The 124,544-nt window shown below is 32.4% G+C and overlaps 16 protein-coding genes and 1 long non-coding RNA gene across 25 annotated transcripts; 9 read left to right on the forward strand and 8 right to left on the reverse strand.

The window, feature by feature from the left end:
• Window positions 1-3,344: 3,344 nt before the first annotated feature.
• On the reverse strand, window positions 3,345-7,627 carry LOC123890190 (ERBB-3 BINDING PROTEIN 1-like). Of its 2 annotated transcripts, none has more exons than XM_045939743.1 (10): window positions 7,462-7,627; window positions 7,216-7,324; window positions 6,926-7,010; window positions 6,657-6,806; window positions 6,396-6,549; window positions 4,383-4,598; window positions 4,165-4,301; window positions 3,972-4,063; window positions 3,704-3,883; window positions 3,345-3,581 (listed from the first exon to the last, which is right to left on the reverse strand). In XM_045939743.1, exons 2-10 carry the CDS (start codon window positions 7,304-7,306, stop codon window positions 3,514-3,516), a joined length of 1,173 nt encoding a protein of 390 aa, XP_045795699.1. In that variant the 5' UTR covers window positions 7,307-7,324; window positions 7,462-7,627; the 3' UTR covers window positions 3,345-3,513. The 2 variants fall into 2 exon arrangements, with proteins under 2 accessions (XP_045795699.1, XP_045795700.1); XM_045939744.1 differs by having other exon boundaries at window positions 7,458-7,611.
• A 1,816-nt stretch (window positions 7,628-9,443) lies between these two features.
• Window positions 9,444-12,934, forward strand: LOC123891958 (zinc finger MYM-type protein 1-like). The gene is made up of 3 exons (XM_045941820.1): window positions 9,444-9,624; window positions 10,360-11,100; window positions 11,215-12,934. Exons 2-3 carry the CDS (start codon window positions 10,397-10,399, stop codon window positions 12,932-12,934), a joined length of 2,424 nt encoding a protein of 807 aa, XP_045797776.1. The 5' UTR covers window positions 9,444-9,624; window positions 10,360-10,396.
• A 3,252-nt stretch (window positions 12,935-16,186) lies between these two features.
• On the forward strand, window positions 16,187-19,676 carry LOC123891959 (zinc finger MYM-type protein 1-like). Its single transcript, XM_045941821.1, has 3 exons — window positions 16,187-16,366; window positions 17,107-17,842; window positions 17,957-19,676. The coding sequence occupies exons 2-3, from the start codon at window positions 17,139-17,141 to the stop codon at window positions 19,674-19,676; spliced, it is 2,424 nt and encodes an 807-aa protein (XP_045797777.1). The 5' UTR covers window positions 16,187-16,366; window positions 17,107-17,138.
• A 472-nt stretch (window positions 19,677-20,148) lies between these two features.
• On the forward strand, window positions 20,149-20,625 carry LOC123891960 (protein SLE1-like). The gene is made up of 2 exons (XM_045941822.1): window positions 20,149-20,160; window positions 20,254-20,625. Exons 1-2 carry the CDS (start codon window positions 20,149-20,151, stop codon window positions 20,623-20,625), a joined length of 384 nt encoding a protein of 127 aa, XP_045797778.1.
• A 271-nt stretch (window positions 20,626-20,896) lies between these two features.
• On the reverse strand, window positions 20,897-26,691 carry LOC123888906 (chlorophyll synthase, chloroplastic-like). Its single transcript, XM_045938068.1, has 15 exons — window positions 26,502-26,691; window positions 26,215-26,259; window positions 26,026-26,114; window positions 23,721-23,808; window positions 23,504-23,589; window positions 23,319-23,405; window positions 23,171-23,236; window positions 23,000-23,083; window positions 22,859-22,920; window positions 22,415-22,490; window positions 21,972-22,034; window positions 21,787-21,868; window positions 21,477-21,553; window positions 21,308-21,355; window positions 20,897-21,195 (listed from the first exon to the last, which is right to left on the reverse strand). Exons 1-15 carry the CDS (start codon window positions 26,620-26,622, stop codon window positions 21,133-21,135), a joined length of 1,137 nt encoding a protein of 378 aa, XP_045794024.1. The 5' UTR covers window positions 26,623-26,691; the 3' UTR covers window positions 20,897-21,132.
• Window positions 26,692-35,683: 8,992 nt separating this feature from the next.
• LOC123891961 (disease resistance protein RPV1-like) lies at window positions 35,684-42,031 on the forward strand. The gene is made up of 7 exons (XM_045941823.1): window positions 35,684-35,713; window positions 36,457-36,908; window positions 37,309-38,404; window positions 38,704-38,985; window positions 39,136-40,023; window positions 40,775-41,456; window positions 41,818-42,031. The coding sequence occupies exons 1-6, from the start codon at window positions 35,684-35,686 to the stop codon at window positions 41,426-41,428; spliced, it is 3,402 nt and encodes a 1,133-aa protein (XP_045797779.1). The 3' UTR covers window positions 41,429-41,456; window positions 41,818-42,031.
• Window positions 42,032-48,036: 6,005 nt separating this feature from the next.
• LOC123892750 (inositol transporter 1-like) lies at window positions 48,037-49,536 on the forward strand. The gene has a single exon (XM_045942609.1). It carries the CDS (start codon window positions 48,037-48,039, stop codon window positions 49,534-49,536), a length of 1,500 nt encoding a protein of 499 aa, XP_045798565.1.
• A 1,462-nt stretch (window positions 49,537-50,998) lies between these two features.
• On the reverse strand, window positions 50,999-54,617 carry LOC123893188 (protein SCO1 homolog 1, mitochondrial-like). Its single transcript, XM_045943118.1, has 7 exons — window positions 54,351-54,617; window positions 54,018-54,209; window positions 53,831-53,921; window positions 52,631-52,858; window positions 52,029-52,118; window positions 51,804-51,936; window positions 50,999-51,398 (listed from the first exon to the last, which is right to left on the reverse strand). Exons 1-7 carry the CDS (start codon window positions 54,492-54,494, stop codon window positions 51,287-51,289), a joined length of 990 nt encoding a protein of 329 aa, XP_045799074.1. The 5' UTR covers window positions 54,495-54,617; the 3' UTR covers window positions 50,999-51,286.
• Window positions 54,618-62,308: 7,691 nt separating this feature from the next.
• Window positions 62,309-65,935, reverse strand: LOC123893225 (protein trichome birefringence-like 3). 2 transcript variants are annotated; one of them, XM_045943162.1, is made up of 6 exons: window positions 65,604-65,935; window positions 64,749-64,992; window positions 64,459-64,630; window positions 63,992-64,191; window positions 63,471-63,629; window positions 62,309-62,805 (listed from the first exon to the last, which is right to left on the reverse strand). In XM_045943162.1, exons 1-6 carry the CDS (start codon window positions 65,791-65,793, stop codon window positions 62,475-62,477), a joined length of 1,296 nt encoding a protein of 431 aa, XP_045799118.1. In that variant the 5' UTR covers window positions 65,794-65,935; the 3' UTR covers window positions 62,309-62,474. The 2 variants fall into 2 exon arrangements, with proteins under 2 accessions (XP_045799118.1, XP_045799119.1); XM_045943163.1 differs by having other exon boundaries at window positions 64,749-64,989; window positions 65,604-65,932.
• Window positions 65,936-68,036: 2,101 nt separating this feature from the next.
• LOC123891570 (putative nuclease HARBI1) lies at window positions 68,037-69,419 on the forward strand. The gene is made up of 2 exons (XM_045941452.1): window positions 68,037-68,779; window positions 68,884-69,419. The coding sequence occupies exons 1-2, from the start codon at window positions 68,137-68,139 to the stop codon at window positions 69,354-69,356; spliced, it is 1,116 nt and encodes a 371-aa protein (XP_045797408.1). The 5' UTR covers window positions 68,037-68,136; the 3' UTR covers window positions 69,357-69,419.
• A 5,107-nt stretch (window positions 69,420-74,526) lies between these two features.
• LOC123891962 (eisosome protein SEG2-like) lies at window positions 74,527-75,532 on the forward strand. The gene is made up of 2 exons (XM_045941824.1): window positions 74,527-75,126; window positions 75,365-75,532. The coding sequence occupies exons 1-2, from the start codon at window positions 74,527-74,529 to the stop codon at window positions 75,530-75,532; spliced, it is 768 nt and encodes a 255-aa protein (XP_045797780.1).
• A 7,603-nt stretch (window positions 75,533-83,135) lies between these two features.
• On the forward strand, window positions 83,136-85,514 carry LOC123889327. Of its 6 annotated transcripts, none has more exons than XR_006802452.1 (4): window positions 83,136-83,603; window positions 83,793-84,056; window positions 84,360-84,512; window positions 85,095-85,514. It is a non-coding gene; the product is annotated as an uncharacterized LOC123889327 (long non-coding RNA). The 6 variants fall into 6 exon arrangements; XR_006802453.1 differs by having other exon boundaries at window positions 83,793-83,912; XR_006802456.1 differs by lacking the exon at window positions 84,360-84,512.
• Window positions 85,515-87,294: 1,780 nt separating this feature from the next.
• Window positions 87,295-92,388, reverse strand: LOC123889326 (beta-glucosidase 11-like). The gene is made up of 13 exons (XM_045938612.1): window positions 92,151-92,388; window positions 91,216-91,285; window positions 91,019-91,074; window positions 90,780-90,855; window positions 90,500-90,571; window positions 90,298-90,385; window positions 89,929-90,217; window positions 89,723-89,838; window positions 89,108-89,334; window positions 88,956-88,987; window positions 88,770-88,827; window positions 87,983-88,073; window positions 87,295-87,851 (listed from the first exon to the last, which is right to left on the reverse strand). Exons 1-13 carry the CDS (start codon window positions 92,307-92,309, stop codon window positions 87,617-87,619), a joined length of 1,569 nt encoding a protein of 522 aa, XP_045794568.1. The 5' UTR covers window positions 92,310-92,388; the 3' UTR covers window positions 87,295-87,616.
• A 1,487-nt stretch (window positions 92,389-93,875) lies between these two features.
• LOC123891963 (zinc finger MYM-type protein 1-like) lies at window positions 93,876-99,309 on the reverse strand. Its single transcript, XM_045941825.1, has 2 exons — window positions 99,108-99,309; window positions 93,876-94,516 (listed from the first exon to the last, which is right to left on the reverse strand). The coding sequence occupies exons 1-2, from the start codon at window positions 99,307-99,309 to the stop codon at window positions 93,876-93,878; spliced, it is 843 nt and encodes a 280-aa protein (XP_045797781.1).
• Window positions 99,310-101,624: 2,315 nt separating this feature from the next.
• LOC123889687 (beta-glucosidase 11-like) lies at window positions 101,625-106,925 on the forward strand. The gene is made up of 13 exons (XM_045939136.1): window positions 101,625-101,926; window positions 102,736-102,805; window positions 102,911-102,966; window positions 103,252-103,327; window positions 104,034-104,105; window positions 104,213-104,300; window positions 104,442-104,697; window positions 105,028-105,143; window positions 105,348-105,568; window positions 105,827-105,858; window positions 105,943-106,030; window positions 106,199-106,289; window positions 106,516-106,925. Exons 1-13 carry the CDS (start codon window positions 101,792-101,794, stop codon window positions 106,769-106,771), a joined length of 1,557 nt encoding a protein of 518 aa, XP_045795092.1. The 5' UTR covers window positions 101,625-101,791; the 3' UTR covers window positions 106,772-106,925.
• A 1,238-nt stretch (window positions 106,926-108,163) lies between these two features.
• LOC123891575 (F-box/LRR-repeat protein At4g14103-like) lies at window positions 108,164-111,937 on the reverse strand. 2 transcript variants are annotated; one of them, XM_045941459.1, is made up of 5 exons: window positions 111,746-111,937; window positions 110,475-111,411; window positions 110,056-110,303; window positions 108,806-108,884; window positions 108,164-108,685 (listed from the first exon to the last, which is right to left on the reverse strand). In XM_045941459.1, exons 2-5 carry the CDS (start codon window positions 111,351-111,353, stop codon window positions 108,476-108,478), a joined length of 1,416 nt encoding a protein of 471 aa, XP_045797415.1. In that variant the 5' UTR covers window positions 111,354-111,411; window positions 111,746-111,937; the 3' UTR covers window positions 108,164-108,475. The 2 variants fall into 2 exon arrangements, with proteins under 2 accessions (XP_045797415.1, XP_045797416.1); XM_045941460.1 differs by having other exon boundaries at window positions 111,755-111,933.
• A 4,652-nt stretch (window positions 111,938-116,589) lies between these two features.
• LOC123889982 (putative F-box/FBD/LRR-repeat protein At1g78760) lies at window positions 116,590-121,009 on the reverse strand. The gene is made up of 5 exons (XM_045939515.1): window positions 120,880-121,009; window positions 119,195-120,131; window positions 118,779-119,026; window positions 117,145-117,223; window positions 116,590-117,024 (listed from the first exon to the last, which is right to left on the reverse strand). Exons 2-5 carry the CDS (start codon window positions 120,071-120,073, stop codon window positions 116,824-116,826), a joined length of 1,407 nt encoding a protein of 468 aa, XP_045795471.1. The 5' UTR covers window positions 120,074-120,131; window positions 120,880-121,009; the 3' UTR covers window positions 116,590-116,823.
• Between the last annotated feature and the right edge of the window lie 3,535 nt (window positions 121,010-124,544).

Below are 124,544 nucleotides of genomic sequence, written 5' to 3' on the forward strand. Positions count from 1 at the left end.
GCAAAACTCTAGTGTAACCTCTTATGTACAACCTGTCTGCAATGAGAATGTAGTGTGTTGCAACTTGCTTGAGTTTCCGAGCTTGTTCTTCATCCTTGGGAAGTATCCCTTTATAAGGTAGTCATTGATTTCATTCATCCATGTTGGATCAACCGTAACTGCACATAATATGCTCGGTGATTGTAACAATGGATTTGTGTTGAATCAAAGTCTTTAAGGTTGCTAACTTTGACAACTCATTCACTTTGGCGTATTCGCCTCGAGGGATATGGTTGATCCTAATCTCTTTGAACTTCTGCATAAGTAGCTTGACCTTATTTAGGTACCGATCATGACTTCCTCCTTTGCTTGATACTCCCACTTTACTTGTTTACCACAAGTTGTTGGTTACTATTAACTTGGAGCCGTGACACTCCCATATCCCTAGCTAATTGTAATCCTACTACCCAATGACACAACCAGAAAGTAAGCTTGGGGGGGACCAAGTTTATAATTTACCCTTAGTAAAGATAAAATAAATTTTAAGAGATATATTCAACGTTATTAATATTGTCAAACAAATATAAAAAGAAACAAATTTACTTCTGAAATTATACTCGGCATTTTTGCATAGAGGTAAGCTCCATAGTGTTGCAAATCATATTTTCTTTAATAGAAAAATTTGAAGCGTAGAATTTCTCAACAAAATTATAAATACCGTCAACATTAAATGACTTGAATGCATCATTGAGATTTAAAATTGCACTCAATACTTGACCCAAAAAAACATTGCACTCAATATAAGAAGCTATTCTCAAGTGTTTGCTCATTGAATCTACTATTCAACTCATTTAAATGATAATTTATGCGTTAAAAAGAGGGAATGAGCACAAGTGATAATCACTTTTGCAAAGTTGTTTTTTACCAAATAAGTGGTGGCCAATGATGATGATGATGAATCTTAAAATTGACTTGGATCTCCAGCTTGATTTTAGTCCTCCTAAATGGTGATGGATTTCTGACTTCATTCCTATTATGAGGATTAAATTTGGATGTGGTTTTAGTGTAGATACTAAAATGAATCCTCTAGCTTTCAGACATTGTAACCAAATGTCCCTGAATGTTGATATGTTTATGTCCTGACTTTGTATTTAGAAGTCAATTTACAAGAACTTTGTCTAAATACATTTTGTTAAGAATTAAGGTTATGTCACAGTTTCATTCATTGCAAGTTAATTATGATTCTCTCTATTTAGACACCTATTCCGCCAATTTTAAGACATTTTAAGAAAACTTTAGATTTAATGTTTTTGATTACAATTTTAAAAATATCTAAAAAGAGAATGCAGTGGTGTTTTATGATTGTTTGCTATCAAAAGTAAGCTCTTATTTAAGGGTTTTAGTAGAACACGTGAGATATTAAGATCAAACTTCAATGTAATCTCTATCTCTATATCAAACTTTGCTCAAGCTAAAGCAGCTCACCTGAATAAAAAAAATTGGAACAGATTTCTATAAAGTAGAGATGAATTGATCGATTCATCAGATCCTAGGTCGGGACTGACAGGGCTCGAACCCGCAGTTCCTGCTAGCACTACAAAAAGCTCCGGTCTTCACGCCCCTACTACTGTTGTGCAGCCTTTCCTCGGGCTCGTAGAGTCGGGTTTCCCGTTGACTTCATGCTTGAAAGAATAGTATTCAGGTTTGGCCTGTTTCATAGGTTGTACTCGTACTCACCGACTACACGGACTCTATACCAAGTCATGAGCGATAAAACAAACTACAAATTTTATTTTAAAACATTTACGTTTTTTATTAAAAAAAAATAAAAATAACATTTACATTTTTTATAGATAAAAACTAACCCATGCTTGCCACGAGTGAATTATTCTAGTTAACAACAAAAACTAAGCTCTAACTTCAATGTAATTAACAACAAAATAAACTAAGCTCTTGTTTTCTGTTTTGGAGCAATAAATAATAATCTTGAGGTTTTGTTTAGAAGTTTATCTTTTCCATAATTATTTTTTTTTGTCATTGTTGTACACCCTCCACTCCATCATTGTCATCGCCCACAGCCCCACACTATTAATATATACCAAAATGACGTTGTAGTTGTCACATACTCCCTCCGTCACAAAATATAAAGAAAAATTGATCAAATAAAGTGGATGTATTTAATCCAAATTTTTAACCAAATACATCAATTTTCTTTGATCAATTTTTTCCTTATATTTTAATACGGAGGGAGTATGACACTGTGACATCGTTGATCTACAGATCTAGTGCCCTTCGTTGTAACCACTTTAACACTAGTTTTTTTTAACACCGGTTAACATCTTACAATAACCGTAAAATATTACATTCGTCCCTAATTATAAGACCTTGTTTGACAAAAGTGTACTATTCATTTATCTTGTTTTGATCGTATTTTTTTTAATAATATATAAATATTAGCATATCAGATCTTGTTCAATTTCTTTTGATGAGTATTTTCAAAATATTAAATTTTTATTTTTCAAAAATGTTTTTTTATAATTTTTACTAATAGACAACTAAAAATATTAGTGATGAAAATTGTGCATTAGCGTACATACAGTGGTCAAACAAAGTCTTATAATTAGGGATGGAGGTAGTATAGTATAATGTACTGCAATTTTTTATTTTTAATACTTCCTTCAACTTTAATTATAAACAAAGGGTTATGTTAACTTGTGCCCTAAAGAGACATGTTAAGCTATCTAAAAATAGAAATATATAGCATTTAATAATAGAAAAAATTTAATGTTTAGAGAATTAAATACACCACAAGTTCAATAAATTTTTTCCACATTTATCTCCTTAAAATTTTTTTAATAACATTTATCTCTTTAAATTTATTAAATAAGTAATTTATCTAATCTTGAGAACAAAAAAAAAAACTAATTAACACAAAAAATGGAGGGAGTATTTACTTATGAACATTAAGGTCAGATAGAGTACCTCATGCAAGTTCATGATTTCTATAACCTCGTGGCAAACATCAGTCACATATTTTCTTTCTCAATTCACTCTCCATGATCACTACTTTTGTGAGTCATGCAACTAGACTAACATGAATCCAGCACATTTCGAGGAATGATACAAATTTACCAAATCAAGAGATCATCACCTTCAAAATTAAGTTCAATCTATCAACTATCTTCTTGTATATATCATTGTTAAACCCATTCCAGTATTTAATTAAGTTCTTCTACTGTTGTATGTATAGCATATAGAATTGGAATTTAGAACATAGATTTGGAATATTTAAAATACAAGGACAACTCAATTTTCCAAACATAACATTTTCTTTGTTTTATAATTTGGTATTTGAGACTAAATAGTGCACTGAAAACAGCTATTAAAATAGATGTCTAAACACTATACTAAATTCATATCCAAATTCCAAACAGAGATACAATTTAGTGAACAATGTACCAAAATTGAAAAGGGGTGTCAGAAAAATGAAATGAAAAACATTTCTTTTTTGGGATTGGGGAGGTAGATGTTAACTCATTCCTGAGGTGTTGCCCCATTTGTTGAGTCCTCTGGCTCAGCTTCAGCCTTGTCCTCTTTCTTACCTGTGTAAACAACCAAACATCATTTGTTTAGTCCAACATTAAAATGATGCAAAATTCCATGCATTACAGAAAGTATATGATAGAAAAGGCATAGTGAAAAACATGATCTTTTACAAGCTTACCTTTTTTCTTCTTTCCGCCACCTTTCTTCTTTGTCTTTGTGCCCAAAGCTAGCCATGCCTTGATCTCAGGATCATCTATTGTCTTCGTAGGCTGCAATTCTTGGAGTGGATGAGATGTGACGCGATCCGACCCATTTGGCATTAACAAGACAGTGAACTTGATGTGTGCAACAAAATCACCTGATAAAAAAAACAGCATGACATTAAGGTTCATAAGAATACAACACCAATGTGGAGTTGTTTGTGTTACAGCCGTTAAAAACCTTACCAGGCTTTTCATGCAGAACAGGATATGGCTGCAAGAGCTCGTGATTCATACATTCCACTAAACCCAGACGAGCTCTTTTCTCTTCCAAAGCCCTGCACAATAAAAGGAACATATTTTTAAGTGGAATGGATAATCAAAATCATAGAACTTGAGCTTGATGATAGCATTAAAGCTTTGCAATTACTAGAGTTACCTAGCAGAAAATGGCATGATTGGAAATTTTTGGCTTATTTCACTGAATATGAACCGAGATGCTTTCATCTTCAAGTGATAATTCTTGTCAACAGCCCTCTTATAAATAGTTGTCTGCTTCTCATCCAATAACTTAGGCTGCAAGGGATTGAAAACACTTTTAATATTTCATATGGTCCTAAATCATGCAGAAAAATATATTTATGAAATTAACCTTACCTTTCCTTCTCCAGAACTTGTCAATATATCAATTGCATAAACTTCATTTTCCTCAAACTCTGCGTCGTCAACCCTTGTATCTGGATTAGAGATACTAAGCACAACCTTGTTCCCATCAATCACAAACTGCTTCAATTGGTGACTTAGAACACCTTCAACAATTTTACAGTCATAGGCAGCAGCAACCTTTTGAATTGCATCAGTTACATCCTTGTTCTGTCAAGAAAAGTATTTGAGAAAAATTAATACATGGTATTACAACAAAGGAAATTTGCACGAATGAATTTCAATAAAATTAATTCTCACACATCTCTACATGCAATTGATATGTAATTGTTTGAATATTTTAATATGTTGGCTGCACTAGAAATTGTACCGATTATATAAATCAGAGCAACATGACACTAGTTCCAGTCATTTAAGTTTTGGCAACAGGGAAAAAGAGGAAACCAATATGGTTTTGATCACCTCGGCAAAGTTGCCGATATTACAGTTTTAAAATGTCAATCAAACTAATTCTAACACTTCTCTACATGCAATTGATATGTAATTGTTTGAATATTATTATATGTCGGCTGCACTAGAAATTGTACTGATTATACAAATCAGAACATGACACTAGATGCAGTCAATCAAGTTTTGGCAACAGGGAAAAAGAGGAAACCAATATGAATTTGATCACCTCGGCAAAGTTGCCGATATTACAGTTTTATAATTTCAATCAAACTAATTCACACAATTCTCTACAAGCAATTGATATGTAATTATTTGAATATTATAATATGTTGGCTGCACTAGAAATGTACCGATTATGAAAATCAGAACATGAAACTAGTTCAACCCATTCAAGTTTTGGCAACAGGGAAAAAGAGGAAACCAATATGGTTTTGATCACCTCGGCAAAGTTGCCAATATTAAAGTTTTATCATATATAAGAGTATCAAGAGTACGAATATACAAAGTTAAAGCTTCATTATATTATCATAGTCAATGTCGACAAATGGCAAACAATAAATTCAATCTCATGAAATATAGTATGGTCAATAAAAAAACCCAGGGGAAGTGGGTATTTTATGAAACAAAGGATGAATGATTCTCTATCAGTGTAACTATGACATAAAGAGGCATCATTGGAGTTTATCCATAGCCTATGATGTTTGTCATCATATAGAGATCAACTCAACAAAACAAATTTACAAATAAATTATGAAGTCGAAAACAAAAAAAATTTGATAGTTTTGAGAGGAACTGTAAAACTGGGGAAAAAAAGACGAAATCAAAGGGAAGTGGGTATTTATTAAACAAAGGATGGCTGATTCTCCGTCAGTGTAACTATGACATTAAAAGGCATCATTGGAGCTTATCCATAGCCTATGATGTGTTCATCATATGGAGATCAGCTCAACAAATCAAATTTTCAAATAAATCATAAAGTAAAAAACAAAAAATAAATAAATACTTACGAAGAGAAACTGAAAACTGGTGAAAAATGAAACAGGTGAAAAATGAAACAGATACAGCTAAGACTTTATTCTTTTCCTACAATTTCAATAAAAAATTCAAAATAGAAATGACATATTGGTAATTAAAATGTACAAAAGGATTCAGGCGACAACCAAACCAAGTAATCTCAAATGTACAAAAACAAACAGCATGATAAACTAAACATTTCAGCCAAAAGACGAGTCACGAAGATGACTTGTAATTGGTTAGCAGGACAGCATAACAAAATTCATAAAGGAACTCTATCAGTGTAACTATGACAAAAAAAAGCTTCATTGGAGTTATCCTAGCTCATGATAGTTTTCATCATTTAGAGATCAAAATTCACAAGACAAAGGAATCCCTTTGGATAATACAAACCAAGTAAAAAAATCCAATTTTACAGTGTCAAATTTTCCTATGACATTAAAACTATCTACACATGGAACAAGAAACATGAACGTGATAAAATCAAAACCAGTTCAAAATAAAAATGCAACTAAAGGAGGGTAAAATCTTACAATTGATTACCTTCTTTCCCGGCCTTACAAGTCTCAAGGCCACTTCAGCAGCAGTGTTTGCAGCAGCGATAACATCAGCTGCTCGTCCAGTAACTGGACCTTGCTGAAGAACATGAGTGTGAGCCACCGCAGCAATGAATCCATCTATATGACAAGCCAAATCACTGCAACCATAGAAAAAGTACATCATTATCAACTTTCAAATAACAGCCAAAACCACTAGAACAATTCTCATATCATAAATCACAAAACTACACTCTAAAAATCTTACATTTTCACTATATCACCTTCTTCCAACACTGTTTCATCGCTTGCTAGAGGCGAAAAATGGCAGATTGTGTTGTTAACAGATATGCAAGTCGGGAAAGCAACACCTCTCTCTATCTTCTTCTTCACATTCTTGTACACATTACTAGTTTGCCTTCACACCAACAAAACAAAACCTCATAAGCTAAAAACCATTGATATAATATTAAAAAATAAACATCATAGCAATCACAAAAACACAGACACAAAATGCCAAATATAATATAAGCTTACTCTCTAATAAATGCATCTCCTTTCTCACAAATGTCCACAATCTTAGCCTTGGGTTTACATTCAGAAACAACTAACTTCAAAGCCTCTGCAAAAAATATCAAAAAATGTCAAATTGTATACATTAAAAAACAACAAAAAACATGAAACCTTAAACTAATCGAAATATGAAAATTAAAAACAAATATGAATCTTAGCTATATTCAACAAATTTATGCATCTAATCTATGAATTAACAAAAACCCATATATAATTTGATAATAAAAAAGACAGTGATAGAGTGAGGAACATACTGTTAATGATCTCAGCTGAAGTTTTGTATTTGGTGACAACTTCAGAAGAAGAGAGATCTAACTCCTTCTCCTCCCTTTCATCATCCGACATGGTACCTCACTGATGATTCTGAAAACCCCAAATGAAATTAAAAAATTAAAATACAATCAAAAAATTAAAAACTAAATTTTTACCCAATTCGGTAGAATAAACAGAATTACGAAGAAAATGAAAACATTGAAATTGAGAAACAGAGCATTACTTACGGTGTGGAAATGAGAATGATGAAAGTGGAGATTGATGAGTGAGGAAGAAAATGGTTTTGCGGCAGAGTGTGGCGAAAAATGGGTCTGTGAAAGTGAAGCTAGGGTTTCAACAGAGAGGCGAGTTTTGGCTTATATAGGAGTTTTCATTTTCGTTTATTGCGTAGGGTTTTTGCCCTTTCCATTCTTTTTCTTTTTTTGTTTATTTTTTATTTTTTATTTTTTATTAAGTTGATCGCTAGAATTCTTTTAAGGCTTTATTTGATAAAAAAAAAATAGATAATTGATAAGTTAATTTATAACAAATGAACTTATGATGAATAGCTTATAGCGAATAAATTAGCTGATTGAATTTATAGTGTTTGGTAAAATTAACGGTTAACTACTATAAAATAAAAATTAATTGTTTAATTATGGTTTTTGTCCCCCTATTTTTCAACCTTTCATAAAATTGGTTCCTCTATTTTAAGATCACTTAGTTTTGGTCCCTCCATCAGATTTTTATTCTTAAAAATTCTGATTCAATATATTTTAAATGATATGGCATATAATTTGAAGATGTAGATTCGTTCAAGTGTATTAATTTTTATTTTTTTTGTTGATATACGAAATGACAAAGTCATTGAAAACTCACACACACAAAGTGGAGTGATCGGGATTCGAACCCCGGTTCTGACGTCCGACAATAACAATTTTGACATTTCTGCCTGAGCTAAGATTTGTGGATTTAATTATTTATATTTTACTAATAAAATTTTAAAAATGAATAATTTCTGAAATTCAAATTGAAGTTTTTATTTAGTTTTCTTATAATTTCATGACTTTTGAGAATTTATTATCATCATGTTGATGTAGTATCATTTAAAATATGTTAAATCACCGTTCAGCATTTTTAAGTATAAAAATTTGATTTTGTCAAAAAAAAGTACAAAAATTTGATAGATGGACTAAAACTGTATGATTTTAAAATAGGGGGACCAATTTTTTGGAAAGGTAAAAACAAAAGGACCAAAACTGTAATTATGTCAAAACTAATTTGATATGTTCGTTGAATCATGAATATACTTGTCCACAAGTTCTATTTTAACTAGGAAAAAATGTTGAAATTGTTAGATCGAACGTCATAACCGGTGTTCGAACTCTATCTCCTTCACTTATGTGTGTAACTTTAAATGACTTTGTCGATAGGGATCAAATAGAGTTATCTCAAAAAAAAAACTATGATTTAATATTCGCCCTATAATAAAAAAATTACAGCAACGCCATTATAATAAGAAATTGATCTAAACAAAATCTTTTTACAGTGTAATAAAATCTTATAATTTTCATAAATTGGAGGAAATTCTTTACGTTAAATCTCTGACCACCACGTATTGTACCCAAAAGTTTTCTATAAATTCAGTAAGTAATTAACAAGTTTAGCAAAGATCTATTAATTCAAAAAAAACTTGAACAAGGCTTCCTTCCTGAATAATCATGAGCATGTTCAGGAGGAATATTTTATCTAATAACCATTCCTACTACAATAATACATGATCTCTCTTCCTACATCATATCACACCTTCTTATTACAATGAATTTTTTTAATTTGAGTTGTGTTCTCTTCTTGAGCAGAGGTTTAGAATGAATGAATTCTATGTTTTGGAGACAAGGTTGGATTTAATGGCATTCGTCCGGATGAAGAAGTAGTGAAAATTGTATTTTGGAATATCCCGTGGGCAGGGGCGGCCTAGGCCCATGTGCGACATGGGCCGTGGCACAAGGTCTCTTAAAATCGAGGGCCTCAAAAAAAAATTATAGGGTAGTAGTATTAGTAAGTTAGGGGGTGTAAAAATTAATTATGTATGTTAGAAAATGTTGTAAAGGCCCAGCCCAACAATGTTTTCGTAACGAAAAAAAAAAAGCAGCAAAGAAGCAGCCCAACAATGTTTTCCTAATGTAATGCGTAAAAAAAAAAACAAAGTTTTCCTAACGAAAAAAAAAAAAGCAGCAAAGAAGCCTGCGTTTTGCGTTTTTGCGTTTTGCGTTTCTGCTTCTTTCAGAAAACCTACGACCTGCACTGCACCTGCCTCCATTAATTCACCACCAGGCCGGCGTCGACCTGCCTCCTGCCACCATCACCAGGCGTCGGTTAACCACTTAACCTCCTTCCTTCTATTCTCAAAGGTAAAAACTAAATTTTACAAGTTAGGGTTTGTAAAATTTGCAATGTAAAATCACAATTTTGCTATTTTAATTGTGTTTCCCAATTCCCAATTCCCATCATTCTTTTTCTCCCGAAGTTAATTTTGCTATTTTAGTAATGATACCAATAGTGTTCCCATATAATCACCAATAGCCGTAGACGGTAGACTGTAGTTATGCAGTATAAGGCTTTTAATTAGAACACAAAGTATAAAATTTTGGTATAAATTGGATCAAAAAATAGTACGTACCCTAATTAGAAATTAAACACAAATTTCATGGATCGATCACAGACTAAACACAAAGTTACTCCCTAATTAGAAATTAAACAAAAATTCCATGGATGACAGACTTAGAAATTTCACACAAATATTCCATGGATCACTCACACTAAACAAATTAAAGTAGTAGGTACCCTAATTAGAAATGAAACAGAAATTAAACGCAGAGGATTTAATTTCATTTTATGCATGTGTTGTCATTATGTGCAGTAGAAGTTACTAATACAGACAGAGCTACTGATTTTCTTTTAATTTCCACTACTGATTTTCTTATAATGTTTTAATGTTTATTGTCCTATTTGGTTTGATAATGTGTTGTTCAATTTGGATTGTTTTAATTGCTAATTACGTTCTTTTTTTCTTTTTTTACCGGTTCAACTTCAATGTTGTATATTTGGTTCTACTTCAATGTTGCGGTCCTGCGGAATCGATCCAGAACAGTGAGAATTTTCAGGTTCTATTTTTTTCCCTCAATGCCTCCTAAGTCACTTCCTAAGGGTAGGAAATATGATTGTGGATATGTAAAGCGTAAGAAAAAGATAAGACTTGAGAAATTAACTCAATCTCAATCAGGAGCTATCGAAAAATTTATTATAAAAGAACCACAAAATGTTGAAAATATTGATGCTGATATTGTTGATGTTCAAACTGTTGATATTGAAAATGCTGAAAATGTTAATAATAATATTGATGTTGAAAATGTTGTTGATGATAATGAAAGTGTTGATGTTGAAAATGAAAATGTTGATGATGATAATGAAATTGTTCGTGCCGAAAATGTTGATGTGAATGATATTGGTTATGATATATTTGATCCAACTATTTGGGATTCTCTTGATTCTAGAATGCGAGATTTGTTAGTTACAAAAGGTCCTAAAAGAGATTGTTCTATTGTGAAGGGTCCTAAGGATAAATTTTCTAGACGCTTTTTAGCTAATTGGTATACTAGAGTTTTGCCAAATGGAGAGACATGTGATAGGGATTGGCTTGTTTATTCAAAAGAGCTTGATAGAGTATTTTGCTTTTGTTGTAAAGTTTTTAAAAGAGGGATTACTATTGGTCAATTAGTAAATGAGGGTTTTAGTGATTGGATACATGTTAATCAAAGACTGAAAGAGCATGAGACTTGCATGGAACATGTTAAGAATATGACTACTTGGTATGAGTTGCGTCAAAAGTTGAAAAATTTTCAAACTATTGATAAATCAATTCAAATATTGATTGATAAAGAAAAGGATCACTGGAAAAATGTTTTAAAAAGAATTATTTCAATAGTGAAATTCCTTGGTAGAAAAAATTTGGCCTTCCGTGGTCATAATGAGAAATTGTACCAAAATAGCAATGGTAATTTTTTAGGTTTAATTGAAATGGTAGCTGAATTTGACCCAATTATCCAAGAACATGTAAGACGTATTACAGATGACAATCTTCATGTTCACTATCTTGGGCATAGAATCCAAAATGAACTAATACTTTTGCTTGCTTCTGAAATTAAAAATGAAATTATTAGAAAAATAAAACAAACAAAGTATTTTTCAGTGATACTTGATTGTACCCCTGATGTTAGTCATCAAGAACAAATGTCTTTGATAATACGATACGTGAATGTTTCTTCAAATAGGATTGAGGAATCTTTCTTAGGATTTTTGAATGTGGATGATACAACAGGGCAGGGTCTTTTTGATGTTTTACAAGATGAATTGAAAAAGCTTGATCTAGACCTATTTGATGTGCGAGGACAAGGTTATGACAATGGGTCGAATATGAAAGGAAAACATCAAGGTGTACAAAAGAGGTTTTTAGATATAAATCCAAGAGCCTTTTATACTCCTTGTGGTTGTCATAGTCTCAATTTGGTATTGTGTGATATGGCAAACTCTTGTCGCAAAGCTAAAGAATTTTTTGGAGTTGTTCAACGCATTTATACTATTTTTGCCAATTCTACCAAGAGATGGCAAATTTTAAAAGATAATGTAAAAGGGTGGACTCCGAAATCATTGTCATCCACTCGTTGGGAGAGTCATATAGATAGTGTCAAAGCTATAAGACTTCAAATGTCAGATTTTAGAGAAGCTTTACTTGAAGTGTCGGAAAATGATTCAGATTCTAAAATAGAAAGTGAAGCCAAATCCTTAGCAACAAATGAACTTGGTGATTTTAAGTTTTTAGTGGCGATAGTTATTTGGTATGAAATATTATTTGCAATTAATACGGTTAGCAAACTCTTACAGTCAAGTGATATGCTTATTGATTTTGCTATGGAAAAAATAAAGGGGTTGATTTCATTTTTTGAGGAATATAGAGAAACTGGTTTTAAAAATGCCTTGAATTATGCTACGGAAATTGCTCTTGAATTGAACATTGATCCAGTATTTTCTCAAAAGCGTAAAATTCAAAGAAAAAGACAATTTGATGAGAATTTGAGTACCGCGTCAGTTGAGCTATCTGAAGAGGAATCTTTTAGGGTTAATTATTTTCTTTACCTTGTTGATCAAGCTGTTGTATCTCTTAAAACGAGGTTTGAGCAATACCAACAATATGAAAGTATTTTTGGTTTCTTGTTTAGTTCTCAAAATTTACAATTGTTGGATGATGCAACTTTGAACTCTTGTTGTAGTAATTTAGAGGAAAGGTTGAAACATAATGAGCAGTTTGATGTTGTTGGGAAAGAACTATGTGTGGAGTTAAGGTTACTAAGAAATATGTTGCCTGGAGGAAAGATGGGGCCTATTGATATATTAAAATTTTTGAAAGGCATGAATTGTTTTCCTAATACAATTATTGCATATAGAATTTTATTAACTATTCCTGTTACAGTTGCCTCTGCAGAAAGAAGCTTTTCAAAATTGAAGTTGTTGAAGTCTTACTTGCGGTCTACCATGTTACAAGAAAGACTTAACGGCTTAGCATTGATAGCAATTGAGAATAATCTCTTGGATGACATACAATATGAAGACTTGATTGATGAATTTGCTTCAAAAAATGCAGCAAGAATGAGTCGATTTAAGTAGCAAGAGAATTTTTTTTATAAGCAAAGTAACTATAATGTATTTTGTTGTTATTGTTAGACTATGGATCTTTTTTATGTTATTACAAGAATGATTATAATTTTATGTTATTTGCAATTTAAATCGATGATGATTTTTTTATAAAAAAAAGTTACGTTTTTTTTTTATTAAAGGCCCACTTTCATATTTCGCACAGAGCCCCCGAAAACTCAGGGACGCCACTGCCCGTGGGTTATAACTTTGAATGTGTTTTTTATATTTTGCTTATTGAAATACAAACATTGCATTATGGTATCATTATGAGAGTGTTGGGCAGGTTAATTTAGATGATCAAAATTATAAGCAGCCTCTACGAGAGTGTTACCAAACACATCTCTTTTTTTTTTTCCTTTTTCAATAAGCTTATAAGCTAGTCCAACAAGCTATAAATTACCAAACACACCCTAAAACAAACTCATAAATAACAGAGATATTTGATTTGAAGATTGGAATGTGAGTCAAATTTGTAATTTTCTACTTCTATCTTACTCTAGATTAGAATGTAAATTTTGTATCACAAAAATAAATTTATAACAATCTAATTGTTTGGGAGGTATATATTAAAATTATAAATAAATAACTATTAACAAAATCTGAAAAAACATACATGATAAAAATATGTAACTCCCACCGGCAACCAATTACTACTTGCTAGAATTCTAACCTCAGTAAACATAAATATAATAAGAATTATAATTTACAATTATTTTTTATTTATAATTACATATACAATATATATTGTCACATATATGAAGAATTATATAGAATGAATTCTTTTAAAAATATATTCGTGGTATTAAGCATGTAGTTGGTTGATAGTATATTTGGTGATTGATATGTATGATTTCAAGGGTCATATTTAATACATGGAAATGAAAGAAAATTTATTGTATATAAAATTCAAAATTTATTTATTTTAATCTAAACTTCATAATATATTGGTGGTATTATATGTGTAGTTGGTTAGTAGTATTCTTGATGATTGAGATGCATGACTTCAAAAATTATATTTAATATATAAGAATTAGGAGAAATCAATTATGTAATGTATTGTCTGTTTAATATTATTAAACAAATTTTTATATGCTGATTTTTTTTAAGAAATATTATTTTCATTTCAGTTGATATACTTTATGAAAAAATAACAACAAAATATATTTACAATATAATATAATGATTAATTATAGTAAGGTACGTTGTTTCAAAAAAATTATAGTAAGATACGTACCTATGAATTGATAAAAAAAAATAATATGCTTTAGCCTTCATATTTGAAAATAGATAATAAGGCAACATTAAAACATATTATATATACATGTGATTTTAAAAGAAACAACGTTAAAACATGTATTTACTTATTTTATTTTAAATTCTAATGATAATAAATTATAAATGGTAAATGTGGATTTTAGTTAAAATAATAAGGGTAAAAGAGGAAGAAAAAATGAAAAGCTAGAAGCTATAAGCTCAGAAGCTACTTGAAATAGCTTCCGAAAAAGAAACTATAAGTCAGTAAAATAAGCTAAAAACTCTTTTTAAAAAGACCGTTACCAAACAGATCTTTTAGCTTATAAGCCATAAAACAAAAAAATAAAAATTACCCATACTGATATACATGTGTTTAGCTAAATAATGGTGCCAGAGCTTAGATTTTGTAAGCCACATGTTTGGCCTCAACCACTTATTTGATAGTTGCGCTTCACCTCTTGAATTTCTAGAAAATAAACTATTGAAAAATATCTCATGATAAAATTTACACTACTAAAAAACATCTCTTAGTAAGATTGTATTATTGAAAGATATCTTTAAGTAAAATTTACAATACCGAAAAAGATAGAGGGACATGAAGGGAATTATGATCAATTTAGGAGGAGAAAGGGGGGAGGGGGGGCGAAGAGCAACCATACTTTTATTTATATATCTCTTCTTTAGGGCCGACCCAAGCATGTGTCTGGTGGACAACAACACTCATTCTCAAAATTTGTCTAAGAAACTTGTAACAAATTTTTGAATTTGCACATGTGGATTTGCATATAGCTTGTTCTCATTGGCAGTGGCGGATCCATAAATTTTAGATGGTGGGGCTAGAAAATGGTGTCTGTTTTTTTCCGATAACAAACAACCTAATATCATACATCATCAACGTGAAACTCAATATTATTCAATCCAACAACCTGACATGTTTGAACCTCTTTTAACTCATTCACAATTATAGTGACAACAAAAAACTACACAATTATAGTGATAAAAAAACTCAAAATACATAAAAACTTGAATAAATTACAATTGTTTTTTACGATGCTTCGTATTTTGAATAGAAAAAGAAAATTGATCGAGTAAAATATCAATACTTTTGTGAGTGAATGCACTAGTAGACAAAACTAATTGAGTTGAAGTAAAAAAATCTAAACTTTAAATGGGAAGTAAGAAGAAGATTAGAAGAGGAAGAGTAAAAAAAGGTCGGGAGAAAAAGATTTGATGCTTCTCTAAGAGAAAAAGTGTGTGTGAAAAATAAAAAATTAGGGTAATGAAAAGTTAGAAAAATAAAATGATAAATTTTTGATGAGTGGTTAGTGATTAATGAGCCTAAATGCCTAATCATGGGGGCTTAAATAAAATATATTACTACTATTTAAGGAATTTTTTTTGTGGGGGCTTGAGCCCCCATTGGCATATACATGCATCCGCCATTGCTCATTGGTGATGGGTAAATATTCTCAATTTATGAAAGAGTAAATTAGAAAAAACTTAAAAAATCGAAAATGATCTTAAAAAAAAGGGACAAAATAAGATCTAAAAAGAATCTTACAAAAATAATATTACTTTTTTTTGAATGATAAATTGGTAGTGGTTAGTACTATATTATAATGTTATATTAGTTTTTTCACCTTGCCAAAATTTTTGAACCTTGATCTCCAACTTTTTAACTCTTAGCTCAACTATTTAAGTCAGGGGCGGCCTAGGCCAATGTGCGACATGGGCCGTGGCACAAGGTCTCTTAAAATCGAGGGCCTCAAAAAAAAATTTATAGGGTAGTAGTATTAGTAAGTTAGGGGGTGTAAAAATTAATTATGTATGTTAGAAAATGTTGTAAAGGCCCAGCCCAACAATGTTTTCGTAACGAAAAAAAAAAAGCAGCAAAGAAGCAGCCCAACAATGTTTTCCTAATGTAATGTGTAAAAAAAAAAACAAAGTTTTCCTAACGAAAAAAAAAAAGCAGCAAAGAAGCCTGCGTTTTGCGTTTTTGCGTTTTGCGTTTCTGCTTCTTTCAGAAAACCTACGACCTGCACTGCACCTGCCTCCATTAATTCACCACCAGGCCGGCGTCGACCTGCCTCCTGCCACCATCACCAGGCGTCGGTTAACCACTTAACCTCCTTCCTTCTATTCTCAAAGGTAAAAACTAAATTTTACAAGTTAGGGTTTGTAAAATTTGCAATGTAAAATCACAATTTTGCTATTTTAATTGTGTTTCCCAATTCCCAATTCCCATCATTCTTTTTCTCCCGAAGTTAATTTTGCTATTTTAGTAATGATACCAATAGTGTTCCCATATAATCACCAATAGCCGTAGACGGTAGACTGTAGTTATGCAGTATAAGGCTTTTAATTAGAACACAAAGTATAAAATTTTGGTATAAATTGGATCAAAAAATAGTACGTACCCTAATTAGAAATTAAACACAAATTTCATGGATCGATCACAGACTAAACACAAAGTTACTCCCTAATTAGAAATTAAACAAAAATTCCATGGATGACAGACTTAGAAATTTCACACAAATATTCCATGGATCACTCACACTAAACAAATTAAAGTAGTAGGTACCCTAATTAGAAATGAAACAGAAATTAAACGCAGAGGATTTAATTTCATTTTATGCATGTGTTGTCATTATGTGCAGTAGAAGTTACTAATACAGACAGAGCTACTGATTTTCTTTTAATTTCCACTACTGATTTTCTTATAATGTTTTAATGTTTATTGTCCTATTTGGTTTGATAATGTGTTGTTCAATTTGGATTGTTTTAATTGCTAATTACGTTCTTTTTTTCTTTTTTTACCGGTTCAACTTCAATGTTGTATATTTGGTTCTACTTCAATGTTGCGGTCCTGCGGAATCGATCCAGAACAGTGAGAATTTTCAGGTTCTATTTTTTTCCCTCAATGCCTCCTAAGTCACTTCCTAAGGGTAGGAAATATGATTGTGGATATGTAAAGCGTAAGAAAAAGATAAGACTTGAGAAATTAACTCAATCTCAATCAGGAGCTATCGAAAAATTTATTATAAAAGAACCACAAAATGTTGAAAATATTGATGCTGATATTGTTGATGTTCAAACTGTTGATATTGAAAATGCTGAAAATGTTAATAATAATATTGATGTTGAAAATGTTGTTGATGATAATGAAAGTGTTGATGTTGAAAATGAAAATGTTGATGATGATAATGAAATTGTTCGTGCCGAAAATGTTGATGTGAATGATATTGGTTATGATATATTTGATCCAACTATTTGGGATTCTCTTGATTCTAGAATGCGAGATTTGTTAGTTACAAAAGGTCCTAAAAGAGATTGTTCTATTGTGAAGGGTCCTAAGGATAAATTTTCTAGACGCTTTTTAGCTAATTGGTATACTAGAGTTTTGCCAAATGGAGAGACATGTGATAGGGATTGGCTTGTTTATTCAAAAGAGCTTGATAGAGTATTTTGCTTTTGTTGTAAAGTTTTTAAAAGAGGGATTACTATTGGTCAATTAGTAAATGAGGGTTTTAGTGATTGGATACATGTTAATCAAAGACTGAAAGAGCATGAGACTTGCATGGAACATGTTAAGAATATGACTACTTGGTATGAGTTGCGTCAAAAGTTGAAAAATTTTCAAACTATTGATAAATCAATTCAAATATTGATTGATAAAGAAAAGGATCACTGGAAAAATGTTTTAAAAAGAATTATTTCAATAGTGAAATTCCTTGGTAGAAAAAATTTGGCCTTCCGTGGTCATAATGAGAAATTGTACCAAAATAGCAATGGTAATTTTTTAGGTTTAATTGAAATGGTAGCTGAATTTGACCCAATTATCCAAGAACATGTAAGACGTATTACAGATGACAATCTTCATGTTCACTATCTTGGGCATAGAATCCAAAATGAACTAATACTTTTGCTTGCTTCTGAAATTAAAAATGAAATTATTAGAAAAATAAAACAAACAAAGTATTTTTCAGTGATACTTGATTGTACCCCTGATGTTAGTCATCAAGAACAAATGTCTTTGATAATACGATACGTGAATGTTTCTTCAAATAGGATTGAGGAATCTTTCTTAGGATTTTTGAATGTGGATGATACAACAGGGCAGGGTCTTTTTGATGTTTTACAAGATGAATTGAAAAAGCTTGATCTAGACCTATTTGATGTGCGAGGACAAGGTTATGACAATGGGTCGAATATGAAAGGAAAACATCAAGGTGTACAAAAGAGGTTTTTAGATATAAATCCAAGAGCCTTTTATACTCCTTGTGGTTGTCATAGTCTCAATTTGGTATTGTGTGATATGGCAAACTCTTGTCGCAAAGCTAAAGAATTTTTTGGAGTTGTTCAACGCATTTATACTATTTTTGCCAATTCTACCAAGAGATGGCAAATTTTAAAAGATAATGTAAAAGGGTGGACTCCGAAATCATTGTCATCCACTCGTTGGGAGAGTCATATAGATAGTGTCAAAGCTATAAGACTTCAAATGTCAGATTTTAGAGAAGCTTTACTTGAAGTGTCGGAAAATGATTCAGATTCTAAAATAGAAAGTGAAGCCAAATCCTTAGCAACAAATGAACTTGGTGATTTTAAGTTTTTAGTGGCGATAGTTATTTGGTATGAAATATTATTTGCAATTAATACGGTTAGCAAACTCTTACAGTCAAGTGATATGCTTATTGATTTTGCTATGGAAAAAATAAAGGGGTTGATTTCATTTTTTGAGGAATATAGAGAAACTGGTTTTAAAAATGCCTTGAATTATGCTACGGAAATTGCTCTTGAATTGAACATTGATCCAGTATTTTCTCAAAAGCGTAAAATTCAAAGAAAAAGACAATTTGATGAGAATTTGAGTACCGCGTCAGTTGAGCTATCTGAAGAGGAATCTTTTAGGGTTAATTATTTTCTTTACCTTGTTGATCAAGCTGTTGTATCTCTTAAAACGAGGTTTGAGCAATACCAACAATATGAAAGTATTTTTGGTTTCTTGTTTAGTTCTCAAAATTTACAATTGTTGGATGATGCAACTTTGAACTCTTGTTGTAGTAATTTAGAGGAAAGGTTGAAACATAATGAGCAGTTTGATGTTGTTGGGAAAGAACTATGTGTGGAGTTAAGGTTACTAAGAAATATGTTGCCTGGAGGAAAGATGGGGCCTATTGATATATTAAAATTTTTGAAAGGCATGAATTGTTTTCCTAATACAATTATTGCATATAGAATTTTATTAACTATTCCTGTTACAGTTGCCTCTGCAGAAAGAAGCTTTTCAAAATTGAAGTTGTTGAAGTCTTACTTGCGGTCTACCATGTTACAAGAAAGACTTAACGGCTTAGCATTGATAGCAATTGAGAATAATCTCTTGGATGACATACAATATGAAGACTTGATTGATGAATTTGCTTCAAAAAATGCAGCAAGAATGAGTCGATTTAAGTAGCAAGAGAATTTTTTTTATAAGCAAAGTAACTATAATGTATTTTGTTGTTATTGTTAGACTATGGATCTTTTTTATGTTATTACAAGAATGATTATAATTTTATGTTATTTGCAATTTAAATCGATGATGATTTTTTTATAAAAAAAAGTTACGTTTTTTTTTTATTAAAGGCCCACTTTCATATTTCGCACAGAGCCCCCGAAAACTCAGGGACGCCACTGATTTAAGTGATAAATATATGTAGCTACCACCGCAACCGATTACTACTTACTAGAATTCACTGTGCCAAAACTCCTATATATGTGTCATGACATGTCATTTTCAGAATGGAACATGTGTTCGTGTCATCTTTCCTTAAGCCACGCTTGTTAACAACGTTACACGTGTCCATGCTTGGTTGCACTAAACATTTTTTCACAAATAAACTAGTTGTAGCCTTAGATATTTTTCCAAGATTTCTATAGTTATTGCCATGCATGAATTAGTTTACTACTTTCCATGCACGTTTTACAATCTATAAATAAGACCAATGAACCTTTTTTTTTTCTCTCAGTGTCGTGAACAATTGTTAGTATAGTACAAGAAGAAGAAAAGATGGCATCTGAATTCTGAACAACAAAACCGTGAAGAACTTGAGGAGAGGGCAAGGCTTGGTGAAACTGTTATTCCTGGTGGAACTGGTGGAAAGAGTCTGGAAGCTCAACAACACCTTGCTGAAGGAAGGAGCCGTGGAGGGCAGACAAGGAAGCAACAGTTAGGGTCAGAAGGATATCAAGAGATGGGAACAAAAGGAGGACAGACAAGGAAGGAACAGATGGGGATAGAAGGGTATAAAGAAATGGGGCGCAAAGGAGGCCTTAGCACTATGAATAAGTCTGGTGAAGAACGTGCTGCAGAGGAACCAACAGAAGATCAGATTTTAAACAAACAGTTCAAAATTGACTTGTAGTGTAGTCACCTCTCTTAGATTGCACTATCTTTACTTCATGAAAGTATATGGGACTATGAGATGCAAAATGTCACAATCAAGCTGTGTTTTGTGTCCTGTCTATATAGTGCAGGATGAATGTGATTGATGACTGAATGTTACATATAATTAATGCATGATCAAGTACAATGGTATAGTTGATGTGGCATAGAGAATAATATCACTCATGTATTTGGTCCTATAATATAATGGTTTTATATCAATAAACCATAAAAAGGAGTCAAGGTTATAATTATTAAACCAGGAAAGGGAATTGTATATGTGATATGTCTACAATACATTTTGTACAATTGGTCTCTTTTAATGTTTCCTATAAAGAAACCTTTTCTCAACCTAAACTTAAAAATTATGAAAAACTCAAGTGGATAAGAGAAGATAGAAACAACACAAAAATCAGATAAAACAAAAATTATAGCAGACATCTTTAAGTTAGATGACATCTAACTGGTGACTCCCTTCACATCTTTTTCAATGGCTTGTTGCTAGAGCAGTAACCAACAGACCAAGAACCAAAAATGGTTGTGCACTAGCCTAGCAACATAAGAAAAGTTATTCAAAAAAAGATATCATACAACATTGCCATGATGTGATTGTGATATACATAATGTTTAGATGATGAAGTTTTAGAGGTTATCATATGTACCTGATATTTAACATCATATTTCACAGGGTCCTTGAGGAAATACTTGAACTGCAAGGCACAAGATATGATAAGAATCAATGAGATGCCACAGTAAATAAAAACAGTTCAAATGTTTGAAAAAAAATTGTTAACATTTTCTTGACATTGTGAGTGTAATTGTGTATTTTACCTGAAAAAAAACTTGTGGAGCTATTAAGGCAAGTAGAGCCAATGCATAATATGGTTTACCAGCCCCAAGTAGATATCCTGCAACCATATTACAAAGAAACTTTGACTATGAGTCTATGATAACACAAAGTTGCTATTCTGGTTTAGATGAATGAAGCAAAAGTTAATACAACATTTATCCACAAGTAATGAACAAGTTAATGTTAATATGGTGATAAGTTTCAAACTTCATTGTTGTATTACCATGCAAAATATTAGAGCATAATAGAATAGAGTAATTATTTGCATATATCTGAGAGATCAAAATGTACCAGCAACAGATAATTGTGTAATGTCGATAGCGCCAACACATATCCATTTTGCAGTTTCAGAACCAAAAGCAACAGGAAGAGACTAATCAAACAAGATTGTCAAGAGAAAAGTTAGCAACAGCTACTTCAATGCATGAAAAAGTTCAGATTAAAGTTACTGAAAAGCAAAGAATAGTATAGTAGACCTGAAGTCCTAGAGCTCTATCTCCTTCAACACTTTTGAAGTCATTTACAATGGCAATTCCCAACTGCAATGTAATACAGAAAGTCAAGAATAGTGTTAATAACCGGTATAAGGCAGGTCATGTTTGACATAGGGCCTTTTTGGAATGACTTATTTAAACTTATCTACTGGCATAACCACCTGTGATACTGTGTGAGAAAGTTTATGAAAACAACTTAAGCCATGTCCATATACTGTTTTCACTTATTTCCATAAGCTCTTTAGGATATCTTATATAAAATCAGTTGACTTTATTTTATCTTTTGTTATAGAAACAATTTATACATCAGCACTTATATGATAAGCATTTATGCTATAAGCACTTAATTCAGTTGTTTATCTGAATACGCCCATGTTAATATATTATCATTTCCAACAAAACGTCACGAAGAATATAGTACATACTCCAGCTATGCTGTATAGGAGTGTGAGAACAATAACGTCTGGTGTAAGAGTCCCAAACAAAGCCTGACCAGCCCACCTAATTGAAAATAAAATCAATGAATTAACAAAAACTAAATTTCATAACAAGGATAACAATTTAAACCAATGTTTTAAAAACTGAACCAGAGATCAAACCATGATGAGACCTCCTGGTTATGGTTCAATCAGTCGAACCACGGTTGAAACAGATGGCAAATAAATGTGAAAAAGAATAAAAAGGGAAAACCGGTTGAACTAACCATGGTTCAAACCCGGTTCAACTAGACTGTAATGTAACTAGGATCAAACCAATCAGCGAATTGACCGGTTCCCAGTTCAAGTGGCTGAACCGGCCGATTCAATCCAGTTTTTTAAACATTGGTTTTAAAAGTATAGCAACTAGTTATCAAATAGAAGGTACCACACCATGGCAAACTGATGTAACTTGCTCCAAGGGCAAAGTTTCCAATCCATCCATTTTGTTTTAGCTAGAAAATATGTAGAACTTAGTCAAATGAACATCAAAGGCACAAGGTAAAAAAATGAAGAAATTTTTAAAAGAACTACCTTTAAAGGAGGTGCAGAATATATATATGACAGCAGGGATCCGCCCAATGCGAGGTAAAAAACTATAGGGAAATCATGCCCTGCCTGTAAAGGAAAAGATTTTAGCAACCAAGGTTCTGATAATTTGCATTAAGAGATGGATACTATAATGTTTTAGGTCAGTACACTCACCCATATATCCAATATACCCGCCGATGTAAGACCTCCTAGTAGCAGCACCCATATTTGAGTGATTACCTGCAGAATTTTTAGCAAAAAGATGAACAAATAAACAAGTAACAAAAGGAAAAGACATGTAAGTTTCAGATTTACAAGATACCTCATTCTCAGATATCGCACCAGAAGGAATTGGTCTATAAGGTTCGTTTATTGCATCGATTTCTCGGTCATACCAATCATTCAAAGTCTAAAAAGTTTAGAGACCAACAATTCAATGAAACGTTAGTATTGTGCTCCCATCTAATGGCGGTTGGCAAAACTTTATATTAGCAAAGAAAATAGTACCTGTGTATATCCGGTCAGGAACGGGCCAGACATCATCATGCACAAAATTGATTTAGCAACATTCTCAAAGTTCCATTCGAAATTTCCTACTCAGAGGGCATAGTTTATTCAGAAAACATTGTGAAGATGTAACCAATCACGGTCATATATACCATGAAGATGAAGCATTGAATATACCATGCATGTCATATTTTAATGTTATAGAAAAATTTATTACCAGAAGCAGCGGCACCACAAACTACACCCCAAACTAATGGAGGCCATGTTACAGGCTTTGTAAGTTGAAGACGAATCTTCCATATATTCTGCACAGTATATTACACAATGAATTATCAACTGCCAATATTTTTTACAAAAAACTGAAATTTTATCATTATATTACTTTACTATGCAATAAAGCAGTAAACTTGCAGTTGTAACTTAACACCAAAGTTATACTTTCTGAGTTACTGTGTCTCAAAATATACTTCAGTGTGGCATGCAGATTTGGAAAAGTTTGCTAATAACAGCATCACACAATTCCCTATTTCAGATTCATATATGTTTGTTTACTGTGATAAGACAACAACTTTTCTTCAATCCTATCATTATATATTTGAGGGGCTAAATGATATTCAATTGAAAAGCTCGTCAGTGTCTACGGCAACAGAAATTTAAAGACAAGAAAATACCTACTTAATAAAAAGTTAAGTAATTGCGGTAACCACCTCCACGCGATTAGTAATATTCAAACAGTAGTTTAATTTCTTTAAAACTGATTCCATGTTTAGTTTTATAGGGTTTGGGCTTATTTGGTTTATCTTATTTAGCAGAATAGGCCACTAATAAATTCTTTTGTATTAAAAAAAAAGGTCTAGTTTGTACTTGCTTTGAGAAATAAAAATGCTCTCTTTGTTTTGTGTTTCTTTAACACCAAGAAAGAACTTGAAGTTCTCAAATATCTTTACTTCAACTTCATCTATCAGGGACTTTTTAACTGGTGTATTTCATGAATACAGCTTCTAGAGATTATAACATCACAGACATGTAGGATTAAAAATTGTCAACAGTTTTTCGACCTGAGTTTTTGACAATAGGTCCAATAAGTAAGGACAGGGGAAGCAGAAGAAACACAGAACACATGTATTTTCATGGAAGAACATTGAGGGGGAAATAACAGAAAGTAGTAGAAAATTAGTTAAGGCACAAAATGGGGCTAGGCTTACTGCAGAAGTAACCTTTTAGTTTTGCATTTCTGCAAGGAGTATGATTCCACCCATTGTATATGTCATTGTTCGTACATATATCAATTGTAACAGGGAATTATTCCCTCTATTTCGTATTGGTTCAGTCATTCAGTGTTAATATCATCCCTAATTATATCTCTATACTTCGAGTCCTATCACAAACATAGTGTGATCAAGTTAGCATCATTTGTACCTTTGGTTCTTGACTACAATGGCAAACTTTCCAAACAAGCCCTTAGAGATTGCTTGGGACCATATAGGACTTGTAAATTTTGTACAGCCTTTTAGAGTTGTTTCCATACTCCACCCTTTGTGGAATCTCCATGTAAGCGTTTTCCTACAAGTCCCCGTTAGAATGCATTTTTCACCCAACTAATGTGCATATACAGCTCTATGATTGCCATGAAACTTGTGAAACTATGGCCGAACTCAACACTATCAATGTGTTACTTTCCATCAGTTGGATGTAAATAAGCATTCATAAATGAAGACTCAGAGGAAGAGGTCTATATGGACATTACACAAGGAGCGGAGTCAAGGTTGTGAAACTCGTGAGTCCATGTAAACTCACGAAAATCTTCATAGGGCTGGTCGATGGCCAAAATGACAAACTACAATGTTCAAAATTACTAAAGTGTGGAGGATGGTGGGAGTGGGTTATCCTCATTGGAGTTGGATCAGTGTTGTCAAATATCGGCCATAGTGGATTGCGGTGGCATATTTTTTAATAATTCCCATGGCTAATTTGTGAAGGATGGTGGCGCAGTGGCGTTTTATGGCAGGGTATAACTGCTCAAAATTGTGATTTTTTGGCTTTCTGCAATCGATAAGACCAAAGAGATTCAGCAGTAAAGCTAAGTTTCAGCTTGTTGATTTAGGTCTATAATTCACATCCTAAGTTGGTGTAAAGCCTATCCCAGATGCGTAACTGGGTACTATATTTGTCCACACTTTAGAAGTCCAGTCCTAGGCTTGAGGGGATGCAAGAGGTTACGGAAACAACTTATGACATATCCATAAGCTGTTTTCAGCTTATTTCCATAAGTTCTCTAGTATAGCTTATGAAAACAGTTTCTAGCTTATACGAAAATAGTTTGAATTCATTTCATCTTTTACGATAAAAATAGCTTATACATAAGCACTTTGCTAAAAGTGCTTAATTAAGTTTATACAAACAAGGCCAAAGTATAATTGTGAGCATTTCTAACATCCATCCACAATGAAAATTTGAAAACAAATTTTTAAATCCAAATCAGAGAATGGAAAGAAATAGCAATAAGGTTGAGATTAACTCACTGATTCTTGGGAAGCTCCTTTAATACCAAGAAGCTGATTAAAGCTTGATCCATCTTTAGCAGGTGCCTTATCCGGTGCCTCAGATTTAACTGCTCAAACAACCAAAAAAAGAAACTTCAAATTGAAAAACACAAAACATAATGAAAAATTAACAACAATATGAAACCACAAAACCCAACAAAAACAAACCTTCATTTGTATCAGTTTCAGCTGCTCTAATAGTTAATCTTCTCTCTGCAATGTCAACACAAACACCAAAAATTCCATTTTCAGACAAACATAGAAAAAAAAAACACAACAAAAAACATAAAAACCTGAACTTTAACTATGTTGGTAGCTAAAAAACTATGCAGATTCATATGTTTAGTTAGCACATTTGATATGACAATTGAAAAGTACTCTCAAAAGGGTGTTATGTGCACACAAAAGTTCACTCTATGAGTAACCAAAAAGTGCTTTTTTATAAGTCAACGTACTAGTAAAAGAGACAGAAAACGGTGTCAAATTTGGTCGTGTTTGAAATGAAGAGGTTCTTGTTGTTTTTGTGGGTGTTAATATTTTTGGTGAAACTGAAACCATGTTAATAAGTGAAGCCATTGAAGACAACGAACGAGCTTTGAGATGCCACGCACTGAAGAGAGTAGAGTTATCGATGTTTTTGGTTGGTGTGATAAAATTTTAATTTAAAATAAATATTTTTTCTTATATGGTTCGAACCGGGTTATATTTGACCCGGATCTTGCCTGGTATTTTTGTTTGCTTAGTTTATTAGATCAAACATGATTGAACTTTGGTTAAGTAAAAAAAAATAAAATGATTGAACTTTGGTTTACATTAAAAAATAATACAGTATTAAACTACTTGTGCAAGAGTATATATAAATTTAATTTATCTATTATTTAGTAAGTACAACACGGTTGATATCTCTAAAGATATTTTATCTGTTTGAAAAGATATACTACTTTGAGCATATACATAACATCGGGAACGGGAGTGGTATTATTCAGCAAAGCCACAATGTGTCAAAAAATAATATTATTTAAACTCAATTGATGTGAGAAAACTACCTATCATTAGTCATTTTGGCAATTATTTATTCTATAAAATGTAATGTTAGTGTATATTGTATTATTAGGGACCTATTTTAGATTTTCAAACATCTTAATTTTATACTAATACATTTGACATCTCAGATTCTTAGGTTCTCTGAGAACATCTATTCTTGAGAAAATTCATTAACCACTTAAACCTAATATTTTGCTTATTTTTTATACTTCAATCAACCATTTTAACATTATTTTTTGTATGTTTTAATGCATTTTTTTTTTAATTTGAATACTTTAACATGTGACATGACCCACTTGTCAAAATCTCTAAATAGATATCAAGTGTATTAACAATAAGGTGTAGTCTACTTTATCCCTTAATAATTTGAGAGTATTTATTTAACAAGTAATAAAAACAAGGCACGTAAAAGAATTTACATGTGTTACCCACAACTAACTTGTAACTAACTTTTATTTCATATGTATATGATTTTGTTCTTATTGTTTTTGTAAATACTTCCAAATTCGTGACATTTATAGATATTCTACCCTACTACAAAATGTGTGGGATATATCGGGCTTTTGCCCTCTTCATCATAAAAAAAAAAAAAAATGTGTGGGATATATAGGTCTTTCACTACAAGGAACAGAGCAGCTTAGCAATCTTGATTTTGTCCTTTAAGTTAAGATAAAGTACTGAATCAGATCTCAAAATATTAAATTGATAATAGTACACTGCAATATAAATTTAGTACTTAGACTAGACACGATTCAATTTCAAAACTGATTTATTTTTGCATTCCAATTTTCACATTAGATGTTGCCAAAATTGGCTGGTAAACACTTTCCCACATGTGATGAAGTCCATGAGCAAATCCTTCGAAACTTGGTTGGTGGAGCATTGACAAAGGTTGGAGTAAAACCACATAGGGCATATGGCGTTACGTAGCATTGGCATGTCTTTGGACCAGGATTTACTGCAGTCAAGAAATACTTGTTTCTACTAAATGCTTGTTTATTAAATGAAGATAAAGATCCATTTAACCATGCTATTGTTCTTCATTGTTTCAATCATGTTCTTGCTTTAGAGTTAAAATGGACTTATTACGTGATATTTTAATTCGAAATGCAATGCGTGTTAAATAACTTCACATTTCAATTCAAGTCTTTGCATATTTTACTAACAGATAGGAGGTTAAATGAAAGTCTTGGTACATGTAGATGTAGCACGTCTGAGCTCTGATCACTACTTCTGATCTTCCTAAGGATGAATTTGGTACGACTTTTTTTATTGCAGCAACAACAATGTCACCAATATAAGCATACCGTCGATTACTAGCATTCTTATCTTTGGTTGCTTAGAAGGGCTCACAATTAGGGGTGTATATGGGTCGGACAAATCCGATTGACCCGGTCAAACCCACCCAATCCAACCCAAAAAAGTGGGTTGGGTCGGGCAAGTGGGTGGGTATGGATTTCAAAAATGAAAAACCCATAAAAAAAAGTTGGGTTACGGGTAAAACCGGACCCAACCCAAAAAACCCACTTACCAACTAGTGCAATGTTTTTTGAAATATTTTTTATGAAAATACTAAAGATTTTTCCATTTGATCATTACATTTTTTTTTATATTGAAAATAAGTTATACTATTTTTTAAGAAAATAGAAAGATTGAATAATTTTTATAAACAAATATGATAATTTATCGCACTATTTAAAAAATAAAAAGAAAAACTTGAATAATTTTCATCAACATATATTATAATTCATCATTTATTCATTTGATATTAAAAAAAGCAAAAAAAATTATTTGGGTAGCAAACTATCTAACCCGTAAATTAGTGGGTTTACACGAAAAATATGTGATTATTTTTTATAGTGAAAAAAGTTACACTATTTTTCAAGAAAATAATATGGTTCAGTTATTTTTATGAAAAAATATGATGATTCGACATTTAAATATTTAATATAAAAAAATAGAAAAATAATTTGGGTAACCCACTACCCAACCCAATCCAACCCGGAAATTAGTGGATTTACCCAACCCGGCCCAATGTTATAACGGGTGGTTATTTTCCTCGACCCAATCCGGAGTATCCTATGTGGTTCGGATTTTGGTTTTGGTCAAACTCAACCCAATCCGGCCCACGTACACCCCTTCACAATGATTTCCTTTTCATTAATAAAGCTTTTGATGCAAATTTAGTGTCCCCTCAAATAAAAATTCATATTTGTTGGTTATTCAAGGTGAAGTTTAAAGTTTTAATTGTGCTTTTAATTTTTGCTTTAGTAACCGTTACATTTTTTATACTAAATTAATAGCGTCTAAAAAAAAAAAATGACATTCCAACTATGTTGGCACCCCCAACTCTCCCATTCCATGTCTATAGCAACCGTTACTTTATTTGGGTTGATAAGATGCGTAACTTTTTTCTATCTTTTATTTATTTTCTATGTACTAAACTTTTTTCTATCTTTTATTTATTTTCTATGTACTAAACTTTATTTAACATCTAAATTGTGCATGCTTTGTGACAATTTAGAGTGTTGTTTTTAATATAAGTGGTTCTTTGATTCACTATTTTTTTTGGGTACAAAGTTCTTTGATTCAATTATCTATTTGACTATATTTTTGGCTCTCTTTTTTTGTTTTTGTTTGTTTTTACCCAGTTTAATATGATTTGAGAGTCAGTTCTGAATCCAGCTCTCTCTCAATCGCCTGGGAGAGAGAGACATCTCATTATTGCCGCCTTTCTTACTACTTTGACACAGTCGTCTACGTAAAGGTCTGCACTCAGGAGAGATGCAGTCCCCATGTATGACATCTTCTTTACTTTAAAAGTGAGGGCAGGGAATTTCAAATCTATAGTGTGCGAAGCAGAGATAAAAGTGTTTCTATAAAACTAAATCATAGTTGGGGGTCGAACCGTGATCTTTCTTACTAAGTTCGATGCCAATCACCGCTGAATAACTAACTATTGGTTGAAATTTAATATATTTTTTGGTTTACAACGTTGGCAATGAAAATTGAACTTAGAAATTTAATATAATTAAAAGAACTAAAAATATATTTTATTTTTTATTTTAAAAAAGCATATCAAATAAGCTCACGGAGGATTAATGTGTGTGACGAGCTATGACGCACCGACACTTCTCATATTAGGCGTGTCCGTGTCGGACACGTGTCGGTGTTCGTGTCCGACACCAATACTTATAATTACACTTAATTATGTCATTTTTTCAAATTTTTATCGGTGTCGACGTGTCAGTGTTCGTGTCGTGTCCGGTGTCCGTGTCTGTGCTTCATAGGCGACGAGAGAGGAAGTGTTAACCTTCGATTGAAAGAGAGTTGAAACCACTTGATGTCAGAAGAATCCCCGGATCAGATTAAAATGGTGGTGAAAAAAAAGGCTTAATTAGTAAAATGGTCCTTTAAAGACATTTTTGGTTTCAGATTGGTCCCTTAAAGGAAAAAGGTCCAAACAGGTCCCTTAAAGAAAAAAATGTCCAAATAGGTCCCTTAAAGACATCCCCGTTAATCAGTTTGGTCCTATTCAGACCTTTTTTAGGGACCAAACTGATTAACGGATGTGTCTTTAAGGGATCTATTCGGACATTTTTTTCTTTAAGGACATTTTTTTCTTTAAGGGACCAATCTTAAACCAAAAATGTCTCTAAGGGATCATTTTACTGATTAAGCCAAAAAAAAAAAAAGAATAATGCTAGCAACACACTCTTTAACAAACACACTCCAACACACTCTCTTTTATTGGTTGAAATTCACATGGGTCCATAAAAAAATGTGGACCCATATAACTTTTATGAGACCCATATAAATTTTAACCAATAAAAAAAAATGTGTTTATTAAAGAGTGTGTTGCTAACCCTACTGAAAAATAGAAACAAAGAACAATGAAGTCTGAAAGTAATCGCTACTGTAGCCGTAGTACTTCTGTTTGAGAAGTTAAATTTATTCTTGACGCCAGGCTTTGTTTCAGTGAAGAAGGGCCTTCATTTTCAATCTTTTTGAGCCTTCAACGACGCAATGCTTCTCGGTACTGTGTAGTAGTGAATTCAGACCCAACTTCAAACTTTTCAGGTAACAAATTATGCCATACTAGTTAGTAAGTTAGGTTAATATAACTTTACATTAATTTATTGTCTCATCAGCGTTTTTTATTGGTCCTTGTGCTTCTATGCTTTGAGGAAGATTAGAACTTCCAATATAAACTGTTTGCTTTTTCATATGAGTGTTCAAATCCAAATTAAAATCGGAAACTGCAAAAAACCGAATACTTTTGGATGTGTTCGGATGTCATTTTGTGAAAATCGATTGAATTGGAATTTGGATTTGTTGTGAATCCGAAGAAACCACACCAATAATCCTTTTAGTGTGTGAAGCAAACGAATAAGTAACCAAAACAAAATGGAATAAGCAATTAAACACAAAAGCTAAAACTATGAAAGCTATAAAGAACACGATCAGTTCGGTTAAAACCAACCTACTCTGGGGGAGAGAGAGCTCTCCGTTCCGCTATCGATAGAAAACTTGATTACAATGAGATTCAACAGAACGAGTGGGGCTTCCATGTGCTAAACAGGAAAGACATAAAAGGGTTAAACATGTCTGATTTATGGTACTCGGCCAAGCTAAACTGCAAAGACATGGTGACAAGAGGAACACGACTACGGGTTGAGAGAGTAGAAGAAAGCAGCAGCAACAACAGCAACATTGCTCCCAAAATCCAGCTTCCTTACAATTGGTTACTATCTACCGAAGATGATGTTGAGAATGAAGATGCTAAGGGGAAAGAAATTAATCTCTTTAATCTAGGCCTTTAGACAAGCATTCTACAGCGAAATGCCACGCAGTATCTTCTCCGAGCCATGAGGTAATTATCTGTTAAAAGTATTAATAATAAATAAATTACCATTGTTAAGCATCCTTTACTATAATTGATAGTTCATATTGAGACATTTTTCATTATTTAATTATTGTTCTCTTCTGCCACTCCCTGCACATATGAAGATGTCAAATGGGAAATTGCATTGCAGATTTGTTAATTGAACATATTTGCATTTTTCCTGGCCGATTCACTTCGTGTCCATACATGATTTTTTTATCTTTGATTTAGATTGATATTCTAGCTCAAGTCTTTTCTTCCTGTTCATGCCTCAACTTTCACAGCTAAACACCACTGGTTTAATTTATATGGACTGAAGTATGTCAAATGGTGCTACATGGACAAAAGCAATACAGTGCAGCGGGTTGAGAAGCTCGAAAGTGTTTAATACAATAATAAAAATGTGTGAACATTTCATGCTTCCATTTCCAAGTGTTTATGTTTCTATGCCTTTTTTGTGTGTTTTGGATACAATATTTGGCATCATTCTGTACTTGGTCATGCTTAAATTAAGAATTCCTATGTCTATTATGCAATCCAAGGAAAAATACAAATACAATTTGTTGCATGTTGGTGGATTATATTGGCATCATTAATTCTCACTACTTCATTCCTCTCAAACATATCACTGCTAGTTCATTCGTTTGATTTTTCTTTTACAATTTCATATTATGTATTTCCAGTTGAAAAGCTGTGAACTGTGAAGTTTATTGTGGCTCAAAGTGACATGACTGAGATGTCATGATCTAGTGGCAACAAGATGGTCAGCAGATCTTGTCCTCTTTGCTTCCCTTTCAGCAAGGTAATTTTCTTACCTTGTGTGCAGCTTTCCCTCTGTGCTTTTCATGTTTCATGAAAAATAGTTTTATTTTTAGTTTTTTTATAATTGGTGTTTTCTGGGAATGGGGACTTGTTTTTGTGAGTATTGTAGTTAGGACTTGGTTATTTAATATTGATCTGCTACTTATAGTTATCCTGGATCTGGATTCCCTGCTGTTGGGAATCACACAGTTTCACGCTGTTTTGCATCTCAGCCATCCATTATCAGATCGGACGATCAGAACAATTCATTTACAAAATTACTCAAAACGATCACAGCCACACGATTATGATCGGACGGTCCTAGCTGTTACAGCGTCCTGCTGTAACAGCAGGAAATCCATTTCGTAGTTATCCTATTAAGTTTTGTGAGTAATGTAGTTAGGAATTTGCTTGTTGTTTTTATGTCGTGAAAATGCAATTTCCATTTGGTGTTTACAATAATTTATATTTTAAACACACAATCCCATGTGCTTATCTTCTAGCGATGGATACATCCTCTCGAATCTGCAAGGGTGAATATAGTATATATGGCTAATTCTCAAGTGTTTGATTTGATGCCAAATATTATTACTACTCATTTGATTAATGATATTAGATAAGTAAATTAAATCCTCTCTTTCTCTTTTTTCTCCTTCCCTCTCCTTACTTTTTATCTCTCTTAATCTCACTCTCATTCTCTCTTTCTCTTGATTATATATTTTTTTAATAAAGAGAGAGATTAAGAGAGAGATAGATAGTTAGGAGAGGGAAGGAGATACAAGGGAAAAAGATCTTCCATATTCAAAAAATCATCCATATTCGTAGCTTTCACGTTGAAGTATCAGTTCTAACTTTTTCCAATGTTTGTATACATTTTTTTTGTCTGTAGAAGAAGTATAAACACCACTAAAATTCATACACACACAGCTGCATGTTCCTGATTTTGAACCTAGGCGAAGGTGTCAAGAAAAAATGATATGTATTTTTAAAATAATTAATTTATTATGAAAATTAAGAATGAATTAAAATAACAATAACTATTTTTTGTGGCTCTTGGAATCATTTTTAGATGTTATTATTAAGGAAAATGCTAAACAGTACCCCGGGCACTAGTTAAGGATATAAATATTGAAATTTCATCTCGTAAATTGTGCATTCAATGCTTTAATATATAAAAAGTTATTCTCTCTGATCATTAACTTTTTCATTTTTTTCTTTTTTTAGTATGCTTAACTAGTGCCCGTGCCCGGGGCACTGTTTAGCATGACCCATTATTAATACTCTATAATACATAAAACTTATACATTTTGACTACAATATATTTATAATAAAAATAAATATCGAATTTAATTCCTCACAAATTTCATTGCAACCTGATTAAGTCGATGGCAAAATGATTAGTCGCTGACATTTTTATAAAGGTTTCAATTCAATCTTTAACTCATTGTAGTGGAGGAACTAATTTGTCTCCCGTTTGAAAATGGTCATAAATTAATTTGGTATTATTTTTTGTTAGGGATAATAAATTTCAGACAAAAATAGGTTGTTAATCTTATAATAAATCAAAAAATAGGTTTTTAATCTATATATATAAATCCTAGATAGTTGTGGAATTGTCTATCTAAACCCTAATCCACAAACCAATGAAAACTTTTCATTTAGCCATATCATCCACTTACATTCATTTAATGTGGGGACTAATTGTAATTATTATTATTATTATTATTATTATTATTATTATTATTTTGGGTTATTATTCATTTACATTTTTTTGTTCATTTTATTATTTTTTGTATTTTATTGTTTTTTTTTTCAAAAAGGTTAATGTTTTTGCTAATAATCTTTTGTCTAATCTTTGTAAATATAAGGAGTTGGTCGATTGTCAGGACTACTTTCTAATGTTAGTAAAAAAAATAGATAAAATAAAGTTTACTAATGGTTGTTATGTCCTGTATGATTTTTATCATATTCGATATTTGAGTATGAGTTAAGTTGGTTTATTTTTGCTGCAATAAGTTTCAAATTAATATAAATGTCAAATTCGATAATACAGTAGTTTTTTTGTAAGAGATAATAAAGTAGTTTATCCAACTCAGAATCCTCCAATGAGATTTATAATATAAATAAAAACTTATGTTTCAACATCGATTGTTTTCCATGGTCAATTATATGTTGTCATTTCCATAGTTATTTTGAAGAATGAGTTAAAGATATTGCTAATCAATGTTAATGAAGAAGATACCAAAGTAACTTCAAATTTGATGTATAAATAAGTTTTTTAAATGTATAAGCATCGATATATATAATTCTTAGATAGTTGTGCAACCACTAATCTAACCACAGTGTATGAGTATGACCATAAACCGTTTTCATAGTGACATGACAATTTATGGATTACCAACTTATTTTGGTAGATGCAATAGGATCCATTGTAATCTTTTCGAAATGTATAAACACATCTTTAATATCTATCTTATATTTACATCACTTTATTATATATTTTTTTAAGGAACATCACTTTATTATTATTATTATTATTATTATTATTATTATTTTGTTTTTATTGATGTTATTATTATAATTTTCATAATACTTATTATTTCAATTTATACGAATGATTTTTCAACATTATAATATAAAATACCGCATAACACCCGTGCATCGCACGGGTGTGGGACTAGTCTTATAATAAATCAAAAAATGAAATAAATAAACACTAAAAGGGATTTCAAAAGCCATATAAATATGGTTAACTTTTTTTAATATATTCTTAATTTTTTTAAAAACATATTTTAAAATGATTTTTTAAGTATTTATTTATTTATTTTTTTGGTCAAGTAGCATTTAACACTAAAAGGGAATAAACCTGTTTTCTTTGGCGGGACCGTAAACTAAAGTCCCCTTATCATGAATTTCTGTGATAAGCTATTTGACACGGTATCTCTGGATTTTTTCCTCTCTCTCATCTCATCTCATCTCTGAAGTGTACCAATGTCCAACCCAATTGTTTCGTGTCTCCTTCCTAATCCTAACGAGGAAGATGCCCACAACAAATTTATAGCCAACTTTTGCAAATTGGTCCTTTAATTTTTTGAAAATTGCAAATTGGTCCCTATTTTTTCAAATTTTAAATTTAACCCAAAACTTTCCAAATTTATAAAAGTGACCCAAAATATTCAAAATAGAGTAATTCAAATACAATTATTTGAATGAGTGAAAAATTCAAAACCTCTAAAATTTCTAATTACTCCATCCAAACACACCCCAAATCCAGATATTTATCAAAATTGCTGGACACGTGAAGAGATAATTTGGCAAGGACAAGGAGGAATGGGTGGAGATTAAGAGTCACTGACCAACACCCTTAGTTTTCCTTCTTGGAGGCTGGAGCCTTGAGTCAGTCAGTATATTAATAGCTCATTTGTCTTCCTTCAACGGCACAAGCTTCTCATTCTCGGCACTGTGTATATCCAACTTCAATATTATTTTCAGGTAACAAGTTTTTATTTATTTATGGTCTTCCTTCCACTACACATAATCCTTGTTTGGTATTTTTAATTATTAATTAGATGCATTTTCATATCATATATGACAGATATGTCTGCCTCTTGCTCGTCCTTTCAACCATCTTCCGATCCTAACCTATTGGATTTGGGTTCTTGCAGTATCCAAAGTAATAGATATATATATATGATGTATTTATCAGTTTTAGAGGTTCTGACACTCGCAATGGCTTTGTCGGCCATCTCTACGGTCATCTAGTTAGAAAAGGTCTTATCGTTTTCAAAGATGACATAGAACTTCGGAGAGGAGAATATATTGCACCCCAACTTTTGCAAGCAATTAAAGATTCACGAGTTTCTATCGTTGTCTTCTCGAAAGATTATGCTTCCTCAACTTGGTGTTTGGATGAAATGACTACCATTGATGAATGCCGTGCTGAACTAAGACAGACTGTTTTCCCTATTTTCTATGATGTTGATCCATCTCATGTCCGAAAACAAAATGGAGTGTATGAGAATGCCTTTGTTGTACACACTGAGTCATTCAAACATGAGCCACACAGAGTTGATGGGTGGAAGAAAGCTATGACCTATTTGGCTGGATTAGGTGGCACAGATGTCAGGAATAAGTAAGTATAATAAAGCATGCTCTCTTGTTGTTTTACAATTTTTACAAGCAATTTATACTCCCTCCGTTACTTTTAAGTGTCGTTATAGATCACTGCACATATGTCAATGCACAACTTTGATAACTAATATTTTTAATTATCCGTTATAGAAAATTATGAAAATTTTATATTTTGAAAATACTCGTCGAGACAAATTGAACAACATCTTATATGCTAATATTTATTTTTATATATTAATAAAAAATTACGATCAAGGTAGATTATATGAATAATGCGCACGATTCTCAAACGACACTTTAAAATGAACAGAGGGAGTATATCTTAACAAATATTTCTACATGCTTTTTTCTTGTTTTCTTCCCCGGTAAATTTGTAATCCCATTTTCCCCCACTCTTTCAGGCCAGAATTTGAAATGATTGAAACAATTGTTCAGGATGTAACAAACACATTGAATCCGAAATTGTCAGGGTGTTATGATCATCTTATTGGAGTAAGACCTTGTGTCGAAGCATTAGAAAGACTTTTAAACTTAAAGTCAGAGGACAATGCTTTTCGGGTTTTAGGAATACGGGGGATGGATGGCATAGGAAAGACAACTCTTGCAAATGTCTTGTATGATACAATCGCATATCAATTTAGTGCTTGTTGTTTTATTGAGAATCTTAGCACAATTTATAGGGATGGCGATGCTATTGCTGTCAAGAAACAAATTCTTCATCAAACTTTGAAAGAAAAAAATCTGGATGCATACAATCTCTCTGAAATATCTAAAATTTTAATAAATAGGCTATATAACATGAAGGTCCTCATAGTTCTTGACGATGTTGATCAATTTGAGCAACTAGATGAATTGCACATAGATCCCAAATTACTACATCCTGGAAGTAGAATAATCATAACCACCAGAGATGTGCATATTCTTGAATTGTATGGAGCGAATATAATTCATGAGGTTGAATTGATGAATGATTATGATGCTCGGGAACTTCTATGTAGAAAAGCCTTCAAAAATGGTAATTCAAGCAATGATTATGCAGAACTTATTTCTAATGTACTAAGATACGCTCAAGGTCTTCCATTAGCAATTAAAGTAATGGGTTCTTTCTTGCATAATAAAAACACCACCCAATGGAAAGATACCTTGAAAGGATTAGAGAAGAATCCGAATAGTGAAATTATGAAAGTTCTCCGGTCAAGTTTTGAGAAACTCGAGGGAAGAGAGAAAGAAATATTTTTGCATATTGCTTGTTTCTTTGAAGGGGAGAGGGAGGATTATGTTAAGCAAGTTCTAGATGCTTTTGGATTGCAATATGATATTGGAATTTCACTAATTGCTAAGAAATCATTCATAACCATTAGAAACCAGAAAATTTATATGCATAAAATGTTGCAAGAGTTGGGGAAACATATTATTCGGGAACAACATCCTAATGAGCCAAGATTATGGAGTAGATTGTGGCTTCATTGTGATCTCGATGATGCAATTAGAAAATCGGTAATATCTCTCTCTATAGATTCTTTGTTATCAATTTCCATTAATTATTGGTACGGAAGGTGAGTAATTCTTATGAGCTGTGTTATTTGCACACACAAAGTAGACACATATAATGGAAATATTTGTATTAGCTGCTTAGAAGACGTAGACCTCACTTTAGCTCTTGTATATGTTCTTCTCTTGTTTTAAGTACTTTTTTTTTTTTTTTGACGGATTGTTTTAAGTTTAAGACTGAGCATTTTAATAATATTTGCTGTTTAAAAAAATAAATAAAGTTTTGCTTATTTTAAAATTTTCAGGAAGCAATAAATGCTAAAGCCATAATTCTAAATCAAAGGGAGGATGTTAGCAAATTCAAGCAGTTGAGGGATGAAGATTTAGCAAAAATGGAGAACTTGAAAGTGCTCATATTAAATCATTCAAATTTTTCAGGAAGCTCCAAATTTCTTCCCAATTCCGTACGCTATCTTTTGTGGAATGGTTGCCCTATGACGTATTTGTCATCAAATTTTCAACCATATAACCTTGTAGAATTGAATATGCCTAATAGTAGCATGGTACAACTATGGAAAGACTTCCAGGTATTTCTCTAATTATTGTATTTTTCATATTTCCCCTCTGGACTGCAAAAAAACATTTCCCCTCAAAAAACAATTGAAAAGTTAAATGTAGCAGCATATTAGATGATTTTTAGATTAAAATACCTTTGGTGTTTATTTTTTGCTGCCCAGGAACTCCCCTTTTTGAAAAGGATGGATATCAGCAACTCCAAAAATCTAAAGGTCACTCCAAGGTTTGAAGGGATGCAATATCTCGAGAGGCTAGATCTTACAGGATGCATAAATTTGTCGGAGGTGCATCCATCAATTGGACTTCTGGAAAAACTTGAATTCTTGAGTTTGCAGAACTGTACTAGTCTAGTTAACCTTGATTTTGGAAATGCAGCTAGATTATGGTCTTTAAAAGTTTTGCGTCTCTCTGATTGCAAGAAACTTGAAAACACTCCGAATTTCAGTGGATTGATTTTTCTACAATATCTTGATATGGGCCGATGTGCAAGTATATCCACGATTCATGAATCTATCGGGACTCTTGAAAAACTCAGATTCATAAGTTTGAGAGACTGCACAGATCTTGTTGAAATACCTGCACAATTATTGAGATCTCTTACAACTCTAGATCTTTGTGGATGCTCTAAATTCAATAAGCTGTCATTGAGACATATTTCCACTTCTCAATCTCTGCAATCTTTGATTTTTCTAGACTTAAGTTTTTGCAATATTGTTAAAGTACCTGATGCTATTGGAGAATTTAGGTGTTTAGAAAGACTAAATCTTCAGGGAAATAACTTTACTGAACTACCCTCCACTTTCGGTAGACTTCACAATCTATCATATTTAAACCTGTCTCATTGTCATAAGCTTCAAAGTTTGTCTGATCTCCTACCAGCAAGATCTAGTTCAGTGGGAAGATATTTTAAAACAACACCTGGAACCCGTAATCATAGATCAGGATTATATATTTTTGATTCTCCCAATTACAATAAGCATGTATCCTTCTACGACTACGAATATTATTTCGGTTGGTTATTCACTCGCTGGGTAAAAAGACTAGTTATGGTACGTAATACTCTGCCTAGTACCTTTCCTCGCTTTCATTCTTTCTCTATTTCAATTGCTTGCATGTGTTTTTTCTGCTGTTATATCATGATGAGACTCTACAATCCAATATTGTTCCATTGACATATTGGATTGTGGATAGTGCTATGGTGAACCATTATCACAAGTGGTCCACCGTGAACCAGTGCTTAAAATTATTAGAAATTTTAACGACTGTCGATAAAGTTTCATACAGATTACATTTTTATTTTTCGTTGTTTTAGTTAAACTGGTATCAATTAAGTCATTATTTTAACCGTAAAAATGAGGATGATCATTAACTTGTATTTTCAAACAACAATATATATCATCGTTAAAATTTAAAATATTTTTTAAGAACGATCCACAATGGACCACTTGTAAAAGTGGTTCATATTAGAATTTACCATTGGATTGTGTGTTAAATCACAATAATTGACATATTTAAACTTGTCAATAAGTTGTGATTTAACTCTCCCATCTCTCATAATAAAAACTTCTCTCACTTGATATATTCCTTATATATAAAATGGACCCGACCAAAAAATAAAACAAAATGGAGTATTTAAATATGGTGAACACTACATACACATATTATGTGGATATGTACAGATACACCGCTTAGGTCGATGATTGTGATACACAAACATAGCCATACCTTGCAAGGATATACAAACATATCTCTAGTACTAACATGCCTTTGTATGTATGTTATCTTCTTTTTTTTATCCAGAAACCTCTTCACTTTCGATGTGGCTTTGACATTGTTCTTCCTTTGCATGGAGATACCACTGATTGTGATGTAAATCTTGCCATTCCAAGGTATTTCCGTCACCGGTATAATGGGAGTTCAATAGCAAGGATGACTGTTCCTGTTCTGGATGTCGACTGGCTCGGCTTTCTCTTTTATGTCACATTTGATTTAAATAATCATAATCAGCAATCGTCATCTTCACAACTGCCACATCCATTTTATCTTTCTTTTGAGAGTGAATACAAAGAAGAACGATTTGATATGGCACTTAATTTGGAACTAAACAAGGTTGATGGAGAACATTACATTTGGATGATCTATATATCTCGGGAACATTGTCATTTTGTAAAAACAGGAGCACACATCACATTTAAAGCCCGCCAAGGTTTGATTATCAAGGAATGGGGGTTGCGTCTCATAACCGAGAAAGACACACAGGGCTCAATGATGGAAATGAGTGTACCAGTACATCTTCCTTTAGAGAATGTGAAAGTAAAACAAAGAAGCGACAGCAGTAGCTTTGAGCCCAAAATCCAACTTCCTTACAATTGGTTTGTTTCTGACAAAGATGAAGCCAATGGAAAAGAAACCGATCTCTTTAATCTTGGCCTTTCAACCGAAATACCACAGTGAAAAACACAATATATTCTCCAGACCTGAGGTAATTATCTTCTTAAATATGATACCATGACACAATATTAATTGAAATTATTTACCATTGTTAATTACTAGTCATCAACTAATTTACTTTTTTGGCAGCAAATAACATCAACTACTTTAATTAATGATTATTATTATTATTTTAATGAGACCAACTTAGGTAAACCATGTATATCAAAGAAATGATCTCTTCAGTTAATAATATGTTGAGACATGCATGGTTCATGATTTTATACTTGTTCCAATTAATTTGGCTTCTCTATGTACATATGAATTTAAAATTACATCGCAGATTTTCTAGCTTGCATCTTCTGTATGTATTTTCACATGGATCCATAATTGTTGATGCACTTTGTATGCAGATGTATGGTGTCTGATCTTTGCTTTGGCATCTATAACCACTAGCTCAATCTATAAGGACTCAAGTTTGCGGAATAGTACTACACAGACAAAAACAATCGGGTGCTGGGAGTTGGGAACATGATGAAGTGTTTTAATATAACAATGTGTTTAGCTTTCCGAATTTAAGTATTAATGTTGTGAGAGTGCTTCTAATTATTTGAAGTTTTGTCTGTTTAGTCCGGCTTCACTTGTCCCCTGCTTTTCGGTTGATCTCATAATCTCAACAAGTTCATGTTTTTATAAGTACCACACGGTTCACTAATGTGCATGTCAACTGGCTTATTGTCGATTGCTTTATCTATGATAAGAATCATACAATTAGGTTGTTTGACAAAAAAGGTTCAATTGCGCCAAAGAGAAGAATAAGAATCTAATCTCTGCTGCCCACAACATAAAGGGGCTCATTACTCATTTTCGTATTGGGCTAGTCACTCGATCTAAGAAATATAGGCCATCAACTAACTCTTCCTAAAGTCTTTGATATTCCCTGCGAATAACCTGGCCTGGATGCACTCCTGCTGGGCTTCGGGTGGGTGATTCGATCGAAAGTGAAGGAAAAGTATAATCTTAACATACTAATCAATTTTTCCTTTCTCTCATGTTCACATTTCTCTCGCACCTAATCTCCAGCAATCCTCATTAGCTCCTTTTTGTTAAGAGAAGTCCCACATCGGATGCGGATGCAAGATGGTTTGAACATGTGTTTATAAGTGAGGGCAATCTTCACCATACAAACCGGTTTTGTAAGGATGAATTAGACCCAATATTCAATTCTAAGATGGTATCAAAGCCTCTACACAATCCGTTGGGCCGTCTGCTATCAGGTTTTTGATCGGGTCATCCACCATTTATATCCGCACACCAAATTCAATAGTGTTGGGCGTGAGAAAGTGTGTTAAGAGAAGTCCCACGTCGGATGCGGATGCGAGATGGCCGAAACATGTGTTTATAAGTGAGGGCAATCCTCACCGTACAAACATGGTTCGTAAGAATGCGTTAGACCAAATACTCAATTCTAAAATTTTTTAGTATGATTGTAAGCGATTCAGAAAAAATCGATAAACATAACAAACCAAAATAAAAATTAACCGATTTAGTTTGATTTTAATAAAAAAATCAAACCAAACTGAAGAAAATTGAACTATTTGATTCTATTACCGGTAGGAACAATTTTTATCTTAGATTTTACTTACCGAATCCCTTCCTGCACCTAGGAACCACCGAATCATCTCCCCTAGGACAATTTTTAGCATCATCTACCTCGATGATCTACACATAATAAATGTATTATATGGAAAAAAGAATCATTATAAATTGATCAACCACCGAATCGAACCAAACTGGTTGGTGTGGTTTTATTTATAAAAACACTAAAAATTAAGTCAAACAGAACCAATGGACATTTCACCAATTTAAACATTTTACTTATAAAATATTATTGACATCCTATTTACAAATTACTTATGTATTATCTAATTATGTCTTTTTGCAATTTAAAATAAGTTGTCGATAATTTTTTTTTACTAAATGCATATTTGAAAAAAATATGCTTAATTTTTAATTAGTATGTAAAATATATATTTTCCTTCTAATTTGCTATCGCAAAGTGTGACTTAACAAATTAACGTCGTAACATTACGACCCGTGCGAAAGCACGGGTCTATTACTAGTTTTTTAACTAAAAGTTGGTTCAAACAAAATTGATTACACCCTACCAATCATCGGTTGATTAAATGGTGATTGACACTGAACTTATTATGATTGAGAGTGGACTGAATCAATTTGATGCTAAAATTATCCCGAAATCAGACTAAACTGATAGTGAAAGAAAAAAAAAATTCATTACACCCTTATCCGTTACAGTACTCTCCTTTTTTTTTTGAGTGTGTGTGCATAAATTAGCAAAATAATAATAATAATAAGTTATAAAGTTAATTAGATTTTTTTCTAAACAACCAATTTATAATTTGAGGATATTTATTCATTAGTCAATGAGAATAAACCATATAATTAAATTTTTATGTGATACTCACAACTAACTTGTAACTGATATTAACTATTTCTAAACACGAGGAAGAATAACAAGAATAAAGAAGAAGTAGAGAAAGAGAGAAGAGAAATGAATAGACTCTTGTATTATTCTATTCATGGTGTGCTTTACATTGTAACACAGAGGTCCTATTTATTGATATAATATATGGGCCAATGAATATGGGCAAAGACTAGTAATGGACATCCACTATATTATTCATAACACTCCCCCTTGGATGTCCATTGAGGATATGCCTCGTTAAAACCTTACTATTAAAAACCCAGTGGAAAAAAAATCATAGTTAAGGAAAAAAAAGAGTACAACATCCTTTGTGTGTGAACTGCATCGTTAAAAACCTTATCAGGAAAACTCAGTGGGATAAACCATGGTGATGGGAAAAAGAGTGCAGTACATATTTGTGTCTCCCATCATAAAGACAATTATACATGAGATGAAAAAAAACCAAATAATTTTATGTACTAGTTGTTCCAAAGTTTTACTTGAAGTTAACTTTGTAGAACGATATGCTGTTTCTCCTTTATTATACTTTTCTCGAAGTTAGCAGTGCTTCTAATGTTACCTTCATATTGAGTTGTTGCAGGAACCATCCTTTGGTATAAAAACAACAAGTTTCTTGTATGCATTGAATTACAAACCTCGGCAAAAATGCATTCTCAACTTGCTTGATGTAATGCTAAAATCTTTACATGATTGGATTGGATGATATTGTTGTTTCTTTAAGGTATAAATAATATGCTTCACCTTGTTCCAATATTTGTGTTGGCTGAATAGACAGAAATAAAATGCCACGACATGTATAACTATAGAAAAATATATTAGTGTCCTTAATTGAATTAAGATATGGTACTTAAGGACCAATTCAAATGGTTCATATGCATTCTCAACTTGCTTGATGTAATGCTAAAATCTTTACATGATTGGATTGGATGATATTGTTGTTTCTTTAAGGTATAAATAATATGCTTCACTTTGTTCCAATATTTGTGTTGGCTGAATAGACAGAAATAAAATGCCACGACATGTATAACTATAGAAAAATATATTAGTGTCCTTAATTGAATTAAGATATGGTACTTCAGGACCAATTCAAATGGTTCATCATTTTCTTAAGGTATGACATGATCTTTGTTCACATCAAATGACATCGCAACCATTTTAGTACACAACAAATTAGATTTGTCCATGTCAAACTGTTTTAATACTTTTACTATATAATTTTATTGATGCAAAGAAATTTATTTAAATTATAAATTTGAAATTCCAAATATATTTTGCGCATCGACCATATTTCATTTCAAACATTTCTTTAATCTACGAACTTTAGAAGCTCTTCAAGAGTTCAAATAATATATATAGCAAACGATATTTTTCAACAAATGATTAGGAAATATATTAACATTTGACTGTTGTAATATATGGTGCTTCAGAACCAATTAACAATCTTCATTTTCTCGAGCTCCTAAAACAAATTTGTTGACAATTGATGAACTTTCAACAATTAGAGTATACAACTGATGTGAATTTTTCGTATAGAATCATTTTATTATAAGTTTCATGATTCACAAACTATTCTTCAAATGCTTACTTTGTAAGAAATCTCATCTCATAGGCTCTTTAGGAATCCTCATGATATTTTTATCATCAACATAAATCTTAAATATAATAAATTCATTGCCAAATTTTCTTGAAAATACACAAATTGTCATTTTCATTTAGAAATATTCACAAGAATATTATACAATTGGCATATATATATTATTGCTTGAGTACACAAGGAGACTTAGTCATGTATATATTAAGTCATCTCTTCAATAGTATTGTCTAAAAAAAAAAAAATTAAATCCTCAAGGGATTAATATCATATAATCATTGTTATTAAGTGAGCAATTCAAACACATTGTAACACATATGTGCCACTAAACTTAATCAATTATAAACAAGTTCTGAATTCACTTCATGTGAATACGCCTCTTGAAAATAAATGATAGACGTTTATCATTATTCTTTAATAATGAGTCAAACTTTAAATATTTGTATTTCACTATTTTCTTTTCGTGCGAAAACTATTTTGTACTAATTATTTTCATCTTTAGGTGTATCGAATGCTGGTCCGACAACATTTTGTTTTGCAAAGCTAGTTCAATATTGTATCAATCACGTCTATCTATTTAGTCAATAATTTCATTGTCTATAATCTTTAATAGACTTTGATCTATGATCCTCATTGTCATTTATCAAAAATATTGTAAACGTTGACTTCATCTTGGTTTCATCATATTTCATTCATGACATAATTTATTGAGATCTCTTTATTTTATTAAATTACAGGTATTTGATAAGTTCTTCTGGAACTGAAAAATTAATTATGTCAAATACTCTTTTGAAAGTTTTCATATCCTCACTTGGGTCATCTTTCTTTTAGCTCCTTATCTTATTTGAGGAATTTATCCTTGAAACCGATTTGCTTACCATGCTTCAAGCGTGGTTAAGAATTATTTGCAATATTAGATTGTCCAACAGGGACATTCATTTTTATCGTAGCTTTAGCAGCTGTTGATTGATTTCATAAACTTTGCAAATAAGTTATCTTTTGAACTTTTGGTTCACATTGATTTCTAAGAGGATCAAGACGACATAACAATAATTTATTTCAAACATTTCATTTGAACTTCTAGTTCATATTTTCAGCTGCTTATTGTCTCTTCCTAATATTGGGAAAACTAATTCAACAATTGATAATCAACCTACTAGGCTGTAAAAAATATTCTCCAATTATTGGCTCAATTTGGAGATTTATTTAAAAATTATTTTTCCAATATTCTTTTACTACCCATTTAAATGCATTATATTGGAGCAATTGAGACATACATATTAAGAATATAGATAGTTAGTTAATAGGTTACTAAGTTGGTTAGGAGGTTAGAAAGTTAGTTAGAGAGTTAGTTACTCCAAATAGTCATATAAATAAGTCACTCCATTGTACATTTTACTCATTCTTTTATCAAACTATATTCATTCAATATGAATTTCTATGAGTATCTTTCTCATGAATACTCTTATGCTCTCTATCTGCTTATGAGTATGATTTCTATCCTTATGATTCCATGATTATCAACATGGTATCAGAGCGATACCTGAGGGATGAAGATAAAGATTGTGTTTCCGCTTACGATTCTGAAAGTTGCGAAGAAGATGAATCCGTCGATGTTGCAATTCTCAGCACTTATACTCAAGATCTGGAATTTTCAACTTCGCAAGAATTTCTCATGATCTTCATATATACCTCTCTCTTTTCTTTTTTTTAATAATACATATTCATGTATCTTTGTTTTTTATTTTTGACAAAACGTGTATCTTTGTTTTATAATTTCAAATTTTTAACTTATAACTTAGAGCTTATAAACTCTTTTGCAAATTATTTATGTTGCAATTCTTCATCTAGTTAAACTTAAAATATAAAGAAGAGAAATAGTGAAAAATAATATAATTGGAACAAGAAATAAACGAAAATATCAAAAATAAAAATAAAAATAAATAAATGAAAATAAAAAATAGAGCTTAGTTGGAACAAGAAAAATATGAGGATTGGGAAAAAAAAGTTATATAATGCACATGTTTTTCTTTTTCCTTATTTTTACGGATTTGATTTTAATGACTACTTCATTAATTACTAGTAATTATTTAATAAATTAATTATTTGTAATTATATGAATGGTCGTGTCTAATTATTAATGGTTAGGTGTGGACTCACTCAAGAATTTCTCATATAGGAATATATCAATGAATGAATGCAAAAGTTAGTTAGTTAGTTACCTGCGCGCTAATTAACAACTAACAACGCCGTCTTTCCTTTTTAGTTTATTGTATTTGAAACCTCAAATGGTTGAGAATTACATGGAAAATTCATTCGAACTCTCTAGACATGACGACCTGTCTCAACTCCATCCATCCATATTTAGCATTGTCCACACTCTATATATATCATCTTTAAACACCTTTCTCTCCCATTCTCATTCCATCATCACTATCTATTCCTAATTTCCATCCCCTTGTATCTCTAGTACTTCATTTTGTCTAACTTCAATTTCAATTTCAAACAAGGTTCCGCTGCGACTGAGGAGTCACAATGGTTGTTGGATTGCCAGTGAATATGGCCGGAAGCTCCGGCTACCTTGAGATGCATCCTGAACGCAAAATCTCCATGTTCCAAAACCCATACATTCTTGGAACCACATTTGCCGCAGGCATTGGTGGTCTTCTCTTTGGCTATGACACTGGTGTCATCTCCGGTGCGCTTCTATACATAAAAGAGGATTTTGATATGGTCAAAAAAAGCAACTTCATTCAGGAGTTAATCGTAGGAATGGCGTTGTTGGGTGCAATCTTCGGCGCTGCCATTGGAGGTGTAATCAACGATGCTTTGGGGCGTAAAATAGCCACTATTACCGCAGACATTAACTTCATTGTTGGTTCTCTTATAATGGCTGCTGCCCCAAATCCATATGTTATAATAGCAGGTCGGTTCCTTGTCGGTTTTGGTGTGGGTATGGCATCTGTAACTGCTCCCGTTTATATCGCGGAAGCATCTCCCACAGAAATTAGAGGTGGATTGGTGAGTGCAAATAATCTTATGATTACTGGAGGACAATTTCTTTCATTTGTTGTGAATTATGGTTTGACAAGAGTTCCCGGTACATGGCGATGGATGCTTGGTATTGCTGGCACACCTGCTGTTGTTCAACTTATTCTCATGACTATTCTCCCTGAATCACCAAGATGGCTTTACATGAAGAGTAGGAAAGAAGAAGCAACCCGTGTTCTTTCCAAGATATACGAGTCTCCTCGATTGGAAGATGAGATTCAACTTTTGGAAGATAGTTTGGAGAAAGAACTTAAAAGTATGGCTAAAGTTCAGTACAGTGATGTTTTCAAGCAAAAGGAAATTAGAATGGCATTTATCTGTGGTGCTGGACTTCAGGCTTTCCAGCAATTTGCTGGAATTAGCATTGTTATGTATTACAGTCCTACCATTATTCAAATGGCTGGATTCAAATCAAACCAAGCAGCTCTTTTCCTTTCCCTTATTGTATCTGGCATGAATGCTGCAGGATCTGTTCTTGGAATTTACCTTATTGACCAATTGGGTAGGAAAAAGCTTGCTCTTGGTAGTTTAGTTGGTGTTATTGGAGCATTGATAGTTCTGTCGGTATCATGCTATATTATAGGACACGGAAATACAAATAAACTATATGGTGGGCTTGCTGTTTTTGGTTTGGCTTTGTATATTGCTTTCTTTGCACCTGGAATGGGACCTGTACCTTGGACTGTTAACTCTGAGATTTATCCTGAAGAGTATAGAGGTATGTGTGGTGGTATGTCTGCAACTGTTAACTGGGTTTGCAGTGTCATTATGTCTACCAGCTTCCTTTCTGTTGTCGATGCTATTGGGCTTGGTCAGAGTTTCATGGTTCTATTGGCTGTGTCTATTGTTGCTCTTGGATTTATAATATTCTACATGCCAGAGACCAAAGGATTAACGTTCGAAGAAGTCAATTTATTATGGAAGGAGAGAGCCTATGGGAAGAACTACAACAAAGAAAGTCATGCGGAGAAAGCAAGTGAATGAATGAATGTTTAAGTCTTCTATATCCTTCTTCATATATATGCAACATAAATGTATTTATGTGTGGAATGGATCATTCACTAAGCTCACTAGAGAGTGATTCATGCTCCAAGTCTTTCATATTTTTCTTTGAGCTTGGATATTACCAGGATTGGATTTTGTTACAAATGAATAAATACATTTATATATTTGTAGACTTCAACTTTTGTGTCACATTTACTTGGATTGGCTCTAAATAATTACTAAATGCCAAGAAATGGTTAAGTCAATAACTTCCAAATCTCCTTTAAACTTTGTTTTGTATTCAAAAAGTAAATGCATGACTACAACAACATTCAAATGATCATGTAATAAAAGTAATTAAACTGTTATCAGATAGTTATCAAAATAACTGTTAGCACATCCATAGAACCTGACTTAATGGTTTTAATTAACAATTGCCTTTCAATGAAGGAAATTGTCTTTCAATATTTTTTGTTGTTTTTCTATTAGAATAAAATATGTAAAGACCTCGACAAAACTACCATATTCAAACTAGAAAATAAAAAAGAGGAACTCAACTCTTTGACACCTATTGTATCCCTCAAAATATATACAACGAGTCAAATCATGGAAACTTCGACATCCCCGCCGCTATTAGCTTTCTCTTATGTATGCATCCATAGTCTGACCACAATATGCATCATGTCAAAGAAATGTATCATAAAAAGAACGAAGAAAAAATAAAAGATAGGAGAATAGTAGAGATTATATGTAATTATATGTGAGGATAATTTATCTTTGGTGGTTTTTATCTTTCTTATCCTTTAAAATTATGTACCATATAGCATAACTATTGCTTACTCTTACTCTCCTCTAAGAAATTTACAATTTTTCTTGTTTAAAAAGAAATGCAATTCTTGTGCTATTTAATTTATTGGATTATATAGAAATTGAGGGTGTGAAGCTTTTTTAGCTTACAAAGATACATATCTCTCTTGTTTGCTCAAGCCTGACTTTTTCCGATTTTCAAGTCAATTGACCGATCAATATAATAGAGTAAGTTTAGTCCATATCATGTCATAGAAACCAATGAATTAGTCAATATAATAGAGTAGCTCTAAGAGACATATATGAGAAGTAAGAAAGAAAAACAAAAACCAGCCACAAAGTGGATAATGAGATGCCACAGCCGGATTTGAAATATGTACATTACAAAAATATTATTCATCATGATAAATGAAAATAAAGATAAATATTTTGAAGTATAAATGAAAAATATGTTAAGGATTTTTTTATGACAAAAAAAAATATATGCTAATATGCAAATATAGGAAGTTATGAATCCAGTGTGAGAGCTTATATAAAGATTGAACATATTCCAATGTCTCACATCGATCAATTAACTAAAACCACAGTACTGCTAAATTAATTTCAGGATACCAGATAAGATAAATCAAATGTTTAAAGAACGTTGTTGTTTTGCTATTGGAATATTGTTGCATCTCAAAATTTCTTTAATTTTTTTCAAGTACAATATAACCATTGAAAGTTGAAACAATGACTCTGTCAAAAAGAAAGAAAATTGAAACAAAGACATCAATTAAGTTGCCCTTTTAAAACTGTCAAATCTCCAAAATCAGCTAAAATCTCCAAAATCTTCAAATTATATTCAGACTTGGTTGTTCAGATTTCTACCATAAAGCCTAAACTCAATGCCAATTTCTTTCAAACAATGAAGAAAAGGTGCCTATCAATATCGCAGGCGTGCATGTTACTTCTTATAATACTGCTTTATCTCCTTAATTACTCCATCAGTAAGTGAGTCAACGTCATTGTTCTTGCCGAAAAACTTTACAAATCCCATGTCAGGCGCCATCAAGTATCTGGAAAGAATTAACATGTTATAAGAATAGTGTTCATTATTCAACAAGAATCATCCTATGTATGTAAGTAAGAGCTATATAATCCTGCAGATGCAACGGCATATAGAATTTTAAATATGCAAAGACAAGAAAGGAAAATGAAAAAGAGAATCGTTTGATAGTGGTTATCAGGAAATCAATGGATTTCACTCATCTAAAGTGAAGAATATTTTGGAGGAAAAGGTGAGGAAATCAATGGCTGAAATAGTGAAATCAAACGATTTTGTAGTTTGGTATTCAAGTGCATGCATAAGATCATAATCTCAACAATTGATTTTCCAGTCAAGTCTTATACCTTCTAATTTTGTTTCCTCTAAAAAGAAGCCAATAGTATATTATATATGAAGTAGGAATAAAATGACATACATGACAATAGAGTGATCAACAAGATAATCCGAGTCTTCCTCTGCTGTCTTCATATAATAAACGCGATATGCACGGGCAACACTTTTTATCTCCTCTACACTACCGGTTAATCCAATTAACTTTGGATGAAATTCTGAAGAAAAAAAATAATTCAATTAGAATTCAGCAACAAATAACTGACATGAGATATAATAAAGTGTAATTCATGAAGTATGACAGAATCACCTTTGACATATTCAGCCACTTGTTCAACAGTATCCCTCTCAGGATCAACAGAGATAAAAACCGGCACAGTTTGAATTCCAGATTTCTCCTCTGTAAGGAACCAAAAGAGAAATGGACATGATTACCATTTGTACAACATCACAACGTTAATATCTAAAACATTGTAGTGTGCTTTCTCATGTGGTCTATAAGAGCCTATTTGGATTGACTTTGTTGAGTTTATCTAGTGACATAAACACTTTAAGACTGTTTGGGAGAACTTGTGAAAACAGTTCATAGTTTATATGGAAACAGTTTAACTATATTGTGTCTTTTGTTATAGAAATAACTTATAAATAAGCACTTATATGAAAAACGCTTATACTATAAGCACTTAATTAATTTGTTTATCCAAACAGGGCCTAAATCCTAACAACTCATGTTCATCACTATTGCCATGTAACAGCAAACCCACACATGCACCTCATGGGAATTTAACTATTTCAGACATCACATTATTTTAATTACATGAGTTCATTGACAAATGCAATGAGAATTATTGCGTCTATTTCAATGTGAAACTTAGTTTGCAATGCAGCAGCATGTCACCAACAAACACTTACTTATTTTATCAACTGCATCTACTAACTTCTGTAGTTCCTCAGGACAGATATCTGGGCAGTGAGTAAAACCAAAATACATTAATGTCCATCTACCCACGAAGTCCTTTTCAGTTACACGTTTTCCGTGATGGTTGGTGAGCTCAAATGGACCCCCAATCGCAGCTTTTCCTGCAGATGGTCCTTGCTTAACTGCTCCTTGCTTAACTGCCTCTGAAGCACTATGTATTTCTACAGCAATAAAAGTTGAATCAATAAATGAAGAAAACGTCGGTGATACTTAAGAATCATATTCAAATGCAACAGGAAATGAAAATACTTAATCTAATTTGTTGTCATGCTACCACTAAGGAACAAAGATATGGCATGATAATGATATCATGTACACAAACTTCACCCTCAAACTAGAATTGACTACTCTGCTAAGGTTCTACATAATCAACAAGTAGTGAACACATGCCTTATGTTTTTGAAGAATCCCTTATATAAATCATAGAATTATATAAAAAATAATAACGCAAAAGGATCATACCACATAAAGTATCAAACTTTACCACTTACAGTAAGTAATACCTTTCTGTCAAATAAAAACTTAATTGATCGGGCTAATGAATTTGAAGTTCTTATAAAGTGGACCAGTTTATAAAATTTCATGCAAATCGAAAACTAATCAATACTTCATGGCATTACATTACAACAACGGATAATATATATATATATATATATATATATATATATATATATATATAACTTAAAATACAAAATGTCCATTACTAGATATCACAACTGCGAATGTCGAAATTATTTGAACTTTGATATGCATGATCAGGTAGATGATAATATCACATGATTCAACGGTCAGAATTTGTTAATTTCGTATTCTATAAGACATACAATCCAAGTTCGTATTCTATAAGACATACAGTCAGAATTTGTTAATTTTGTATTCTACAAGAAAACTAATTGCTTACAAATAGCTTAGTTCCGATTCGTTGAGACATGTCTGTCTAATTTTAGATTCCGGTGGATTAAGTGGTTAAATGCTAACATTTGACACCTAGATTCATCTGATATGTCGCAACAATAATTCAGTGAACAAAACGAATCCAAAAGACGTACAATTAACAGAGACACCATTCTGAGATAATCTCCACATGCATATATCTTATCCACTTACTCAACTAACTCACCATAGTAATCTACCTTCTATATGTAGTTTCTTTTGCTTGTCATAGTAATATACCAATCCAGCTCCAGTTAAAACCAGAAAAACTAAACTCAACCAAGAAACCGGCTGCAACACATAATGCCAAAAACAAATAAGCACATTAACACAAAATCCTCAATGAAAAAGAACTACATACATTGCTACAATAACTATAATACCCACCGATCCACGAATAGATTTGCCGGCATCACTTTTCTGTTCCTTTTCCCCACCAGATTCTTTTCCTTGACCAGGATCATCTTTAACTGAATTATTATTATTATTACTCAATGGTGGTTTATCTTGATTAGAAGTACTAGATAGAAATCTCTGATATAGCATAAACGACCCATTACCATAACCTTGATTCTCAACCTAAAATTTCATGAAAAAGTGATAAAAAATGAAAATTGGAACAAACCAAATTGAAATGGAAAAAGAAAACAAAGAAACTAGAGGAAAATAATGAACTTTATATAATAATGAAATTGAAGGTGAAAAGAGAAGAAAATGAACCTGGCGAGGGTGCGGTGAAAGGTGAGGAGAGAGTGATGGTGAAAGAAGAGAGGAAGTGGGTGTGGGATTGCGGAGAAGGTGAGAGATGAGAGAGCGAGAAGCGTAGCGAAAGTGGTTGGTTTTGGTGGATATGAGGGACGCCATTTGTTTGATGAAATGCTTGTGTGAATCTGAAAAAGTATGAGGGTTTTGTGATTGTAATTTCAAAGACGTCAAGGTTTAAGGTCGATCATGCCTCATGCTCCACTCGTTTCTTTTGCTACTCAATCACGGCTTCAACTTAGGGTGTTATTGCAATATTTTATATTTATTTTTATCAAATATTTTAGCATATAGAAATTCGCTTAAGGTGATCAAGATATTGAACTCAAGTGGTTAACCAACTTTCTTAGAATGGATTGTTCGAGAGAATTCGAGTTCGATTCTTGATGGGAATAATTATTGGCCAGACTTTTCTAACCTTGCGGTTGAATTGTGGATTACAGGGGTTCCCTTGACCCCTTCCCTCTCGATTATCTTATAAAATAAAATATTTGTTGTACAAAAAGTTATTTGGATTTTTTAGAAAACTAGTACTCGAGATAAAAAAAATTTGGTTTTTGGACTTGTTTGGAATGACTTATTTTTTAGCTTATGCAAAACAATATATGCAAATAAATAAGGTTTTATGTATTATTATGAATTTGTCAATGTAGCTTATGAAAAAATAGTTTATAAAAATACAGTTTTCGTTAATGAGAACTTATAAACTGACATAAAACCTTATTTATTTACATATATTCAAAAATAAGTTATTTCAAATGGGTCATCTGTCCAGATTTTTGACTCCAATTTGTCTAATTCCAAACAAAGATTTATAATTAAACACAGTATAATAGTAGTTATATTCAATTTTTTTTTCTACAAATCAAACGAATCCTATAGCTCCCAACTCCAACCCGACATCAATATTGATGAATCATACCGAATGGACAGAACTGCACAATTTACAGAGCCAGAAATCAAACCCTCTAACCACATGTTTAAGAGAACCAAAATTCTTATCACGTGAACCATCGGTAAACACTCAAGAAGGATTTACCATGCTAGCTTGAATTATGAAAGCAGTCACACATATTCCGCGAAAGGTCACTTGGATATTTGGAATTCTTCTGAATATATCATTGATCTTTTTCTGACTGGCCTAAAATTATTGCTCTTGTATAGTTCTTATCGTTTAGAATAATATTAAACATATTTTTAAACACCTTCAAGAGACAATTGGTATATATTAAAAAAAAAATAATAAAAAAAAAAGAGAGACTCACTCTTATACCAAACGTATGTCTAGTTAAACTTTTTGAAGTTCTTAATGGCCTCTATAAGAACAATCACAATGATATTTCAAATAATTTTGTTTAAGTCAAAGCTCAATACACTTATTTTCAGAATTATTATCCAAACCTACTTAAGGATTTAAGTGACACCAAGGAACATAAACAAAATACTAAAAATTTAGATAGTATGAATCTCTTTAGCTTTAAAAAAACCCAGACATAATCTCTTTTTTCAAATTCTTATATTTGATCAAAATATTAGGACATCTCGATCTCATAGACAAGACTCCACTAAAGTAAACAATTCAATAACAAATCATATATGGTTGATTTTCACACTTTGCTGGCTACTCAGCTTCAGAGAATCCAAATCCCAGCCTCATCTCAATTTAGCATAAAATTAGTTGCAACAGTCTCACTCGATACATACCGGATTTATTGACATGCAAATTGGATTTGGAAGCTCAATATGTTTGTAAACATTAAATACATTCAATTGCAGTTTACCTTCTTAGCGCATCATATCATATTATTTCTTCACATTGATGGTGAAATATAATTAAATCCCAGTGTAAAGCTTAGCTTTACATTGTTGATAAAAATATCGCTGTTTAAATTTCTATATCATCCATTTGTAATCAGTAGTCAATAGTTTCATATAGAAATGGACCGAGTCCGTAACACAACATCATAAAATATCATTAGTATCCTAATCTTGTATTTGGTTCAAGCAAACAAACTGGAAGAAGCCATTACATTCGATGAGCTACAAACCAAAACCGACCACAAAAAAGAAATTTACATACTCTCTCCACCAGCATCTTTGGTAAAGAGCATCAGACTTTATTATCCTTCAGCAAAGCGCCATAAATATGACAGAATCACTGCTGGTTCTTGAAAGACTGGATGAGAAAAATCAAAAGTTAAAAAGATGAACAGCAAATTATCAATAGCTGATTTAATGTTATCATTGAGTGTATTACCTCCAATTTGCTTAGGTGCTCAGCAAACTCTTGTCGCTTCTGATCAGCTGCCAGAATAGCACAAAGGTCAAACAGATTTGTTCACAATGTCAATAAAAGGAAATCAGTATGCTACTTGTAGTACCTTTTTTTGAAATAACTTCAATATTCTTTGATGTCCTCACTGCAAACCTCTGAAATGCAGGGCTGCAAAACCACAATGAAACATTAACATGAGGAAAACCGGTATAAAGCAAACAAGGGCTATGCAGTAATGACATAAAATGAATTTCTCTAAAATTTACTTTCAAAAACAGGAAAACCTGGCTCGTGAGCACCTTATGCGTCAGTTTGGAAGTTAGGAGGGGAGGGGTACACTTTGGAAAAAAAGGAGTTAGTGGAAGCAGTGAAGGGTTTCGGGTTGTTGACAAATAGCCAATAAGAATGAGTATACAAGATACAAGATAATATACAATTAGAAATAGAATTATTAGAGAGAAAATTACGGTTAGAAAAACTTGTCGAGTGCCATCTTAGGCGGTTTGGACATGTGATTAGAATACCCATAGAAACACATGTGAAGAGGGTTTATCAGATGGATAGTCCAATAGTTAAAATAAAGATAGAGGGAGACAAAAAGAAATGTAAGTCAATCCATTAAAAGAGAAACATCCTATCCGATTCATAATAGGAAATTTTGTATCGTTTGACTTTGATCCATAAAGCCTACCCCACCTAGTAGGATAAGGTTTAAGTGTTGTTGTCATCCGAGCTTAGAGCCAAAACTACTAATTCAATCTTTAAGAAAAAAGGAATGAACTGATCTATTGTCTATGCTCTTACAGATCGTATACTTATGAATCAAAAGTATGTTTTTGTTACTGCAAAATAATGTCTCCACTCTATAATCTTGATGTTTCACAGGATAAGAAGGATGTGACTGTTTGCCATGCCCTTCTACCTCTGCAGTCTGCTGGCAGCACTAATCACATTCCTTGTTTTCTTGTTGCCTATAAGATGATATTCAACTTATTTCTTGTTGCCCTTTCTTTGTTTTCTCACCTCTATTTTTCCATGTGTTCTGACTTCTAACTTTGTTTTGAATGTTTAGTTACTTTAAGCCACAGAGGCTTAAACTTAATTCTTTCCTTGGCTTCTGTTGCTATTAACCAGTCCATTTATCTCAAGACCTATTAATTTCTTATTAACTACGACTATGTCTCTAATTGTGAGAAACATGTAACATATTGATAACTAATGACAGCACAGGGAAAATATGAACAGGGCGTCCAATAGCGGCGTGACTCAAAAGCCAGAACATGGAAGATCAGCCGGCATATGTCGACAGAAAGTGGATGAGCATATCAGCAGAGGATGCCAAGCAGTGGAGAGGCCGAGAGGGTGATGAAAAACACCATACTTAGCCAGAAGCAAGAGTAACAGGAAATGGTTGGGGTTAGATTCAACGGGGTTCAAAATAAAGGTGTTCGTTTTCTTTGCGCCCAATGTATGAGGAAAAAGGATACGGTTTCAAACCGTATCTGTTGGCGGGGAAAATGAAATCAAGAAAATATCGCAGAAAAAGGTTGGAAAACTCATACAACGATGATGCAGTATAGTATGTAATTAACTATCCTGATGTCAAGTTTAATCTGTGATTAAAAAATGTTTGAAAAAATCAACATTAATGTGAGTGAGAGCTATGATTAAATTCGGATTTCAAAATTTTCCATTTTTCACAATGTTTATGTCGTCTTGTGTTGCCCACAATGCAAAAACACAACAAATTGACCAAAGAAATCAAACAAATCTTCGACTAATGACATTTGTTCTAAAGAAAGCACAAGCATGTGAATTTAAAGAGGTTCCCAAAACCAGCACAAGCAAAACTAACATTACAAAACAGCAAATCTCTCAAACTCAACATAAAATTTAAGAAATTTGAGGCTCTCTATCTCTCTCTCCCTCTCTCTTTCTCTCTTAATTGGAACAATCAGAGAAAAAACTTACAATTACAACCTCAAAAATCACATGCATAAATCAAAATCTAAGAAAAAAAAAAGCACCTGTTTGCAAGACCAGTAACAACCACTTCATTGACCAAGTAAGAAATAGCCCTAGCCAAAACATTGCCACCTCCAGCCATGTTTAATCGTCAATATCAAACTGCATAAGATTCAAAATTAAACAAATTAAAATAAATCCAGAAAAAAAACCCTAAATTTTAAAACCAAAAATTCAAACTTTACATGGATTTTTCAACAACCCCTAAATTTATTCACCTCTATTTTTCTCGTCCTAAGAAAATTCGGGTTTCAATAAGAGAAAAACTAGGGTTTTAATAATAAAAAATCAGAGCTGATAAATAGGGAAAAAATTGAAAATTATGGGGAGAAATTGCAAACCTTGATGGGATAAAGGAATGAATTGTTGGATTGTGAAGTTAGGGAAGAAGATTGGAGATGTTTCTGGAATCGGATAAACGCATTCAAATGCGAGACGCTAGCGTTCAGTTTCGTTTATATACGAGACTGGGAAAGACAATCACACACGTGCAAGGTCATTTAGTGGTAAAACCGTAATTTCACAATATTCATAGTTAAGTGTTAAGCAATTTCACATCCAGGGCCGCATTTGAGGGAGGGTCGTATTTGAGGAAGGGCGAAGAGATCGCCATCTTAGGTCCTAAAAATTAAGGTCCAAAATAATTTTTTTATGTATATTATATATGCTAGAAAAATAAAATAAATACCAAAATTTTTAGGTGTTGAAAATAATATGATAAAATATCTTTTGAATATTTTAAATTTAAATATATTTTAGATTTATATTTACAATAATGGACATGTTATGCATATATATACCAGTACATTTGTTGATGTGGATGATTCTGATTGATTTACAAATAGTATTTATTAATTTTTCTATATTAAATACAAGGCAAAGTCTATGGTGCACAAGTGTCTTAAGTTGTGCACCATGCACAAGTCACCAAAAACACTATAACGAATACGAATTTTACAAAATTTACTGTTGGATAGAAAATTTATATCGTATAGATCATCCATAAATTTTTAAAAAAAAATTGAAAATCATTTGATATGTTATCGAGACTCGTCAAAATTAACGGTTTATGAATTTTTATTCAATACCGTTAATCTTGATGAGTCTCAATAACATATCAAATGATTTTAAAAAAAAATTTAAAAATTTATGGATGATCTAAACGATATAAACTTTTCATCCAACGGTGGATTTTGTAAAATTCGTATTCGTTATAAAAATATCGAAGACTTGTGCACCATGCACCACTTGATTAAGTGGTGCATGTTAGACAAAGCCTAAATACAATACTATTTATGGTTCAATCACAATCATCCACCTAAATCGTGTACTGATACATATTCACATAATATGTGTACCGGAGTATTCACCTTAAAGAATTGTCAATCTTTTTTATTTTTATTTTTTTTGACGGATTTTTTATTTTTTATTTAATAGTGAGAGATTTGAGTAATATGCATGATGTTTTAGATTTGATATCATTGGCAACATCGTAAATAAATAAAAAAAAGACTAATTTTAAAGGAAAAGCAATTCATTAAGTGCACGGAACAATAATAATTTCATTACAAAACTTCAATAATCACATAAAAAATAAAAAACTTTAGTTCTATGCGTTTTATCTCCACACTTCAAGTCGTCACCCTCTTCACCCTAATATCTGTCTTAACCTCAACTTTAATTTAAGTTTATCAACGCAAATACATCCGCTCTCCTCTTGAGCACCACCATCATCCCTCATCTGGGCCGTATTTGAGGGAGGACGAAGAGCGCGGCTGTTCTAGATCCTTAAAAATTAGGGTCCAAAAATAATTTTTAAATAAATACCAAAATTTTTAGGTGTTGAAAATAATATGCCAAAATATCTTTTGAAGATTTTAAATTTAAATGTATTTTAAATTTATATTTACAATAATATATTTGTTAGGAGTTATTGTTTATATACTTTTTTTGTTAAGGGAATATTGTTTATATTTATAATAATATACCGTAAAAGTTCGAATCTGAATTAACGTGCATTGAAGTTACAAGTAGAGCTGTAAAAAGGGCCTTAAGGGGCCGGCCCTTTAAGGGGCGGACCCACTTATTCCTGATTATTAATTTTATTTAAATTTTAAACAATTTTTCTAGTGTCGTGAACTTATTCTCGTTTTCTTCAATCAGCACTGTCCACGATCGGCACCCTAAAAAAACTGTGTTTAAAATTTAAATAAAATTAATAATCAGGAATAAGTGGGTCCGCCCCTTAAAGGGCCGGCCCCTTAAGGCCCTTTTTACAGCTCTAGTTACAAGGAAAGAAGTGAAGCTTATAATATAATGTTGTACTTTGAGAAATATAGAAATCAAGGTTGTTAAAAACTCGTTTTAAATCGTAAACTCTATGTATTCTACGTCTTAGGTATGACTTTCGTGTTACATTGGAGCTAAAATCATTTTGAGTAAAACCGAAAGTCAAAATGAGTTTACACGATTGAACTCCCTGTAAAATAGTAAAATCACTTAAACTCGCATGTTTTCACTAACGATTGGAACTTTTTTTTAGTCAATTCAAAAGTTCAATTTTGTCATATTAATAATAGATAAATACAATATCTTATGTTGAGTGACGCTTAATTTTTTATAATAGTTCATGCTAATATGAACAACAATTACTTACACTTGTGATTATTTTTTATAATAGTATAGATGAGAATATTTATTTATAAAATGGGACGGAGTAACGTAGGAAGCACATTAAGAGTTAGAAAAATAATAATTTTTAGTACTCGTGTTAATGTCTCGTATTTTTATGCAGGGGTGCGAAAAAATAAAAATAAAACAATAGAAAAAGAATAGATGAAAACAAGTGAGAAACAAAAACAAATAAGTAATTATTATATTTTGATAAAATAAAATAATATTACAAAATTTTAGGCAATTATTTAAATACAATAAGTTTTTTAGGTAGATTGACGAAATGACGTCTGACCTAGCAATTTCGAAATTTCTGTCCGTTAAATTAAGAATTTGGACATTTAAATATAATAGATACATGAATATTGGAAAAAGAAAAGAAAGATACATAGTATAATACGGGTTAAAATATACAACTATTTTGTATTTCAATCATATATAATATTCAATCTCACGCGATATATATGATTCAAAGAGTCATATTTATTATATAAAAAAAAGAGTCATATTTAATACGTAAAAAAAAAAAGAGACATATGATTTCTTTACAAGATATATTGATGAGAATATTGTTGTTGTGCTATTTGTTATTGAAATGCATGACTATATATAGTCATATTTACCTAATGAGAATGAGAGAAAATCAATTAAGTATGTATTATCCAATATTTAAAATTTATTTTTATTTAAAATTAATAATATATTAATTTTGTCATATTTTCTTTAAAAATAAATTAAAAACAAATTTGGGGGCCAAGCTCGCACAATTGAAACTTGGGGGGCCAAGATCGCACAATTGTCAAACTTAAGAGGTTACAAAATTGAAACTTGGGGGCCAAAATCGCATAATTATAAAACTTCGGGGCCAAAACTATAATTAAGCCAAAGAAAAAAGAACAAAAGTTTGCTTGTTTTACTAAGGCAAAAGCATAATTAACCTTCATTCAGCAATTAAAAAATTGTTACATATATCACAAATGGTATTAAAAGATTAATGTACACAAACAAAAGAGTGGACATCTTCATGTCACAAGAAAAAAATAAAAATAGTCAAAATAAAAAAAAATAATAATAAAAAACAACATTAGATTTTTGTGCAAGACATTTTGTTACAACAATGCCAAAAATATTTGATTCCAAGTATCAGGAACACCAGGCAAACACCAATGTATACAATCTGCATTTTGTGGATTAGTTCTTTCTTCTTCACTTAATAATTTTCCTCCATTTTCAGTATACACTGAAGAATGACCATCAATTCTATATTCTGATATTTGTGTTATGTTGATAAATGTAACTGGAACTTTCATTTTCTTCACAACTTTTGCTACCACACTCATTATTCGTTTATCAGAACCTGTTCCCCAATGCTTCTTTTTTCTTACTGGTTTTGTCTCATTGAAGCATTTTTCATCTTTCATGTTCCCCCAATCTTGACTCCTATAAATAAGATATTTTAGTTGTTAACAAATCTCTAGGGACTAAATAGTTATTTAAGCTAAAATAAGGGTAAAGGTTTAAATATGATTTTAGTCCCTGCAATTATAGTTATTTAATTGTTTTTTGGTTTTAATCTCTGTAAGTTTTTTGTTTGGATTCAATCCTTGTAAATTCAAAAATCGTTGTTTTTAGTCCTTAATGTTAGATTATTAGGCCACACGGCGTGATTATATTAGGCCACATACAATGAAGCACGGACACTTCTCGAATTAGGCGTGTCCTAGTGTCAGACATGCATTGGTGTTCGACACCGACACATATGATTCCATTGAATTGGATCATTTTCTCAAATTATTATCTGTATCGACGTGTCAATGTTTGTGTCGTGTCTGATGTCCGTACTTCATAGGCCACATATGACTTTAGAGACTAAAATCAACTGTTTGTTTAATTTGCAGGAATTAAATCCAAACAAAAGAACTTACAGGGACCGAAACAAAACAAAAAAAAAAAAAACAGTATAATTGCAGGTACTAAAATCATACTTAAACCAAGTGTATATTATAGGGACTGAAATGTTATTTAAGCCAGAAAAATACTTAGCTTAGCTGATAGATTAAGTTTCTATAGAAAATTGAACTTGAAAGTTTTGAGAAGAGAGAGACCTTGTATGTGTAGGTGACATTGTTGTGAAGAAGACTCTAGTTTTGTTTGGATTGATAGTTGAGTCAACCCAATTAGCCCAAGTCTTCAAAGCTAATTTGTAAGCAACTGGTGTGTCAAATTCTTCATACCCTTCTTGTCCATTAGCAAATGAACCCCATCTAAAGTTTATAAACAAGATGTTAGAAACCATTTTCATCCCTTTGGTTAAAGAGTGAAACATCAATAGTGTAAGTGATTATTGAATGTTGATCATGGTATTAAATTGCGGCGCTCGACCTCAAATGCAGCCACTATATAACATTTTCAGATGTTTCCACAATCGCATCACAACCATAATTAGAGCTGCAATATAACGGTTTTAGAAGTGTCTGCAACGACATCACAATCATAAGTGTGGCCACATCAACTAGTTTTTTCCTTCATTTTAGGTTCGCAGGAAAACTACAACTACAATTTAAAACCATGATAAAACCATGATAATGATTGTGCACAACAAACATAGGTATTAAAGAAAGCTTACAATGATTTAATCCTAGCACCACTCATCCACCAAACATAGGTATTGAAAACAAGGATATCTACTCCTGTCCAATTTGTTGCTCTCTCTTTAATAGCATCAACTTTAATTATCCTTTTCTTTGTATCTCCAATGATTTTTATGTCAGTGTTGGATTCTACCAAATATGGGGCCCAATAGAATTCTATAGTAGCATTGTATTCCTGTCACAACTCATTCAAGTATTAGCAGCAATGTTTTAAAAACCGGACAAAAATCAAACAGCTGAGACCTTCATATCATGGTTCAATTGGTTCAGTCGATTTAACCATGATTTAACCATCAAAACGGATTAAACCAACTACGGTCCAATCGCAGTTCAACCAGTTTAATCCGATTCAATCAGACTACAATACAACCGGAATCAAGTGGAAAATAGCCTCTGATAATATCGTATTAATAGATTATTGAGTATGAGTATGCATCAATACCTTAGCTTTGAAGACTGAATGAACAAGTCCTCTATGCATAGATTTCTTCTTTTCAGGTATAATCCATTCTACCAAACAGATAAAAGATTCCCATTGATTTCTTTGCAGTGAATCCCCTACAAATAGTAACCTTTTCCCTTGAAGCTTTTTAAGTGCCAACATAGGATTAAAACTACAAAAAAAAAATTAAAAATTAAAAATTTCAATACACTTGCATCATCCAAACAAACACATCTATAAAACAAGTTTTGAAAATCACAATTAAAACTTGTTTGGAGTGTAGAACTTACCTTGGCAAGGTACAATCTTCTGGCTGCCACTCCCAATGTTGGTAATCAGAATCATTTCTACCATTTTTTATACAAGAAAATTGTCTATCTATATATGGACAAGTTATGTCAGTGTAGATAGGTTTTATTGATTGGTTAAAAACCCATTTTCCATTGGCAATGTTGCATTCTTCTGAGTCAAATTCAAATCTGTCATCAATCCATGTTGTATTTACAATCTCCTCATCAACTTTTTTATCACCTGCTAGGATAATCAGAATATGATACACATCATTGCATTATAAATTTAAGGCTCCATTTGTTATCGCTCTTGTCCTAAATATAAGAAACAAATTACTTTTTAGGTTCATTGAACAACTAATAATGTATATGGTCTATATTATAAGTCAGATACATTAGTTGTTCAATGAACCTCATTTCTTATATTGAGGACCGGACAGAGTATAAAAAAGAGTGATATTGACTTTCAATAATTTAGAGATTGTTTAAGAAAAATAGAAGCTATTTTGTGTTTGTCTACCTAATGAAAATCACTTTTTTTTTTTTAACAAAAAATATCTATCAGAAATGATTTTGAAGAGAAGCTTTTCATTTAAAGTAATTTTCGATTTTTCTTTTCCTTAAGATTCTCATTTTGTCTAAAACCGTAACAAACAGGTGAAAACATTCAAACGTGACTACTATTTAAAAAGTATTGGAACAAACAACTATGAAAAGATTGGGTCTAACATGTTAGTTCAAATGGGAATCAAACTAATCGGTCCCATTTGAACCGTTACACCCAATATTTAATTGATTAGTAGTATTAAGCAAAGAGATGAGTATATAGTTGTGGCATTTTTGAAGCCAACTTACTTGATTTTGGTTTATTTGGTTTAGTGTTCTTTCTTGGACAAGGTTTAAACTTGAAAATGGAGTTAGAAGAAATAAAACTGAGTCTCTCAGCATACAAAACAACTATGAAAACAAGAACACAAATTGTGATGATAATGATGGAGAAAGGCATTTTTCCTCTATGAACCTTCATTATTCCAGAAGGGATCATGAAGAAAGGAGTGAAAAAATAATCTTAAAAGTAAGGAAAAAAAAAGAGGGAATGAATTAGTGCATAATGCAACAGAATGATGAGGACATTGTAGAAAAAATTTAGAGAGGTAAGGTTTTATGCATTTTTGAGTAGGAGTGAAGTTAAAGCATAGTATGTTTTGGTCATGACTAAAAAAATGTTAAAATAGATACTAGAGGTTATAGAATGAGTTGAAAAGGTTACATCATGCTTTCTATATTTATCATGTGGGAAATATATATACTTTTGGAAGACTTTTTAGGTTCTGAATTGTCTATCTCTTCTTTGACATGTTGAATATTCCATACATTTTAGGTTCTGAATTTCATGTTATCTAGTATATGTTTGTCAAAAATGATTTTTTATATAGATTTGTGTCTTATAGTTACATCACTATATATTTTCCAATTGCCACTACTTTTTTATATACTAGATCAAGTAGGTATGGCTCATAAACATTATAAATTCTAATGTTTATAAGTTGAATGATACCTTTTGTAGTATTTGTAGTGGATATATATCATGATTTATATAAGTGACAAAATTTTAGTTAGACTTTAAAATAATTGGTTTTGAAATTTTCAATTTGCTTAAGAATTAAGAATGTAATCTTTTAAAGTGTAACTATAAGGATTTTTTTAAAAAAAGTTGGTCTAGAAATTTATATACTATTGGTGACATTATATCAATGATCATTAAGGTCCTTGTGTAAATTATACTCTTGATTTTGAATTTTCTATTGTTTTTTATTTTTAATTAAAAGATGGAATCATGTACATAATTGAATGTGTTCTGCACAAACATCTACCAAACAATAATGTAAGGATCACTAATCAATAATCATGTTTGATCAAGGTTAAACCTATTTAATAAACATTGGACCAAAATGCCCTTCTCATTGACAAAAAATGAAAACCAACAATTTTGTTCTCCCTCTTTACACAATTTATTATCTAGTGTAATTTGTGCAAGTTGTTCCAATATTGAGTAGGACATGGTAACTTCCTACATGTTGTTTTTTCAATTTTCAACTTCTCCTTTCCTTTTTGATAGTAAGGGTCCGTTTGGCCCGACTTTTTTTCTACTTTACTACTTCTTTTAAGTGGAAGTAGGGCCAAACATAATTTTAATTAAGTTCTTAAAATAAAAAGTGTCTTTTTTGTAGTGTTGAAAATACAATATAAGTGACTTAAAAAAAAAGAAGATAAAACCAACTTTAAACTAACTTATACGGAGGTTTCACTCTCCAAGTCTGCTCATCGATTCCCGTGTGTGCCACTTTATATTTTATTTTAATTTTTAGCACAGTTCCCGCTTTTTATTTTATTTTAGGTAGCTATTCCCGCTAAAATTGATTACCCTATTGTTCTCATTGTGCTATATATTATTACTTTTTCTTTGCACCACACTACCCCAAAACCCTCACGCCGCCTGCTGTGTTGCAGATTGCAGGTATGAATTTCTTTTTTCATTTGTTTAATTCATATTTTTTTGTCTTTTTGTTGATTAGTTTAATTTTTTTTACTTTATGCAATTATTTGAGATCTACATCATCCAGTTTTTGTTCTTTTATTCCTTGATTTCTATCTATTTCTTTTTTGTCTATTTGTTCTTTATCACCTATTATCTATGTTGTAAAATTTATTTATTTATTCTTGCATTTTTTCCGAAAGGCAAAGAGATATCAATAAATTAAATAGTTGTAAGACATGCCTAGATCAATAAGAGTAGAACCAATAGCAACCAGATCTAATGAAACAAGATGATTCGTGCCTCACATACAAAACCAATAGCCTTAACTAGCAACCAACTCCCTATGAATAACACAAAAAATTAAAAAGAACAAATCAGAACCGAAACAGAAACCCAACCTCCCTAATAGATATTTTTCTATTTCGTTTATATTTTATATTTATCATTTGATGATAAAGATATAGGCAACAAACTATATTGATCGGGTAGTTTAAATATTATATTGCAAAATATTAGCTTTATGCTTTATCCAATAATTAGCTTAAGCTTGAGATTTATGCTTTAGGTTTAGATCTTGCTTTGTGTTTTATCCAATAATTAGCTTAAGCTTAAGCTTCGAATTAATTTGTTATTTTATTTTGTGGTACTTTTGTTGAGATTTTGCATTACTATTTATGCATTTGAGCTACTTTAATTTATATGTATTAACATTTGGTAATTTCATTGTTTTCAAATTATTTTCAGATGTCTTCTAATCAAATCAATGAGCATTCAAGAAAAGTTAAAAAAAGAAAATGTAAGTTTTATAAAATATGTTACGGGGCAGCAATAATTGCATATGACTATTATATGAAGTACCTATTGAAGCAAGGTAATAGATTTCTTTATTCTCATGGATGGACTTGGGTTCGAGAAACTCTTAACACTCCAGGTGAAAGTTATAACATGTTTAGAATGGAAACTCATGCTATATTGAAACTTGAAAAATTATTAGTGAGTAGGGGATGGTTGCACCCATCTAAAGAAATGACGTCATTGGAGGCACTTGCTATGTTTCTTTGGAGTTGTGCGCATAGTGAAACTAATCGAAATATTCAAAATAAATTTGGAAAGTCGGGAGAGACCGTAAGTAGGAAGTTTACTGAAGTTCTAGAAAGTTTATGTTTACTAGCAAAAGAAATTGTGAAGCCTCCAGATTTTAACTTTGTAGAAATTCCCTCCAAAATCAAGGATGATCGAAGGTATTGGCCATACTTTGAAGGATGCATCGGTGCTATAGATGGAACACATATTCCTGCAATTGTTCCCACTAAAGATCAAATTCCCTATATTGGAAGAAAGGGATATCCAACACAGAACGTCATGTTAGTGTGTAACTTTGATATGTTAATCACTTTTGTTGTTGTTGGATGGCCTGGTACTGCACATGACACTCGTATTCTTTCGTCTGTTATTGAAGAAATGAAAAGTGTTTTCCCTCATCCTCCTGAAGGTACGACTAATATTTATATTATAAATAAAATTTGTCATTTATATATTTATCAGAATCATTTTTTCACATAAACTAACTATAACTTTTGTTTTAAATATTTATAGGAAAATACTATTTAGTTGATGCTGGATATCCAAACATGAAAGGATATTTATCACCATATAAAGGTGAAAGATATCATATTCCTGATTTTAGAGATGGAAGTCCAGCAGAAGGCATACGTGAAGTATTCAATCATGCACATTCTTCATTGAGAAATGTCATTGAAAGAACAATTGGCGTTTGGAAGAAGAGGTGGCATATTTTATGTGATATGAGACCATTTCCACTAATCAAACAACAAAAGATCATAGTTGCAACAACAGCGCTCCATAACTTCATTCGAATATGTGGTGTTGAAGATGTGGAATTTAACAAGTGTGATCAAAACCGTGGGTATATACCGGAGCGTGAAGAAGAAAGAAATACTAATGAAGATATGAGTTCACACAATCTTAGAAGAGTACAAGATGGGAGCTATATGGATAGAGCTAGAAATCAAATAGCCACTAGATTGTTGGAAAACAAAATCGTTTAAGATTGTGATGATTTATTTTTTACAATAAGATTGTGATGATTTTTTTTTTAGTTATGAATTATTTCTTAAACTCTTTGAATTTCATGTTATTTATGATAAATTTGTATTTCAATGTCAAAAAAAATATAGAAATATTTCACCAAACAGATTGTAACTTAAAAGTACTAATTAAGTTGAAAAAAATAAAAAATACCAAACAACTTCAACTTTAACTTAAAATTTCTTATTTTCAACTTTAAGTTTAAAGTAACTTTTAAACCAAAAAAAAGTAGGGCCAAACGCACCCTAACTCTTAGTTGCATGGACAACTTTCTTTCTTTCTTCTTTCTTCCTCTTGAATTTTTTCTCTATGCCCATTTGTCTTTTTGTATTTTTTGAGGAATCTCTAAAAATTTACTTTCTCATTTTTTGTCATTCAATTTCTTCTAAGTGTAAGCTAAGTAGATTTAGATGTTAATAGAAATTAGAAAATTTCTAACTCTTGTCACTTTTCTTTTTGGTAGTGTTTTTTTATATATAAGAAGGAAATTTTGGTAAAAATTGCTATTTATAGTGTTATATGATTTCATAATATTTTTTTTCCTTCAGATTTTCACCACTAAGTATCCGGCCCACTGGACCGCCTAATCTGGTTCAGGCGTCAGTTTTAACATCAAGTGGTTTCAGCTCTCTCTTGATCGCAATTATGGTAATCGAACCGTGATCTTTCCTATTAAATTCAGCGCTAATCACTATTGAACCAACTAACGATTGGGGGATAAAAAAATTATCTTTATACAAACAAGGAAGAGGTTGTTTAAAAGGTTTCTTAAATAGAAATATATGGTTAAGGTTGAATTAAGTGAAGTTTCTTTAAATAGTAATATACGGTTAAGATTGAATTTCCTATGAGAGTGAAAGTAGGTGAGTGAGATACACGGTTTTATTGTACTTGAAACTTAACATGAGATGGAAACTTAGCTGAATTTATTTGTACTATTGGAATAGGATTTTGTTTCTATACATTATTTTGGTGATTTGTCAAATAATAACTCCTTTTAGATAACTTTTTCACTTTTGAGGAATTAGTGAGAATTAGTATACGTTATGAAAATGATAATTATTTGGCATATTCAAAACATTTCTAAAAATAATAAAGATGACATAATATAATGTATTTATTTCTTTTTTTTTTCTTTTGTTATTATAAAATTTTCACCACCATTTTGCGGTGATAAATATTTGTCGGAAAACTTGTATCCCTATTTACAGGCCCAAATTACTTGTTACTTGAATTAGTTCATTATAGATGATGTACTTATTTCTTTAAGCTGCACAAAAATTACATTGGTACGAATGAAACTTAATTCTACAAAGTCGGTTGATATTTAACATCAATAAAACCCTGTTTTCAACGGTTCATAAATATACTAAAAACTTTGTTTTTAACTATGTAAAATCCAATTATTCATTTTTTTTTCTTAGAAAAAAAAAAATGAAGATAATTTTTCAACAAGAGGGGTATGAAAGGTTAGCTGTTTTAGTGGGAAAGATATGAAGTGCATGACATGATATTATAATATCTTTAAAAGAAGTATTAATGCAGCAATGAACCAACCTTATGTACCTATTTAGCCACCTAAGATCTGGGTTTGTAAATTTTTTCAATTTGGATATAGACACTACAACTTAATAATACACAGTGGTTGCATTAACCAAATGGCCCAAATCAGTACAACTAAAAATTGACCATAGCTACAAATCCTTAAATTAACAACCGAAGTGCTAAATCCTAATTATCATGATACAATTCCTAATCAACCCAACAAAATTTTATTGGGTGAGCCAATAGCATGGATGTTAAAGACACAAAAAAATCACCAATTAATAATTAAGGAATAGAAACCACCATGTAATCAATCATGCACCAACATCAAACTCATTGCTAAAATTGAGTATAATGAATGAATGATAAGCTTACCACTTGCATTTTGAGGAGATTTTTAGTTAGCTGTTGCTTGAAAATCAGATTTGACCTAATGCAACAACATCAATTTTCCAATTTTATGTAACACAATTTTCCCTCTAACTTTAGATGCCCATATTATGTATTGTGAATATTATATTCATTCTTTTTGGTACATAAATATTGTGAATATTATATTCGTTCAGAAAATAAAAATTTAATCCAGAGGGAATAACTCATCATCTTATATATTCAATATACTTCCTTCGTCCCAATTTGATTGACACAATTGACTGTTGTGCACTATTTACACATGTTGCTTTAACCTTATTTTTCTACTAATAAACAAAAAATAAATATTAGCATATAAGATGTTGTTTGATTCGTCTCGATAAATATTTTCAAAAAATCAAATTTTTATAATTTTTACTATTATACAATTAAAATATTAATCGTCAAAGTTATACATCAGCATACGTGAAATAGTCAACTGTAACAATCAAATTGGGACGGAGGGAGTAAATTTTTTAATGGATATTAGTCATTGATAAATAGAAGAGAAAAGATGTTGCAATTTAATGATGTAATAATAACACATGGCCTGGTTGGAGACAGGCCGGCTATTAGCATGTGCAGGGTGTGCTACGTAGCCGGGCCTCAATTTTATTGGGGTCTCAACAAAAATTTATATGGCAGTAGTTCTCTGCAAAAATATGAAAAAAATTGATTCACAAAAATAAAATAAGAACTCAATATTTTTTTTAACCTGTCTTTGTTAAAAAATAATTTCAAAGGCCCAACTAAAATGGCTAAGCTTCCGGAAAAAACATAAAGTGAACAAAAAAAATACAATATGAAGATTTATTTAGATGAATTTACTTCAAAAACTACTATAGAAGTTAAGTGTTGCGTTTACGTAGTTAAAATGTATTTTGTCGTGATTGATTAAAATATGAATATTTTGTATGTTAGTTATAAGGATGACAATTTTTTATGTCATTAATGTTATTTACAATTTAAATAAAAATTATTCTTTCTAAATTTTTTGCATTTTTTTTATTAAAGCTTCTATTCTTAACATTCGGAGCCGGGCCTCACTACAGCATTTTTAGCTTTAGGCAACGAATTTATAGGCAACGCCTGAAAAACCGTTGAAATAAGGGGTCACAGACAACGCTTTTGTTCCTGTTGCCAAATTTTTATACTTTGTTCACTTCTCTTGTAAAAGCGTTGGCTATTTATTTGGGGCAACGGTTTTACGCGTGTTGACTACATAAAACTGTTGACTTTTCATATCCTATAGGCAACCCTTGTGAACGGTAGATTAAACCTATTGTAGCAACGGTTTTTTATCCAATTTAGCCCACCATCTTAAAACTGTTGCTTAAAAATTTATAAAACTGTTGACCAAAGTCATACATTTCAATTTTGTCAAATTCATTGGGCGCTAAATTCTCCCACTCTTTTTTTCTAAGATTCCCTCTTTTTTTTATTAAATTTTAAAATAAAAAATTTAGACACATTAATAGGCAAAAAGAAAACACCAAACTCAAACAAAAAACACAGTTCTCTCTCTTCACCCAAAAACTTAACGCAATCACAAACAATGGAGACTCAACCAAGCTTCTTCATCCATCGCGTGAACTAAGCTTCTTCCATCAATTCCTTCCTCTTCTTCCATCGTTCCCCTTCCATTGTTCCCATTCCATCGATTTCTTCCTCTTCCTCCATCGCGTGAACTATTCTCACAAAAAACCCTAATCCTTTTTCATCGATTTACTCGGGTTTGTAATCAAAACAAAGATTGAAGCTCTCAACTGGTTGTGATTGAAGCTCTCAGTTGGTTGTGATTGAAGGTCAGGTTTGTAATATTTCATTTATCTCAAGTGAATAAAACCTTTTTCTTTGTTAGGGTTTCCCTTGGTAGAAGAAAACATGAGAAACTTCATTATTATGCTCTGTACCTAGGGTTTTCTAAAGCATTTCATCTCATTTTTGTGGCTCTTAAATATTTCACACACATGCCTTCACATCTTTGTTTATGCGTTTTTTTTTTTGCTTTAAGAATATTCTGGTCATTGAATCTGAAACAATGGAGACAATATGTTTACTTTAACATAGCAAGGTTCTTAAGTAATTAATATGAAGCACATACACATCTCGGATTAGGCGTGTCCCGGTGTCGGACACGCGTCCATGTCGAACACCGACACACCGACACTTATAATTACATTGAACTGTGTTATTTTCTCAAATTATTATCGGTGTCGATGTGTCCGTGTCGTGTTCAGTATCAGTTTCTGTGTCTGTGCTTCATATTGGTAATGTAATTTAAGTGTAAAATTGAAGTGTGACTAATAGAATTTTATTATACTTGACAATTTTTAGATTTGCATATGGTTATGTTGCCGTCAACAAAATGAGCCATCATACATGTTTGGACCTTGTAGTCCTCATCTAGATATAGTAGGACAATTGATTTAATTTTGATGAGATACCATTAGCATTGTTTGAGCTTCAAGCTCTAGCTTTTATGTGTTTATTTCTATAGAGGGACTAATAAAAGTAACAAATATTTGGAGCAAAGTAGTATGGAAATAAAGCTACTGAACATATATATCAATGGGTTCACACACACACTAATCAAAGAGATTGTTAATTAGCTTTGTTAAAATAATAGAAACAGGGGAGGGGGATTATATAGCACACGTAAGTACTTTGTGATATGTTATCTCACCCAAATACACTTTGCTAATTAATTTCCACTACATAGTATTTTGGCTACTTTTATATGTTTCCTATTTTTATTTTCAGGGTAGCAGTACTCACAGGACAGTGTTTCTCAAGCAGTTTTCATCTAGACGGCTTCTAACTGGTAACGTAATATAAGGTTTTTTTTTTATCATTTGATGTAACATGAGTTATCTTTACATTAGATTTAAAAGAATTCTTTATGTTCTAACAATTTCTACTAGACAAGAAATCTTCCGGTACATCCTTCATTGTTTGATTTATAATATTGTTATGAATAATCTATTGTGTGCCTTCAGGGCTTGTCTTGCATAATCTATTTGTGTACCTTCAGGACTGGTGTGTCTGTGATTTTTATGCATTAATTGTGGTAGTGCTGGTGTGTCTATGATTTTATGCTGTTTTGGTTGTTAGTTAGTGCATTATGTGTAGACGTTTCTCTAATTTTTTTGTGTTTAAATACTTTCAGAACAAATGAAAAAGGAAGCAAACAACAATACAAATATGAAATCTCATGTCAAGAATCAAAGGGGTGCTTCCAGTTTGGAGCTTCCACAGTTCAAGTCAAGCAATGAATTATTGGCTAAGCGTTACAAAATCAAGCGTGAGGAGGGAATGGCCAATCTTCAACAAACGAATGCATCTATAACTAAAGTTGGAGCTCCTAGTAACAAACAAAATCAGCCACCAACTACTCAACCGTTCAAGTTATCTATGTTTGCAACAACTGCGAAAACAAATTTGAATTCGATTAAAGAGCCAGTCACGAAGCCTAATCCAAAGAAAAAAATTTCAGACAATGCGAGTAGGACTCAACCTAATGTTATTGCTGAAAGGAGTGTAGAAAAGGAAGTTTCCATGACAAAACACAAAGGGTTGAAGATTCAAGATTCAAAAGGGCAAAGTTTGGCTCAAGGTAGAGGACCGGTACCTACACAAATTCAAGAGCCAAAGGAGCAGCCCATGAAAAAAACAATGATTGAAGATGGATCAATGGAAAGACAGCAAACTGGGAAAAACAATTATGTTGGAAATGGTAGTTTGTTGGATATTGTCTTTATGGGACATCTACTTGTGAACTGTTAGTTTTGTTGGATATTATTTGTTTTGTTAGATATTGTGGTTTTTGTGAACATATGTTTTGTCTGTCAAGATGATGAGTTTGTTCTGTGTGTGCCCGAGTTTTGGTTGTTGCTTTACCTGAGTTTTTGGATGTTATATATAGCAGGGCTGCTTTTGACTTTTAGGCTTGATTTGTATTTAATTTTGCTATTGTTAGTTTGATTTGTATTATATTTTCATATACTTTTAGGTTAGAAATGAAAATGATCATGATCAAGATGATGATGATCCTCAAGATGATGATAATCCTCAAGATGATGATGATGATGCTGCTTATGATCAAGAAGATAATCTTGATTGTTCTCAAAATGATCCTCAAGATGATGAATTTCAAGATGGTGATGAAGACCAATATTGATTCAAGCATGGAAGATTATGTTTTGCTTTTTGTAACAAGTTAACTTGTAGTTTATTTCGTTTTGATCTATTTTGTAAAGTTAACTTCTACTTATCGCATGGATCTATCTTGAAAAATACATTATGTACCATGTGTATTATGCAAATTAGAATATTATTGACAATTAAATAATTAGACTTGAAGATATATGGAACATTTTATTATGAGATTATTGTGTTTAGTTTAATTTATCGAGAATGTTGCGTAAAGCATGATAACTACAATTGTATCACCATATGAATATAATAGTAAATTTAAATAATTTAATTATGTTTTTAGTCAACAAGTTTTAGACAACACTTTCAAAGTTGTTGCTTATATAAAACAGTTGAATTAACCGATAGACAACAAGTTTTATCCGTTGCTTGATAAAAACTGTTGCCTTTCCATATATTTTATGCAACGGCTATTTACGGGTTGCCTGTATAAAACCGTTGACGTTTAGCTTTCAAGCAACGGTTATATATTGTTGCTTTAAGGGAACCGTTGCCTAAAACTAGAGCAAACATCGTTGTCTTTGCATATGTTCAGCCAACAGTTTACTGAATGTGTTGGTAAAAAGTCAAAAAGCGTTGCCTGTTCGAATAGGTAACGCCCGTATACACCACACCTGATAAACTGTTGACTAAACGTTTAGGCAACGATTTTTGTACATTTTACAACGGTTTTCAGTAGTTGTTGAAAGCGAAAAATGCTGTAGTGCCTCCAAATTGTCGGGACCGGCCCTGGTTGGAGATGGTTTAACTATTGTAGTTGTGATTGTGATAAAGACATCTCATTATGAGTAGTTGTTTTTTCACTCTAATAAAAAAGATATTGTAGTTCATAACCATCAAAATAACTAAATAAGTCGTCACTCAAAATAAAATCATGAAATTCAGGCTTGAAATTTCAAACGTATAGCCATATATATAGTTTTATGGATTTAGCTAACTAATCATGTTCCACATTTTTTATCGACCAAATGTTACTGCAATTCAAAAATAAATGAGATTTCATTAATTAATTAGATAAATGAGACATACAAGTGATAAGATTAGATAATTAAGGACGTTAGCGATCTCCTAAGTTCTAACCCTAGCCGTCACCTTTTTTCTTCTTCTTGGTTTATCAAAGAGGGGTGATTTCAGGTCAAATCTTGACCTAAAATCACCCCTCCAAATTGTTTTTTCTTTCTCGTTATTAAATAAGTGTGATTTTTCACATATTTGTTTGGTTTTGTGTTATTTGTAATCCCGTCCTTGTGCGGTGTATTCTGTCGTGCCGTCTCTGTGCGGTGTATTTTGTTTTCCCGTCTTTGTGCGGTGTTCATTTGTTTCAGGTTGAAGGATTAGATCCGATCAAGTACAAATCTATCCAATGTCAACTTTTGTGTCATCAACGCTGTAGATCTGGGGGCATGGACATTCCAGACACTTCAATATAGTCATATATGTAGACTTATGTAATTTGCCGTTTTATGCTATTAACATGGATGCTGTGAGTTTGTTTGCAGATTCATCCTTTTTGTTTTTAGCAAATTTGAATTTGTATTACATCGATGTATTCTATCAGTTTGAATGAATGAATATCCTTTATTTTTAGTCAAAAAAAAAAAAGGACGTTAGCTTTTACGTACGTAGTAATAGTATTTACAAACTTTTCTTAACTTAATAACCACCTACTTGAAAGAAAGAAAGAAAAAAACTTTATAACCACCTTATATATGGATCCTCATCCATTATTATTAGTAGTAAGCAAAAGCTTTCAATTTCAATAAAAACTACTCTCTCCATTCTTTTTAAGTGTCTTTTGACGTCGAATTTAACGTTTCTATTTAACAATTTTTCTAGTATTTTAAAGGTATGATTTGTCAATTATACTCATTGTCAATTATTCTTATTAATATTTTTTTTCAATAAAACTAATTATTTTAAGGGTGTGATCCATATTTTATATTATGTAAAATTATGTAAAAAAAAAAAAAATACATGTCTTATGTTACGGAGAGTTTGTTAATAAAAGATTTTTGCCGCTCAATAAAAAATGTCAAGGGTATTATTGGTATTATGAAAAGTGCACACCAAAATTTTTTGTATCCTCTTTATATAGATGTATAGATATATTTGAAATACTAAAGTTTTCTTTTATTTTTTTGTTACATAACATATTAAATTTTTGTTTTTTTTTTGTACATAATATAAATTGATTGGAAAGAGAAAGTGTGTGAAAAAAAAAGAATATTAAAATAAGAGTATAATAGGAAAATAAGTGCAAAAATACATTTTGTTAATTTGGTGTTACTATTCTAAAAATATACTTAAAAAGAAACGGGGAGTAGTTTAAAGACATGTGCGAACGGGTCAATTGATTTTTATTTGTTATTTAAGTTTGATATTAAAAAATTTGTTATAATTGAGTAAAAAAAAGTAGAGTATAATTGAGTGAAAAAAAATAGTTGGTTGTTGCTAAAAATGATGAAAATTCAAATAATATAAGATTTTGCACGTTTGTTAGGACCATTAAATTAGAAATTTTATTAGGAATTTTATGGTAATTTAGTAAATTTGATAGTAATTAACTTTATTATATTTTTTTATACTAAACAAAAGCTTTATTATATTTTTTTTTATAAGAAAATTAATTTTATTATATTATTGGATAGTAACTAACTTTATTATATTATTAGTAGTAATATTTTTATGTTTCTATTATATATGTTCCTATTTTTATGCATATTTATTTCATTCTTTCTATATTCTATAATCTTTTTATTGGTTTTGTTTTGTTCATATTTTTAAGTATCAATTCATATATAATCATTTCATTGTTTCTGTTTTTTCTATAATTTTTTTCCCTAAAGTTTTTGGCTTAAATGCAGTTTTGGTCCTCCTATTTTCAATATTTTGAAGTTTTAGTCCCCTTATTTTAAAAACCAACTTTTTGGTCCCCCTATTTCAATTTTTTAAAATTTTTGATCCCCCACCCTACTTTTGAGTCAATTTTGATGATGTGGGCAACTCTCTTGTGACGTGGCAAATTCCACATGGACACAACAATTACATGTCATTATTTTTTATTTTAATTTCAATAAAATATATTACAATATATTTTTATTGATAAAGTAATAAATTAAATTATAATATTTGTTAAAAAAAAATAATCTCTATACTGTAAGAAAAAAAAAACCTAAATCCCAAATGAAATCCATCTTTTATGAACTAGTATTCTCTCTATTCGTCTGGCATATCTTGTGCCCCTAGCTAAATTAATTTCATTCTTCTTGCTGCAAAAAAAATATTATTCTCCCTCATTGAGTCTATACTCTGTTCCATTGTTTCCATACGTTTTTGGTTTTACCCTTTTGACCAAATTATCAAATTAAAGCTTCTTAATAATTTGTGTTTCCTTTATAAAGATGGATTTTTTATATTTTGCTCCTACTTGAGAGGATCATTGTACTTGAATTAAAATTTGTCAAGTTCTGTCATGATAATTTGGGTAAAGAACAATCTCTTTGTTCCTCAATAGGAACATGATAGACACAAATTTTTTTTACGATAGCTTTTTATATGTGAATGCTTATGGAGGAAAAACTTAATTGATGGATGGAGAAATAGGGATCGATTAGGGAGAACATGGAGGGGAGGATATTGGTTTTAGGAAAGTTGGATTCAATTTGAAATTCACATATTCAATTTTATTTTATTTTTGAAGCAGGATTCAATTTTTATATGTAACATATAATTTAATTAAATTAATTATTTTATCAATAAAAATATTTTTTAACGTGTTTTATTAAAATAAAGAATAATTACATGTATAATTGTTGTGTCCATGTGGCATCTGCCATGTCATAAATGACTTGGCCACGTCATCAAAATTGACTCAAAAGTAGGGTCGGGGATCAAAAGTAATAAAAAATTGAAATAGGGGGACCAAAAAGTTAGTTTTCAAAATAGGGGTACTAAAACTTCAAAATATTGAAAATAGGAGGACCAAAACTGCATTTAAGCCAAAGTTTTTATAATTTTTTTTATTGTTTCTATTTTTATGCATAGATTTTTATATCTTTATTTTGTTCCTATTTTTATGCATATTAATAAAGTAAAAGTACAAAAAAGGATAAAAAATTTAAAATATTATTAAAGTTGATAAGAATAAATTAATAAACTTGATAATAATCAATTTTATTACTATTAGATTAAAGGGGGCTGCTAACTTAGACCAAGTTGGGTCTAAATTAGCAAAGTGCACCTTTTCAGTTGGACCAAAATACCCATTCTTTTTAATTAATTAACCAAATTACCATCAATGGACGCGAATCCAGTGTCGCGCGCGTACCGCAGGACCATGGTTACAGGCCGTTGATTTCCATCAGACAGCCAAGATCTGATCTCATCAAGACTGTCTGATCAATCAGACATCCCAGATCATCCGAATCCATCAGATTCCAGCGCGTGCACCACACTGGATTACACCCTGGAGAGAGAAGAATCTACTTTTTAAAAGCAGGACACGTGTCGCTGTCTGATTGGCTGGGCGTGATATTTTTCCATTTAATACTTTGAACTCAATTATTTCGTTGTAAATTAATTTTTTATTTTTTTTTATACCAAAATTCATAATTTTTTTTTTCTCTACAAATAGAGACTTGGTTCGTTTGATTTGGACACAGAAAAAAAAACCCAATTTTTCACTACCTTAATCTCATTTTTCACTACCTTACATCAACTCACTGAAACCATTCTACCAGGAAAATGGTTTCAGATTACAACTCTCTGAAACCATTGTACCAGATAAATGGTTTCAGAAGCAAACACAATTAATAAATTACTCACTGAAACCATTCTACCAGTAAAATAGTTTCAGAGTACAACTATGTGCAACCATTCTACAAGCTAAATGGTTTCAGAAGCAAATAACTAATAATCAACTTACTGAAACCATTCTACCAGCAAAATGGTTTCAGATTACAACTCTCTGAAACCATTGTACCAGATAAATGGTTTCAGAAGCAAACACAATTAATAAATTACTCATTGAAACCATTCTACCAGTAAAATGGTTTCAGAATACAACTATGTGCAATCATTCTACCAGTAAAATGGTTTCAGAAGCAAACATTAGTTTTTAATTACCGTTTTATCTCATTTAATTAACTAAAAAGAGTTTCAGGTCTCAAAAAATTTCATAAAATATACCAAAAGTTCCAGAATATTATCTACTATTTTCCTGGTATAATGGTTTCAGTGAGTTGGTTGAGTGGTGCGTGTTAAATTACAACACACAAGTAACGTATTTAGTAGACAAAAAATGAGATTAAGGTAGTGAAAAATTGCATTTTTTTTTCGGTGTCCAAATCAAACGAACCAAGTCTCTATTTGTAGAAAAAAAAAATTTATGAATTTTGGTATCAAAAATAAAAAATAAAAAATTAATTTACAACGAAATAATTGAGTTCAAAGTATTAAATGAACAAAAATCACGTCCAGCCAACCATTGTGTGACACGTGTCCTACTTTTAAAAAGCAAATTTTTCTCTCTCCAGGGTGTAATCTAGTGTGGCGCACGCGCTGGAATCTGATGGATCAGGATGATCTGGGCTGTCGGATTGATCAGACAGTCTTGATGAGATCAGATATTGGCTGTCTGATGGAAATCAACGGTCTGTAACCATGGTCCTTCGGTACGCGCGCGACACTGGATCCGCGTCTATTAATGGGTATTTTGGTTAATTAATTAAAAAGAATGGGTATTTTGGTCCAATTGAAAAGGTGCACCTTGCTAACTTAGACCTAACTAGGGTCTAAGTTAGAAAACCCCTAGATTAAATTAGATAGATTAGATAAAAAAATAATAATGACCTTATGAATTACTTGTAAGACAAAAACAAAACAAACTACACCTTCTCAATTACGTATATCCCCCATATATCTCGTGTATCTATTCTAACAAATTGCCACCTCTTATATCTCTATAATTTGGATTAGTATGATTAGTATCCGATTACAACATCAAATAAAAGAGTATTTTCCAAGTTATAATTCCAACTCCAAGGTTTATATATAGCCACACTACAACAATTGTTGTCTTTGGCAACAGTGTTTTATGCAACATGTAAAAATTGTTACCTAAAAGTGGCTTAGTCAACACATTATGACTGTTGCCAGTTCTTTATAGGAAACGCTAAATAATTGTTCCCTTAAACTGAAAAGGGAACAGTTACGGACTGTTATTATGATATTTCTTTTGCAATAGTTAACAACTGTGCCCCTAGATATTTGTGGGAACAATTTTTAGCTGTTACATTATTTATGAGAAAAGGCTACATTTATGCACTGTTACTTTTAATATTCAACATCACAAAGTTTTTTATTTAAGTTTATTTTTTGAAAGATAAATATTTGACTATGTTATTATAAGAGAAATTCTTAGGTGAGCCATCACCTAAGCACTAATAATTAAGCACAAAACCGATCACATGATTACAACTCATTAATATATTAAATAATTACAAATAATTAATAGCGAAACAGCTAAAATCAAATCTCTATAAATAAGGAAAGAAAAAAAGAGTTATATAAAAAAGGCAAATGCTAAATAGTGCCCCCGGGGCACTCTTTAAGCCCTTAAATAGTAAGTTTTTTATAGAATTTTTATCGGAATGCGTAAAGTCAACGCATTGGAAATTGTAGTGTTTAACTTTTTGAATAAAAAGTTTCTTTAAATGGAATGCTTAAAGAGTGCCCCGGGGGCACTCGTTAGCAAGACCCTAAAAAAACATGTGTTGTTCACTTTATTAATTTTTTTTTCTTTCTAATTGCTCTTTTTTTTTCTTCTAAGCTCTCTCTTTTTGTTTTTAATTTCCATGTTTCAATTATTTTTATGTGAACACTTCAATGATTAATACATTGTCATGTTAAGTATAATGTCTTATCATATTTTGATACTATAACTTATATTTACATAATTTATATTTTAAAGAATTTTTCGTATGGAATAGCGGTGTCCAATAAATAATAATACAAATTCGGTACTAATAAAGAATATACCTTATTTTTATTCATTATTATTTTTGTACTTTTAAAAAACTTATGGACCATTCAAAACTCCAAACTATTATGAATTTGTTGGATAAAAAAATAGTGAATAATTGATAAACAAACTTAGTAAAATTAACGGTTGAATTATCTTATTAATATAGTGCCATAAAAATATTTAATTTTAGTAAAAAAAAAATTTAATTATTTTCAAGTAAGTAAAAAAAATAAAAAGAAAGCTTAGTATGTAAAGAAGGAAAAAAAATAATGAGCGTGAAAATAAATTATAAAGTACACATGTATGTTTTTTTTTTCCTTGTTTATAGAGATTTAGTTTTGTTAATTTTTTTTTTTGTTTATAGAGATTTGATTTTATTAATTACTACACTATTAATTATTTATCTAATTATTTAATGAGTTATAAATTATGTGATTGGTTGTGCTTAATCATTAATGATTAGGTGAGGACTCATCTAACAATTTCTCTAATTATAAAAATAATAATAATAATTTTACTTCGGTACAAAACACTAGTCCAATTCCCTAAAAAAAAAAAAAAAAAAAAACTAGTCCAATCTAAACACAAAACTCCACCGTGTGCCTTCCTTCTCCTTCGTCTCCTACTCTTCAAACACCACCGCAAAATCGAAAATCTACCTCAATCTGTAGCTCTCTAAATTACCTCTCACTGTTCAATCCCTAGATTTTTAGGGTTTCAGATCTATATTCCCTTTCACCATTCAATCCCTAGCTTTTTAGGGTTTTCGATCTATTCCTCTTCCTCGTGTTTTTTCTTTGACCAAAATTAATGGCTTCAATCCGAAAGACCCTATCTCCCCGACCTTCTTAGTGGCGTTATAGTTTCAGAGATTATCTAGCGGCGTTGGTGGCTACGATAAGGGTTTCATGATTGATCATGTAAGCTTTAGCTTAAGCATGAACACTGAGAAGGAATTAACAGATTGTAGATCTGAATTTGTTGAAGGATTTTTTCTGGTTTGTGGTTCTAGGTTTGTCTGTTCTTTTTTCTTCTAGTTTGTTTTTCTGGGTTTGTTTGTTTTTGTTGTTGTGGCTGAATTTTTTAGGTTAATTTGGTTATGAGATATCGATTGTTTGGCTATGAGATTCTGGCTGAATTTTTGTGGCTCAATTTAATGTTAGGAAGAAGCATTTTAATGTTTTAACTCACTGTTATGCAGGTATTTTGGTGGGGTTTTTGAAATCAAGTCATGTGTGAATCCACCGAGATAAGGGAAAACATCTTCTAGAGTTCTAGCAAACTATATTTTGTCAATCTCAAGTCGTTTTGCAACACCAAAGTAAGCTTAGTTCTCGTGGTTAAATAATGTACATTCCTTTTGTTTGTTTTTTCAAAGAAGGTGCTTGATGAAATATCTACTTATAAAACTTTGTTTAGGCTAAGCTATGTTTATTCTCTATGAATTCGAACTTCTATGTATCATGTAAGTAGTGGTAAAGTATTTCTTTCAATGTTAAATTAAATTAAATTAAACTATGCCTCAATATTTTATTTGTACGTTGATATTGTTATTTCCCTGCCATGAGTTCCAACAATATATCTGCCTCACGACCTTCTTGAGAAATAACAAAAAGAGCACTAAGATTGCATATGTTATATGTTACCTATGAGAATTCAGACAGAGCAGACACAACACTCTCAAAAGAAAGAAATAGTTTTAGTTGGTTATCATATACTTATATTATTCCTAATTCCTAATGTTATGGTGCTGCTATCCGTGTTTTAGCTTGTGGGGAGATGAGAACTGTGAGTGGGCCTTTCTAGCTTCGGAAGGCAGTAGCGGTGGGATTCTTTCTTTGCGAAACAAGTTTTTTATTGCTTCAGTCGCAGCAAATTGCTACTTTCTTTGGATGTGGTTTTGCTATCCAGTTTCAATTAGGTGCTGCTGTGATCTGTTGTACTTGTGTGTTTTGGTGTTGCTATCTGGGTTGGTTTGTCGAGTAATTGGATGTCTATGATAGTATTCTTGGATGCTCTGCTATTTTGTGTTTGAGTTCAAGTTCCCCTTGGTTTAATTTGGTTTTATGCTATTTTGTATTTTGTGTGGATGCCATTAGCTTATGTTTCTCTCTGGTGTGCGCCCTTTGTGGCCTTGTGTGGGTGTTGGTAGGTATAATGGGATTGGTTTTAGCGATGTGCTCCCTTCCCCCTTACAATGCTATACAACCTTGGTTTTAGCGATCAATAAAATTTATAGTTTAAAGAAAAAATGGTAGATTGGCAATTATATTTTAACATATACTAGTTTATTGTTCTTGTGAATATGATCGTTTGTTGTTCTTGTATAGTTAAGAATAAGAGCAAATGCATCAATTATTGGAGAACTCAATTCAATTGGGTTTGAAACGTTCAAAAATAGTTTATAAGTAGGTTTGTGGTAGTATGCTATCTTTGATTGATGTAGTTTTGGGTCCTCATTATGTTTTTGTTCAGCTATTGATTAATTAAGTTGGTGTAGCAGGTTTTGCATTGGAGAAATACGATGAAAAGGAATTACAATCAAAGAAAGGTTGGAATTGATAATGATCATTTAAAGAAAGTAACATAAGGCATGTTGTAGGTGATTCTTCGTATGATTAAGTAGCCAAGATTGTGGGGGTATTGAAAGGAAATTTACTATTTTACAGTTTGCTCAATTTTAGTTGTATTTATAGTTTTGAGAAAATATTGTCTTAGTTTGTATTAAAAAGTCATGGGAGCATTAACCATGACTTTAGGTGTTTTATAGTTTTTTATTTGAATAAGTCTTCAGGTGTTTTATAGTAGCCGTACATGTTTGCTACTTTTTAGTACCCATACCATAGAGTGGAGGTACTCCACTATGCATTTATGTAATACTATACAAATATTTGAATAAAGAAGTTCATGTATTTTTGCCTCATTTTTATTTCAAATGTATAAATTGAATATTAAATTTGGTCAAAATATTTTTAAAATTATTGTCTATCTTAATGCATATTTAAAAATATGTTGCGTTTGTACCCAAAAACAAAATTTAAATAAAAAAAAATATGTTGCCTATATGTAACAGGGACACTTGAAAATTGTTCCCTTTGCTTAATCTTTTGGTAACAGTTCTGAAGTGTAAATAGAATCGGCAACGGGTAAAAATTGTTGCCTAAAGTTTGCTGAACAACTGTTCCCTATTTCCGATAGCTTTGGCGACGGTTTCTAAAAGTGTGCCCAAAACACGAAAAAACTGTAACCATAGATAATAGGTAACGCTCGCTTATAAAACGGGTGGAAATTGTTCCCTATACTTTTAGGCAACAATTTTCATGGTTTAGGCTACAATTTTGAACTGTTGTCTAAAAGCGTAAATGTTGTAGTGCCACCACATCACATGCATGGATCATCAATGAAAGCTATTTTCCAACTTTCTATAGCGTTATTAAATGAAGAAACCATCTTGCTCTTGTAGGGGGATACTCGTGATAATCAATAAGCTAGAGACGAGATGGTTTTTCCATTTAATATTGCTATAGTAAAGTTTAAGATAATATAATTTCTTCAAGAAGCCCTTAATATGGACCATTTAAAGGACCATGGATGAACCTCAATAAGTTACATGAAATTGCTAGTCATCATTATAAGGTGTGAGATTAGTTTTTCAAGAGACATGTTGGACATGTAATCAACTAACTAATTTAGGATTTTTCTTGTTTCGCATTGTTACCAATGTTGTTGATTTTTTCAAGAAAGATTTGTTTATAGTTTTAAAATTGTTTAGATCCATCTGTGACTTGAAAATAGTCATTCATGTAGTTAGAAAACTTATATGTAGTGGCTTAAGATTCATAAGGATGAGTTTGAAGGGAATAAGTTATGGGAGAGTTTGATGACAAAAGAGATTAGAAAAATTCTATATAATTTCAAATATAAAATTTCTACAAGTCCTACAAGGTTGATACCCCCTTATAATAGTGACATGTTATTGCAAGTAATTTATTGTGGTCAACCGATGGTCCTTTAAATTGAGGTCTATATTAGGGGTTTCTTCTATTTATTCGACCTCTTTATGAATTGTGTACCGGTTAGTATATATTTGTTTATGATTTATGAATGAAATAATTGGATGAATAGTAACCTTAACTAAATTTGAATCAATGTTACTATTTTTGTTTTATTTGATCAATTTTTGATAGTGTTAGCATTGTAGTTTTTTTTGTGTTAACCCTCTAGTTTTCAGGAGAAGAGATTTCGATAATTCAAAATTTAATTGCGAGATAAATAAAATCTGGCCACTTATTGTTTACATCAGAAATCGAACTCAGATTCTCCCAAACATTCATCATGAAGGGAGCTCATTAGCATTGTAGCTAACATACAAAGTGAGCGCAAACAATCAAGCTTTATTGCAAAGGTTGAGTAACAATTGTCATTAAACTTCCAAGATTCTCGGTTTGGATTTCCTGCAGTTGAAAATACTACAGTAAAGGTGCAGTAATACATTTTGTGAGAGAGGGGATTTTTTTTATAGGAGAGATAAGATATAATTTTAACAAAAAAATAAAAGGGGTAGTTTTATGTGTAAACTTTGGGAACCGCAAGAAATTTGGACTGCAGTGAATCTCAATCCCAAGATTCTAACCAACACAACTCTTTGATACCATGTTAACATTACTACATATTTTCATTTAAATTTTAAGCCAACACAACTCTAATTAATATCCCTTCTATTAACTAAATTTGGGATGTCACATTTTAGGATTCAAACTTCAGTCTCTACCTATATAATGCGATATCAACTGAGCTATACTTACATGGCATGTCCATAATTTAAACACATGCAAAATAAAAGATACTATTTTCATAATAATAATATGATAAGCCAGCTACATAATATTTTGTTGATAAAAATCTACTGTGTTTAATATTCAACATCATAAACCACATCCTTTTTATTCATTCACATTGGTAGGAAAAAACATAAAATTTTGACCTCAAATTAGAGGGTTACTTGGCATTATAGCAAGTATATCTCTAATTCTCTAAAGGCAATGGTGTATCATTCTCAATTTCCATGGTAATCTTTAGATCCATAGGCTTATTTTTCAGAAAATTTGAGTACCATTTAGCAGAGAGCTTAGGTTGTCTCTGCAAGTTTGGATCATTCAAATCTATGTAGTATAGCCCAAAACTTCCTTCATATCCACTCAATATTTCAAACACATCCAACAAGGACCATACAAAATAACCTTTTATATTTGATCCACTCCTTAATGTGTCAAAAAATAAAGAAAATTAAATAATTAGCATTCATGAAAAAGTTTAAAACTAATTAAAATAAAGTGGAAGTGTAATGTTAATGCATACTATCATAGACATATTTGAAAATAAAAAAAGTACCTTATTGCATTAGCTATGGTCCCAATGTATTTATGCAAGTACTTCACCCTAGACCAATCATTCAATGATGAATTACGAAGTGTTTTGTGGCCTGCAAAACTCAAATATTTATATCATACAAATTAAATTAAAAAAAATGTTAACTGATGTCAAAGTATAGTCAACTCCTTAAAACTAAAAAATGGTTTTTCAATACAAATTTTTGTTTTTTTGTTTTCTTAGATGAATAATGGTAGGGATACACATTTCAACACACCCTCTTCTATTGGTTGAAATTCATATGGGTCCGTGAAATAATGTGGGTCCCATATAGTTTTTATGGAACCCATATGAATTTTAATCAATAAAAAAGAGTGTATTGAGATGTGTGTATTTGCTATAGCTCGTAGTGTCCAAGGTAAACAAATAGGATTAAATGCACATTTATTTCTCTTTATCTTAATAAAAATGAACTTTTTTTCTTCTAAGTTTTGGTCCCCATCTAAATTTTGGGTCATTTTTTATGACGCAATCTATTTATTTATGAGGCGACATTGCTTATTAGGCCACACTGTTTTACATCAGCAAAAAGTATGTCTAATAAGCGTTGCCACGTAATAAATGAATAGACCATATTATCAGAAAAATAACTCAAAAATGAGACGAGGACCAAAATTCGGAGAATAAAAGTAAAAGAAATATTGAAAGGATGGAAAATTGTATATAATTTTTAAAACAGGGAACAATAATATATTTAAGCCAAATAAATATTGTACAAAGATTTTGAAAGGATGGAAAATTGACTTACCATTTTCATGTATGTAAATTGGAAAATTTCCATAACCATTCTTCAAAGAATCTAGCACCTGTTGAAAATTGAAGGTTACATATAATTGGAAACTAAACCAACTATAGCTGGTCAATTGGTTATAAAATTGCACAAATAAATTACAATAGGAAGGAACAATTCCTTGTTACTGCATTATTATGTTACCTCATCTATAGATGTATCATTTTCAATGAGTCCTACAACAAGAAAGAACATTATAATTATGAGACATTTGTGTATAAGTAACTTGGTAAATTAGCACCATATAGAATTGATTATGCAAATAGAAAATGTCAGAAAAACAGCTTAGAACATACTTGTAATTAGTTCAACTGCCATATCTTGCATGTAATCTCTATCCTCCATGTTGTTGCTTTCAGGAGGATAGTTCTTAACATATAATGAGTTGTAAAAGTTTATTCCTAAGAAGTCAATTGAGCTCTTCATCAGATTTGATTCTTTTTCGGTGAAAGAAGGAAGCCTTGATCCAACATTCCTTTTCATTGTATCAGGATAATCACCAAATGTTAGTGGATTTAGAATCCTGCAATAACAAAGTATACTTACAGAAGTTAATGTAATTGTGATTTGCGACAATAATGGGTGTTGGGCCTGAATCAGGCCTACAAAACCAGCTTGTAAGGTGATAATTGCCTCTTATTTATAAACCCTCACATTTGATGTGGAACTTCTTAACACACCCCCTCACGATAGGGGGTGACCCAACGAATTTTGAAGAGGCTCTAATACCATCAGAGAAATGGGCGTTGGCCTAACTCAACCTTACAAAACCGACTTGTTAGGTGAGGATTGCATCTTACATATAAACCCATGTCCAGACCAACTCACATCTGATGTGGGACTTCTTAACAAATTTTATCGTGAAAAACACCGAAGATCAAGAAATATATCATGATCAAATGATTACTTACCACCCCATTATGAAGTCTTGTGCCCTTCGAGTCGCAATTATATCGTCACTAGTATTTGTCAGTGGAACAAAACCAATAGTAAGAAGATTAAACCCAATAAAACCATGTTGCAAACCCTGCACTTACTAAAGATGGTTAAGGCCATTTCAAAATAACATGATCAATGATGATTATTTGAGTTATACATCCTTCTTGATTAACTTTACCTTATATTTCTTATTATACAATCTTGCAGCTGAAGCATGTGCTAACAACATATGATGAACCGCCAAATATGGCTCAGTTGAGGAATTTCCCTTTGAGCAGTTAGCTACAAAAGAAGAATCTAGAGATAAAGTAGAAGTAGAAGTAGAAGTAGAACACCTCTGTGGTGGTATTATTCCCAAAGCATAGCCAAACATTGCTTGCATATTCGCCTCATTCAGCGTCGTCCAATACTTAACTCTATCACCAAATTCTCTGAAACATACATCAGCATATGCTGTGAAATCTTTCCTGCAAAGCATACATATATAGATTCTGTTAACCACAATATAGAGACTTGAAGTAGGAGAAACTAAGTTTTGGAACCATACACAATTTTTTTACTAATCCATCCTTCGTATTCGTCCTCAAGTGCTTGTGGTAGATCCCAATGGTGCAATGTAATATGTGGTTGGATTCCTACAAGATGAAAAATTAAACATTAATAACAATCAAATTTTTCAGCATATAAGTTGGAAGAACATCTTGTAGTTGTTAACCAAACTCTGCAAGAAAAATGCAGTCTTCGCATACCGTGGCTTATCAGTTCATTTATAAGATTGTTGTAATATTGAAGTCCTTTAGGATTTATTGGTCCTTTCCCATCTGGTAAGATTATCAGAAAAATAATCACATATTAAAAGTTTAATCTAGGAAAATATATTCAAATGACGTCAAACATTCACGGGCTTAAACGAAGTCAAGTACAAATAGTTTGTTTGTCCATAAGGTATCAGGTCGGTGGTAAGAGGTTGACTTTTTAAGTTGTAACTTCAAATGCCCGATTTCAAATTCCCTCGAAGATAGTTATTACCTGGAATAAGTCTTGACCATGATATTGAAAATCGGTAGGCATCTAAACCGATATTGGCCATGAGTTGCACATCTTCCTGCAGGAAATCAAGCTCATGTAATTTCTTAATCCAGTATATATACTCCCTCTGTGACACTTTATATGCAAAATTGCATTTTTTTAGATTCATTGTATATTTAATGTATCTGATTCTGGTCAATATATAAGATGAATATTGTGTATGCTCTACAGTCACTAACCTTATATTTGTGATATTCATCACATGCAACATCTCCATCACCCTTGTACATATTAGCTGAAAATATATTTTTTTTTTAACTAATCAACTTTTGGTTCAGCAAAATAATAGATAAATTAAACCTGATGTAACCAAAAAAAAAAAGATAAATTAAACCTGATTAAGAAATTAAGTACTATATGCTAGTGAGGACAATACCATTTCCTCCATGGGCAAAGGTATCCCATATGCTTGGTTTCCTGCCATCTTCATTTGCTGCACCTTCAACCTTTCCCCAATACCAATATATTCATAAGTTTTGAGAAAAGTTAATATTTACACAGACATTCAAAATTTGTTCTACTGAAATCCTAATTTCAACTATTATGATTGTATGATGAAGATTAAGTGTATGACTAAGATTGTTTACAATAATAATTATTTATTAAACATTTTTTTAATAGAATATTAATAAACACTCTTTTTCATTGACCAAAGTTATTATAATCATATTATTTCTCAAAAGAAGCTAAAGTAGCTTTTTATTATAATGAGAATCTACATGTGTCTTATTTTTTTTCAAAGCCAAAGTAAACAGATAAAAAATCCTACAACTAATTTCTTTGGTTGTGTTATGGTTCAGCTACAGCATTTTTTAGTCTCATTTTGCTGAACTCGGCGGCACTGTATTTAGATATAGCAGAAGGTTTCAGGTCTGCTGCGCTGTGCTTAGTTGCTGGATCGGTGTGCACTTTACTTTGGTTTGCGGCAGAATTTTTGTATAATTAGTTTTGGATCCTGTATATTGTTTATGCTGTTTTGTGTCTTTTATCTGTGCAGGATTCTATCGGCTAGGTGTTGGTGTTGCATTTGAATTATTGAGCCTATATTGCAGGATAAATTCGACAGAAGAGGAGCTGTTTGTGAGCAAACGTCCTGTCTTAATTTTCCGTCTTGGTTGCATCTCATAAGGTCATTGCCCGGTTGTCTTGGGTCGGAAGTGATTCTGCTCCTGAAGTCCAAGCGTTATTAAGTGGCATGACGCGAGATCCCAAGACGTGATATTGTATAGAATAATCATACACACATGAACAGAAAGAAAAGGCAAGAACAGAATATTTTAGGAATTGAAAAAGACAGAAAGAAGAACAAACTTGGTAAGCTGAGGTTGATGCACCAAACACAAAGTCAGAAGGGAATTCATCTCTGCTTAAACTATAAGCAGTACCAGGAAGGAGGAGGATGATTACTACTAACACTGTTGCAATAGTTAATAACTCTGTCAAAGCAAAAATCTTCAAGATCAAAGCCATGTTGTTTTTGCTTCTGCTTTCAGCTGTGTTTTTCTGACAATTAATCAAGCTTATATGTATTACATTTCATTGTAGTTAAGGTATATGCTTTTTGTTTTTGTCTGTGTATCATATAGTAATCATCTGGTTCTCAGAAGAAGGGACCTCGGTAATCCAGAGTTCGGCTGCGAAGTAAGTAAAGTCTGGCAAAAAATTGTCCCATCAGGAATCAAACTTAGGTTCTCCCAACCAATTTGTCTAAAGATGAGCTTATTAATCATTTGAGTCCAATGTCTTGGTTAAGAGCATTCTTTTAAGTTTTAATCCTTTGGAACTGGCCTCAAGTCTGGACAAAAATTGTTACATCAGGAATCAAACTCAGATTCTCCCGGACGATTCGTCTTAGGATGAGCTCATTAACCAGTAATGTCTTCGTTAAGAGCATATTTACTTTATTCAAGAGCTTAATTACTTTACGTGTAAGGTATAGTTGATGGTATGTGTTGGTTTCTGACCCAAACATTATCAAAAGACAAAACATTCTCAATAGATTCATAATCTTAAAGTAGATTGTGACAAGGTTTAAGTTAATTTCCACACATAAAGAAGAGTTTTGAAGCATCATTAAATTTAATCAAGTATTCCTTTAGAAAGCAAAAGTTTAAGCATAAAGTAATCAAAGGAAAATTTATTTAGCATTTGTGTGTTTTCAATCCCTTTTTATGACCAAAATTGAACCACGATAAACATATATGGTGGTTCGTTGAGGCGGTTCTAGTGGAAATGAAGGGCCGGATCAAGGATCAAACGGCGCAAATCAGGGACAAAATGACCATAGACGTTTGGCCAGCTCATTTGGTTTGAACCTTGTGCTCAACAAAATTTGATTTATTTTTACAAGCATTAATGTGTTAATTTTTTACAACCTGGAATTTTCAACAGGTACTAGATTCCTTGCATGATGACTATAAAATTTTCCAATTCATATACATGAAAATGGTAAGACAATTTTCCATCTTTTCAAAATGATCTTCACAATATATCTCTATTTGTATGAAAGTAAGTCTTTGAGTTTTGTAGGCCACAAAACACTTCGTAATTCTATCATTGAAAGATTGGTCTAGAGTGAGAAGTACTTGCAAAAATACATTGGGACCATATATAGATAATGCACTAAGTTAAATGTATTAAGTGTTATATGTGTTCTGGTTGATTGTCCAACCCCACATCGTTCAGTTTTTAAAATAAAGGAGGTTAAAAAATTAGTTATTAGAAAAGTCTCTCATCGTTTAGAGTGGTGAAGCAAAGAGAAAACTAAAACTATATATTGGACCTAAGTTCTTTGTTTTTAGATGCACTGGTCAACAGTGGCGTCCCTGAGTTTTCGGGGGCTCTGTGCGAAATATGAAAGTGGGCCTTTAATAAAAAAAAAAACATAACTTTTTTTTATAAAAAAATCATCATCGATTTAAATTGCAAATAACATAAAATTATAATCATTCTTGTAATAACATAAAAAAGATCCATAGTCTAACAATAACAACAAAATACATTATAGTTACTTTGCTTATAAAAAAAATTCTCTTGCTACTTAAATCGACTCATTCTTGCTGCATTTTTTGAAGCAAATTCATCAATCAAGTCTTCATATTGTATGTCATCCAAGAGATTATTCTCAATTGCTATCAATGCTAAGCCGTTAAGTCTTTCTTGTAACATGGTAGACCGCAAGTAAGACTTCAACAACTTCAATTTTGAAAAGCTTCTTTCTGCAGAGGCAACTGTAACAGGAATAGTTAATAAAATTCTATATGCAATAATTGTATTAGGAAAACAATTCATGCCTTTCAAAAAATTTAATATATCAATAGGCCCCATCTTTCCTCCAGGCAACATATTTCTTAGTAACCTTAACTCCACACATAGTTCTTTCCCAACAACATCAAACTGCTCATTATGTTTCAACCTTTCCTCTAAATTACTACAACAAGAGTTCAAAGTTGCATCATCCAACAATTGTAAATTTTGAGAACTAAACAAGAAACCAAAAATACTTTCATATTGTTGGTATTGCTCAAACCTCGTTTTAAGAGATACAACAGCTTGATCAACAAGGTAAAGAAAATAATTAACCCTAAAAGATTCCTCTTCAGATAGCTCAACTGACGCGGTACTCAAATTCTCATCAAATTGTCTTTTTCTTTGAATTTTACGCTTTTGAGAAAATACTGGATCAATGTTCAATTCAAGAGCAATTTCCGTAGCATAATTCAAGGCATTTTTAAAACCAGTTTCTCTATATTCCTCAAAAAATGAAATCAACCCCTTTATTTGTGTTTAGTCTGTGATCGATCCATGGAATTTGTGTTTAATTTCTAATTAGGGTACGTACTATTTTTTGATCCAATTTATACCAAAATTTTATACTTTGTGTTCTAATTAAAAGCCTTATACTGCATAAATAACTACAGTCTACCGTCTACGGCTATTGGTGATTATATGGGAACACTATTGGTATCATTACTAAAATAGCAAAATTAACTTTAGGAGAAAAAGAATGATGGGAATTGGGAATTGGGAAGCACAATTAAAATAGCAAAATTGTGATTTTACATTGCAAATTTTACAAACCCTAACTTGTAAAATTTAGTTTTTACCTTTGAGAATAGAAGGAAGGAGGTTAAGTGGTTAACCGACGCCTGGTGATGGTGGCAGGAGGCAGGTCAACGCCGGCCTGGTGGTGAATTAATGGAGGCAGGTGCAGTGCAGGTCGTAGGTTTTCTGAAAGAAGCAGAAACGCAAAACGCAAAAACGCAAAACGCAGGCTTCTTTGCTGCTTTTTTTTTTCGTTAGGAAAACTTTGTTTTTTTTTTTTGACGCATTACATTAGGAAAACATTGTTGGGCTGCTTCTTTGCTGCTTTTTTTTTTCGTTAGGAAAACATTGTTGGGCTGGGCCTTTACAACATTTTCTAACATACATAATTAATTTTGACACCCCCTAACTTACTAATACTACTACCCTATAAAATTTTTTTTGAGGCCCTCGATTTTAAGAGACCTTGTGCCACGGCCCATGTCGCACATGGGCCTAGGCCGCCCCTGCTGGTCAATAACACTTTAAGCTTATATCTGATTTTTTGTTTTTCTCTTATACTCTTTTATTAGAGTGTTGTACTCTTTTATTAAAGTGTTGTGAGATAAAATTAGATATTTGCTTTGGAGAGTGTGAGTGTACTTTCGGCGTTTCCACCTTATATTCTTGTGTTGTGATTGTGTTTTTTTATTTTCTCTCTATCTCTTAGATTTCCCAACAATATGTATGATAACATTCACACATGTTCACTTTATTTTAAAACAGAAAAATGCTAACCAGCATTCTGAAGCACGTTTTAAAAAATTTAAATAATAAGTTTTTATAAACATGTGTGGATTCAATATATTGAAAATAGTTTTTTCAAATGGTATCTTAAAAGGGTCAGGATCTGTTGACATCAGGTATCAAAGTAAAGTTTGACATCAAATCTTATCCTTCATTCTTTTTAATCCAAAAGCCTATATTTTTCATTTAAAACATGGGATTAATTAATTTTGGTAAGTAATTATTGCCATAAAATCCAAATCGGTTAGTACTCAACCCATGTTCTCTGTCCTTCAACCTATATGGGGAATTTTTTTTTTTTTTCTTCTTTCTCGCAAGGAATTGGAAATTGTAATATCCATAGAATATGATGGTGATCAAATAGAAAGCAAAACAATGTTATTCCATGATCGAATAGAAAGACATTCTTCTCATTTTGTTTGTCACGTAAAGCAAACTGAAGCTTACAATATTAAAAAATAGAGAAAAAAAACATATAATTGTCAAATAGAAACACATATAATTGTCAAGTCACAATAATTGATATATAAACTGAAGCTTTTATTGTTAAAAAAAAAAAAAAAATACTGAAGCTTACAATGTCGAGAAAGCAAGAGAGAGAGAGAGAGAATGTTTCGAAAAATATCAAAATGAACAAAAAGGAAATAAATCATATGTATTAAATCGCAAAAATTAATAGATGAATGAATAAATATAAGCCTTTGGATTAAAACAAATGAAGGGACAAGATTTGATGTTAAAGTTTGTTTTGACACTCCGTGTCAAGTGATATATAGCCTTCGCCTTATTAAATAGACTCCTTAAAATAAAGTAGGTTTAAAGTAGGTTTAATTGCACATTTGGTCCTTTATCTTTAATTTAGGTTTTAAGTTGGTCCTTTATCTTTTAAAAGTTTTAAATTGGTACCTTATTTTTTCTTCCGTTTACTAAGTTACTCCCTCCCGTTAATTTTTTTACTAACGCCGTTAGATATCGACACGTGGCAAACGGAAAACACACGTGAACAACCACATGGGATGACTTAACTAGTCACGTGCCACATCAATTTCTTTTAATTTCACATCCAAAATTTCATCATTTTCATCAAAAATTTCAAAAATTCACAAACCTTCGTAAAGCTTAAAAAATTCATAAAGCTCCAAAAGCTTCAGAAGCTGAAATCCATTGAAAAAAGCAAGGAAATCCATCAAGAAACACCTAGTTCAAAGTTCATAGTGCTTAAGAAAATGCTTGAATCGGTTAGAACGTTTCATAGCTCAAATCAGGTAGGTTTCACTTGATTCATGATCTAAATGATGTTTTAAAGTTTTTCCACTGATTAATTTTGCTTGGTTATGGTTGAATCGTGTTTTGCGATTTTTTATGTTCTTGAAACTTTTTCTTCGAAATTTAAAATCTAAGCTTCCACTAAGAAATCTAAGTTCGGATTCATAATCAGTGCGAAATTTCAAGTGAAATGACATATTCATTTATCAATTTTAAGGTCCGAAAGTGACTCCGGTGGTGTCGCCACTGCGCCGGAATCACCTCCGGCCAAACCAGTTTTTTTCCGACAGCAGGAGGAGAAAGAAGAGCTGAGGTGGTCGGCTCAGCGCACCGCGCACCCCAGGCCTTCTCCACACGCCGCCCTCTTTATTTTTACCTTTTATTTTTAATTTTAATTTTAAAATTAAAAGAAATTGATGTGACACATGACTAGATAAGTCGTCCTATGTGGCTGTCCACGTGTGTTTTCCGTTTGTCATGTGTCGAAATCTAACAGTGTTAGTCAAAAAATTGATGAATGGGACTAACTTAGTAAACGGAAGAAAATATAAGGGACCAATTTAAAACTTTTAAAAAAATAAGAGACTAACTTAAAACCTAAAATAAAGATAAATGACCAAATATACAATTAAAGTCAATAAAATACTATCAATATTTCATAATGTTCTCATCTGGACTAAAGTTCATATCATCACTCGAGGGATCAATATACATTGAGGTCCAATGTGACTTATTCCGTAACAACTCCAAGATTAGCATCATTCAAGCAGGAATAATAAATGGGAATAAGAGCAAGATGGGTCTTAGCCATGGCGCAACAAAGAACAACACAAAGACGAATATACAAAGCCAAGTCATCAATCTCATTACATGTTGTGAATTCTTTGATAATCACACCAATAATTTTGATGTGTGGAGCAAATCGAATAAGCAATCAAAACGTGGAAATAGCAATAATAATCACGAACAAAAGATAAGTAATAAAACTATAAAGAACACGAAGCAATTGTTTACCCAGTTCAGTCAAAACCGACCTACTCTAGGGGAGAGAGCCACCCTCCGTTCCACTATCAATGAAAAGCTTGATTACAACGAGATTCAATACAAAAGAGTTGCAAGAATTAGACTTCAACCCTAATTCTACCCTTTTCCCAAATCTCTTCCCGTGACCAAGAGATTTCAATGATAAGTGATTACAAGATGAAAGAATCAACACCCAAAACCTAGAGATGAACCAAGAGTAACCCTCTTAACCCTAGCCGCCGTTTTGGTGAAAGAAACCCTCAAAACTTGTTATGAAAAACAGAAAACGTGACCCTTTAAATACCCTGCATCGATTTTCGCCTGAGGCACCAGAATTTTCGTCTGGGGCGAAAATTTTCGCCTGAGGCACCAGTGTTTTCGCCTGGGGCGAAAAGAAGACAGAGAGCTCCCTTTTTCCTGCTTCAAATTTCGCCGGGGGCACAGGTTTTTCGCCCGGGGCGAAAAACAACAGATTAGTGTTTTTTCCACGTTTTCAAGGCAATTCCCAACAATCTCCACCTTGCCTTTAAAACGATGGTGATGCCAACTTCCCATCAACCACCGTGCTGCTCTCTCCACTTGTTTACACCATACCCTCTTCGGCCCCCGGAGTCTACCTCTCCGTACTCCCGAAAAATGCTTGCCTCCAATTGCCCTTGGATTTTTAGGACAATACACAAGCTAAACCATACCCTCTTCAAACCCCGGATTGTAGCTTTCCGTACTCTTGAAGATATGCTTGCCTCCAACCAACCTTGGAATTTTTAGGTGGTTTCACAAGCTGCAACCTCAAACTCTCCTTGTGTCCAACTACCTCTAGCAGTCTAGCAAGTTACCAAGCTTGATCACCGTTGCTTCCACACAAGGTCTCCATAGCCATACCACTTTGGTATACCTCCACCTCAAACCGAGATTCCTCCACCAAAGCCTTAAACCGGTATATCCACTATGTCTTCCACCTTGTAACTGAGTATTCTTACCACCGCCTCTCCAGGCTGATGTTGAGTATTATTCCACCGCCTCTCCAGGCCGATGTTGAGTATTATTACCACCGCCTCTCCAGGCCGATGTTGAGTATTATTACCACCGCCTCTCCAGGCTGATCAGCAAGCTATGAGTGTCAACTGGTGACTATGAGTGCTCCCGCACTCTCATAGCCTTCCTCCTCATCAACGGCAACATGAGCTGACGAACTACCACTGCCCCTTCTCTGAGGACAGTCCTTCTTGAAGTGACCCGGATCCTGAAAATAGAAACATCTGAACCTGCCACCATTATCACCTTTTGGCCTAGACTTTGACCCATATTTCTTCCCCTTTCCTCTACCGTCGTTCTCACTTCTATCCCTCATCACATTTAACCCTTCCGCACTATCATCAACCCTCAAGTCTCTCAACTTTGTCAACTCCTTGGTCCTCAAAGCCGATTGAACTTCATCCAATGTGATAGTACCTTCTTTGCCATAAAGCAACACATCCTTGAGATTTTCAAGTGATTTGGGTAAAGCACACAACAAATGAAAGGCCTTGTCCTCGTCTTCCAAATTCACGTCAATGTTCGCCAAGTCGTCAATGATCTTGTTGAACTCTGAAAGTTGCTCCACCACAGGCTTGTTCTCCACCATTCGAAAGAAAAACAACCGTTCTTTCAAACACTGCTTATGTGCCAAAGACTTCGTCATATACAACGCATCCAGCTTGGTCCACATAGCCGCCGCAGTTTTTTCTTTAGCTACTTCCCTCAACACATTATCCGCGAGGCACAAGATAATGACACTCAAAGCCTTATCATTCATCTCGCTCTTTTCTGCGTTCGAGAGAGTATTTGGCATATTCGATATGCCCAACAATGCTTCAACACACTTTTGTTGTGTTAATATTGCCCGTACATTCACCTTCCACAAACCGAAGTCATTTTTACCGGTGAACTTCTCAATCTCCCACTTAGAACCCATGATACTTAATTCGTTTGATCCTTTGCCCCACGGTGGGCGCCAATTGTTGTGAATTCTTTGATAATCACACCAATAATCTTGATGTGTGGAGCAAATCGAATAAGCAATCAAAACGTGGAAATAGCAATAATAATCACGAACAAAAGATAAGTAATAAAACTGTAAAGAACACGAAGCAATTGTTTACCCAGTTCAGTCAAAACCGACCTACTCTGGGGAAGAGAGCCACCCTCCGTTCCACTATCAATGAAAAGCTTGATTACAACGAGATTCAATACAAAAGAGTTGCAAGAATTAGACTTCAACCCTAATTCTACCCTTTTCCCAAATCTCTTCCCGTGACCAAGAGATTTCAATGATAAGTGATTACAAGATGAAAGAATCAACACCCAAAACCTAGAGATGAACCAAGAGTAACCCTCTTAACCCTAGCCGCCGTTTTGGTGAAAGAAACCCTCAAAACTTGTTATGAAAAACAGAAAACGTGACCCTTTAAATACCCTGCATCGATTTTCGCCCGAGGCACTAGAATTTTCGCCTGGGGCGAAAATTTTCGCCTGAGGCACCAGTGTTTTCGGCTGGGGCGAAAAGAAGACAGAGAGCTCCCTTTTTCCTGCTTCAAATTTCGCCCGGGGCACAAGTTTTTCGCCCGGGGCGAAAAACAGCATATTAGTGTTTTTTCCACGTTTTCAAGGCAATTCCCAACATTACATAATGAAGAATATTAAGGACTATGATCAGGTAGACAAGGCAATTGAAGCTATTAATACATCTCAAAAAAACGTGATTTTATTGTGATGCCTCCCATGGCTGGTTGGGTGAAACCAAATTCATATGGTTCCTGTTATGGTTGGGAGGATTTACAAAGCACATTGGGTATGGCACAACTTATGTAGTCCTGGAGTTTTGGAAGACCTTAGACAGGCTAGAAGGTTGAATTTTAACAAGGTAGAATATTGTGTGTTGATTCTATGGTTGTTGTAAAGCATATCACCTCTAAAGAGAAGAGTAGTCCTGCCGGAAGATATCATGTTGAGCATATTAGAACTTAGAAGGCTTATGAATGTAGAGTGGGAAGTTGTGGTTCGTCACTCTTATCGTGAACCTAACTATTGTGCAGATGTATTGGCAAATCATGGGTGTTTAATGGAGTATCAGCATGGGATGATTTTTTTGAATCATGCCCAATGAATTTTAGTCTTTTTTATTTTGTTTATAACCCTCTTGTTCCTAGAAAAAATGGTCTTAGTAGTCAAGAGTTCGGTCGCAAGGTAAGTAAAGTCTGGCCAAAAAATTGTTCCACCCGGATTCTCCCAAAATCCATCCTTTTTTGATGTAATGAGAATTTTCACCCCTCATTCTCTTTGTAGTTTGTCTTTTCCCTTGGGTTTAGGCCCCCTATGTTATCAACAAAAAAAAATATCTAGTGTTAAAAAGTCTCATATCAATTAGAAAATGACCTGAAAGATATGTTTATAATAAGAAGAAATTAATCCTCATCTTATAAACTAATTTTATAGAATTGAGTTAGGTTAACTTTCAATTTTATATTAAAATAAGTCCTCTGCACATGTAACGACACACTAATTGAGACCATAATAAGTTAATAGAATAAAAGTCAAAGTGAACATTGAACACTTTTGGTTAATCAACACGTAGTAATACACGTTACATGTTTATTTAGTAGTGTTTGTAGTGGAATCATGACATGTATATACCCCCAAAGCAGATCTGAAGAAAATAAATTAATTAAGTAGTAGTTCATCTCATATTAAAATTAGATTCACACACAAAACAAAATCGTAGACGTTAACTACAAAGAAATGCAATAAATATAAGTTTGATTAATTAATATTCTGAAAAATTCAGCAGAAACAATATGGTTTTGATCCAATTATTAGCTGCTACATTAGTGTTATTAATCATCCTTCTTCATTTTGGTAATGCTTATAGTTTGAGCAGAGATGAATTCCCTTCTGACTTTGTGTTTGGTGCATCAACCTCTGCTTACCAAGTTTGTTCTTCTCTCTGTCTTTTTCAATTCCTAATGTTCTGCTTTTGATTATGTTTCTGTGTTAGAGATAATTTAGATATTAATTAGAATTAGTTTAATATTGTCAAACTAGTTATAAGTTAGTTGTGATTAGATGTTAGTTGATTATATTAGTTACCTTCATTAGGATAATATATATATATATATAATGTGGTCATACAAACCCACTTGTTCGTCCAATGGTGTTGGCTCGGACCTTGGAGTGTCCTCCTCTCAAGGTCTCTGGTTCGATTCTTTCTGGTGCTAATTTCGGTAAAAAAAAAGGCCAAAATTGTTAATTATAAGTAGCTCAACTGGTAAAATAATGCCGAATTTGTTAGGCCAGACGTCATGGTCGTGGTTCTAACCCCGGCTCTCTCACTTGCATGTGTGAGTTTATAAAAATGCCGAAATTGTTGGACCGGACGTCATGATCGGGCTCCCTCACTTTTGTATGTGAGTTTATAAAATTGTTAGGTCGGACGTCAAGATCAGGGTTCGAACCCCGGTTCCCTCACTTGTGCATGTGAGTAGCTCAACTAGTAAAATAATGCCGAAATTGTTAGGTCAGATGTCATGATCGCGGTTCGAACCCCGACCAACTTCCTCACTTGTGTGTGTGAGTTTATAAAAATGCCGAAATTGTTGGACCGCATATCATGATCGGGGTTCGAACCCCGGTTCCCTCACTTGTGCATGTGAGTTTATAATGACTTTCTCATTTCGTATATGACCAAAAAGAAAGATTTAAGTAGAACATTATTGATATGTTAGTTTGGGTGTTGTGAAAGGTTGAAGGTGCAGCTAATAAAGATGGCAGGAAGCCAAGTATTTGGGATACCTTCTCCCATTCTGGAAATGGTATTGTACTCTATTCACATATATACTTCATTTTTCGATACATATTTGTTTTATATACTTTTGTTTCATTGAAATAAAAATTGAATTGGTAAAATATTATTTCAGGGAATATGTACAAAGGTAATGGAGATATTGCATGTGACCAATATCACAAATATAAGGTATGTGAGTGCATAACAACCAAATCTGATTCCACTAAGTAGGGTAGGCTTAGGCTACATGGATCAAACGACACCTTAGTCAATTTTTATCATATATAATAGGAAAATGTTATGTAAACATATTTATTTGACAAAAATACAACAAATATACTTTTTTGATTTTTTTAATATTTTTTGCATACCTCGTTTTGCGTGCTTGTGAGTGGAAAGAGAGTTGTGTTAATTTTGTGTTTCAAAATTTGTGTTTGAATAACACACCTCATACTAGACCTTGATTTTTTGAAGGAAGATGTGCAACTCATGGCCAACATGGGATTAGATGCCTATAGATTTTCGATATCATGGTCAAGACTTATTCCAGGTAAGATCAACAACATGTTTTTTGAGAGATTGTATGATCAATAGCTAACTGTTGGGTCGGGTATGGCTTAAAGTTTACTGACAAAGGGGCAGGCCGCTCGAACGGGACTAGTGTAGCCACTCTGCTGCCGGAGATGAGTTGTAGACACAAGGCCGGCCCAACATAGTTAGAGGCCTAAAGCAATTTCTATTGTGAGGCCTTATAAAACAAACAAAAAATATTACATATGACTTTAAGAAAAATAAATAAAAAATCTAAATATTACTAAGATCAAGGGTTGAACTTATATGTAAAGAGAATTTGAGGCCTTTAACGTTACCAATTCAACTAAAGAAATACTTGAAATTTAACTGTCGTAGTATATATTTATAACCAAATGAAATTTTTTTGAGACATTTTTCCAAAATTTTGGGGCCTAAAGTCCTTGCTCGGGTTGCTTGACCCTTCGGCCAGCTTAGCGTAGACACAATAGCCGAACAATGTGATAAAATCCCACGTGTTCTTTATTTGCTTTTTTCGTATATGTTTTTTATGAACCAGGGTTGCTGTTCGAACACTAACATAATGGCAAAAGTTATTTGTACTTGACACAATTGATTTGGTTTAACTTAAAGAATCTCTAACTCAATTTGAATATAGTTGTCTAACATTATTAAACTATTATGTCCACTATTGTTCTAACCATCTTCTTCTCATGTATTTCCAGATGGAAAAGGACCGATCAATCCCAAAGGATTAGAGTATTACAACAACCTTATAAATGAATTGATAAGCCATGGTTCTTGTGAAGACTACATTTCCATTTTAGAGTTTGATTAACACCTAAGAGAGATTCATTCAATGCTTATGTATATTAATTTTTGTTAATGTTTCTACATCATGTAGGAATCCAACCACATGTTACATTACACCATTGGGATCTACCACAAAAACTTGAGGATGAATACGGAGGATGGGTTAATCGAAGCATTGTGTATGCTTCCCATATTTCAAGTCTCTATTCGTGTTATCGTCTTCTCTTAGATTGTGTATACTTTTTTCCTTATATTTAAATCGGGAGTACTAGTTTTTATTGTGCTTAACATGTATATCTATGTATGATATATGCTTGTAGGAAAGATTTCACCGCATATGCTGAAGTGTGCTTCAGAGAATTTGGTGATAGAGTTAAGTATTGGACGACGGTGAATGAAGGCAATGTGTATGCATCGTTTGGTTATGATCTTGGAATGTTACCACCGCAGAGGTGTTCTCCTTCTTTTCAAGCTAACTGCTCAAGGGGAAATTCGTCGACTGAGCCATATTTGGTAGCTCATCATATGTTATTAGCACATGCTTCAGCTGCAAGATTGTATAGGAAAAAATATAAGGTAAAATTCACTCAAGTTGTTATTCATTTGACCTTATGTTTTCATTTTAAATCATAATCAAGAAGCCACCCCGTCGTGCCCAGCGCTATTGGGCTTGGGGCGTGGATATAAATTATGGATGGCCCGATCAGAAACCTGATAGCAGGCGGCCCTACAAATCTCGCTTGTAAGGTTATGATTGCATCTACTTTATAAACACATATCTAGGTCATCTCGCAACTGACGTGAGACTTCTTAACAATAACATATAAGATGATCGTGATGATGTTATTTTGAAGTGGTCTTAATCATCATTTAATATGTTTATAAAACCATCTTTACTAAGTGCAGGGTATGCAACATGGTTTTATTGGGTTTAATCTTCTTACTTTTGGTTTTGTGCCACTGACAAATACTAGTGAAGATATAATTGCCACTCAACGGGTCCAAGATTTCATGATTGGGTGGTAAGTTAGTAACAATTTGATCATGATATGTCTCTCTCTTGATTGCTTTACAACGTTACTGTAATTATAGTAGCAATCCAACATTTTTTTGCGTCGCATCTTTCAATTATACATTAATTCTTACAAGTAGGCCTTTTTTAAGGCAAAATTGACAGTGCAAAGACATGTTATGAACAAGTAGGCTTTGTTCATTTGTTATTGCAGGTTCCTAAACCCATTTACATTTGGTGACTACCCTGATATAATGAAAAAGAATGCTGGTTCGAGAATTCCTTCCTTCACCAAAAAAGAATCAAATCTTGTCAAAGGCTCAATTGACTTCATAGGAATAAACTTTTACTTCTCATTTTATGTTAAGAACAGTCCTGCCATCCAACAAATCAAGGATAGAGATTACATGGAAGATATAGAAGTGGAAACTATACGTATGACTTAAGCTGTTTCCTCGACATTTTCTAATTGTTTAACCAATTTTGTAGAAATTTTTTTAGTTGAATTAAGATCGCACAGTCCATATTTCAAACTTCGTATTTTAGAATAAAAAAAAAATCAAAATCAAACTGCCTGATCTTGATACAACGACAATCGCTGTTGATGATTGTGTGGCTGCATGAGATTGTGATTGCACACAACTCAAATTTTGAGGAATGGAAATAACTAATTAATGTTTTTTCTTGTTATAGAACTTACAACAAATGATACATCTCCATTTGAGGTAACATCAACTTGTTCGTCTATTCATTTATTTTAAGGATGAAGCTTCCATATTTTCCACTACCCTAATAGTTGGTTTAATTAGGTTCCGATTACACCATGGATGTTGCAAGGTGTGCTAGACTCGGTGAAGAAAGATTATGGAAATTTTCCAATTTACATACAAGAAAATGGTAACAATTTTCAAATTTATGACATGATTGTTTTATATTTTTATTTAATAAATAAATGAAATTATTATTCTATTCATCATTAATTTCAAAATCTTCACATTATGTATTTTATCGACAAATTAAACCTTCCTATTATTCATTTGTATGGTAAGTCTTTGAGTTTTGCAGGTCAACAAACATTGAGTAATTCATCATTGGATGATTGGTCTAGGGTGAAGTATTTGCATGAATACATTGGGGCCATGGCTAATGCACTAAGGTACTTCAAATTTAAAGTGTTATATTCATGATTTTAAATTGCGGTTACACAACAAACTTTTATGTTGTGGAAAGTGCGGTCAAAATTGCAATTGTAAATGGCAATGTAGCTGCAGAGATCTCAAAATCAATTATATTGTGGCCGCAATTTAAAACCATAGTAATATATCTACTTTATTTTAAATAATTAACAATTATTTTTTTCTTTATTCTTGACACATTGAAAGGAGTGGATCAAATGTGAAAGGCTATTTTGTTTGGTGCTTCTTGGATGGGTTTGAATTATTGGGTGGATATGAAATGAGTTATGGCTTATATTACATTAATGTGAAAGATCCAAGTTTGAAGAGACAACCTAAACTCTCTGCTAAATGGTACACAAATTTTCTTAAGAGGAAACCAATGGATCCAAAGGTTACATTTGAAATTGGTAAGAATCAACTTTTTCCTTCACATGCATCCTTGCTGGATAATGCCAAGTAATCTCTAGTTTGGGTTCAGATTTTGCTACTTTGTGCTACCACGTGAATGAATAAAATTAGGAGATAGTGTATGATGTCAAATAGGAAACATAGTTGATTTTTATAACAATGTGACATTATGTATCTGTACTATTATATGATGATAGTAGATTAGAGAGGATGATGTCTCAGTTTAAGGTATGAAAGATCTTAGAATGCGGACATTTATAAAAGTATTTATATTTACCTTCTTTCAGAAATACTAACGGAGACTCAAACTCGAGATCTCTCATTTTACCATTAACTCAAACTTTTTGAGTTAAGATATAAGATTAGATAAATAGTATAGTAAATTTATTCTTGCATGCGTTGAAATTCCTATATATACTAATAATGTGTGACAAAATGATTTTTTTTGTCACATTCTAACTGTGCATATATAATATAACCGTTCATAAGAATTTGATTCTTAATGCTTTCACCTTGATGTGGTCATTCAAGTTGTTGACTTGAATCCCTCAACAATATGAAATCAAGATATGACATGCTACTTAATCTTTGTTGCCAATTTAACAACATTTGAAGAATATTCATTTCCCTGATCGATTATCCCAAAAGCTTAAGTTGTTAGGATAGGGACACATCAATGATTTTATATTATTTCTAACACAAAATACTACCCACATGGCATTATATTGATCAATCCATAAGATCAATAATACATTACCGTAATCATGAATAGTTCACAACAAAGAATATCAAGGCATAAGTTTGATGCAGACATTAAAGTTGTAAATTCAAGCTATAATCCAACAGATCATCACAACAAACAATCTTTTAAGTGCCAGCTTGGCCTCCAACATTATATCACCAAAACAAATCCTTTTTTTTTATTCACTAATTAAATATTAGGGTGTTATGATATTAGGGCCGTCCCAAACAGTTTAAAGACCTATTCAAATATAAAAAATGAACCTTAATATATAAAAAATAGTAAAAAAAAACTCGAGAGTTATCTTTTATTTAAATTGTAAATAACAATACTAACTTGTAAATAATATCAATAGAATAAAAGAGTCGTATATTCCAATATAAGAAATGTTTTTTTTTTTAAGCAAGAAATGTTAAGTATAAATTAATTTGCAAATTTGACGCAAGGATTAAAATGGCTTAATGGTGGGTGTGTAAATGGTTCTACGTTTTTTACCGCATCAACGTTTCTACTTGTAATGGGATTCCTATATTTTGCGGAAAAAAATTATTGGTATTAATTTAATTTAATGACTAAAATTAAAATTATCTGAAAAATGAGAATGTTGGGAATGGAAACAAGCACATTGTGCACAAACATCATATTCAACCACATGGCCGTTGATAAAAATTTGATATTTAAGTGCTTAGAGAAGAAAAGTTATGAAAAACTACTAACCAAGTAAAAGGATAAATAAACGATTGGATTCAAGTGCTTACATATATGAGTTGAAAAGAAAGTAGCAAATAAAAGGGGAAAGGCATAAATGAAAAGGTGGTGGAGTAGAAAACGCCACATTCCACAAGGAAATGGTAAGATCAAATGTAGAATCACCATAAGAGTAAGAGCCTCTTGAGAATATTCAAGTTTGGTTCGAAGTTAGGTTTCTAACCATCATGTAGGATTGGTCCTCATCAATGGCCATTCACATTAGGTCTATCAAATTTTCCGGTTGAGTTTACTATAGACTTTTAATCAAAGAGCTTCAATATCGCGCATCTGTCGCATCTGTCTCTCTATGACAGCAATGGTCTTTAAGAACATTATCTCATACTCTTCGAGGGCTATTAACTCCTCCCTCTCCAAAATTATCTTCTCCTTAGTCGCTAGATGAATATATAGTTTTAACTGCAGTTTCACTTGCTTTAGGTGTTGTAACCGCCGTTCCAGGTCAGCCATGACATGCTGGAAGATGCAACAAACTTTTGTTCATAACTAATAATAACTATTAAGCCATACAGGTTGAACATAATATAATCATATATAGCATATGCAATGATAAGAAATTTATCAATGTGAGAATACCTCATTAGAAGAAGGCTGAAGGAATTCAGGAAAAAGGGAAGATGAGAACGGAGCTAGATGGTCGAAGGAGTCGTCAATCCTAAATGCACAGAACATAAATACTAATCAGTATAAAGTATCACAATTGACAACCAAGCCATTGTTGGTTCACAAATATTGTTCTTGAATACATCAAACATCAATAACAAAAGTCGTTTTATACTACTAGATTTGTCAAGTTAGTTTATGAACAAATAACATGTTAATATACAATTTTAGTTAGTGAGAACTTATGAATTAACATAAAAACATATTTATTTGCATAACTATTTTTCATTCGCTAAAAAATAAACCACTCCAAATGGTCCGATGATTGATTGGTTATCTAAATACAAGGATAGATTCGTATCAAACTCCCAACCAATGGAAATGCAATTTTGGGTCCCTTAATTCATCAGAAACAAAATCATATGTGACACAAAGCCACTTAAATGTTACTTTTATTTTAGTTTCTTTGAAGATTTCCAGTTGATTTTACTTCTGACTTTTAATCAACAGTTCTGCTCTTCCAGTAGTAGGTAAGCAAATCACATAATCAACTATAAATAGTACTATATATATGTTAGTATGAAACTTCGGAAAACAAACTCAATATAAGAACTCACAGAGAGAATTTTGACAAGGACTAGAATTTTTTCAAATAACTTCCAGCATAAGTTGAAATAACCTCACAGGAATATATTGAAATAAATTTTTAAATGATTTATAAAGACTTTTTGTATGTAAAGTAGAAATTAATTGTAACTATCTCAGTTGCCAAGCTCCTATGGACTAGATGCTAATTCAAACTGGTGCTATGTGTGATTCGAATTAAGTGCTTAAACACGTACTCCCTCCTGTCAAATTAAGTGAACTTTTGCTTATAATTATGGCCAGAGAAAGTATTGTGAAAGTTAGGAGCTAATACGTATTACAAACGTACACTATTCACAAAGATTCTAGCTTCAATTTCATTCATCAACCTTGATTGACCTTAAAATAAAGTTTTATTTCAAACCAACATTAAATTTCGTTAGTTAGTACAAGCAATCCTATAATTGCCTTAAAAAAACAACTTATTTTGATGTTGCATATAATAACGTTATTGTGCATGTTCAATTTGATTCTCTGCCCAATTGACCAGTATTTTACCCACTGATTATGAGTTATAACCACAGAGACCTAGGGAAATAGAAACAGAAAAAGAAGCAAAAGATGAGTGGACATTTCACCTCGAGCATTCTAGGATGTCAACATCTGCCGATGGCGAGTTCTTGAGCAAAAGGTCCAGTATTCCATCAGGTATGAGTGAAGATGGTTTGAATCCTGTTTTTAATTCTTTATCAAAGTTGGTAATTTTCGATGCCATGGATAATCCACATGAAAGTGGCTTCAGCTTTACTTTCAGTGACTTCAAGCTACGCATTAGGGATGCTGATAATAGCTTATCCTTCAAAATATCAGGAACAAAGGAGAGAACCTATGCAATAAGAGATGACAGTGAATTAGAATCAGTTTAATGCAATTTTAAAATTCAGTTGATTTTTTACATAAGTTAGAAACATAAAAGTATTTTGAAAATAAAATAAAAATTAAGCCTCAATGTTTACTACTTGTGCAGTGACTTCAAAGCAAGGTCAAGTTAAGCTACCTGCAGCGTACTTGCAGAGACCGTCAATGATTTTATATTAGGAAGATCAGACAGCCAACTGAGTAGAACCAAAGGAGGCTCCAAGTAATATGCCAACATGTCCGCATCAATGTTTACTTGTTCAACAGAAGAAAGACTACTTCCACGGAACTTCTGATAAGGAGTACCCATAAAAGAAAATGTACAAAGACTTGGAGCAGATAGCTCGATTTGGTAAACATCGAAAGAATGATTACGCATAGTTAAACTAACTAGCTTCTCACTTGATATGCACAGGATCTGTGCATCCTTCACCGTGCAATTATCAATGATCAAACTATTCAAGCTGTTAAAGGCTGAAAAGGGCTCAACTAGGCCATCGTCACCAGCACAAAAGGCAAAATTTCCTAGATGCAAGAAGGTCAACGCTGTTAAATTCAGTGATTTAGGAAACAATGTTCTCCCGTAATTATAACGACCTTTAGGTGAAACTGATAGCTTAAGTGACGTTAAAGTCTGACATGAAGAAATGCAAGGCAGAATGTCACCAATATCACCTTTGACATCAATTCTTAATCGAAGGAGCTTGACATTGTGGGATAAAACATAATATGCAACCTTTTTAAGTAAGCCGGACTTAAGGCCACCACTACGATCAAAATCAATTGTGTGCGGCAAAACTGAGTCATCGCGAAGAGATAAAACCCTATACATGAATTTGTCAAAACTCTTCAAAGTAGAAAAATCTGAGTAATGCAATATAAGGGTGGGAATATATTTCCAAATATGCTCCCATCTTTTGGACAAAATGCAAGTTCGAACGGCTTCTTTAGTATTCAAAAATGACAAAATGTGAATGAGAATGCAATTAGGCAAATCACTCAATTTTGCTTCACTCATTTCAATAACTCTTCTCTTCCTTGCATTGTGTTGAATCAGAAGTTATTCAGAAAAAAACCTAAGGAAGAAAAAAGGAAAACAAAATGGAACACCAAGGGTAAGTATTTGACATAACAGTAAAGAACATCACAAGACAAACGTTGTACAAGAGTTGTACTATGATTTAGTGAGGACAAGAGTTTCAATTTTTGGCTAATCCCTTAATCCCCAATTTGTCCAGTCTCAGAAAAAAATAAATTAAAAAATCAAACACATTATGACTATGTTGGCTTGTCCGGTCTCTAATTTTTTAGCAGATCTAATACACAGGAAGTAAGTGAGAAGAATTTGAACATGAAAAACAATTGCGAAAAAACGAATAAAAGGAAATGAATTTGAGGAATGAGAAATACCAACGTAACTGAGTTGTGAGTTGTGATGATGGTGGAATGGAACGCTCGTTAGCGATCGGAGTGAAGAAAATAAATCTCAATTCTTGTTTTGAAGGAAACCAGACGACGGAATCAGAGAGGCAAGCAGCGACATTGGGTTAGCTTCTTCACTTTATGATTATATATATATTTTGAAAAGTTATTGACTCTATTGAACTGTAAAATTGTTAGAGGATATTCTATTATTGATTTTATGCTTTCCTGGAGCACCTTCACAAGTGGTTTACCGTGGACAAGTGATCTATCGAATACAAATTTTACAAAATTTATCATTAGATTGAAAGTTTATATTATATAGATTATCGATAAAAAATTTAGAAAAATTGAAAATCATTTGATATGTTATTGAGACCCATAAGATTTACGGTATTTAATAAACTGTTATTCTTGATGGGTCTCAATAGAATATCAAATTATTTTCAATTTTTCTAAATTTTTATGTGGAAGATCTATATGATATAAACTTTCAATTCAACGGTGGATTTTGTAAAATTCGTATTCGTTATAATGTTATTCATGACTGATCCACCATGGACCACTTGATGAAGTGGTCCATATTAGAATTTACCTTCTTATTTTGGCTTTTACCACTTTGTTCTAGAAATATGATGAGGTGTTAAGTTGTTAGAATGATTTGCAAACCAACTTGCACACGATAGTTGGTTCTGATTGGCGCTGAACTTTGTAGGGAAAACCACGATTCGATCCCCACAACTACAATCAGGAAGGGGTTGGAACCATTTGATGCTAGAACCGACGTTGAACCAGATTAAACTGATAGTGAAAACAAAAAAAAAACAAAAAAAAACTTGCATATATACCCATTGTATTCATCAGAAAGAAATAACTAAATTTGATCAAATTATTCTCTTCTACAAACTCTCTCTCTCTTTACCTTTCGATTCCTTATCAACGAGTGGTATTCTAAACCTTGTTACTCCTGATATGGAATTAGCATATTACCGAATCTTAATCCTTGATATCCAAAAGATTGGTATCGATTGGTATCAGAGCCCTCTTGACAACAGGATCCTCATTTCAAAACCATTATTCAGGTATTACAGCACAACAGACAATCTAACCCAAAGTTCTCTTGGATTCGTGAGGAATTGAGACGAGAGGGAAAATTAGATTAGTGATGGGTTGTAATTCTGACATCAAGAATTCATCCTTTATTGATTGCATATAGCTCAGCTGTTGGTAGTCATTCCGACATGGATGTTACTGCAAGTAGAGTTAAATCTCTCTTTTATTGGAAGGGAATGTTTGAAGACATTGTGAATTTTGTTAAAAACCGTGGAGTTTGTCGGAAAAACAAACCTGACTTAGATGCCTCTCCAGGCCTGCTTCAGCCATTGCCCATTCCTAATCAAGTTCGGACTTATATAAGCATGAATTTTGTTGAGGGGAAATAGGTTATATTTGTGGTGATTGATAGACTCAGCAAATATGCTAATTTCATGGCTTTAGCTCATCCTTACACTGCAGTGGATGTAGCTCAAGTTTTTTTAGACAACGTCTTTAAGCTCCATGGATTACCAGAGTCCATTACAAGTGATAGAGACCCGATTTTTCTTATTTCCTTTTGGAATGAAATTTTCAAACTACAAGGTGTAGCTTTAAATAAATCATATGCTTACCATCCTCAATCCGATGGCCATATTGAGGTGGTCAACAAATGATTGGAGGCTTATTTGCGCTGTATGTGATCTACTCAATGATATAAGTGGTTGTCCTTAGCTGAATGGTGGTACAGTACTAATTATCATTCTTCCATTCATACTACTCTATTTGAGGTTGTTTATGGACAACCCCTCCCATTCATTTACCATCTTTGCCAGGTTCAACTAGTATTGTCACTGTGGACAGATCTCTCATGGCTAGAGATGAAACCATTAAGCTTCTTAAGTTTCATTTGTTGTGTGCCCAGAATTGAATGTTTGGTCACATTTTAACCGCGCCTATATGGACATGGATCCTCTCCCGTAATTTTTTTTACAGGATGAGGTCAAGTGTCTATCTATACTATTCATTTATTTTATAAGTTTGAAGCTACAATGATTAAACACATTTGAAGGGCCTGAATTTCACTCCACAATAATGTTACACGCGAGGATGTCAACCGGTTCATATATAACTCATAAGGGTCCGGTTAAGGTGCATAAGCCCAAGCTTATGCACCGTGCATAATTGCTATGCGCGCCCCTATATTGCTACGCGCGCCCCCCAACTGCTACGCGCCCCCCCATTTTCTAGCCCCCAATTTCTAGAGCGCCCCCCATATTGCTACGCGCGCCCCCAACTGCTACGCCCTCCCCCCAATTGTTACGTGCCCCCCCCATTTTCTAGCCCCCCAATTTCTAGGCCCCCAATTTCTAGCGCACCCCCCCAGGTTTTTTTTTTTATTAGATTTCTAGCGCACCCCTCAGATTTTTTTTATCACGCTTTTAATTTTGATTGATTGAATTTTATTTTATTGATTAGGGATAAATTTCAGAGTATTATGTATGGTTAATTATTTTAGTAGTTAGTTTTAAACTAAAATCATGCCAAACCATCATCGCTGTAACCGCTGCAAGCTCTTCAATCTTCTTCGCTCTCGCTATCTTCGTTTTCCAATCGGAATCTTACAAATCGATTCTCTTGAATCGAACGAAAATGAGAACGAATTGCAATTTCTGAGATGAATCGGAATCGGAGTTTTGCAATTTCTGAGATGAATTGGAATCGGAGTTCGTGAGAGAAGGTGAAGAAGATGAACAGTGATCGCGGATGAACAGTGATCACGTTTTCACTGTTTCGCGTAAGAGAAGATGAACAGTGAATTTTCGTTACAATTATTCTGGAAACCATTGTGCTGGTTAAATGGTTTCAGAGAGTTAAAAAGTGAAACCATTTGTATTATAAATTGGTTTTATGTGTTTATTGAAATCAATATTGTGTTTTTATGGTTTTAAAAATCCTGGAAACCATTATGCTGATTAAATGGTTTCAGAGAGTTAAAAAGTGAAACCATTTGTATTATAAAATAGTTTTATGTGTTTACTGAAATCAATATTGTGTTTTTATGGTTTTAAAAATCCTGGAAACCATTATGCTGATTAAATGGTTTCAGAGAGTTAAAAAGTGAAACCATTTGTATTATAAAATGGTTTTATGTGTTTATTGAAATCAATATTGTGTTTTTATGGTTTTAAAAATCCTGGAAACCATTATGCTGGTTAAATGGTTTCAGAGAGTTAAAAAGTGAAACCATTTGTATTATAAAATGGTTTTATGTGTTTATTGAAATCAATATTGTGTTTTTAATATTGAAATAATATTCCTTCATTATTATTACTATTACTGAACCAAATTAACATCTCAAGATTCTCTAACCAATAATCACTCAACAATTATAAAAAAAAAAAAAAAAATTAATCACTCTACTTTGTCTCCATTCAGCAAAAACACAAATATTTTATCACTAAAAAAAACCTCATCACAAAAAGAAAAACCAAGCTACCCAATTCGATTCTAATTCATAAGTTCTTCATTGCCGTTCAAATTCGATTCTGAGGGGTGCGCTAGAAATCTAAAAAAAAAAAAACCTAGGGGGTGCGCTAGAAATTGGGGGGCTAGAAAATGGGGGGGGCGCGTAGCAATTGGGGGGAGGGCGTAGCAGTTGGGGGGCGCGCGTAGCAATATGGGCTTTCAGGCCTAGTAGGCTAAAAATAAAAACAAAATGTGTGCATCAGCAGAAAGGGGGTGGGGATAGCGAGCCTTTGGGGGGGCTGGGGGGCGCGCGCGAGAAACTTCTGGGGGGCGCGCGAGTAATTCTGGGCTTATGCACCATGCATAAACATCCCCTTATGCATATTAACTTTTGCCAACTCATAAGGTCATGATAATTTGATTCTTCAAAGCTTTCACCTTGATGTGGACATTCAAGTTGTTGACAAACTTTTTTTTTTTGTTTGACAAACGAAGATTTTCTTTTGTCATCCTACCAGTTTCGCGCGTGCTCTATAAATTTTTATTTTTATTTTTTTGCTACTTAAGTAACGGACGTTATAAAAATGAGAAATTTGACCAAAAAAAATACCGCTAACATGAAATTCAAGATTTTTATAACATATGTTACTTAAACACCCTCCTAATATGAAATTTTCAAGATTTTATCGTAGAATCCGCTACTACTTAGGGTGGCAAAAGAAAATTTCATCGATGTGACATACTAATCTTTGTTGCCAATTTAACAACATTTGAACAGTAGCCACTCCCTTGAGCAGAATACTACCCATATGGCATTGCACAATCCCTAAGATCAATAACACATTACCGTAATCATGAATAGTTCACCACAAACAATCTAAAGGCATAAGTTTGATGCAGAAAAGAATATGTAATGATTTTGATTGATGTACCCTATGAATTTGAATGAATGATTATTGTTGTTAATTTTGTAATAAATAAAAAAGTTGAACACGACTTGTAGTAAATACTTCCAATCAACAGAATAACTAAAGTTGTATAACAAGTTGTTATATGACTAATCATTTAAGTAGTGCCATCATTGTAAGCCCTCTAATTAATTACATTTTCTAGGGTTTAACATTAACACCCCTCCTAATGCAGACGAACCTTACGTGAATGCTAGAAAGATAAAGGAACGATTGGATTTAAGTGCATTCATATGCGTTGAAAAGAAAGTAGCAAATAAAAGGGGAAAGACAGATAAGAAAAGGTGGTGGAGTTGAAAACGCCACACTCCACAAGGGAATGGTAAGATCAAATGTAGAATCAACCATAAGAGTAAGAGCCTCTTGAGAATATTCAAGTTTGGTCATTCATATTAGGTCTATCAAAATATTAAGTTCCAGTAACTTGGTAGCTTTAGATGAAAATACAATTTTGGGCTCCTTAGATCATAAGAAACAAAATCATATGAAATTTCCAGAAAAGAAACATGTAGAACCCAACAACCAATATGTGAAAAAAAGCCACTTAAATCTTTAGTTTCTTTCAAGATTTTCAGTTGATTTTACTTCGGAGTTTAATCAAAGAGCTTCAAGTTCACGCACCAGTCGCTCTATGACATCACTGATCTTTAAGAACATTATCTGATACTCTTTGAGGGTTATTAAATCCTCCCTCTCCCAAATTATCACCTCATTAGTCACTAGATCAGTATATTTTTGTATCTGCAGATTCACTCCCTTAAGGTGTTGTATCTGCCGTTCCAGGAAATCCTCAACACGCTGGAAGATGCAACAAACTTTTGTTCATAACTAATAATAACTATTAAGCCATAAAGGATGAACAGAATATACTCATATCTAGCACATGCAATAATAAGAAATTTAGCAATGTGAGAATACCTCATTAGAAGAAGGCTGAAGGAATTGAAAAAAAAGCGAAGATGAGAACGGAGCTAGATGGTCGAAGGAGTCGTCAATCCTAGATGCACAGAACATAAATACTAATCAGTATAAAGTATCACAAATATTTTTCTTGACAACATCAAACATCAATAACAAAAGTCGTTTTAAACTAATAGATTTGTCAAGGTAGTTTAGGAAAAAATAACTTAATAAGATACAATTTTAGTTAGTGAGAACTTATGAATTAACATAAAAACTTATTTGTTTGCATAACTATTTTTCATTCGCTAAAAAATAAGCTGATGAAGCTCTAGATCTCAAATAATGAAAATAAGATTGAAATGGAGAAATATGTAATTGTATTGATTGAAAACAGATGAACAATTACACAGTTTATGAAAATGGAGAATGAAAATAACAAAGGTAACAAACTAGTAGAGAGAGTCTACTAGCCCCAAAGCACTAAAGTGCCCCAAATCACTAAAAGTGATCCCATTAATTCTATCTGAAATTCTAGCTAGGTTATTCCTTGTGCATAACACTCCTTATATAGTGGAGTAAGTCATCATGCACTCATGCCACGTCATCACACCTTAGTCTTGGGCCAAAGTCAAGGCCCACTTTCACATTCAAGTCTCTATCATAAGCCACTCCAAACGGTCCCTTGATTGATTGGTTATCTAAATACAAGGATATATTCATATCAACCTTACAACCAATGGAAATGCAGTTTTGGGTCCCTTAATTCATCAGAAACAAAACCATATGTGAATTTTCCAGGAAAAAAAACAGGTAGAACCCAATTACCAATAAGTGAACCAAAACCACTTAAATGTTACTTTTATTTTAGTCTCTTTGAAGAGTTCCAGTTGATTTTACTTCTGACTTTTAATCAACAGTTCGGCTCTTCAAGTAATAGTTATTGACAAAGCAAATCACATAATCAACTATAAGTAATACTATATATATATATATATCTGTGTGTGTTAGTTTGAAACTTCGGAAAACAAGAACTCGCAGAGAGAATTTTGACAAGGACTACAATTTTTTCAAATAACTTCCAGCATAAGTTGAAATAACTTTACAGGAATATATTGAAATAAATTTTTAAATGATTTATAAAAACTTTTTGTATGAAAAGTAGAAATGAATTGTAACTATCTTAGTTGCAAAGCTCCTATGAACTAGATGCTAATTCAAACTGGTGCTATGTGTGATTCGAATTAAGTGCACAGACACGTACTCCCTCCGGTCAAATAAAGTGAACTTTTGCTTATAATTATGACCAGAGAAAGTATTGTCAAAATTTGGAGCTAATACGTATTACAAACGTACATTATTCACAAATATTCTAGCTTCAATTTCATGAACCTTGATTGACCTTAAAATAAAGTTTTTTTTCAAACCAACATTAAATTTTGTTAGTTAGTAAAAGCAATCCTATAATTGCCTAAAAACATCAACTTCTTCCGATGTTGCATATAATAACGTTAAGAGTTATAACCAACAATTATGCAATTTGATTCTCTGCCCAATTGTCAAGTAATTTATCCACTGATTATGAATTATAACCAGAGAGACCTGGGGAAATGGAAAAAGAAAAAGAAGCAAAAGATGAGTGGACATCTCACCTCGAGCATTCTACGATGTTAACATCTGCCGACGGCGAGTTATTGAGCAAAAGGTCCAGTATTCCATCAGGTATGAGTGAAGATGGTTCGAATCTTGTTTTTACTTCTTTTTCTATCTTGAGAATTTTCAATGCCATGGATAATCCATATGAAAGTGGTTTCAGCTTTACTTTCAGTGACTTCAAGCTACGCATCAGGGATCCTGATAATAGCTTATCCATTAAAATATTAAGAACAAAGGAGAGAACCTATGCAATAAGGGATGACAGTGAATTAGAATCAGTTTAATGCAATTTTAAAATTCAGTTGATTTTTTACATAAGTTAGAAACATAAAAGTATTTTGAAAATAAAATAAAAATTAAGCCTCAGTGTTTACTTGTGCAGTGACTTCAAAGCAAGGTCAACTTAAGCTACCTGTAGCGTACTTGCAGAGACCGTCAATGATTTTATATTAGGAAAATCAGACAGCCAACTGAGTAGAACCAAAGGAGGCTCCGAGTAATTTGCCAACATTTCCGCATCAATGTTTACTTGTTCAACAGAAGAAAGACTACTTCCACGGAACTTCTGATAAGGAGTACCCATAAAAGAAAATGTACGAAGACTTGGAGCAGATAGCTCAATTTGGTAAACATCAAAAGAATGGTTACGCATAAATAAACTAACTAGCTTCTCACTTGATATGAACAGGATTTGTGCATCCTTCACCGTGCAATTATCAATGATCAAACTATTCAACTTGTTAAAGGCTGAAAAGGGCTCAATTCGGCCATCGTCACCAGCACAAAAGGCAAAATGTCCTAGATGCAACCAAGTCAACGCTGTTAAATTCAGCGATTTAGGAAACAATGTTCTCCCGTAATTATAACGACCTTTAGGTGAAACTGATAGCTTAAGTGACGTTAAAGTCTGACATGAACAAATGCAAGGCAGAATGTCACGAATATCACCTTTGACATCAATTCTTAATCGACGGAGCTTGACATTGTGGGATAAAATATAATATGCAACCTTTTTAAGTAAGCCGGACTTAATGTCACAATTACGATCAAAATCAATTGTGTGCGGCAAAATTGAGTCATCGCGAAGAGACAAAACCCTAGACACGAATTTGTCAAAACTCTTCAAAGTAGAAAAATCTGAGTAATGCAATGTAAGGGTGGGAATATATTTCCAAATATGCTCCCATCTTTTGGACAAAATGCAAGTTCGAACGGCATCTTTAGTATTCAAAAATGACAAAATGTGAATGAGAATGCAATTAGGCAAATCACTCAATTTGGCTTCACTCATTTCAATACCTCTTCTCTTCCTTTCCTTGTGTTGAATTAGAAGTTATTCAGACAAAAACCTAAGGAAGAAAAAAGGAAAACAAAATGGAATTAAAATAAATTCTGCAATACGATAGAGGAAGAAGACAAAAAGATGTCATGTGATTTAGGCTTTGTTTGGTAAAAAATAACGGATAGCTGATAAGCTAGCTTATAGCAGATAGCTTATAAGCTAGCTTTTAGCTTATAGCGAATAAGCTAGCTGATTGAATTTGTAGTGTTTGGTAAAATTAGCGGTTGAACTAGCTTATAAGTATGAAATGACATAAAAAAGATATGTTTAATTAATATTTAAGTTTTTCAAGTAGGATGATAGGGGTAAAATTGGAAGAACCAATGATAAGCTATAAGCTCATAAGATACTTGAAATAGCTTTTGAAAAATAAGCTATAAGCTAGTAAAATAAGCTATAAGCTCTTTTTAAAAAACTGTTACCAAACAGAGCTTTTAGCTTTTAGCTATAAGCTAGCTTATTAGCTAGCCCAAACAGAGCCTTAGTGAGGGACAAGAGACAAGAATTTCAATTTTTGTCCAATCCCTTATCCCCAATTTGTCCGGTCTCATGAACAAATTTAAAATCAAACACATTACAAAACGCAGTGGAAGTAAGTGAGAAATTGTACAGCTAGCAAAGTTGTTTTGAATTTGAACATGAAAAACAATGGCGAAAAGAAAACCTAGAAAGTATTCTTGAAGTCTCATTCATGCATGATAATGATATAAGAATAAAACGCATAAAAGGAAATGAATTTGGGGAATGAGAAATACCAACGACGTGACTGAGTTGTGAGTTGTGATGATGGTGAAATCGAACGCCCGCTAAGGTAACCAGACGAGGGAGTCAGTGAAGCAGGCAGCAACATTGGTTTGCTTCTTCATTGGACTTAAATAATTTAATAAACTCTTTCCGATGCGAATTGTTTGCGAGAAGTTGAGTTAAATTTTTGTGTCAACAATTATTAGTCAAGTTTTATTTACCTTAAGGCCGAACTTTAAATTACTGTTTCTCTTATCCGGAGATCCAAAGAGTTAAAACAAAAAAAAAAGTTAGTGACATATTTGAGAGTGTGTCGATGATCGATTTTGTGGTTTACTTGCTTTTAATTCTTTGGATTCATTTTTTGTTTCAAAACTTTGGGATTATATTTTGGTTCAAGAATTATTATTTTTTTTATTTGGATCTATCTAACGAATGCCTTAAGCATTCTTATTCCTAATTGTAGCTGAAGGATTAGCAGGAACGATGAGAAGGGCAGTTAAGATTGGCAGATTCAAGGGATTTCAAGTAAATGATAGTATGCAGTTCGAGATTCTTCAATTTGATGATGACATTATTCTGATGGGGAAAAGCACCTGAGATAATTTGTGGTCCATCAAAAATTTATTAAGAAGCTTTGAATTAGTATCTAGAAGGAGAATTAATTTTGTGAAGAGTAAACTCTATGGTATCAATGTTGATGCAAATTTTCTGAAGCTGGTTCAACTTTTTTGTCTTGTCAGTCAGATGTTATTCCCTTTAAATTCCTATGAATACCAGTGGGTGTTAATCCTAGAAAAAGAGAGACTTGGAAATCGGTGGTGGATGATATGTCTGACAGGTTAAGCTCTTGGAGTAGTCGTCAATTATCTATTAGGGGGGGGGGGGGGGGGGGGGGGGGTGTGGGTAACTTTAATCAACTCGGTATTGGCTAGCATGCCTATTTATTTCTTTTCTTTCTTTAAAGCTACAAAATGTATTCTAAAACAAATACTCAGGATACAAAGAAATTTCTTATGGGGGGTGGTCTTGAGGAGAAGAAGTTGTGTTGGATTAAGTGAGCTCAAATTTGTTTAACCAAGAACCAGGAACTAGGGAGGATTAAGGGTAAAAAATTTGGAATTGTTTAACACAGTTTTGCTTAGCAAATGAAAATGGAGATTATTAGAAGAAGGAGACATGGTATGTGTTGGTTGCTATACATAAGTTGTGGAAGAATGATGTTCCGTCTAAAGTAAATATTTTTGGTTGGAGATTGCTCCCACCTTTTCTTCCATTGTTCCTTTGTTAAAGGCGTGTGGGAATCTGTCTTTAGGTGGTTAGGACAAGACTTACCGTCGGGTATGGAAGGTTGAAACCACTTCTTTTCTTTTGGTTCTTTGGTTAAATCAAAAAAAGGTAAACGGATTAGACATTTGATATGGTTGGCCACTATCTGGTGTACTTGGAAGCTCTGAAATAATGTTATTTTTAATGGGGCGTTACCAAATGCTTCTCTTTTAGTAGACGATATTAAAACCCTCTCTTGGTTTTGATTTAGTGGTCGGTTCGGTCATAAGTCTTCCTTCTCTTATTCTGATTGGTGTACGAGCCCTATTGCTTGTATTCAAAGCATATAATAATTTGTTTTGTATTGTAAGGGATTGAGTACCCCTTGTACTCCCTTATAGTATATCTTTGCTTATAAATATATATATATATATATATATATATATATATATATATATATATATATATATATATATATATATATATATATATATATATATGAGTAGAAATATTGGTCAACTTAGAAATTATAAATAAATAAAAATAGGTAGTTGTATTTATATATGAGGAGAAGTATGGAGACCAAAGAAGAAATTTATTAATATATAGTAGAAATATAAGTTCCTATAAAAATTAATTGCACATGGTCACGTTGTAATCTCTATTTTTTTAGCTGTTAGGCTCACTTTGTAACAAAAAAAAAAGTAAATTAATAGATTGTGAATTAATGGTTATAAAAAGTATAATTTGTTTAAGTTATTGGTGTGGTTTTGGAGAATATTCCTCTAAATTTATTTTTCCTCAATTTTCACATTTCAATCTTCAATTAACTTTTCTCCATTTTTTTTAAACTTAAATATTATTCTATATTTATAATTCAATAGTCTAGATACCACATTATTTCCTCAAGTTTTTTTTCCACTCGAAAGGATCCATTCTCGTGGATTTGCTAATAACAAAATTAAGACATTGAACTCAAGTGGTTAATGAACTATCTTATAATGAATCATTTGAGAGAACCCAATTCAATTCTAGAGAGAGCAATATTTTACCGGATTTTACTTACCTCTCAGGTAAACTCTACATTATTTGGGTCTCTTTCCTTTAGAACCAGATGGTTAATAAATAAAAAATAAATAAAAGTTATTGGATAAATTGGAAAATAATAAATAATTATACATTAAAAAAATGAAATTCATTTTATTATGATATTTTTCTGACCAAAATCACTTCCAATTTTGAATCGGGCCAAAACCTTTGATTTTTAGCCCAATTCCAAAAACGCATTTCATATAAACATTGTTAATTTGTTCATTTTTTTCTTTATCATATTTTGATATATGAAGTATAATGTTGAAACTTGAAGTAGTTATTTTTTACTCTCATTTTAGCTATTTCTTCATCATTTTTGTTACTTAAGTACTATTATTTTTGTGTGTTTAATCTAGAAGTGGTTTATTTGTTGAGATGATCTTTTATTTAATTTATTTATTAGGTTAGAATGTGGTTTTTTAATAGGAGTAGTTTTTAGTTTTACATGCTATATATGATTTGCAGAGATTCATGGAAAAAGAAAATTGGACAGCAACGGCAGTTTCTGCATTCTATGTGGGACAACTTGTGCATAAGAACAATTGGCATGTGATTAAGGCTGATCCGCGCTTTGCTCCATGGCTCGTTAATTTCAGTGCAGATGACCTTAGGAATCGGGCCAAGGCTGATGAAGACATGATGTTTGCAAAGCTTCCAAATGGACGCATGGAGCTTCAACAAACGGGACTAAATCAGGAAGGGTTGTCTGGGGTGAATCAGCCGAAGAACATTTGGCAACAGATTAAGGCCGATTGTGGTTCAACTCTTAGTCGAAGGAGTGAAGATGTCATTAAGAATAAGATCAAGGCTGATCTAGAATTTTTTTGGGGTGAACCTTTCTGCAAATGACTGTAGGGGTAAGGTCAATGATGAAACAAAAAAATTTGAAAATTGGAAAACAAATGAGGCTTTTGCATTGTTCTTGGGGGTCATTAAACATGGGAAGAACAATTGCGATGCCATTAAGGCTGATTCGCGCTTTGGTCCGTTGCTTGTTAAACGTGATGCATATTCCTGTAGTCTTAAGTATCAGCATGATTTAGATAAACTGGAGAAGAATATTGTTGCCAGAGATATAGGTGTGTTAGAACCAGTGTGTGCAAGAGGGGATGGGGTGAAACTAGTAGGGGTGTCAGTGCCAGTGCAAGAGGCAAGAAGAAGGGGAAGGGGTGCCGTAGATAGTTCGGTTTTAGTTTGACATCCAAAGTTTTATGATGTAAATAATGATAACTAGTTTGTATGTTTTTTTATAAACTATAACTGGACAATTAAAATTAGCCATGTGGCAGGCCTTTACCCCGACTATGACATATGA

The sequence above is a fragment of the Trifolium pratense genome, linkage group LG6 (assembly GCF_020283565.1).
Source record: "Trifolium pratense cultivar HEN17-A07 linkage group LG6, ARS_RC_1.1, whole genome shotgun sequence".
Classification (NCBI taxonomy): Eukaryota; Viridiplantae; Streptophyta; class Magnoliopsida; order Fabales; family Fabaceae; genus Trifolium; species Trifolium pratense.

Bases quoted from the DNA above. Each gene is read 5' to 3' on its own strand.
- LOC123891959 (XM_045941821.1), top strand. From the start codon at position 17,139: ATGCCTCCTAAGTCACTTCCTAAGGGTAGGAAATATGATTGTGGATAT. The intron at 17,843-17,956 runs GTTGAAAAATTT...ATTCCTTGGTAG, and splicing joins TGGTATGAGTTGCGTCAAAA to AAAAAATTTGGCCTTCCGTG.
- LOC123889326 (XM_045938612.1), bottom strand. From the start codon at position 92,309: ATGGCTTTGATCTTGAAGATTTTTGCTTTGACAGAGTTATTAACTATT. The intron at 90,572-90,779 runs GTAATAACTATC...TAATCTTACCAG, and splicing joins ATGGTCAAGACTTATTCCAG to ATGGGAAAGGACCAATAAAT. The intron at 90,386-90,499 runs GTATGCGAAGAC...TTCATCTTGTAG, and splicing joins AAATGAACTGATAAGCCACG to GAATCCAACCACATATTACA.
- LOC123889982 (XM_045939515.1), bottom strand. From the start codon at position 120,073: ATGAGTGAAGCCAAATTGAGTGATTTGCCTAATTGCATTCTCATTCAC. The intron at 119,027-119,194 runs GTAGCTTAAGTT...CTTATTGCATAG, and splicing joins TCTCTGCAAGTACGCTACAG to GTTCTCTCCTTTGTTCTTAA. The intron at 117,025-117,144 runs GTATTCTCACAT...TGCATCTTCCAG, and splicing joins TTCAGCCTTCTTCTAATGAG to CGTGTTGAGGATTTCCTGGA.
- LOC123891963 (XM_045941825.1), bottom strand. From the start codon at position 99,309: ATGAGGGATAGAAGTGAGAACGACGGTAGAGGAAAGGGGAAGAAATAT. The intron at 94,517-99,107 runs GTGCGGGAGCAC...ACATTGATCCAG, and splicing joins TGAGGAGGAAGGCTATGAGA to TATTTTCTCAAAAGCGTAAA.
- LOC123892750 (XM_045942609.1), top strand. From the start codon at position 48,037: ATGGTTGTTGGATTGCCAGTGAATATGGCCGGAAGCTCCGGCTACCTT.
- LOC123891961 (XM_045941823.1), top strand. From the start codon at position 35,684: ATGAATTTCTGTGATAAGCTATTTGACACG. The intron at 36,909-37,308 runs GTAAGTATAATA...CCACTCTTTCAG, and splicing joins GGCACAGATGTCAGGAATAA to GCCAGAATTTGAAATGATTG. The intron at 40,024-40,774 runs GTACGTAATACT...TTTTTTATCCAG, and splicing joins GGGTAAAAAGACTAGTTATG to AAACCTCTTCACTTTCGATG.
- LOC123889687 (XM_045939136.1), top strand. From the start codon at position 101,792: ATGGTTTTGATCCAATTATTAGCTGCTACATTAGTGTTATTAATCATC. The intron at 102,806-102,910 runs GTATTGTACTCT...ATATTATTTCAG, and splicing joins CTTCTCCCATTCTGGAAATG to GGAATATGTACAAAGGTAAT. The intron at 104,698-105,027 runs GTAAAATTCACT...TACTAAGTGCAG, and splicing joins TGTATAGGAAAAAATATAAG to GGTATGCAACATGGTTTTAT.
- LOC123891962 (XM_045941824.1), top strand. From the start codon at position 74,527: ATGAAAAAGGAAGCAAACAACAATACAAATATGAAATCTCATGTCAAG. The intron at 75,127-75,364 runs GTGAACTGTTAG...ATATACTTTTAG, and splicing joins TCTTTATGGGACATCTACTT to GTTAGAAATGAAAATGATCA.
- LOC123890190 (XM_045939743.1), bottom strand. From the start codon at position 7,306: ATGTCGGATGATGAAAGGGAGGAGAAGGAGTTAGATCTCTCTTCTTCT. The intron at 4,302-4,382 runs GTAAGGTTAATT...AATCCCTTGCAG, and splicing joins CAAGTTCTGGAGAAGGAAAG to CCTAAGTTATTGGATGAGAA. The intron at 3,582-3,703 runs GTAAGCTTGTAA...TTGTTTACACAG, and splicing joins TGGCGGAAAGAAGAAAAAAG to GTAAGAAAGAGGACAAGGCT.
- LOC123891958 (XM_045941820.1), top strand. From the start codon at position 10,397: ATGCCTCCTAAGTCACTTCCTAAGGGTAGGAAATATGATTGTGGATAT. The intron at 11,101-11,214 runs GTTGAAAAATTT...ATTCCTTGGTAG, and splicing joins TGGTATGAGTTGCGTCAAAA to AAAAAATTTGGCCTTCCGTG.
- LOC123891570 (XM_045941452.1), top strand. From the start codon at position 68,137: ATGAAGTACCTATTGAAGCAAGGTAATAGATTTCTTTATTCTCATGGA. The intron at 68,780-68,883 runs GTACGACTAATA...AAATATTTATAG, and splicing joins TTTCCCTCATCCTCCTGAAG to GAAAATACTATTTAGTTGAT.
- LOC123891575 (XM_045941459.1), bottom strand. From the start codon at position 111,353: ATGAGTGAAGCAAAATTGAGTGATTTGCCTAATTGCATTCTCATTCAC. The intron at 108,885-110,055 runs GTGAAATGTCCA...CTGTGCATTTAG, and splicing joins GACATCCTAGAATGCTCGAG to GATTGACGACTCCTTCGACC. The intron at 108,686-108,805 runs GTATTCTCACAT...TGCATCTTCCAG, and splicing joins TTCAGCCTTCTTCTAATGAG to CATGTCATGGCTGACCTGGA.
- LOC123893188 (XM_045943118.1), bottom strand. From the start codon at position 54,494: ATGGCGTCCCTCATATCCACCAAAACCAACCACTTTCGCTACGCTTCT. The intron at 54,210-54,350 runs GTTCATTTTCTT...ATGAAATTTTAG, and splicing joins TTTCACCGCACCCTCGCCAG to GTTGAGAATCAAGGTTATGG. The intron at 51,937-52,028 runs GTGATTCTGTCA...TTTTTTCTTCAG, and splicing joins AGTGGCTGAATATGTCAAAG to AATTTCATCCAAAGTTAATT.
- LOC123893225 (XM_045943162.1), bottom strand. From the start codon at position 65,793: ATGATCCCTTCTGGAATAATGAAGGTTCATAGAGGAAAAATGCCTTTC. The intron at 64,993-65,603 runs GTAAGTTGGCTT...TGATTATCCTAG, and splicing joins ACCAAATAAACCAAAATCAA to CAGGTGATAAAAAAGTTGAT. The intron at 64,631-64,748 runs GTAAGTTCTACA...TTTTTTTTGTAG, and splicing joins GAAGATTGTACCTTGCCAAG to TTTTAATCCTATGTTGGCAC.
- LOC123888906 (XM_045938068.1), bottom strand. From the start codon at position 26,622: ATGGCTTCACTTATTAACATGGTTTCAGTTTCACCAAAAATATTAACA. The intron at 23,809-26,025 runs GTGAGTTAATCT...TATACTGTGCAG, and splicing joins AAGGAGCTTCCCAAGAATCA to AATATATGGAAGATTCGTCT. The intron at 22,491-22,858 runs GTGTGGTACCTT...ATTTTCAATTAG, and splicing joins AGTTACATCAGTTTGCCATG to GTGGGCTGGTCAGGCTTTGT.